This window comes from Euprymna scolopes, chromosome 29 (genome assembly GCF_053919585.1).
Source record: "Euprymna scolopes isolate OS-2025 chromosome 29, ASM5391958v1, whole genome shotgun sequence".
Classification (NCBI taxonomy): domain Eukaryota; kingdom Metazoa; phylum Mollusca; class Cephalopoda; order Sepiida; family Sepiolidae; genus Euprymna; species Euprymna scolopes.
The window spans coordinates 25479814-25623992 of record NC_136510.1 but is presented as its reverse complement, the minus strand read 5'-3'; the positions used below and the strand labels follow the sequence as shown (position 1 = coordinate 25623992).

The window sequence follows — 144179 nt, the reverse complement described above, 5'->3', positions numbered from 1 at the left end:
ATCTTGGTATGGCTAACCTACACTGACTTGTACGAAGAATGGGGCACCTTCTGCAAGTGATGTTACCTTAAGTAAACAGCACAAACCTGGGTACTCTACCAGACTAGATGTATTTTTTTCCTGGAATCTGGTAAGATTAAGAGGCCACAAGAAATGTATATTATCACATATTTAAATGGTCAATTGGGGAGAAGAAAAATTACGTTCTCAACTTCTTTACTAATTCTGTGTTTGAGAGATGGTTACAGAACTGTTGCAAAATTTTTGACTCTTAATGGGGTATGATCCATTGCAGTTCGGAGATTCTATTTATAAACGCTGCTGCTAGGAACTGGCAAATCAAATTAATTCATGATCTGCTACCAACCAATCAGAAACCAGGATTGCTCCATAAAAATTAAAACTTTTTTTTTAGCAACTTTGTATATGTTTTTTTCGTGTCAACACGGGGAAGAATCTTTTCCTCTTTGGCTACAAAATTATAAATTCAGGAACCTGTACAGAACAGCTGTTCACTGAGAACTCGTCATCTCCAGAATTTGTATAGGAGAACGAACCATCGGAAACTGTTCTAAAACTAAAGATGGCTTCCAGCTCAAGAAGAACATTCAAATATCTATGTATCTTATAGATAAATATTTTTTTTTTTTTTTTTTTTTTTTTTATTACATTTTCACCCCAAACAAGGCACGTTGCCACTTTAATGTAGGGGGCTAATATCAGGGACATAAGTTACAGGGGTACTGTGTAGGGAGTTGGGCAGCAAGATGTCTGTTCACGTTACACTTGAACTTCTGCATGTCAGTACAGTTGGAGAAGCAGGGAGCCGGAAGGGAATTCCAGATAAAAGAACAGAATCAATGGAAAGAACTTTCTCATGTAAGTCTGCAATGTTCAACTTGAATGCCTCGTAGACAATATTCGAGTGTCTCGTGTCTCGCAGGACAATCTGGCATGAATATACTTTTCCCTACAAGTAAATCCTGACCAAATATTCAAAATCAGATTTCGTATTCGCAGGCCAAATAATATCTCCTCAATATGGATAACCACACTTGTCCTATTTATTTATTGTTGACTGTTATTTCCATCTTTCAATTATTGTTTCACAACGTTTCGGCCAACTATTCCTCAGCAATTACTGCAAAAACATGGTGAGACGACACCAACTATGGAAGGCAGTAATTGCTGAGGATGCAGTTAGGAGATTCGGAGTCCCTATCCCGTCGCAGTTACCACCTGACGAAGGCCAGAGGAATAGTTGGTCGAAACGTCGTGAAACAACAATTAAAAGATGAGGATAACAGTCTGCAATAAATAATACAAATTATTCATCTCAATAATGAATTCCAATTAAAAAACTTGTCCTGTAATCCAGTAAAACCAAGAGACCAAAAGGAAAAACATACGAAATAGCTGTAAATGTCCTCGCAATTATTGAATCCTTTCTTTTTTTTTTTTTTTTTTTTTTTTTTTTTTTACAAAGGCATCACCACATTATCAAGGCCCAGAGGCCACTCAAGGATAAGGGTTAAAGAGTGTACAGTAGAAGTTGGTCAATATAGTAATCATTAGTAATGAAAATTTGGTAAATTTAATAACTTATATGGAACGGCTCATCAAGAACTTATTTACTTTAGACTTGAACAAAACCATATTGTAGTCAGCCGGAAAGCAGGAAAACGGAAGACAATTCCACAGGCGTGCAGTTCTAAGAAAGAAGCTTTGTTCATGGAATCTACGTTTAGGTTTAGGCACAGATAAAGAGTGGGGGAAATTATTGATAGTGTTTACAGCTAGACGAGTGTTTCTTGTGAAAGTTTGGCGAGGGGGGACCATAGATTGAAGCTCAGTTGAACACTTTCCATGAAAATAACGATACATCAGAGACAAACTCGCAACATCTCTTCTGTGAGATAGAGGTTGCAAGGAGGAGAAAAGGACATCTCCTACGAGGCTACGAAGTCTATTTTGAACTCTATCAAGGCAGGACAAGTTCTTTCTAGCAGCTCCTGCCCAGATGTGGCAACAGTATTCCATCCTTGGACGTACCTGGCTCTTATATAGATAGAGAATAGCATCAGCAGTGAGATATCTACTGGATCGATAGAAAGATCCCACCATTTTTCCAGCGGCCTTGGCAACAGATTTGATATACGTGTTCCATTTAAGATCAGGAGTAATGGTCAAGCCCAGAAGCTTGTCAAAACTTGAGGCCTCCTGAAGACGAGAGCCATTCATTTCAATTGATGACAAATGTGGATTAGAATGTTGATGATGTAAAGAGAGAAGCTTGGTTTTAGATGCATTAAAAGTAACCAGCCACTCCTTTCCCCATTGTACTACGTGCTCAAGATCAGAGGAGAGAGAATTGGAGAGAACTTGCTCGTTTACTGTCTTAGATGTGGTACCATAAATGGTAGTGTCGTCAGCATAAATGTCTACAAATGATGTAAGGATATGATTTGGAAGATCATTAATGTAGATCAGGAAAAGAGTTGGGCCCAGGATGGATCCCTGAGGGACACCGGCATTAATATTGTGAGCTTCTGATTTTTGCCCCTCAACTACTACTCTTATGAATCTATCAGAAAGAAATGATTTAATAATTGAGAAGACTTTTCCAGCTATACCATAGCTAGCGATCTTATGAAGTAAACCTTTATGCCATACCCTATCAAAGGCTTTAGATATGTCAAGAGCAATTGCCCTAGAAAGATTGCCACCGTCGAGAGATTTGCTAATCCTATGCGATATAACTGTAAGGACATCTGCTGTAGATCTAGCAGAACGGAAACCATATTGAGTGTCACTTAGAAGGTTATTTTTGTTGAGATGTTTGATTACTTCTGTATTTAATACAGATTCTAGCAACTTACTCATGACGCACAGGAGACTTATTGGCCTGTACTGAGAGGGGGATGAGCGATCACCTGAATTCTTAAATACAGGGCATACTGATGAGATTTTCCAGGGAGATGGGAAACTATTCTCCTTAAGACAACGTTTAAACAGTTTTGTAAGTATGGGCGCTAGTTCAGGTTGAAGTTTTTTGAGTACTATAATTGGAATACCATCAGGGCCAGTTGCTTTACTGGAATCAAGGTTTTTGATTAGCTTGGCAACATCACGTACAGATATACGTATATCACATAGCGTGTTTTCTGATACAAGAGGAAATATTGGGGGTTGGCGGTCTTGGTCGCAAAGGGTAGAATTAGCTGCAAAGTTCTTGACAAAGAGTTTGGCTTTGTCTGATGCTGACGAGATTACCTCAGATCCATTGATAATAGTTGGGATGGAGCACACGCTTCTGTTCAGGATTCTGTTTGCTATTTGCCAAAACTGGTGGGAACCAAGCCGCTGCTCAGCTACTTTGGACTTAACAGATTGAGCATACAACTCTCTTGCGTTCCTTATTACTTTCTTACAATGGTTGCTGGCAGTCCTGAAAACGGCTTTAGTTTCCATACATCTATTACGTTTGAAGCAGTGGAAAAAGTGATTTCTGTGCGCAATGGCAGCAGCACATTCTGGAGAGAACCATGGCTGGCTGTTAGGTTTTTGCTGAAATTTTTTAGAGGGTATGAAATGGTCAATACCTACAATTAACCATTCAGTTAGGTCTAATACTATAGAGGACACATCCTTTTTAAACATGGAATGCAGAGGTAGATCAGATATAAATGTACGGAAGCTATCCCAGTCAGCCTTAGTGTATCGATATACTGTACGATGAAGAGGTACGTCTGGGGACTTATTACATTTCATTTTTATCTTAATTGATACAACAGAGTGGTCGGAAGATCCAAGAGGCGACAGAACAGAAACTGAACATAGTTCAGGGCAAGTTGTGAGAAAAAGGTCTAGTAGGCTCGCATACTGGCCGTCATTATCGGGCACACGGGTAGGTTCCTGAACAATCTGAGTGAGGTCATAGGCAATGGAGAAATCATGACAGAACCTCCCCTCATCATCGGTCTTGTTTGAGTGGGTCAACCATTCGACGTTGTGAACATTGAAGTCTCCACATACGTGAATGTTAGCTGAAGGATAAGTAGAAAGGACTTGGTCAATTTTCTCAGATATGCTTTGAAAGATAGTAACTCCGCTGTTGTGGGGGCGATAGAGAGTAAATATAAATGCAGTAGTGTGAGCTAAAGCAACCCGGAAGCACATATAAGGTAAGTTAGGATCTTCCCTGGAGATGTCCCTCCCACATGGAAAGCTATCTTTAATATAGGCACATATTCCATGCCCATGGCGATCTTGGGGGTCAGATTTAGAAGTTAAGTTAGAGTATCCTGTAATTGCAAACTCATCAAGGGAAATAGCCTGTCCAATGCCAGTTTCACTTAAAAATAAAAGGTCTGGTTTAGTCTCCTGTAATTGGGTTTCAACCTCTGGAAGGTTAGAACGTAGACCCCTGATGTTGGAGAAGGAGACATGGTAGTAGGGGTCTACGTTGGAAGTTGGAGAACCGGGTTTAATCGTGTATTTTTTCTTGAAACTTGTCATGATGAAATTTTGGAATTTGTGGACTAGGTCGTCAGATTTACTTAGAGCAGGACAGAGAGGGGAAACTAAGAGAGAAAAAGAAACGAAGAATTTTTTTTTTTTTTTGTACCACATGATAAGGTAAAGCCGTAACAATTACCCACTAGTATGGCATCGAGAGGCCCCACCAGAAGCTACTGCATGGTCCAGATTCCATTCACCAAATGGCAATACAGCAGCCCCAGTACTTTGCACCTGCTGATAGGACAGCCTCCTTAGTGGTTAATCCAAGGTTCGGGTCCCTGACTATCAGGCGGATAACGTCAGCCCAGACAAAACGTTTACCTCCAGCACCCTTACTAGTGACATGGCTACAAGGATAGACATAGAAACAGAAAATTTCCACCAACTCTGCCAACTGTTCGCGCAAAAATACTGCCAACCTAGAAAACAGCTTTTTCTTCTCCCTTTGTCAGAAAAATCACTCATTTAAAAATGAGGACTGAGGGACAAATAAGAAGAAGCGAGAGTAACAGGAGCTGCCGATAACGCATCCACAATGCGTTTTCTACTCTCCATTAAAAAAATAAAAATAAAAAATAAAAAAAAAATAAAAAAAAATAAAAAAATAGCTATTAAGTATTGTACTTAATAAAAGTCCAACGGACCTGTTTAAGGGAAAGTATGGTGATAGATTCCCCTCCCACGAACTAAAAATGAGTACAATTAGGTAATCTATTTTTGCAATCAACTCGGTAGATAAATAAACATTTATGGACGAGAAAAAAAAAAAAAAAAAAAAAAAAAAAAAAATTAAAGCTAGCATTTAATACAACAGAAATACATAAATTAAATACTGAAATAAAATGTAGTTATTAATATTTGAATCTTAAAATAAAAAGTGCGAATTAATAGAGAAAATCACTTATCACAACAACGCATTCCGTCTCCAAACTAGTGAAGAATTTAACTTTTAATAGCGTTCAGAAGATTTTTTTTTTTAAATTAACCGTTAAGAGAAAGCGTGATTTTATTCTGAACTTTAACTAATCACGTTTTAAGCAACTTATGATATAAAACAAAATCGGATGGGGGGGGGGGGGTTTCTTCCGAAGGTTAGTTGGTGACGTTATAAGTAATTGCGAGATAAGATGGGAGCCAGAAATTAGGGGTGGGGGACTGAAAATGATAATATAATGGATTGATTATACAATATTTAAGATCAACTTGGTAGATAAACATTTATGGACGATAAAAAAAAAAAAAAAAAAAAATTAAAGCTAGCATTTAATACAACAGAAATACATAAATTAAATACTGAAATAAAATGTAGTTATTAATATTTGAATCTTAACATAAAAAGTGCGAATTAATAGAGAAAATCACTTATCACAACAACGCATTCCGTCTCCAAACTAGTGAAGAATTTAACTTTTAATAGCGTTCAGAAGATTTTTTTTTTTAAATTAACCGTTAAGAGAAAGCGTGATTTTATTCTGAACTTTAACTAATCACGTTTTAAGCAACTTATGATATAAAACAAAATCGGATGGGGGGGGGGGGTTTCTTCCGAAGGTTAGTTCTTTCTGATAATTCCTTTTCACTTTCAAAAGCAGTTGATTTTTTTTTTGTTTTTGTTTTTTTTTTTTGCTTAATTATCCACTTTATATTTGACTAGCAGAGTTAACCAACATTACCTGGGTCAAAAATGTAATATGTATCTATTAACACTTCTATCGCTTTCCCTCTTTCTTATTCACGCAGTCCATTCCTTTCTCTGGACACACACACACTCACATTAGACACTATCCTTGAGACTCTCTCTGTACAGCAGTTCTTCAGGACAACCTGGTATGAGGGTACTTTTCCCTACAAGTAAACCCCGACGAAATATTCAAAATAACATAGTATTCGCGGCTCAAATAAGTATGGTTTACCCACACTTGTTTTTACGAGGAATCGTGCACCTTCTCCAAGTGATGTTACCTCAAGTAAAAGCATGAAGCTGGATACTTCACCAGACTAGATGAATTCTTGTCCTGGAATCCAGTATGGAAAAACATACTATAACATTTTAAAATGGTCTGTTGAGGGAAATAATGTTTTCAACTTCTTTATTAACTCTGGTGACAAAAAACACCTGTCTATCTGAAACCACTATCAATAATTTCTCCCACTCTCTATCTGTGCCTAAATGTAAATGTGGATTCCATGAACAAAGTTTCTTTCTTAGAACTACACGCCTATGGAACTCTCTTCCATTGCCTGCTTTTCAGCTGACTACAATGTGGTAATCTTCAAGTCCAATGTAAATAAGTTCTTAATGAGCCATCCCCTTAAGTAATCCAATTTACAAAATTCCCACTACTAACGATTACTATGATATTGTCCCAATGACTACCGTGTCCCCATCCTCGAGTGGCCTCTGGGCCTTGATAAGTGGTGACTACTTTGAAAAAAAAGCAATAATTTTTTAATTTTCTTTTTTACATTTATGTACTAATAGATACACATTGGTCTTTATTATAGAGTGGAAGATGGACTCTGTTATGATGGACACTTGTTCATCAGTCGAGTTGTGTGTCTCTGTAGAAATAGCCGAGTTGGTTAACATTTTAAGAGCGAATCGAAAAATCGGCCAATATTTTCTGGAAAATTTAAGGCGTACAGTGTGATACAGAACTCTGGTGTTACATGAGTCTGATTTGATGTAAAACTCTGTGGAATGTTTATTTTAGAGCCTTTTTTTTTCTTTCTTTTTTTTTTTTAATGATGTTTAAACAATGGTTCCTTTCTCTCTATCTCTCTCACTCTCTCTTCTTTTCTATTTCTACCTGTCCATCTTCCCTTGTTCACTGTGTTTAACTATTTTCTTCCTCTCGCTCTCTCTCTTCCCTCTTCTTCTACAGTTTCTCTTTCTCCCCACACTCTCTCTTTCTTTTACGCTCTATCTATCCGTCGCCTATTATTCTCCCTGGTGTTACCAGATTAGACTGTTTGACCTAAAATGCACCAAACATTGGTGTTATTGTTTTTTTGCCTTTCCCTTTGCAAAAACTCAATCATGTTCTGCAAAGTCAAAAACAAAAACAACAGTTTTCCTTTACAAAAGAACCAAACCAAACCAAACACCATGAATAAATATTTGAAGATATAAAGAACTTGAAGCATAAAAACATTTTCATGAAATAACTGCATTAGACATTAAATAACCCCAAAAGGGTTGATATGCCATAAAACAACCAAACCAAATATCATAAATATTTGAACTTGAAGCGTGAAACTTTTTTCCAAAATGAATGGATTTAGCATTAAATAACCCAAGAAGAGTTGATATGCCATAAAACAAAATAAATAAATTCCTCTCTCTCTCCTTACATACTGATGGTTCCTCTCTCTCTCCTCGCATACTGATGGTTCCTCTCTCTCTCTCTCTCCTCGCATACTGATGGTTCCTCTCTCTCTCCTCACATACTGATGGTTCCGAAACATGGATACTTTCCAAAACATTGGAAACACATGCCTGAATGGTGCATGTACCCGCCTTCTCATGAGATCTCAAAACCTCTCATGGAAGACCCATCCGACCAAACAACAGATCTATGGTGAACTTCCATTTGCATCATCTATTATCAGAGCAAGACGTGTTCGGTTGGCAGGTTATTGATCTAGTGCAGTTATTCCTTCCTATGTATGTGGAAACCCTGCTGCCCACTCCAGAAGCAGAATGCTCGCATACCCAGATGTCATTGCAAGGAATGCCAATGTTGAGAGGTGGGGCCTGAAAGCAGTCATGTGGGACCGTGATATCTGGCATGAATATGTGAAGTGCATCATCTCGACGATCGGTCAAAAGCTCACGATAACTGTTCAACTATTCTCTCTTCATATTACTCTCTATCGTTTGCTATAATAACCACCGATTCACATGCTCTCCGTTCTTTCTTTCTCCTTTGTATAATTTCTTTTCACTGTACTATACAAGCTCATAATACCAATTCCACTGGTCTATTTTATGTTAACTCATTAAAATAATAATGATAGAATAATATTTCTAAACAAGAAAATTACTATATTATTTAATTGGAATTCATTATTGAGATGAGTATTATTTATTTATTTATTTATTGCGGACTATTATCCTCATCTTTCTTAGATGTTGTTTCACATGTTTCAGCTAACTATTCCTCTGGCCTTCGTCAGGTGGTAACCGCGACGGGATCGGAACTCCGAATCTCCTAACTGCATTCTTAACAATTACTGCCTTCCATAGTTGTTGTCGTCTCACCACGTTTTGGCCAAGTAAGCCTCTGGCCGGCTTTGGGTAGGATTGAAACCGCTATCTTCAGACAGTTCTCACCTTTGGGGCCCATGGTGTAGTGGACAGAGACGTTGAATCTCTACGGTTCCAGGTGAGAATTTTCTGAAGATAGCGGTTTCAATCCTTCCCAAAGCTGGCCAGAGGCTTACTTGGCCAAAAATACACATAATAAAATGTTTTCTTTTGGTTCAGAAGCACAAAAAAAAAAAAAAAAAAAAAAAAAAACGTAATAATTGACTTTTACCTTTAGAAATGTTCATTTCTTTATCTGCTTAAAATTGTATTAAAAATTTGAAGTTGTACAATAGTGAATCCAAGTCGGTCACAACTCCTAGGAGAACCTATCCCAAGACAGATGGAATATTGCAAAGGGATCATGATTGCTGAATCGGCACATATTGAGGAATGCAAGAGTAAAAGACACATTACCTGAAAGTACTTCATTTAAACTCCTCGGCCTAACATTCACAGGGAACATGAGTTGGAACAGATACATTGAGAGCATGGCTACTGTGAAGAAGGTGGGCTCTCTCTACCATGCTAGAAAGCTACTTATGCCTAAAATTGGAAGCAAACTAATAAGTTTCCTAACAAAGGATTTGCGATTAAAAGATTTTTTTTTTTTTATAAACTTTTAATGATTGAAAAACTCCCAAGACTATATATATATATATATATATATATATATATATATATATACACACACACACGAGGGGTGTGCAATAAGTAATGCCCCTGACCCACTTCCCATAGAGTAGAGCAACGAAACTTGGCACAGTTATTAGTCTTTCTCTACATAAGAACCACCCAGAGTTATGCATTTCTCCCATTTCCCATTGTTTGATGCAGCTCTGGAGACCATTTTTGTAGAACACCCCAGGTTGGTCCTCCAACCACGACATAACTTCAGAAATCAAGGCTGCATCATGTGGGAAACGCTTTCCTTTCAAAAATAACTTCATGGCTGGGAAGAGGTGAAAGTCAGAGGGTGCAAGGTCAGGAGAGTAGGGAGGATGGGGAAGGATTTCATAACCACACGCCCGTGCTTCTGATCTGGCGACATGCGAGTTGTCCTGCAGGAGGAGGGTACCTTTGCTGATCTTGCCCCGCCTCTTGATTTTGATAGCTTCCCTTAATTTCCTCAAAAGTGAAGCATAATAGGCTCCTGTAATTGTGGTACCCTTTGCGAGGAAATCTGTCATCACTACTCCATCCTGGTCCCAGGAGACTCTGAGCGTGACCTTGCCAGCGGAGGGCTGCACCCTTGCCTTCTTTGGAGGTGGTGAGTCCAAGTGCTTCCACTGCATTGACTGGGCTTTGGTCTCTGAATCATAGTGATGGACCCAGGTTTCATCCTGTGTAATCAGTCTTTTGAAAAACTTTGACTCATCTTCTTGGCACATCTCCAAATTCATCCTCTAGCACTCAACGCGTTCTCGCTTCTGGAATAGTGTGAGCAACGTGGGAATTCATCTGGCAGACACCTTATGCATATGCAAATGGTCATGAATGATAGTTTCCACAGACCGTGTACTAATCTTGACATCTTGGGCTATTTGGCGAATAGTAATGTGCCGATCTTCCAAAATGGCAGCTTCAACTTGACGGACAGATGCCTCATCAATGGCAGAAGGGGGGGGGGCGACCAGGTCTGGGAGCTGTTTCCACGGACTTCCGCCCATGTTTGAATTCACGATGCTAGCGTTTTACAAGGTCATATGATGGGGCATTATCACTATAAGTTTTTCATTTCATCCTACGCATGCGCCAGATGACGTCATGACCTGATTTACTTTAAATAGTTGAAAAACTGAGCAATTTCACGTACGTCGCGTTAGGTCACTTGATTAGCGCGTTGGTTCATTATCTAAAGGTTTTGGGTTCAAATCGTGGTGTGAGATATCTTCTTTTTTTTTTTTTTTTAAATTTAAATATTGAACCAGTGTTATTGAAGCCATTTTTCACGAAACGTTCGTTTTTCTTCTTTTTTTTATTTCGCTTATCCACCCCCGACCACACACCCAAAAACAACCAGGTACCCACCGATTTTTTTTTAATTTTAATATCGAAACAGGCTTATTTAAGCCATTCTTCACGTGTTCGTTTTTCTATTTTCATCATTCGTATGCCTTACGTTAGTTTTTTTGCGTTTTTTTTTCGATGTTTTGATTACACCCCCGCCTATTTTTACTTCGCTTATAACAAACAAACCTGGTCAATGACGTCGTCATTGTCGTAACGCTCGACAACTTCCGGGTACGCACCTGTCAATTTGGTTCTTACTTAAATAAATTCAAACATCTTTCACTAAACTCATTCTGGCTGGCCGATTTTATTTTCAAACTTCGCCTCAGGGCTTCGGGTTCGATCCTAAAGGGTTCTTTTTTATTTAACGCCACACACACCTACAAATACCCGGGCAACGCCGGGCACCCCTGCTAGTCCATATATAAACGCGAAAATGTGTGTTTTTGTGTGTGTGTGTATGCATTTTTTGTGTATGTCCGCAAAAGGCTTTTTTTTTTGCCGGGATTCTCGGAGGGTGGGGTACTATTTCTCATAACTTTTTATAAGCTATCGAGATCATAATATGTAACACTTATGAAACGACATCGTAAAAATCTTTTATTTCAGCGACTTTTATTTTACAAAATTCGCGCTGTGAATTCGTTTTCTCTCTACTGCTCCTCCTGCAGCTGCTTTGGCATGAGATTTGATCCAGAAAACCACCTGGGTTTATAAACACTTATTTTCAACTCCTCTAAAGTTACTGTCTTCGCGGTGTCGTGTTATGTCATCAGACTATTAACCTCAAGGCTTTGGGTTCGAGCCTACCTTCGTTCTAAAAATTCTTTTTTGTTTTTGTTCGTTTTTTGAATATTTAAACACGGTTATTACTTCACTTATTCTTTTGTTTTGATTTATCCCCCCCCCACCAACACACATCCTTAAACACCCGGGCAACGCCAGGTACCCCCGCTAGTCTATAATATAAATCTCACCTGTCTGTTTAAATGTATGTTTGTATGTCTGCCTAAAACTTTCGGCAGAGGCGACGGATTTTCACAAGATCTGTATAGTTTTTAAGCTCGCTCCTTCAGACAACAAATATCGAAAAATTGGCTAAAAACATTAGTTCCTTCACCCTCAACTGGGCACTTTTCTACAGTTTCGAGCCTGCCTGCCTATTACCACTGTTTCTTTTTTTTTTTTTTTCCCCAACACACACCTCCAAACGCCCGGGCAACGCCGGGCACGTTTACAATAAAAACAAATCTTTCCAAAAAATTTTTTTTCTTTTATATACATATAACAATTTTAAATAGCATTTTCATCAGATTGCAATGCTTATGTTTGAAATTGCATTTTCATCGGTCTGTCATGCTTATGTTTAAAATATTTTCTTTGATCCACCATTCTTAAGTTTTAAATATCGTTTTCTTTGGTCCATCATGCTTAAGTTTGAAATATTATTTTCTTTGGTCTATCATGCTTAAGTTTGAAATATCATTTTCTTTGGTCTATCATGCTTAAGTTTGAAATATCATTTTCTTTGGTCTATCATGCTTAAGTTTGAAATATCATTTTAGTCAGTCTGTTATACTTATGTTTGTAATATCATTTTTGCTGGGCTGTCACGCTTAAGTTTAAAATAGCATCTTCATTGCTTTAATACTCAGATTGAATAGACGCATCTTGCCAGCATCTGTTCTTGTTTGTTTTTTATTTAACAATATTATAATTTGCATTTTCATCCTTATCTTCATTGTCATATCGCGCTGACATATAATAATATCATTTTATCGACTCCATGTCCTTGGCTGGAGTTCAACGTTACATAAATCAAAGAATTAATAGATCAAGTAAAGATTAGATACCCCGGTAGCAGAAGACAAAGATAGGCGCACATTTCAAGTGACACCAGTTGTTCGACATTACCGTTGGTTGTTTGTAAACACATCAAATAGCAGACATGTTCATCTGTTCGCGAGCTACATTTTTTAAAATTATATTTACAAAACTTTTTACGATTTAAAAGAAAAAATATATATTTACGAAACATTTTCTTTAATATTAAATATTTACAAAACTTTTAAGGATTAAATAAAAAAAAACTTTTTTCTATTTACGCAAAACTTTTTCATGTAAGTGATAAAACGAACGTATTTAAACAAAATATATTTGAATAAATAGGTGTCTTTCTGGGTGAGTTCTTTTTATATATTCACAGAACTTTTTAGTAAAACTATTAATAATAATATAAATAAATGGTAAATTTTTACGACGTGCCCCAGCATATTATACACACTCCAACCTCCCTATGTTAAGAATAGCTTTCGGAATAACACGCCCAACCTCAAAAGCCATTCTTAACATGGGGAGGTTGGGAGGTGTTTATTCCGAAAGCCGTTCTTAACATGGGGTGGTTGGAGTATGTTTATACTACGCTGAGGCAGGGCGTAAAATAATACCAAATAAATGAATAAATAAACCGACGTTGTAACTGAGAATTTTGGATGATGTCAATTAAAAAATACATAATTTTAAAAATATTTAAATGAAATTATTATAACCAAACTTTTTAATGGCAGAAACAAATATAAAATAACTAACTTGTTCGGATTTTTGCGACCAAGATTATTTTTTATGTACAGTGTGTGTGTGTGTGTGTGTGTGTGTTTATCTTTTTTTGTGCATTTTTAATACAATTCAATATTTATTTAAAGTGTGATGTATGTAGGTGGTCAGTGAAAGGAGAAATTCTTCTAAACCGAGGCAATTTTTATGCATAATAAAATCACAAGTATAAACAATCGAGATTTTAAAAAATATATTTTATTCACATATCTTTTATAACTTTTATTTTTATAAAGATGAAGGGTAGTATCACAAGCTACAAATCTTTTTATAATTTTCATTTTTATTAAAAAAAAAAAAAAAAAAAACTTGCTATTTGCTTAATTAAGTACAAGTAAGTTTAGCATCCGAAATTTTCAGTTTCTAATGTTTTGTAATTAATATAGTTTTTTTTTTTTTTTTTATTATAATTATTATTATTATTAGTTTTATTAAAGTTCTGTAAATATATTAAAAAACGTACTCAGAAAGACACCCATTTATTTTAATATATTTTGTTAAATTTACGTTCGTTTTGTTACTTACATAAAAAGTTTTGTGTAAATAGAAAGTTTTTTTTTTTTTAATCCTTAAAAGTTTTGTAAATATGTAATATTAAAGAAAATCTTTTGTAAATATATATTTTTTCTTTTAAATCGTAAAAAGTTTTCACAAACATTTGACTATGTCTATTTGACGTGTTTACAAGCAACCAACGGCAATGTCAAGGGTGAACAACTGGTGTCATTTGAAATGTGCGCCTATCTTTGTCTTCTGCTACCGGCGTATCTAATCTTTACTTGATCCAAATTAATAAATATGTTGTCTCCTCAGATTACACGAAGATTCCATCCAGAGGAGGAAGAATAGGAGGAGCAATGCTATAAGTTTCTGCCATAACATGACAAAGCTCATGTAGACATTTTGTCTCTGACAATCATTGATGCTTCCACCGATCTCTCTGCCTCTCAACATTTGTAACGTTCTGTGAGTTGGTTTTTCTCTTAATGGAGATCTTATCAAAGTGTCCTGTCTGATCATTAATGCAGACCCATTAGTCAAACGAGTTGCATCTTTATTGAATTGATGCACGCTCGACTGATAATTTACTTAAATTACTGGAAATACATTTTTGTGCGAATCAATAATCGGCCATGCTGCCACTCCTAGATTCAGCACTCTACCCTAACCTACCCTACACATCAACCACGGCTTTAGATTCATCAGCTAAAACAATAAACTCTTTCTGAAAAGATAAAATGGTCTAAGTTTTGAAATGGAAAATGGTCTCCAAACTGTTAAAAAGGCTTGACTCCAACTTTTGAACTGTTAAAAAGGCTTGACTCCAACTTTTGAACTGTTAAAAAGGCTCGACTCCAGCTTTTGAACTGTTAAAAAGGCTTGACTCCAGCTTTTGAACTGTTAAAAAGGCTTGACTCCAGCTTTTGAACTGTTAAAAAGGCTTGACTCCAGCTTTTGAACTGTTAAAAAGGCTTGACTCCAGCTTTTGAACTGTTAAAAAGGCTTGACTCCAACTTTTGAACTGTTAAAAACGCTTGACTCCAACTTTTGAACTCTGAAAAACGTCTAGCTCCAAGAAAATGGGTGGCAGGGGATGGAAAAAGTAAGGAAAGACTAGCAATATATCTCTTGGGAAAAAGGGGCTTTAGAGAAGAGATCATCCTCACTAAATTGTGAAGTCAATTTTGTATTCTGTCACGTCAAAGTAGAGTGCACCAAGAGGCACGTATACGATTTGAACTAATACTCCCTTTTATTTTAGTTGGCAGTTAGAATCCACGACTCTCAATTGTACAGAAATATGTAGATGATCCATCGAGAAGCATATCAATCTGTTTTTTTTTGTTTTTTTTGCAGTAAATAAAAAAAAAATGTAATAAATTGTTTTTATCGTCTTTTCTTTCTTTGTTGCTTGCAGCTCGTCCATCAAGATGAAGGCTGCATTATCATGTCCATTTCTGACGAAGATTCCGATGAATTTAGTGCGTCAGTGTGCTCCGCAAGTGCTAAGTTATATTGACCGGTGTCCCGTTATGGGCCATGCTGTGCGTTACTCTTCAAGCCATCAGAGTGAAACTAAGGACACTTTAGCTGAAGGTAAGACTTTTTTATTTCCTTTAAAATCATGTATAGAAATTGTATGCCGACATTCAAGGTAAACCAAGTTTTAAAATTGGTAAGAACATTCCTCAACCTATCTTGCTGCCTCGTTAATATGAAAGAAGCTGGTATTTTATAATTCCAAAATAAATATTGTCACTGAAGCATAGGGGACTATTGTGATAGGGGACAACAACCTTGGTGAGGAATTGAGCTGCAAGATTTTTCTTCACATTACATTTAAATTTTTGCAATTTTTTTTTTTATTTATGGAAATCACTCCAGGCAAGACATGAAGCCACTTAATGTAAGAAACTAAAAAAAAAAAACTACTACTTCAAGATGAAAAACTAGGTAATGATAAGTGCTAGATGAAATAGATTCCAACCCAGAAAACTAATTCTCCCTCCTCTCTGTTACAAACATCGTTCATGGAATATGAGGACTAAAGACTAAGGAAAGTGAGAGTTACAAGGTTTCTGCTCTTAATTTTGGTATGGTCAGAGAGTAGAAAAGGAAATTCCAAGTCAAATGGTCTCAGAACAAGAAGTTATTAGACTAGGAAGCCTTCTGGTATCTACAAGCATTTACAGAGAAGGGGTGTGTTGGGAGTATATACAGGGTGTTCCAATAAAATGTATACCCCCTCTTAATTATCTCAACTTGCCACATGAATACGCTTTGCCACGTTCCCAAGAGATGTTTAGGAATACAGAATGGCACTTCCAGCAGGATGGAGCACGTCCCCACTATCATCATGACATAAGAGCATGTCTTGATAGTCACCTGCGAAACAGATAGTTAGGATGAAGAGGAAGTATCGAGTACTGTCCACACTCACCAGATTTGATGCCCTGCCCTGGATTTTCTCTTTTTTGGGGGCAGGGGCATGCACACCACAAAACGAGCTACAATGAATGAGTTGAAAGCAACCATTGAAAGAAGATGTCAACATACCAATTGAACTGATTAGGAACGTTTTCGATTTAATCAGTGAGCGTTGTTAGCTGTTCATGGACCACAATGGCCAATAATTTGAACACTTTCGATAATTAGCTGAATTTCTATATTTGTTCACAGTATTTTGATGTATGAAACTTTTCTTTCTTATAATAAATGTTTGTCTAATGGTAATTTAAAGAGTATATACATTTAATTGGGACACTCCGTGTAATAATTTTGTTCGGAGCACATTTAGTGGAAATATTATTAAGCATAGAGATGCAACAGGAGCTGGAGCTTTGAAGTCAGTGCTAAACTTATTAGGTTAGAAATTAATCTTTGCACCATGTTCGGGGGGGGGGGGGCTAGTTACTGGTGCACCAGCTCAGATTTGGCAATAAAATCCCATATGCAAGCAGAATAGTGGCTTTTTAGAGATATACGGTACTAACAAATGTTATCATTAGTCATCATATTCAGCTTACCATCTGTTTTAAATCCTGGCATGTGCTGGACAGAAATTGGCTTTCAAACTATCCTATCTCTGGCCAAGTCTTTATTTTTCCTTCTTTATCACTGTAGAGGAAGAACTTTTTAAAGTAGAATTAATCTTAATGAAATTTTATTTGATCCATAACAAAGTTTAAACTCCTGTATTACTTTTCTCTGTGTAACCTTTGACCTTTAGTTAGCACTTATATCTGCTGCGCCACACTACAAAATTCTGTATGGATTTTCAAGTTTAATGAGACGCACCTAAAGAAGTTGGGAGGCTACACGGTCTCCATCAATTCACTGTTTTGATACCTCATGGTAATACAATTATTTATTCCAGGGCTCCATGGACAAATTTATCTTTAGTTGACCTTTGACAACTAAATATTTTCATTTACTAGCCAAATAGAAAAGTTACTAGCCAAACCCACATGATTTTTAGAATATGACATCTTAGTTCTGTGATGATTATGTACATCATAAAGATTTTTCTGTGTTTTTTTAATAAGTGTAATTCTAAATATGCAACAAATTTTATGTTGATAGAAACGTTCTGATTTCTTCAGATGTTTTTTAAACAGCCTTTATTAAAAAAAAAAAAAAAGTATATTGTTCTATTAAACTTTTATTGTTTAAATAATTTAACTTTTTTTGTTTTATTTAAAAAAAAAAAAAAAGTTGAAAAGATATTTTTCACTTAGTAATGAGCTTTTAAAGATTGTCTGTGAAAGGAATACAATCGCTATGTCTTCAAGTCCAACACAAACAAATTCCTGATGAACCACACCACTAAGTAATGACACCTTACCAATTCTCCAATACTATTGCTACACTATCCCTTTGATTACTGTACACACAATAACCCTTATCCCCGAGTGGCCATTGGTGAACTCCATGTAAAAAAAAAAAATTTTTTTTTAAAAAGCGTTTCATTATTTCTAGTCGCCATTTTGAAAAATCACTTGCGACTGTTTTGCTCGCTGTGTAGAACTCTGTTCTTTTCAAGAACTGCTGGCTTTTTGTTTTTTTCTGCTAGTCGAGTATTTTGGAAGTATGTATATATATATATATGTTGTGTAAAAAGTTTATTGAAGCACATTTAGTGCAAATACTTGACAGAGTTCAAAATAGACTTCGGAGCGTAGTGAGGGATGTGCCTTTCCCTTCCCTGCAACCTCTTTCTCACAGAAGAAACGTTGCAAGCCTGTTGCTATTTTATCATTATTTTCATGGCAAGTGTTCGTCTGAGCTCCAATCTATGGTTCCCCCCTCACCAAACATTCATGAGAAACACTCGTCGAACTGAAAACACTATCAATAGTTTCTCCCACTCTTTATCTGTGCCTAGACCTAAACATGGATTCCATGAACAGAGCTTCTTTCTTAGATCTGCACACCTGTGGAACTCTCTTCCATTTGTTTTAAGCTACGGAAGGCAAGTAATTGCAGTGAATGCAGCCAAGAGATTTAGAGTTCCTATACGTCGCGGTTACCACCTGACGAAGGCCAGAGGAATAGTTGGCCAAAACGTTGTGAAAACAACTAAGAAAAAGATGAGGATAATAGTCTGCAATAAATAAAAATTAATTTTCTTCCATTTGCCTGCTTTCTACTGACTACAATATGGTCATCTTCAAGTCCAATGTAAACAAGTTCTTGATGAACTGTTCCCCTTAAGTAATCCAATTTATGAAATTTACACTTCTAACGATTACTACAATATTGTCCCATTGACCACTGTACATTCTCGAGTGACCACTGGGCCTTGATAAGTGGTGATTCCTTTGTAAAAAATAAAATAAAAAAAAACTCATTTCTTGCTGACTTATAAACTTGGTCGTTTCAAGACAAAAACTAGTAGACATTTCTTTGCGATAATCCTCTGTCATTTTTGTTAGCTCCTTACACCGTGGCTCCACGTCTTATTTGGAATAATTATCATTAAAAAAATATATAAAAAATATGATGAGAATATCACCCAAGATGAGAATAGTAAATCCAAACAATCGAGATAATCGAAATAGTGGGACCTGTGGAAATTCCACAGCAGTATCTTTCATATGTAATATAATTGCTGCTGGGCATACTGTGAACGTTCAGCGTGAATGGAGACCCCACAATATTACTGTAGCCCTTATGTTTAAACTGTAAAAGTACATATCTAAGTAATCTGGTTAATGTAGTGTCAGAATATATTTGGTTATTACGGTTTATCTCCAATATCCTTATAGGAGTCTGTGATATATTTCCATTGTGTGGACATCCAGTGTAAACGGAAACCCCATGATATCAGTATACCATATTAAAACAGAACAGATACTACCATTGGATCCTAGCCAGAAGACCAAGATGGTATATTTTAATTTGACGTATGACCCCAAATCAACATAATTTTTTTTATTTTAATTTTTTCTTTTTTTTCTTTTACATTGCGTCTTCGGTAATCGGGAGATCCTATTTATTAAAAAGGAGAATAGAAGTTAATAACATGCTACGAACATTAAATTAACGTATCTATATACTAATTTAATGTTCGTAGTATGTTATCCCCTTCTATCCTCTGTTTTAATAAACAGGTTTTCTTGATTGAATAATTTATAATCTGGAAACCGTGACACACGTCCATACATTAAAGGTACTACGGGGTTAATATATAGATGACTGAGCTTGTCTAACGACTTATAAAATAAATGATGAAATGTAAGTTATTTTTATTTTTAAGAGATTTTATACAGCTTGAAACTTTTATAAGCTAAAATTACTGTCGGTCACGTACATTTATCATATGTCACGGTTCAACGGTTTACATTAGAAAATGATTAAAATGTAAGAAGTTAGATAAAATCTAATTGAATAAATACATCTGTTCATGTGATAATGCAACAAACATAGGAGAAACCCAACCAAGAGAAACATGTCTTGTAACTTTGTCCACAGACCAACGGTAACACACTTTGTGTGCAGTTTCAGTCGCAAAGGAGACCAAGACAAAGAATAAGAAATAACTCTAACTCGCTTGTTCTTTGTAGAAACAACATTTATTTCCTCGTTAGTACAGCCGTAACATGATCTCGAACGTTCTCCATATCTCTCACGAGATCTCAAATGTTATCTCGTCTCTCACAAGATCTTTCTCTTTTCTTATTGTCCTTCCCCCCCCCCATTGTTGATGTCACTTCACATGCATTTACATCCGTGCTATTTTACAGTATAAATTAACAATTCTAGGTGTGCTTATCATTGAATGACAATAAAACAAAGACTGTTGGGCATTCATAACTGAAACATAGTGGACAAGTCAGCATAGATCAAAGTTTATTTGTACCAAAAATATTTGTATTTCATATATATATATATATGTATAGTAAGTTATAAAATATATATGGCAGTTAAGCTACACAGAATATTCTGCTTAACTGCCATATATATTTTATAACTTACTATCATGTATTGAGCACTGTTGAAGTAATTTACACATAAATTTATACTTTTGTATATCAATTTATGTGATTAAATTAAGTAATCATATATATATATATATATATATATATATATATATATATATATGAGAGAGAGATGAAAAAAGGAATAAACAAAATTATATGTTCATCAACATTTCATATTTATTTTAAAACTTCCTCAGGATGATCAATCTGAAGAAAATAAAATACCAGTACAATATTTGAAAATATACTTGTTGTTTAAAGTGTACCAATTAATCGACAGGTAATCAACCTAATTAGCCACTTTGCTGATTAATCACTTTTCTCTTCCTTATTAAATTTAAATCATTTCATCACTGCCAAGTGACTCATCAGATAGCTTTGGCACATTAAAATAGTAACTGCTAATTTAACTTAACATTTAATTGTCTGGACACTATTATGCCTTTTTGTCTTTATTAAATAAAATTACAAAATACAATTTCTAATTCTTAAATGAATATAATTAAACAATTAGATAAGAAAAAGAAATTACAAACCAACTACAAAGTACAAATTATAATTCTTTAAATGAATTAACTATAAGCTGAAGTTCTGCACCTGCTGCTGCTCTACTATTACCTCCTAATATGCAAATCACGCCACCTCTTAATTGTATATTTAGCAAGAATAATACTATATATAGGAATGAATGAAACCGTAAATTAATGGACCTTTTGTATATATTAATCAAATTGTGAACAAATAAACAGACAGGGATACGAATTTATATATATAGATTACAAAATACAATTTCTAATTCTTAAATGAATATAATTAAACAATTAGATAAGATAACGAAATTACAAACCAACTACAAAGTACAAATTGTAATTCTTTAAATGAATTAACAATAAGCTGAAGTTCTGCACCTGCTGCTGCTCTACTTCCTCTTCTATTCTAGCTGCCTGTCTCCTCTGCTCCCATAGTCTCCTCAGTATTTAAAGTTGTATACTTTTAAGTTGTAATGTAGAAACATTAGACTTTCTCTATTCTCATGATGCAGCCTGTTCCTCATAGGTTCATACACATTAGTACAGGTGTACTAAAGAGCCTCTCACCCTTCAAGATGAAGGTGGTGTGCTTAAATATTTTGAAGCCAGTTTACTCGGCAGTGGTGTCGTCTTCCACCACTGAAATGGATCATCACTTCTTGCAAGTATGTGTAAAGCTACATAATGGTCAAGTTCTTTTGTGCACTTAACCATAACTCTTTTTGAGTTTAGATTGTGATTCTTCTATTTCTGTTGTAGTCGCAGTTTCCGGGTTTAACTCAGCTTCTGCTCTAAGTTTTGATTTGTTAGTGTAGGCTTATTTGAAGCTAATTCATCAAACAGGCTTGAAAGAGATACAGTTTTACTTTCACTTTGATCTTAACTCTCAACAGAGCTTGAAGAAGTGTATTCTGCTGATTCTGCTTCGTTATCATCAGTAGAAGATGTAGAATCCAATCCCTCCCTTTTTTAAGGAACCAATAAAAACCTGGTTAGAGGTAGGGTTAGTTTGAAGTAAACTTCTAAAAGCAAATCTCGCTTCTTTTATTTTGTTCTTTAGTCCTCATATTTCAGTAGTGATGTTTTTCTGACATAGGAAGAAGAATTGCTGTTTTCTGGGTCACACTTTATCCATCTCGCTCTTATCGTTGGCTGGTTTTTAATCTTAAAGTAGTATTTTTTGCTTTTAGCTCTTTACATCAAGTGGCTTCATACCTTGTCTTCAGTGATTTCCATTAAAAATAAACATGTAAAATGGCTGTTAAATCAGATATGATGATGATGATGATGATATTAATGGAAGAAGAATATTTTTTAGGACAGAATTGGGTTAAAACTAGTAATGAGATAATTCTAATATTTTTTCCCAGAGTCCAATCCAATCCAATTACTGATTGTCTTCTAAATTCATGATCTCTATACAATTACCAATTCCGGTTCTTTTGAAATTTCTTACTGTACAGTTTTTTTTTTGGGGGGGGGGGATTATTATATAAACCCAAGTAATATGTGCATTTATTTCCAGACATACCAATACACTTGTGTGGTTGATCTATAGATTTTAGTTTTACTGGTAGTTTAAAATCAATAAATATTCCTCCATTCATCATTAAAATATGAGTTATAGAAAATTAAGTTTTAAACAAAAACAACAAAATAAAGCAATAAAAGATTTGCTTTTTGTATTGGAAAATAGGCACAAATTTTTCCGATTTCAGTACCCTAAAATAGTCTGATCTTTTTCGATTTAAGACCCAACTCTTAAGATCTAAAATTTAACAATCTGTAGGTTAGTGGTTTGATAGGTTGGGATGCTGTTTTTTTTTTTTTTTTTTTTTTTTTTATCATTGTCAATTAACATTCCCTGATAGAAAATTGCGTACTTGTGCATTTAACTAACCAGACGTAACTCAGCATTTGCTCGGCTTTGTCCGACGCATGACGTCAACAGCCAGATAAAACCGAGCGTTGCTGATAAAATAAAAACAATTGTAAAATGAAATTGTAAACTATAGAAACATCCAAAAATAAATAAAAAGCAAAAACCTACCGTTCATTTATGTTTTTTTTTATTAGTATTATTGTTTGAAATTGTTTTCTGTTTGCAAAATAAATACATATAAAACAAGTTTTTTTTTTTTTTAAATAATAGTTCTTAATGAAACAAAATTGTTTCCATTTTATGAACCTATTTTTTTTTTTTGTTTTCAACGAAAAAAAAACATTTTTTATTTGTTAAACATGTAATATAAAAAGAAAAAAGCCTAAAAAAAAAACATGGGGGGGGCAGGAACATGGATTATTTGTAGATTTGGGGGGGGGGGCAGGAACAAGGAACCCCCCCCCCCCTTTTTTTTTTTTTAAGCCAGAAACAAGGAAATTTTTTTTTTTAACCAGAATTCCTGCGAGATATATATAGATTTTTTTTTTTTTTTTTTTTTTTTCAGGAGGATATATTTTCCTCAGACTTTTGGAGGGCTTCAGACGACAAAGTAGACGGAGAAGAGGTAGCGAATATGATAGGAAGCTCCTCCTTACCAACCGGGTAGCTTTCGGCTATATGGGTCAATATGGAGTCAAAAGGCTGTCTCCACATAAACTAAATAAGATATGTGTCCAAAAGTTCCCGGTTGGTACCGCATTCTCGTTTATTTCGTTGCTTGGCTTCCTTCCACATCCGCTCCATATGATTTGTGGTTGCCTGTGTTATGGGATCAACAAAATTCAGGCTGTGGTTCACCGTCAAATGGTGATTCCCCTCTCCTCCCACTTTGTTATAAGCCCTCCAACAGTCTGATACGACCGTGGTCCCTGGCAGAATGTGTTTTTTTATTAGTGGAAGGAGGGTTTCGGCGTTCCTATTTGGTACAGTGACCAAGAAATCATCCTTTTCGGCAGGGTTGTATCCACTGAAGACCCAGACCAGTGTCATAAGTCTGCCGACATTGTGTTTCCTGCTGTTAAAAACAGACTCCTCGATTTCTACTGTTAGGCCTGGGCCTCCTATCTGCTGGGGATTCCTGAGAAAATAATCTCTGCATATATCACGCAGGAAATTTTTCCAGTCCACAATTGTGTGGCGAGAATGTAACCCACATTCGCGATGGAGATTTTTTGTCGATGCCATCTCGAATGCCCATAAATATATTATTTTTCTGATACATGCAATAGTTAGTTGCGATTTTGCGAAGAAGGTCCCAATCCTAATGGAGGTCCAACGACGACATATTACACTTCGACACCTCCAGCCGTACCCGTCGGAAAGGTTTGTTCTCTTGGCAAGTAAACGGCCACAGTGGAAACACCTTTTCGCTTCTGCCAACAATTTCCATTGCTGGCAAAAGTTTAGTACAGCCTCTGGGGTCTGGAGCTAGTTCACAAGGTTTGTAACATTCATTATTTCGTCGCTTCTTTTTACAAAAAAAATTTTTTTCACCCTCTTCAAATCAGCATTTCTTGAGTTGTAATACTCTTCCAATTGATAGCGAAATTCTCGTCTGCTGGTAGACGCGCGCTCGGTTTTATCTGGCTGTTGATGTCATGCGCCGGACAAAGCCGAGCAAATGCTGAGTGACATCTAGTTCATATTTTTTTGTTTTTTTTTTCAATTTTTTTTAAAACTCTTGAATTATAATTCTCTCTTTAGTTAATCCTTGGATATTCTTTGTTTTAAAGTCGTTCTATAATCTGATCCGAATGATCACATTTGCATTGCAAGCACACCTGGAGATGACTGCTTAATAAATGGCAAGGGTTTCAGAAATTAATTTCTCAATGAAAAGATGAATAATTTTTTTTTTCTTTTTTCTGTTTCAGATGCATCCGTGGACAGCCCGGCCAGCAACTGTCCATTCCTGGTGAAAGAAAAACCGCTGGGGGTGCATGAAGTCAGCTCCGCCATCAAACATGATGCTATTAATGTGTTCAGCCAAGGTCAGTCAAAAATTAAATGCTCTGCTTGAATCATCATTGCACATGTACATATTTATCAGTCTCCCCAGGAGGGCAGAGTTAGACATAAGGTTGATTTTTAATGTTTTTTTTTGGGGGGGGGGGCTAGCTTCCCACAAATGGATACACTGGATTGGGACAAAAAATAAAAACTGCATCAGTCAAAAGGAATTTCTCCTTCAATTGAGGAAAGCACTTTGAAAAATTTATTTATTTTAGAAAATTTTACAATAAACATGCGATAATCATAAAATAAATTGGGCACAGGGCCATTCAAAAGTGTGGGGAGGTGGCTATGGTCAATCCTTGTCACTCTACTTAAAGGTTGTCTATGTTTTTCCTAGCTAAAATCCAGTCACCATAATACCACATACATTCTAGGAGTCTTACAATCCTCATATTGATTTTTTTTACTTGCCTCTGCATGTGGCAGTTTAAACAGAAGATCAGTTTTTAATGTTGGGATAAAAATTAAAATTGCCTCAGTTTAGAAGGATTTCTCCTTTTACTGATTGAGGACAGAAAAAGTGTAGTATCAGAACAGACACTTAGCTTGTGAATTTTAAATAGAGATGCTATATTATATTTCTCTTTGTCTGTTCATTCTACTTTTTCTTGGTAACTACTGGGTCGATCTGTCTGAAATTTTGTATGGACCTTTATTATAATAAGGTGCAGCAAACAGTATTAAGGTATCCATACAATGCACAGTTAGGTATTTACTCACCACAATACCACATTTACTTTAAAATTTTTCTAAGAAACTACTAGGTCAATCTGGCTGAAATTTTGTTCGTACCTTTATGGACCTAGGTGCAGTGAACTAAGTATTATGGTATTCGTTCGATGAATAGTAATACAGATTAATATTTAATGTAAAAATGAGCACAAATTTAACCATATTCGTTGACCATCAATTTGACATAAAGCACTCATTTTAAGTCAATGGGCTATAATTTATCCATCTCATTAAAATTTATCCTCACATGGCTTTTAGCCTTTATAAGTTGTAATTGATTTCTTTTATGTTTTGCTATCTCCAGTTAGACTTTTTTTTTTTCGTTTTCCTTTGGTCAAAATTCTCAAAAATCCAGGGGTTCCTTTCCTGGGGCTAAAACTTGATCTCTGTACGAGATACATAGATATTTGAACGTTTCATTAACATTCTTTATCTCTCAAACACTGAGTTAGTAAAGAAGTTGAGAACAATTTTCCTCTCCCCAATCGACCATTTTAATGTTATAGTATATCTTTTTTATAATCTCTTGGTCGCACCAGATTCCAGGACAAGAATTCATCTAGTCTGGTAGAGCTTTGTGTTTTTACTTGAAGTAACATCAATTGCAGAAGATGCACCATTCCTCGTAACAGATAGTGTGGTTCTCCTCATGCCAGGTTTTCCAAAAGAACCCCTGTAGAACTTACAGACTTGAGGATAGTGTCTAATGTGGTTTACTTGTAGGGAAAAGTACCCTCATACCAGGTTGTCCTGAAGAACTGCTGTACAGAGAGAGTCTCAAGGATAGTGTCTAATATGAGTGTGTGTGTCCAGAGAAAGGAATGGACTGGGTGAAGAAGAAAGAGGGAAAGCGATAGAAGTGTTAATAGATATATATTACATTTTTGTTCCAGGTAATGTCGGTTAACCCTGCTGGTCAAATATAAAGTGGATAATTAAGCAAAAAAAAAAAAACAAACAAAAAAAAGTGAAAAGGAAGTATCAGAGAGAAAGGATTCAATAATTGCGAGGACATTTACAGCTATTTCGTATCGTATGTTTTTCCTTTTGGTCTCTTGGTTTTACTGGATTACAGGACAAGTTTTTAATTGGAATTCATTATTGAGATGAGTAATTTGTATTATTTATTGCAGACTATTATCCTCATCTTTTAATTGTTGTTTCACGACGTTTCGACCAACTATTCCTCTGGCCTTCGTCAGGTGGTAACCGCGACGGGATAGGGACACCGAATCTTCTAACTGCATCCTCAGCAATTACTGCCTTCCATAGTTGGTGTCGTCTCACCATGTTTTTGCAGTAATTGCTGAGGAATAGTTGTCCGAAACGTTGTGAAACAATAATTGAAAAATGAGAATAACAGTCAACAATAAATAAATAGGACAAGTGTGGTTATCCATATTGAGGAGATATTATTTGGCCTGCGAATACGAAATCTGATTTTGAATATTTGGTCAGGATTTACTTGTAGGGAAAAGTATATTCATGCCAGATTGTCCTGCGAGACACGAGACACTCGAATATTGTCTACGAGGCATTCAAGTTGAACATTGCAGACTAACATGAGAAAGTTCTTTCCATTGATTCTGTTCTTTTATTTGGAATTCCCTTCCGGCTCCCTGCTTCCTCAACTGTACTGACATGCAGAAGTTCAAGTGTAACGTGAACAGACATCTTGCTACCCAACTCCCTACACAGTACCCCTGTAACTTATGTCCCTGATATTAGCCCCCTACATTAAAGTGGCAACGTGCCTTGTTTGGGGTGAAAATGTAATTAAAAAAAAAAATATATTTATCTATAAGATACATAGATATTTGAATGTTCTTCTTGAGTTGGAAGCCATCTTTAGTTTTAGAACAGTTTCCGATGGTTTGTTGTTCTATACAAATTCTGGAGATGACGAGTTCTCAGTGAACAGCTGTTCTGTACAGGTTCCTGACTTTATAATTTTGTAGCCAAAGAGGAAAAGATTCTTCCCGTGTTGACACGAAAAAAACATATACAAAGTTGCTAAAAAAGGTTTTAATTTTTATGGAGCAATCCTGGTTTCTGATTGGTTGGTAGCAGAACATGAATTAATTTGATTTGCCAGTTCCTAGCAGCAGCGTTTATAAATAGAATCTCCGAACTGTAATGGATCATACCCCATTAAGAGTCAAAATTTTGCAACAGTTCTATTAGCATCTCTCAAACACAGAATTAGTTAAGAAAAATAAAAAAATAAAAAAAATTATGTATTTACTTTTGTTTTATTGTTGCATAATAAAGTTGATGTTAGCTTAGCTGTGACCACACATTAAGGTTATCACATCAACGTTTGCACGGTCTTCCTTGTTTTCATTTTCCTTCTATCCTCCTTTCTGGGCATATCTTAGATAATCCAGTTTCAGACATTTTGATACAACCGAGTTTTTAATATGTTGCTTTTGATTTTTCCAGGGACTACTGTTAAGCTTGTGATTTGACAAAGTTTTTTTAATTGAGATATGATCTGTGAGTCTCGTTATGATTCTGAAAATGTTTCTTTATACGGTTATTTCATGTATCTATATGGCATAATCAAGTTGACACACCGGTTCTCGTCAGATCACCAAAGTTAAGCAACATTGAGGCTGGTTAGTACCAGATGGGTGACCATTTGGGAATTCTAGGTGGTGTATGTGCACTCCGCATATCTCGGCATTTGTTTCCAGCCGTCCTGTACATACACTTCACTTGCCACTGGTATTTAACAGTGTCGACTCAAGGCACTCCTTCATCTGACAAAGATTGAAGGAGCCTTGTGTCATGTATCTCCATTTATATATAAAAGACACTTTCTCTGTATGTCTGTCTGTGTAAGTTCGTTCCCTATGAACTTCAAAACAGCTGAGCTGATATTTTTTTAATTTCACACAAATGTACTTTATATAGTTGGGAGTGTTTTTAGATAAGTTTTGTATTGGAATGCCTTTAATAAGTATTGAAAACCCATGATCGAAAAAATCTGATTGAAGAAGTTAACGGAACAAGTGTATTTGCGAAGTTTTATCCCAGTTCAAGCACAAGGGCCCATCGTATAAAATCAATAGTGGTTTTTTGTTAAAACCGGAGCACATTCGGAATGAATATTTTCAGCAGCAATAAAGCTGTCCAATTTATGCACTTCAAACGATGAAGTACAACTAGGAATATATAAATGTTATGACTTCTAGCTTTAATGTGATATGGTACTCTTGTTGAAATCGGTAATGCTTTGTTTTTCTCAAATGCCACCCATCCTGGGTTTATTTGGTGTTTAACTGCTAGTCCTTTATTAGTAGATGATACTTTGTGCCAAAAGCATATAAAATTTTCTAGTTGTTCAATGTTAAATGCTGTTAATAGTGAAAACAAGATTGCTGCGTGGATCGGTTGACATTCATTTTGTTTTTTTATCGTGTTGATATAAAGTCTCATTTCTGTTTTACTAGGCAGTCATGGAATTTTTTAAGTTGTTTCAGAGAATTGTCATTAAGAAAAGAGGTAATTTACTAATAAACTAGCAGGCCACCCGGCGTTGCCCCGTCATAAAATATGCATAAATATTATATTTTAATTAATGCAGAATTCTTATTTTTTATAAACAGAAATACCATTGGTATTCAACGTAACATTAAATTCCTTTAAAAAAAAACAATGAAATAACAAAAATACAGAAACTGAGACGCGTGCATGTGAGTATTATGTTGTATTCTAAACAGTTGATTTCTTGTAAGTAAAAAAAAAAAAACTACTTAGACTGAGATCGAAATCAAAACAGTGAGTCAAGTACAATAACCATTAGACCAGCTTGACACAACCTTTAAAAGGTGTTTTCAAACCATACTTATTCTTAACATAAGTTATCTGTAATGTGAACCATTCGTGTATGTGCATTCGTGAAATAGTTAGCAAATCGACAAAAATCCGATGACTCACACGTACCAATTTTTCATTTTTTACCCCTTAGAAGCCCTTTTTCGGATAAAAACAGATTAAAAAGTATTGTACGTGTCTGAATATTTTAGATATTAAATTTCAAGTTGATCAAAAATTTGTTGAGTATACAGGGCTCTACATTGCAAGTTATTTTTCAAAGTGGCGACTACAAATAATGAAACACTTATCTTTTGGCGATTTGTATTTCTTTCACTGACAATCTTCCAAAGCTCACTATTGAATGAAAAATATCTTTTTAGCCTTTACTTTTTAATAAAACAAAGTCAAATTATTTAAACAATAAAAAGTTTAATAGAACAATGTGCTTTTCTTCTTCTTTTTTTCTTTTCTTTTCTTTTTCTTTCTTTTTCTTTCTTTTTTTCTTTTCTTTTTCTTTCTTTTTTTCTTTTCTTTTCTTTTTTTCTTTTTTTCTTTCTTTTTTTCTTTTCTTTTCTTTTTTTCTTTTTTCTTTTTTTTTCTTTTTTCTTTTTTTTCTTTTTTCTTTTTTTTTCCTTTTTTTTTTTAAACAAAAGCTGCTTAAAAATGAACATTTAAAGAAATCCGAACGTTTATATCTTCAAGTTTCAACAGAAAATTTTGTGTATAATTAGAATTAAACTTATTTAAAAAAATACAGAAAAATCTTTATGATGTGTGTACTTGTCACAGAACTAAAATGTCATATTCTAAAAATCATGTGGGTTTGACTGGTAACTTTTCTATTTGGCTAGTAAATGTTTAGTTGCCAACTAAAGATAAAAGATAAATTTGTCCATATATAGGTTGGGAAGCCTCTTCACAAACACATCTAAATTTTTATAGATATATAGACAAGAAACAAATTAGAAATTAAAAACATGATCTTTTTGTTTTTTTTCAGTAGGTTCTCAAGTGATGGCTGAACCTGAACCAATCTTACCTACCAATGTGCCTTCAAGCGTGAATGCAGATAAGATAGCCGTTGATATAGAACTGGAGACATCTGCACCCGTCACTGCCCAGTCTGCAACTCCTGCAGCTGCTTCAACACCGCTGTCCAGTCATGCAGTGAGTGCAAATGAAATTGGTGGTTCGGTTAATGGCTGGGGATCCTCGCAAGGTAGGTTTTTTTATTTTATCTCTTGATCTTTATCGCTTAAAATGTTCACCATACAACAATCTTCTTCACTGAGGAATGCTAAGAGGACTGCTCAGGCAATTTTAAGGGGCCAGATTGCACTTGTGCACTGGCCTAGATTCCCCATTTTCCACATTGTGGTGAAAAGGAAGTAAATTATAAACTAAAAATAAGGGATGGGTGAAACAGAACCGCCTAACAATTTATGATAGCCATAAGAATTTCACTGATGTAATAATGTATTAAATCTGTGCCATGGGTGCCCAACCTATGACACATGTGCCAAAAATGGCTCATTACATAATTACAAGTGTGCCAGAAATAATAAAAGGAAAAAAATGCTTGCTCATTGTTTGGATCCTGCATATGTATTACTATGATAATTTTATAGACACTGGTATTTCATCCTTTCAGGAATCATCAGTGCCGGGTGTCATGATTACTGCCGGTTGGGAGAATCAAACCCGTCCACAAAGTCATCTCTGACTCCATTAGCAAGGAACAAACCCACACAACCAACTTTAACCACAAGAAATATCGTTGAAATTTATATATTTATTTTTAAATATTGAGATGTCCATCCATAGTGATCTAATGTTCATAACATCATGCTCTATGCATATATATATATATATATATATATATATATGCAATGTGATGAAAATATGTAAAGGATGTTATTATTTTTCTGAATAAACCATAGCCATTAAAATTCAAAATGTGTAGTGCATTTATGATATGCAAGGGGTGATTTTTTTTTTTTTTAATGACACACAAAGGTACTTGATGTGTCTGGGAGTGTTCTTACATAGGTTTTGTATTGGAATGCATTTGATAATACCAATAATCGAAAAAAATCCCACTAGAGAAAGAAATCTGATTTTGATCAAAGTTAACACTTTTATGCAACCTAACATCACAAGTGCATTTAAGTTTTATCGCACAAAATCAACTGTAGATTCTTTTATAAGGCATGAATGTTTTTTTTTGTGTATGTGTTTTTTTAGAGCACAATTGAACTATGATACTTGACTTTTGTATGTATAATTTTAATTCAAGTGATTTTGTAAAAATAAGTTCATCAAATAAACAGTTGGTTTTTTAATAAGACAGGATCGTATTTGAAATGAATGTTTTTGTTTTTTTTTTTGTTTTTTTTTTGCATTTTAAATTTTAAGTGAAGCCATTATTTACAGATAATTTTATCAAATCAACAGTAGATTCTCTACAGTGCAGTGCTTCCTCATGGTACATGGTGGGGGTGGGGAGGGTCCCTAACTAAAGCAGGCAATCGATTTGATAAAAAAAAAATGGGTAATTTCACTGATTTCGATGACAAAAATATGGGAGGGTGGAATATTTGTTGATCCTCACAATCTTGGACAACGTTGGGTGTCCTTGCTAGTGTGCATATATATATATATATATATATATATATATATATATATATATATTCATGTATTCTGAAGCATTGCGACATCACCTTCCACACATGGGGAAAGCCTGGCTGACAATCATCCTGTTTGGCAGTACGACGGGGCACATTCAATGCAAAAGCTGTGGATGAGGAATCAATTCTAGTGAAGAGAATCAGGCAGAAGCAGCGACATCAGCAGCTATTCACCTCCATCCGCACCATGTGCAGCAGGTACTGCCACTCCCAAGTTGGACTGTATAACCATTCTCAGTAGTGCAGATAGACACCAGAGCTACACCATCATCTTCCGAGACAGACGGTTGCTGACGGTATATAAAAGTGACCTTGTTTTTCTGTCTGAGGAATAGTTTCTACTAAACTCCTCTGTCGTTTTCTTTTGCTCTACAGATTTGAAACAATATATGAGGGATTTTGACCTGTGGAATAAATTCAGTTTGGTCTTTAATAGCTGCTAAAAAGTCCGAATTTAAAAATTGGAATTTGGCAAGCATAAATCGACTTATAGTGCTCTTCAATGCATACACAAATATACATTTATAGGTTAAATAATGTTATTTTTTAACTTTTATGTGTGTATTAGCATGACTCGGAGAGTAATGGATAACGCTGAGAGCTATGTTTTGGTTTCTATTTTAGCTGATGGCACCTAAGTCATATATGTATATATATATATATATATTATTTTTAAAATCACTGGGTACAATATAATAGTCAATAGGGAATTGGTTCTATAATAATAAATACAAAATCTGCATGAATTAAAATATCATATTTAAGTGGTTTTTATGACCGGGTAATACTGAGAGCGACTTGTTAGTTCTGCATGAATTTTTATTTCATTTTTTTTTTCTCTTTTTTGCAGGAAGTTCTATGTTCTTTAACTATGAGAAGTTTTTTGAACAGCAGATTGAAAAGAAGAAAGAGGACCATTCGTATCGCGTGTTCAAGAAGGTATTGCGTAAAGGCAGCAAGTTTCCTTGGGCCGAGGAGTACAGCGATTCGAAAAAGAAGGACATCACGGTTTGGTGCAGCAATGATTACGTGGGGATGAGTTGGCATCCGCTTGTCACGAATTCTGTCAAGTGAGTATATACATAGTCAACCCTTTCAAGTTATTCATGAATAAACATGGGGGGAGAGTAATCATATTCTGTAGACGAGCATAATGATTTTCTTCCTCGTTAATAACTGCTGCTGAGGATAAGGATTATATTATATCGCCTGGGTCAGTCAGCATTTTTTGTTATTTATATTATTGTTCGGGGGAGGGGGGGGGTGATGGTTGATGCACCAGCTCAGATTTCGTAACAATACTCCATGTTTTTTACATTTTCACCCCAAACAAGACACATTACCACTTTGGTGTAGGGGGCTACTATCAGGGGCAACAACTACTGGAGTACTATGTAGGGAGTTGGCAGCAAGATGTCGGTTCACGTTACACTTGAACTTCTGCACGTCAGTACAGTTGGGGAAGCAGTGACCTGGAATGGAATTCCAAAGTCTAGCGGTTCTGAGGAAGAAACAACTGGAGTAGAAAGATCTTTTACATCTAGGGATCTCTACAGTGTGGGGGTGGGATTTAGCTGCCTGTCGGGTTTGTCAAGGGTGTTTATGTCGTGGGGGCACAAGTGCTTGCAGTTCGTCAGAGCATTCACCATTAAAATACTTGTAGAACAGGCAGAGCGATGCAACATTTCATCGATGGGACAGAGGCTGAAGCTTAGATGACAGTTCAGGGCCTATCAGATTGGCGACTCTCTTTTGAACCGTGTCTAGAGAGACTCGTAGCAGATGCACCAGCCCAAATATGACAGCAATACTCCATACATGGGTGAATGGTGGCCTTATAGAGATACAGGATACTTTCAGGTATCAGTAGTTTCTAGCAAGGTAAAGAGAGCCTACCTTCTTCGCAGCACCCCTGGTAATGCTTTCAATGTAATTGTTCCAACTCATGCTTCCAGTGAACGTTAGGCCAAGTAGTTTGAAAGATGTACTCTCAGATAAAGAGTCGTTAGCCATTGTTATTGGTGGTAGAGAAGATTTCTTGTAATTATTGAAGGAAACTAGTTTAGTTTTGGCGGCATTGAACGTGATCATCCATTTTTGTCCCCATTCCACTACAGATAGGAGGTCATCCTCTAGTGTTCCTACCATTTCTTTAGATATGTGTTCATTTGTTTTCCAATCGTGCCTATTATAGAGTGTGGTGTCATCAGCATATATACCCATCTCAGAGGCAATTTTGTCGGCGAGGTCATTTATGAATATTAGAAACAATAGAGGTCATTTATGAATATTAGAAACAATAGAGGTCATTTATGAATATTAGAAACAATAGAGGTCCAAGGATAGATCCTTGGGGTACTCCTGCATTTATATCATATTGTTTAGATGTACAACCGTCGAGGACAACCTAAATTTTTCTCTTATCTAAGAAGGATTTAATTATGTTAAGTATTCTACCAGTGATACCATATGATCTAATTTTCCTGAGAAGACCCTCATGCCATACCCTGTCAAAAGCCTTAGATATATCTGCTCTGCCCCACTTATACTTATTGGTATATACATTCAGAGATTATAGTTAGGATGTCTGCTGTGGAACAGGCTTGTCTAAATCCATATTGTTGGTCAGTCAGAAGTTTAGCATCTGTAAGGTGATGGACTAGAGCATGGTTAATTAAGGTCTCAAATATTTTGGCAAAAAGTGGGAGGAGGCTAATGGGCGATAATTTAATGGGTCAGTTCTTTCACCAGAATTCTTGAATACTGGTACCACAGAGGCAGTTTTCCAACAACCCAGAAAGAAAGATTCATTAAGGTATTTGTTGTAGAGTTTGGAGAGAACTGGAGCTACTTCGGCTGAGCACTTTTTTAATAGCATAGTTGGGATGAGATCGGGTCCACATGCTTATGAAGTGTCAAGGTTTTTTATGATAGCATGCACCTGAGCAGGGGTAATTTTCAGATCGTCTAGCATGGCATCTGTCCACATAGGAAAGTCAGATAGGGGGTGGTTGAGAGGGTCCAAGTGTGGAGTTGGAGGCGAACCGACTGGCAAGCATGTTAGTCTTCTCGGTTGCTGAGCAAACAACCTCGTGATTGTTGGATAGTGGGAGAATTGTTGATTGCCCATTATTTACTACACTGTTGTAGATTTTCCAGAAGTCACGAGTTCCTAATTTTTGTGCTTCAATGCGTTTTTTCGTGTTTTCAGTAAATTCTCTCTTAGCTGTCGCTATTTCTTTCTTAATGTTACTTCTAGCTTCTATATACTTCTGTCTGTTTGAACTGGACTTATGTCAGTTTGTACCACGGCGCCTCCGCGTAGAAGTTGTTGTTGTTGTTCTTTGGTCGAGTGGTCAGCGTTGATCGTCTTTGGCGTTGACTCGTCGACAATCGTCCACTGGTCTGCCCTCGCCGTCCGCAACGCAGGTTCCAGACAGCTCGAGTTCCTCCAGTGAAGTGACCATACACTGCCCCACCCCACGTTGTGTTCTTTTAAGTGTAAGGCAGCGACGTTTCACACCTGCAAGGAAAAAGGTTAAACACACGGACGACCGGAGACGCTGGCACAAAAGTAAAATAAAACAGAACACTGTTTTATATATGTAGATAATAAAAGAAATCTTTATCCTGTGTTTTTTTTCAAAGTCAAATAACTGCACAGTCGAACGAAGGGAGTGAGTGTGTAATTGGTAATATGGCGACTCGGCTGGGTTCCGATCTCAAGGCAGCTGGTCTTTGGAAAATGATCGGCAACGATTAGGATGGTAAATTCGTTTCTCAATCTAACCGACCGGGAGGCTGGCTGACCAGTTCGAAAATGCGCGCAGATCCGTAAAACGGGGTGTTTAAATAATAAAACCTTGCTTGGCAATTCCTTTCAAATGTCATTTTCTTGCCAAATTACATTACTCAAGGCTCTTATCGTATAAATCTGCTTAGGTAACCAAAACTCTCGGTACGGAGGGGAATTCCCTCTTAATGGTTATCTGCGTCATAACTCGAGGGGCGGTCCCCTCACCTCCAACTACCGTGGAGTCGATCCTCTTACCATTCCCAGTGACGTATGCTAGGGGCTGGTCCTGATTCTCCAACCACCTCGGAATTAATCCTCTCACTATTCCCAGTGACGTCACCCGGGCGTTTCTCTACTTCTTCACCTTAGATCCTCGGATATGTGGGTGAACGGCGGGGTCTATATTAATACTAATTAATATTTCTTTATCTATTTCCGCAAGGAAATACAGTTTCTCCAAACAACATTATTCAGTGGCCGACATGTGGCCATTACCTGTCAACACGCGTCGGCTTATTGTAACTTCTGGCCGACAATCTTTTCCCAAAATATCTTTCTCAAAACAACATTGTCGCAATGGCTCTTCTCCGGGCCATTAATTATATCAACACGGGAACATATGTCCCAGGAAAACGGAAAAAGTCCCTTTTTTCAAAACAGCCATTATCTATAACTTTGCCAACTCAGCATCTGTCTCGTCAAATTCTATTTCCTCGGTCATCCATCTCAACTTCTTATCAATACGGGAACATACGTCCCAGGAAAAACGAAAGTCTTTTCAAACAGTCATTATCTATGAATTTGGCTAATTCAGCATTTGTCTCGTCAAATTCTTTTTCCTCGGCCATTCATTTCAATTTCTTATCTTATTTTATTTACCCAGGATCGGCAATGGCTACCGCCATCCAGGTCTGTTCTGTACCTAGTAACCCAGCCAAGTACTTACGGTCTGTTAACTCTTTCAGACCAGAGTCCTATCCTAATATTGTCACAAGTTAAATTTGCGGTATGCATGCTGCCTTTGAGCAATGGCAGTTGCGCAAGTAGAAGTAAACGATTGGGGATAGTGGGGCTTGCTATAAAATTTCCGCATAGGAACATGTGCTTCAATTGCAGTTTTGAACCATTCAGTGGTCTCATTTGCACACTGTTCAGCAGGAAAAGAAAAAATATTTCCCCATGGGGCATCTCTGATAAAATCAGTGATGGCTTCCCAGTCAGCCTTTTTATAATATCTTGTTTTGAGCACTGGCTTTTCAGTTTTGGCTCTAGAGTTTAGGGCGATTTCAACCATTATCACTGCATGATCAATGTTCCCAAGTGGGATGTCGGCATTCGTTATACAATCATCGGGAACTGTGGTCGAAAACAGATCTAGAAGTGATGTGCGTTGTTCTTGCTGGTCAGGGGAACAAGTTGGAAACGTAACCATTTGTGATAGGGAGTGAAATATAGAGAAGCTATGTGTTGTGCTGTACCCTGCATCTGTGTAAGTATAGAATCCAAGCCAGTTTTTGTGGTGGACATTAAAGTCACCAAATACATGTACTTGTGCGCTAGTGTCGAGGGAGAGTGCTGTGTCTATTCTGTCAGAGGCTTTGTTTATTATGGTGCAATCCTGGGTCGAGGGAGAGCGGTAGAAAAAATAAAAGTAGTTAATGTTGCGTTGTATGTTTAGTCTAAAGAACATAAAGGCTTGATCGTCTGATTCTAGGTTTATTTCTCTAGTCAAGGAGAGGGTATTACGAATGTAAACTCTAAGTCCCTGCATATGTCTGTCAGAGTCCTTACGGCAGAGTGGGAGATATCCAGGCATGTTAAAGTAGTTAGAGGGGATGGAGAAGTGTAGATTAGTCTCACTTAGTGCTAAGATATCCGGGGTATTTGTTAGGCGAAATGCTTCAACATCAGCTAAATTAGTTCTAAGCCCACGGATGTTCGTGAATGCAAGCCTCAAGGGAGGAGGCAAGTTGGATTTGTTTGACCTTAAGCCTGGTTTAAGCTTATTTTTAGATTGTACTGTCATCATATTTTTTAAGAGTTTCAGTTTAGGTAAGGGGGAACTGAACAAGAGGTTATGCAGAGTATCAGACATGAAACACAAGTAGACCATCAGCTGACCTTTCTTCAACTAGGATTGTGGCCTCCGGAAAGCCCACCGGGGATGAGTGCAGGATCCCTTTCCATGCGCGGCATGGCACTACAAACAACCTGATATTATACAACTGTTGATGGAGCAGTCACTCTAAGTGCTACCAAAGAGTTAGGACTTCTGTACTACCAGTCAGAAACAGCAGCCAGGAACTGTCAATCCGGTACACTCAACCCATCAGAAGGTCAACCCAATCTAATTGCACAGGCATATGTGGTACTCAAACACTCCCAAGTGCACAGTTTTGAGGGGTGGGATGTGTCGGGAGTGGGGAAAACTACGTTCATTGCCCTAGACAAAAAACAAGATCTACCACTGAGTGTTTCTGTTGAATCACTGTAATAGCATCTCTGCGCCTGACTAATAGGTAAAGAAAGAGTATGGAAGCCGGGCGAGAGGTAGAGCCTATCTACTCCTTAAGCAATTTAGGTTTGCAAACCGGTAATTTGTTTGAGTCACCAGCTTTAGGAAGGTTGTCATCCAAGATTGAAGAGGCCTCCCTCCCCTTTGGTTTAGTTTTAGAGTTTTCCTTCTCCTAGACGGATGATCTGGGAAGATCTACTGGGTCTGTCAGCACTGAGAGGGTTTGCTCTGATCCTGGGTCCTAATCCAGGTATTTCTGCGACCCCTGCATGGTTAGTTGATGTTACTGGATTAGTTTGTGGAGGTTATATATCTGCTGAATAGTTACACTCCTCGAAGTGATTTAGGGACATTGCTATTTCATTGTTACTGGATAAACGGGGTAAGTACGGCTCATGCAGTGGAAGCAACTATGTAAGCAATCTTGTTAGAAAGGAGTTAATGTGGTTTAAGGCTTTTCCTTTATATTTTTTTATTTTATTTTCTTTATATGTTAGCTTAGGTATACGATAACGTTACAGTATGAGTAAATATTAAGAATTGAACTAAGAATTGTGCCCAATCTCTGTATATTTTAGATGACAGGAGGATAAAGATGTAAGTGTAATACAGTACGGGTAAAACAGGAGGTAAGTTTTGAGTCATGTGTAATTAGGTAAATAAATATATGGGCAAGTTTTCAGTAGATGTGAATAAGTTGAAGTTGTAGGTATTAAGTATGTTTCTATTATTGAAGGAAGATAATTTCAACTTTCGATTAAGAGTCATGGGACATTTTGCATAACAAGGAGTATCGGTTTCGTATTAATCATTGCAAAACTATCTAGGAGGAGACATAGTTATGTAATGCAGATTGCTTTGCTTCTGATCACATACTTTGGCTGTTATATACCTAACTGAATAGGAATGAATAATGCATGTCTTGGAGATAGAAATGTATAGATGTTTAGTGATGACTATTAAGTATGTGAAGGTTAAGGGCTGGAAGTTAAAGATTCCACTACAAAGGCGTGTGCAATGTAGGAGTTTTAGTGGCAGCTTGGGGGGGATAGAGCAGATTGTTAGCTTTCAAGAGATGAGGGTTATTAACTTACCAATTACAGTAGATTTCCATTAGGATTTAGAGTTTCAAGTAAAGTTTGGTTGGGGGGGGGTAAGCATGCAAGTTAGACAAAGGCAGTCGCCTTGGTATATTGGAATTACGTAGCTAGCTGTCAGGTGTTTTTTCAGTTATAAGAGAAACAATTAGTTGATGGTGTTTCGGAATTCGTATTTATAGGCAGTCATTAAGGTCAGGCACAAAGCATTGTATCTATTTAGAAAATAGCCCTAGTAACACAGCTAAGATAACTGTATATTTCAGTTACAAATATAGTGAAAGTTAAATATAAGTATAGATATCAAGGAGGCCACTTTATTAATACAATATAATACATACGGTAATTGCAGATATTAAGTATACTACTTAAAGTTCTTCTGACTTCTACAGTAGAAAAAAAAATCCTTGCTTCTGTTAAGTTAAGAAATCTGTCTTGCCTAAGCTTTCCAATTTTTTGAGTCGAATTTTAAGAACTACACAAGAAGGCTTGCAAGGAAACACGAAGAGATAAAGACAATATATATGTGTATAATTAAAATACATTATAATTAAAAAATAAAATAAATTTAAAAGAGAAAAAGTATAAACAACAGTTGGCAAGAAAAAGTAAAAAACAAAAAAAAAAACAGTTGACATTTTGTTAGGATTAGGATGGGTTAGGTACACTTAACTTGCTTGGGACATCTTGACTTCTTGTGCAGGCGAATACTGGCTTTACAGAGATATATGATGTTTCTCTGCTTATCTCGGCATTGTTTTCAGTCGTCCTGAATTCTCCTTGCCACTGGACTTAAGCAGTGCCAATTCAGGAGAGGTGTAGTTGGGGACTATGCAACCCTTCCCACACGACTACACATGCAGTTGCCCCCTCCATCCCCCCACCACCCACAGAGGTATCCTTTGTCTTTCGAGACTGAACGAAGGCATCGATATAACGTTTCTGAATTTTTGAGATGAAAATTGGTTATTCGTATTATTTGGACTCATCGGACTATTGTTCTCATCTTGAGTGTGATTTTTACCGAAACGTTTATAGACCGAAGCTTTGTGAAAATCACACTCATGATACTAGCAAGTTTTATTATTACTGGCATGTGTTGGACAGAAATTGGCTTGCAAACTGTCCTATCTCTGTCCAAGTCTTTATTTTTCCCTCCTTTTCTCGTCCATAAAGATACATACAGCATAATCATGTTGATACACTTGTTTCCGTTAGATCACAAAAGTTAAGCAATGTTGAACCTGGCCATTACTAAAATGGGTGACCATTTGGTAATATCAGATGCTATATGGTGCTTGGAGTTTGAAGAAAGGTGGGCGCCGCCAGGCTGTTTCTTGCCCAAGACATACTGCATGAAATAATGCAGTGCCCACACAACCCAGGAGGGTTACGGGACTTGTCACATCACTCTCGTCCATGCTGAGGATGATGATTATATCATCTCGCCTTGGTCGATCAGGATCCTCTGACGGCATTTTTTTTTTTTATTAATGATAATAAGGATAGTTATTCATTCCTGCCATGTCTGTGTATAAAATAGTTGGAATTGCCTTCCGGTGTGTTTTTCACAAGCCTGAAACCCAAATTAAATATCATCATACTTCGAGTGTTGTACAAAAGATCCAAAGTGGACCTTGAACTTACTTTCAGTGACCTCATAACTCTAGCTGCCCCTATTTTATCCTTTAGGCCTCACATTCCGTGAGTGATGTTTCTGACAAAGAGGGAAAAATTGCTGTTTTCTGGGTCGGAATCTATCCACCTAATACTTGTCGTTTGATAATTTTTAACCTTGAATTATTTTACATCAAATGGCTTTATGTGTTGTCTGGAACGATTTCTATAAAAAAAAAATGTTAATGTTTCTCCACAGATTTTAAAGATGTCTACTAGTCCACTTACTTCACTCCTTGAACAGTCAGCAGCATGTTTGCCTTAAATAGTATCCACTTCCTGTATTCAAGGGGAATAACTTAACAATCTGTCTCTTGGAATTTTTCATACTGGAGATTATTTGTAATTGCAAAAAAAAAACAGATTAGAATGACCATTCTTTCTGCCATCACATCGATCGATTTTTTTCTTCAATTTGAACAGTGAACGCTTTTGGACGATTTGATGATTTTTTTTTTTTTTTTTCGAATTAAAACTGTTTACAAACAAATGCGAGAAAGGTGAAAATTTAATAGCGTTACAATAATTAATTCTCAATCCTCACTAAACTATGTACCCATTTTTTTTTTTTTTCTTCCTTTAAAGATTGTAACGCTGGGTATGGGACAGCTAAACCAGTTGCCAGCATTGCCCTGCTTTCTATTGAAACCAACCGAGAGCTCTTTTTAGTATCCTTGTTGTTCCCTTAAGTGCAATTGTCTGGATCTCTTTTGCACTTGGTTCACCAGGAATATTAGTTAGGTAGGACTTCAGGTTCTTCTCCATAAGCCCTGTATATGGTATACAGGGTGATCCAAAAAAAACAGAAGACATTCAATTGTTTTTCTGAGCATTTTCCAGTCAACGGAGAAAAAAAAGGCCAAAGATCCTAGTGTTTTGATGTGATGTTTTGAATATAATGAACTAGTTATGACCAAAGTTTCATTTCATTCGGACAAAACACTAAGAAACGGGGCCTAATTAGAGTTGGGGCCCGTTTTTTTGGCGGGGTCACCCTATAATTGATATCTTAAGATTCCAGTTTCTTTTCATATCATACATGATTATGAAATCATTGATGGTGAGTTCAAATCCTATTGGATCAATACTTGAGGCAACATCACTTGGAGAAGGTGCACCATTCCTTGTAAAAGATAGTGTCGATTAATCATACCGGGGAGGACTTCTTTGGGCCATGAATACAAAATGTGATTTTTAAATATTTAGTCAGGATTTATTTGTAGGGAAAATTATCCTCACACCAGGTTGTCCTGACAAAACCGTGTACAGGAAGACCTTAGACAGTCAAGGATAGAGTCTAGTAGGCGTTCAAAATCTCAGTCGGTTTACGTTTTAATAACTTTTTTGCCTTTTTTCATTGTTTCAAGGTCTTCATCAGTGATTTATGCTAAATTATCTGCCTGTCACAATGTGAACAGTTTTTTTGTATACGATTATTTGACTGCTAACTTTTAGTTGGTGGCAGAAATTGTGACCTCATGTCTTTTCCCGACAGTATCTAACTACTTTTTTTTTTTTTTTTTTTTTTTTTTTTACACAGTGATCACCACTTATCAAGGCCCGGAAGCCACTCAGGGATAAGGGTTATATATAAAAGGCACTTTGTTTGTGCATTTATGCGAGTTTATTCCCTATGGACTCAAAAATGACTCGGCTTAATTTTTGGAATTTTCCACAGATGTACTTTATATGCCTGGGAGTGTTCTCCTATAGGCTGTGTGTTGGAATACTTCTGAAAAGTATCGAAAATTAATATTAATAATATCCCATTAAGAAGGAACAGTTTGATTTTGACAAAAGTCCACACTTTTATACGACCTTACATCACAAGTGCATTTGAAAAGCTTTATCAACACACAAGCAGAAGGGCCCGGTACATAAAATCAACAGTAGGTTCTTTGAGTGAGGGGCACATTTTAAATGAATGGAACTATGATACTTGATTTCTGCATTTTAAACTTTAATTCAAGACATTATATAAACATAATTTCATAAAATCAACAGTAGGTTCTCTACAGTGCAATGTACACTACAATGTATTCTTGATTAAGTCACTGTGAGGAGATACATGTGCTTCCTCCCACATCCTGGTGGGTTCTCGAGTACAGCTGGCAATCAATTGATGAATGGGCAATTTCACTGATTTCGATGACAATAAAAGTATTGGAAGTGTGGAACATTTATTGATCATCATTCAATCCCAGGCAACGTCGGGTCTCCCTTGTTAGTTTGTGTATAAATGACATAAATTGATACATCAGGTCAGGCCTTCACCTTCCCCAAAATCTGTGGATGTCATACGTTAGTAGTATGTTTTTTAGTGTTATTTTCACATTTCAGTCAACCTTCTCCGGGTGTGTCTTTTCAAACTCTGGAATTTTTCTGTAAAACTCTGGAATCTGCACAAAATCTTGAACTGCTTTTTGCACAGGTATATCTTGAAATCTTAAACAGAACCCTTTATTTAATTCAGACGGGTAGCATGTTCTCATTCCATCAGCCATGAGCAGGTAGAAGTACTAAGTAATTAACAATTGTATTTTGAGTATCACTCGCATTGAGGATTGAACCTTTTACTTCAAGAAGAGTGTAATTTACAACTGAATTACAAAGTACTTTATCCATTACGCCATGGACCTTCTTTGCCTTTGACAATATGACAGATAATTTAACATAAATCAATGATTTATTGTATACTTGTCCATAGTTTCAGTAGACAAATAGTGATTTCATACATTTTCCCGAGAGTATTAGTGTGTAAATGACACAAATCAATATATTTTGAATTTGAATAATCATTAAGTTTATCCCTCACCTATCCTAAAATTTTCTGATGTCGTACTTCAGTAATTAATGACAGAGAAGAATGTAAAAAAAAAAAAGATTTTTTGTGGCTCCTAACCAATGATGGGTACTTCTACTAGTTTCTTATCATTTTTTTTTTTTTTTTAACAGGGAAGCATTAAACAAGTATGGAGCTGGAGCTGGAGGCACCCGAAATATATCAGGGAATTCACCTCTGCACGAAACTCTTGAAAAAGAGTTGGCATCCCTTCACCAGAAAGAGGCTGCGTTGTTGTTCACGTCTTGTTATGTTGCAAATGATACGACGCTTTGCACGTTAGGCAAACATCTCCCTGGTAAGTGGAAAGAGTTTGGATATTATAACATGATAAAAACCTATCCTCCTGCAGTCAAAGATATAACTTAAGGAAGACTGTAGTGTTCACCAATACATAAGTGTAGTTCTAGGTGGCTCCGATTTGAACACCCACAGAAGCCCAATAGCATGGTCTTGGTCACTTCTACGATGATAGGGCTGATGTGAGATTCCAGTAGTTCTTGTCTCAAAAGTGGTTTGCTCGTGAAGGAAAAAAAAAAATAAATGTATAAAAAACAAAAATAAATAAAAAAAAATAAAAATAAAAAGTCCAATGTATATGACTCAGTCTCTAGGGAGAATATACGCTACAGGCTGGATGGCGGACAGTAGTATGGCAATCCTTTCCTTTTGCTGGCTGTTCGCTGAAAAAGATTACTTTAATTTGGTATCATTTATCTGCAGTTAATTCACAAGTTGACAAGTGATGAATAACCGATTCTGATGCAAGTTTTAGTTTTGTTGTAAGGATTAATTATTAAAATAATTTTGATTACAAACAAAATGTTATTTATGTACAATTATCAACAGAAAAAAGATAAAATAAAAATATATACCATATTTTTATTTTTTTCATCGCAGTCTACTAATTAGTAACTCAAACAGGACCTTTGTTGTTTTTTAACATCTTCTCTCGTTACCGGTCGGTCAATGAATGGAGGGTGTTTTTGCACGGGGTGATGGTGGACTGTAATTGCAAACTCCCAACTGACAACAACAACAACTGATTGTAGCCCACTCTGCAGCTCCTTTTAAAGGAAGAGGTGGGTAAGGTTTGAGCTGGTCTGGGTTTCTCATCCAACCAATGCCTGTTCATTACGCCATACTCTGATTCGCCCTGATTGACTAATTGGCCACATCACCTATGCATATTAATTAGGTGATTTCCCCGATAGACTAAACTTTTCCATTATCTGGATTCCCACACAAGCCAAATCCTGGCCTTAACCTTTAGGGTCACTTCAAGACAAAACATGGTTAGATAACACACAACAATCCTATTCACAGAACAATATTATTAATGTTCCCAAAATTGTTTTTTTTTTTTTTTCTTGTATTTTGTACCAGCTATCAAGTCGTTTTTAACCCGCAAAGGCATCTGGTGGTATTCCAGGAGGGCAATTTCGACCATTATAGGTGGTTGGCTCACAATATTTTTCTAATTATTTATCATTGTCTTTTATTAATAAGTATGTTGCTATGAAACAGGCGGTGTCAAGAATTGTGCATGTCAACATACTTAAAGGAATAAAGGGTAAGATGGTCAACATATTTGAATTTAAAATATAGACTTTTGTCATTTATTTACTATTTTTATGTATTTGTGGAGGAAGATAACTTACAGAAGTTATATGAATGTAAAATTGTATTATATAGATATAACTTTATCATCCTTCTTCCATAGGTAGGTGTTATTCATTTTGCTTATTTGTTATTTTTCAGGTGTGCAAATCTTCTCTGATGCAGGCAACCATGCCTCTATGATCCAAGGTGTCCTTAACAGCCGTGCGCCGAAGCATATATTCAAACACAATGACCCTCTACATTTAGAGGATTTACTCAGAAAAGCCGATCCAAATATACCAAAAATCGTGGCCTTTGAAACGGTTCATTCTATGACAGGCGAGTTAGTTTAAGATGTCATGCATTTCTTTTTTTCAATGTGACCATACCATCAAAGTCTCCTGCACACTCACCAGAGTTAATCTTCTGCCTACGTTTTCTTTGGCCTTTGATTGCCAACTGACCCTGCTTCTTCAACTGTTTTATTGTTCTATTAAACAAAGAATTCTTATCCATTCTTTCATTCATTCGGTTTATCATCCATTTTAATCCTGACATGTGTTAGACGGCTTTTAGAAATCGACTTCCAAACTAACCTATCTCTGCCCAAGTTTTTATTTATCCCTCATTCTCTCAAATCCATCCTTAATACTTCCTTCCATGTTTCCTTCGACTTTCCCCTGTGAACTGACCCTTCTACGTCAGCCGTTGTTTATTCACTCATCACAGAATGCTCATCTAACCCGAATAATGTACCTCTGATATGTGCGTGGCCTTCTGAAATCACAATGATTCCCCCACCCCCCACTTCCAATATGAAATTTAATGTAAAATAATCCACCCGTTTATGGATTATTCTTGCATTTTGGGACAGGTAACCCCCCCCCCCCCAAAAAAAAAATGTTTTGTTATGAGTAATAAATTCTGTGCATTTGTTGAGGATGAGGAAGGATCAGGCTGAAAAAAGAAATGTATATGAGTTGTTACATAATTATTCTTCTTCTTTCTGAAGATGAGGTTTACCTTGAAAATTCAAAGAATATAAAACCATATTATGTTGACAAATAAATAACTTATAAATGGCAATATTGAAAGGTTTCAATAATTTTCAGTTATCCTTTTTATTTTGTCTTGTATCAGTGTTTTTCTACAAAACCACATTGTCATAGCCTTCAAGCATAACGCCTTGCAAAATAAGATTTGTAAAAATAAAATTTCTCAAAAATGGAAACAATTATAAAAAGGTATTGGTATGGCATTTTATTTTGATTTGCTAAACACTCTCTCTCTCTCCCTATATATATATATATATATATATATATATATATATATATATTCAAAATGGCGTAATATAAACATATAAGTTATTTACAACTTCTCTTCCAATTTTTGAATTTTTAATCATGTCAAAACGCGCTTTATTTCCTTTTGATTGATTGATTGTTGCTATTTCTTTTGCTAAGTTGAGGGCAAAATAGATTCACTAATTGATATAATAATTAAGTGATTGATTTTGTGCTATGAAACAGATACTGTCAGGAATTGTAAATGTCAACTGAATTAAAGGAATAAATTATAAGATGGTCAACATTATGAACTTTGGAATATAGTCTTTTCTCATTCATTCATTATATTGCTCTATAATTACATTGAGCTTCTTAAATAAGGATTAGTATATATTATAAGCAAATAAAGTATATTTCCACAGAAATATATATATATATATACTAGCATGCTGCCCTGCATTGCCCGGTTGTAAAATACACATAAATATATTTTAATTTATGCAGATTTTGTATTTATTATTATAGAGACAATTCTTTATTGATTATTGATGGACATGTGACTTGGTTTATTCTTTTTTATCTCTCTCTCTCTCTCTCTCTCTCTCTCTCTCTCTCTATCTATATATATATATATATATATATATATATATATATATATATATATATATATACTAGCATTTAAGCCCAACGTTGTCCGGGTGTTTGGAGGTGTATGCTGAGCAAAAAAACAAAAACGGTCAGTTTTTTTAAATTTGACCCCTATTATGACCCCCTTAACATTTATTGTTTTGGGTTCAAATAGAGTTATTAAGTTAGATCCATTTCCAAGGAACTTATATCTAAAATTTCAAGTGTTTAGACCCCAAATTGTTGGAGGAGTTTGGTAGAGTTCTGAAAGGTCAAATCGTTGCATTTTGACCCATTTAACAGCCAAATTTCTGGCCGAAAACTGATCACATAGATTTTCCCAAATCTCAGTACCCTGTATATCAAATTTCTGAAAATTGACAGAGTTATTGTGAAGTAAAATGTACACAGACACACAGACATGTTCATTTTTATAGATATATATAGATATGCGCACACACACACACAAGGCAGTTGGATTTTCACACACACTCATATATATATATATATATATATATAAAAGATTCCAACAAGCAAGGACGGCCAGATGGTCTACAGAGTTTTATAATTAATAATTATAAAAATATATATATGTGTGTGTGTGTGTGTGTATATATATATATATATATATATATATATTTATCTGGCTGAGATAATTTTATAAATATTAATTCTTTAATATTTATAATTTACTTTAATTTTACCATCTTGGATCATTTTGGTAAATTCAATTGTAATTTTCATTTTATTTTATATATATATATATAGGGTGTCCATAAAGTCTGGCTACAGACTTTGTGGAAGCATCCTGTAGCCAAACTTTGTGGGCACCCTATATATATATATATATATATATATATATATATATAGGATGCTTCCACAAAGTCTGGCTACATAATGTAGCCAGACTTTTTGGACACCCTGTGTGTGTGTGTATATATATATATATATATTTTGATGTTTTTCTTATCTTTAGGTGCTGTTTGTCCTTTAGAGGAACTGTGTGATGTTGCACACAAATACGGAGCACTTACCTTTGTAGATGAGGTGCATGCAGTTGGCCTTTATGGCGAAAATGGTGCTGGTATTGGTGACAGGGATAATGTTATGCACAAAATGGATATGATCACGGGAACATTAGGTAAGCAGATGCCACATTTGGATTTATTCATTATTTCGATTGTAGCTGAGTGAGGCAATGAACCATACTTGTGTACTCTCTTGAATAACATCCGGGAACTAGTGAGATGGCTTCTGATTGGTTAAATCTCAATCAAAATTATGTGTTTGCTCCAATCAAACAGATATTTTAAATACCATTAATGTTTACATATGTATTGTTTTTTCTTTCTTAGGAATAAGTATGAATTATCAACTGTTAACTATTCTGCACTTTTGCTAAAAATGCTTACAAAATTTTTTTTTTTTTTTTTACTAATTAAGTGAACAAAAATGCTGTCGAATTTCAATAAGCATTTCATTTTTCATAAATTCTAAAACTATTTTTATAAAACCTTTTTTTCTTCTCCCTCTCTTACCCTACTCTTCTCCACCTTCTCCAGGCAAGGCATTTGGTAACATGGGCGGCTACATGGCCAGTACTGCGCTGACTATAGACATGATCCGTAGTTATGCGTCTGGGTTCATCTTCACAACATCGTTGCCGCCAACCACTTTAGCTGGAGCCACAACAGCTGTCCGTATCCTGCGAAGTGACGAGGGCAGACAGTTACGCAGCAAGCACCAGTCAAACGTCAAATATCTAAGAGACCGTCTCCTTAGAGTGGGTATTCCAGCCGTTCTTTGTCCGAGTCACATCATACCAATTCATGTAAGTTATGAAGTTTCTATCAAATACATTGTTTAACCATTGTTTACTGGTGTGATATTATCAGTACCGCTCCCCCCCCCCCCCCGAGTATTTGGGAGAAAAAAAGAAAGAGGAAATATGTTTATCAAAACAAAGGTATACGAAATGAGATTGCTAGAAAAACAAAAATCTGGAAAGTTGTTCATAAAAGAACACAAAAGAAAGTTAAAATGGGATTGTTGATCAGGATGTGGATGTAACAGGGACACAGAAGGATTGGATATATGGGAGTCATTCCAAAAGTCTCCAAAATTCAAGAGCTGCGGAGACGGGAGTGGTAACCTTAAAACAAGCAACCTTTCGTGTTCTAGAATTTATTTTTCTACATAGCAACCAGCATTTTCAATTCACTTTTGCCAGGAATTCAATGACACGTCTCTGCTTCTTATGCATGTTCATAACAAGGGAGTTGCTTTCTTAGAATCTCACAGTCAATATCTGAAACAGAGAAATGAAACTTTCAGGTTATGAACACATAAGTTCAGTCATCAGAACACTGCAATTTGAAATCCTCTCTGATTCGTCCGGACAGAATAAAAAAATAGGAGGCATTACTTTTGGAATGCCCCTCGTATATTTAGAGGAGTTTTGTGATAGTTAATAACAGTTAGGAACGGTTGGGGACAGTCTTTGGTTTGTGATGGTTGATGACAAGAACACAGAGAACACAGGTTGTAGCTCGGATCAACTGACAAAGAGGCCTCAGCAGACAACTATCAAGTATTCAACAGTGCATGTGAGTTCCATTATAGAAAAGTTGATTTAATTTGAATGAAATAAATATGTGGATCATAGCATGTGAACAGGATCGATGGGATCACATACTAGAGTGTAACTGATATTTGCAGAAAGTATTGAAGTGTGTTTTTTTTTTCGTCCCAATTTTCTGCCACATGTTGCTGAACACAACAATAATATATAACTCGCTAAAATGTCCAAAAGCTTTAGGGAGTGTGGAGCCACCCTTTAATTGCCATTGCTCCCAGGTCCACTATGACACGGAGTGGTAGTACCTGTTAGGGTCCCAACTATGGGTTAAATAGAAGCCAACACAAAAAACATTAAAAAAAAAAAAAACATACTCTATTAAAAAATGATTCTTAAAAATCACTGGATTCGGCATTAAATAACCTGAAAAAGGTTGATATGCCGTAAAAAAAAAAGAAAAAAAAACGTCCACTTAGTGAATATTATAAATTGTTTGCCACCAAATTTGGTTACCATTTTTTTAATCACCGTAATAAGTAAGTTCTTCCTAAAATTAGAATTTTATATGATGTATTTATTGGAGGAGAAAAAGAAACATCGGATGTTTTTAACTGTTAAGATTTCAATTTCTATTACAGCAAAACCAAAAGAAACTTTTTTTGTTCTAATATATATATATATATATATATTTGTATTGTATTGGATTTTCTAGGTGTTAATATTTTGATTTTTATAAGCTGAAAAGCTCATTTAGTTTACATGTTATTTAAACGATCAAAAACACGTGGGACAATGTGTTCTTCCTTGCTGACCTCAATGCTGTTTCTGTGGTTGTGTTCTCTTCTGACCATGTCATCTCTCACATTTGCGGCTGTTGATAGATGCACAGTGGCTCACAAGCATGAAAAATAAAACAAAAAAAAAACCGCACGGTTGGACATGGAAAGCAACCCTCTAATCACTCGGGTCCACATCTACATTTTCTGTCAAGCTCCTCTTCATCAGTTGCCATCAGCTTAACTTGATCTGCTCAGAGCTACAAACTGCATTCAACAGTCCCAGCTCCAAAACAGTCTTAGGTTTGCGACAAATTTCCCCCACTCTTTATCTGTGCCTAAATCAAAACGTGGATTCCATGAACAAAGCTTCTTTCTTAGAACTGCACGCCTGTGGAACTCTGTTCTGTCTGCCTGCTTCCCACCTGACTACAACTTGGATGTTTTCAAGTCCAATGTTAACAAATTCCTAATGAACCGGCCCCTTAAGTAAACACTTCATCAAATCTCCACACTAACGTACTGTACTTGCAATAACCCTTATCCCTGAGTGGCTTCCAGGCCTTGATAAGTGGTGACCACCATGTAAAAAAAAAAAAAAAAAAAAAAAGCTGAAGACAGTTGTAAACTTCATTGCCACTCTTGAACCTGACCGTGAACTCTAAATGTATTTGTTAGATATTGGTAGGCAACCCTGGGAAGAAAAAAGACATTTGACGGGTTGCACACATGCAAATGGATTTAATGTGAAGAATGAGGGATTTTCCACCATTGCCTAACAGAATGCATAATTTGACCCAGAAATATGTGAGAGGATATCAGTCAAAGGATGAAAACAATAGACAGGAAATATTAAACATTCCAAATGATGTTTTTATTATAAATAAAATCGTCACAAAGAAAAAGTCAGAGAGAGGTTGCGTCACCATTTCTTCACCACCCCACAACCATCTAAACCTGCACCACCTTTCAGAAGCATCAAAACACCAGTAATACTTTATAGTCAAAAGCTGATTTGTCGGTGTGAAATAAAAGCAATATATTTATTTTATAGATCAACTGTTATACTTGTTGTTAGTGTGTATATATCATGGAATAGCAATAAAAGTAGATGTTAACAATTATATAGATTGGACAAACGCATTTTGAACAACCAGCCACAGTGAATACATAACCATATTGGCTTCTGTTGTTCGGTCCTTTGTTCCTGTTCACTACCACACCTTGATTAACAATCCTATTTCAGCTTCCTTTTGTGTACCTTGATAAACAACTTTCTATACCGTTGTTCTGCTGGTAAACTTATTTCCTCTTTTTTGTTATATAAATATATATATATTTTTTTTACTTTCTAACGCTTGGATGAGGATGGGGGTGGAATGTCGATAACAGCACACTTACTCATATAAGTGCTTAAATATTAATCTCCTCTTCTTCTTCCTTCCCAGGTTGGTAACCCAAAGTTATCCACATCTATATGTAACGATCTGATGCTTAAGCACAGCATTTACGTCCAAGCGATCAACTACCCGACTGTTCCCCGTGGAGAGGAGAAGCTGCGAGTGGCGGCAACCCCGCATCACACCAAAGAGATGATGGATCACTTTATCGACTGTGTCATGCAGGTGTGGCTCGAGCACGGACTTCCTTTGAATCCAAACACAAGTGAAATATCTGTATAACGTTCGGCTCGATTTAATAGATATTTTTTTTTTTAAGTCTACATTCGCCTACGACTGCTCATTTGTTTATCAAAGAACGAAATTATTATTGAACCACAGATCTGTCGCATATTTCCATTATTTTTTTTTGTTATGTTTGTTTGTTTTTTTTTTTCTGAATAAAAGTTAAAGACATTTGCACTGCAAAATTATAAATTTGTTTTTGTTTTGTTTTTTTCTGCCATTAAACAATGTATTCTTCTTCCTTTCACTATTCACAGAAAGGTGCTTGTTCAGAAAAGTAGTAAAAGTCGAAAAACTGAGTTTCAACTAAAATCGATGGTATCTACTTAATTGTCGAAATTAGTAACATGTCCAACAATTATGAAAAATGATAAAGTAGAAAATTATTAATGAAAATAGTTTATGAACATTTCAGATTATACATAAATAACAAACATGATAAACCAATGGTATCTACTGAATTGATGTGTGGAAATTAGTAACATATCTAAAAATTATGAAAAATGATAAAGTAGAAAATTAATTATTAACTAGCAGGCTGCCCAGTGTGGCCCGGTTGTAAGATACGCTTAAACATGGCAGTTTAATTCATGCAGATTATGTATTTATTATAAGAGAGACAATTCTCTATCAATTATTCTATTGAACCTATAATATAGCAGTGAGATCAATACTAAAATATATATATATATATATATACGAGCAAACAGTTAATAAAACATGTCAAAAAACACTTTGAAAAAGAGTTAAAAATATATTTAATCTGAAAAGGAAACACTAGATAAGTGGATAGTCCTTAATCCGCGGAGTTTCGAAGAAATACTTTCCTTCTCATCAGGTAGAAATTAGCAAAATGTGGAATCGGATTTTGCATGCAAAAGTATTTGATGAAACAACAAGTAAGTCAAAGATCTTACTTGATAAAAAAAAAAAGAAAAATTTGTGGATATATTCTTGTTGGGTAGGAATAGGGATATTTTTGGCAGACAGAGGAAATTATAAGCTCCCGTTTGGTTGAGCTTTTTATTCTCTCCAGATATGTTTGAAAAGGAACACACACTTACTTGTTGTTTCATTAAATACTTTTGCATGCAAAATCCGATCCTGCATTTTGCTAATTCCTACCCTCCGATGAGAAGGTAAGTATTTCTTCGAAACTCCGCGGATTAAGGACTATCCACTTATCTAGTGTTTCCTTTTCAGATTAAATATGTTTTTAACTCATTTCAAAGTGTTTTTTTTTAACATATCTTATTAACTGTTTGCTCGTATTATAAGCTCTATCTCCTATTTGGTTTTATCGCGCTTTTACATTTGGCTGAGATAACTTTATAAATATTAATTCTTTAATATTTATAATATATCTTAATTTTACCATCTTGGATCATTTTGGTAAATTTAATTGTAATTTTTATTTTATATATATAATATATATATATATATATATATATATATATATATATATATATATATGACTTGGGTGCCATCAGCTAGAATCAAAACCAAAATGTACAACTTTCCATGCTCATTCCTTAGCCTCAAAGCCACACACACACACACACATATATATATATATATAGAGAGAGAGAGAGTTCCACAAGTTCTTTGGAAAGAAATTACTGGAATAGGAAGCTGTATTGCAACGATGTATTAAATAGCAAATTAATGGAGATTTCTAGTCAACCGAGTTAGAACCAGGTTAGCAGGAAATAGATCAGCTAATTCTGAAGACACATGCCATGATAGCATTTGTAGAAAAGACTGAGATTAGCAATACCATGTTGCAGAGAAGAAAAAAGTATGAGGTCAATCAAATTACGGATACGTCTCTGCAATTTATCAAAGAACGTTCAAATGGGACACAGATTCACCGGCCCAAATATGACAACAATACTCCGTACATTTTTTTTTTTTTTTTTTTTTTTTTTTTTACAAAGGCGTCACCACATTATCAAGGCCCAGAGGCCACTCAAGGATAAGGGTTAAAGAGTGTACAGTAGAAATTGGTCAATATAGTAATCATTAGTAATGAAAATTTGGTAAATTTAATAACTTATATGGAACGGCTCATCAAGAACTTATTTACTTTAGACTTGAACACAACCATATTGTAGTCAGCCGGAAAGCAGGAAAACGGAAGACAATTCCACAGGCGTGCAGTTCTAAGAAAGAAGCTTTGTTCATGGAATCTACGTTTAGGTTTAGGCACAGATAAAGAGTGGGGGAAATTATTGATAGTGTTTACAGCTAGACGAGTGTTTCTTGTGAAAGTTTGGCGAGGGGGGACCATAGATTGAAGCTCAGTTGAACACTTTCCATGAAAATAACGATACATCAGAGACAAACTCGCAACATCTCTTCTGTGAGATAGAGGTTGCAAGGAGGAGAAAAGGACATCTCCTACGAGGCTACGAAGTCTATTTTGAACTCTATCAAGGCAGGACAAGTCCTTTCTAGCAGCTCCTGCCCAGATGTGGCAACAGTATTCCATCCTTGGACGTACCTGGCTCTTATATAGGTAGAGAATAGCATCAGCAGTGAGATATCTACTGGATCGATAGAAAGATCCCACCATTTTTCCAGCGGCCTTGGCAACAGATTTGATATACGTGTTCCATTTAAGATCAGGAGTAATGGTCAAGCCCAGAAGCTTGTCAAAACTTGAGGCCTCCTGAAGACGAGAGCCATTCATTTCAATTGATGACAAATGTGAATTAGAATGTTGATGATGTAAAGAGAGAAGCTTGGTTTTAGATGCATTAAAAGTAACCAGCCACTCCTTTCCCCATTGTACTACGTGCTCAAGATCAGAGGAGAGAGAATTGGAGAGAACTTGGTCATTTACTGTCTTAGATGTGCTACCATAAATGGTAGTGTCGTCAGCATAAATGTCTACAAATGATGTAAGGATATGATTTGGAAGATCATTAATGTAGATCAGGAAAAGAGTTGGGCCCAGGATGGATCCCTGAGGGACACCGGCATTAATACTGTGAGCTTCTGATTTTTGCCCCTCAACTACTACTCTTATGAACCTATCAGAAAGAAATGATTTAATAATTGAGAAGACTTTTCCAGCTATACCATAGCTAGCGATCTTATGAAGTAAACCTTTATGCCATACCCTATCAAAGGCTTTAGATATGTCAAGAGCAATTGCCCTAGAAAGATTGCCACCGTCGAGAGATTTGCTAATCCTATGCGATATAACTGTAAGGACATCTGCTGTAGATCTAGCAGAACGGAAACCATATTGAGTGTCACTAAGAAGGTTATTTTTGTTGAGATGTTTGATTACTTCTGTATTTAACACAGATTCTAGCAACTTACTCATGACGCACAGGAGACTTATTGGCCTGTACTGAGAGGGGGATGAGCGATCACCTGAATTCTTAAATACAGGGCATACTGATGAGATTTTCCACGGAGATGGGAAACTATTCTCCTTAAGACAACGTTTAAACAGTTTTGTAAGTATGGGCGCTAATTCAGGTTGAAGTTTTTTGAGTACTATAATTGGAATACCGTCAGGGCCAGTTGCTTTACTCGAATCAAGACATTTATGCTGATGACACTACCATGGTTCAAAATAGACTTTGTAGCCTCGTAGATGTCCTTTTCTCTTCCCTGCAGCCTCTATCTCACAGAAGAGATGTTGCGAGTTTGTCTCTGATGTATCGTTATTTTCATGGAAAGTGTTCAACTGAGCTTCAATCTATGGTCCCCCCTCGCAAAACTTTCACAAGAAACACTCGTCTAGCTGAAAACACTATCAATAATTCCCCCACTCTTTATCTGTGCCTAAACCTAAACGTAGATTCCATGAACAAAGCTTCTTTCTTAGAACTGCACGCCTGTGGAGTTGTGTTCCGTTTTCCTGCCGACTACAATATGTCTAATGTAAACAAGTTCTTGATGAGCCGTTCCATATAAGTTAACAAATTTACTGAATTTTCATTACTAATGATTACTATATTGTCCAATTTCTACTGTACACTCTTTAACCCGTATCCTCGAGTGGCCTCTTGGCCTTGATAATGTGGTGATGTCTGTGTAAAAAAAACAACCAAAAAAACATCATAGGATGTATGAGAAATGAATGACTAGTTATTGCAACTTACACTAACATGAGCATTCTCATGAGAGTTTTCTAAGCCTTACTACTTCCACGCTGGCTTATGACAAATTGCAAGCTGTTTTTTTTTTTTTGTTTTTTTTTTGTTACACCATCAACTAGATGAATTGCCTTCACCATAACTGAGACGTTTCGTCTACCGAGGAACTCTAGTTAGGTACAGTGGATTTCACTATAGTTGGAATATTATTTGATTTTAGATGAAGCTCCTCATTTAAATTAGTTGATAAAAAAAATTATAAACATGCAAATAGAAAATGATAAAGGTTTCAAAAGAGTAAATAAATTCACCTACCCGTACGATGCAATTCATTCCAGTGGGCAAACTATAAGACGATGCATATACACCACATGGAGTTTTCAGGCAGATTCAAAATGCAGTGATCCCATGACATGTTACTGCAGCAATATACAATCACGTCCAACCTGTACGACTGTGAAACATGGTCAACAATGAAACTTCAAAACGACACAATCCTGGCTGCTGCGCATTGATGAGTTTTCACTAGACATTTAAGAGTATATGCTATTAAATGGAGAAAATTGCAAGCCTCATTTTACAGACCTCTATGAGAAAGTATGGCATAGCAATGGCAATCAGTAATCGGAAATGTTCCACAGTGTGTCCGACGTTGACATTGCTGATTCAAAGCCATCGGTAGTAGGTCACTTAATAGTGGGAGGGGAGCAGCTAATAACAACCAGATCCAGGTGGGTGGTGCAAGCTAAATGACAGAAGTCGGAAATCATTCACGAAACATCAATCCTCAACATCAGACAAGACAACAAAAAAATGAAATTAATAATTAATATATATATATATATATATATATATGAGGTGCCTTCAATAAGATTCAAGACTTTTTTTAATATGGGCACTTTTATTGACACACACATGAAACTCTTTAAAGTAATCTCCTCCGGCTGCAATGCACTTGCACCGTTCCAACAATTTCTGGAAGACCCCCCTTAGAAGTCCTCTTGTCACAACCTCATTACTTTCCTTAACTGTCTCAATAACAACAGCCTCTAAGGTTTTCCTTGAGCTTAGGGAATATCCAAAAGTTACAGGGAGCAAGGTCTGGACTCTAGGGAGGGTGAGGAACTGTCTTGATGCCCATTTTGTTCAAATAGTCTGTGACAAGGATGGAGTTGTGGACTTGATGCATTGGGACAAACTTTGCACAAATCTTTTTCATCTTCAGTTCTTTGCAAATAATTGTGTGTACAGTTCCCACACTGACATCAAACTGTGCACTTATTGTCTCTATATATACGATGGTGTTTATCCGTGAAATTCTCTATTTAACCAATTAACTTTGGTATACTCACTCCTCCCACACCTCATCATTTTCTTGACTCCTAGCCTTTCTTGAATCTCTTTATGCCACTCAAAAACTGACGCTCGATTCATGCAAACTTGTCTGCAATAATTGTTTCACAAGAATGAAACTAAAAAATTTTCCACATTTCAGCCTCATGAGGATCCGATAGGCTAATTAGTCTGATGGATCCTCAGGAAGATCAAACGTGGAAAATTCTGTGTAGCTTAATTGCCATATATATTTTCATAACTTATTACTTAGCTCTACTCGGGTATTATATCTCCTTACAAAATTTGATGTAGATACATGAAATAATATCTATGAATCTAAAGATATTAAAAGATTTACGATGAGAATAGATAAATCATGTTTGAAAAAGCAATGAATACTATTTAAACATTATTTTATTACAACAGAAAAATGCGAGCATAGGAAGTAATATGGTTAAGCTTAAACATGGGAAAGTAAAGGACTATTTGTTAAAACAGGAAAAAAAACAAGATATTCTAGTAAAAAAATATAAAATTTATAACTTAAAATATTGCAACATTAAGAATTGATTATATGTTATCAATTAAATTTTTTTTTTAAATTCTTAATGCTGCAATATTTTAAGTTATAAATTTATTAAATTTTTTACTAGAATATCTTATCCTTTTCTTTTCCAACAACTAGTCCTTTACTTTTCCATGTTTAAGCTTAACCATATTACTTTTCATGCTCGCATTTTTCTATTGTAATCCATTATTTTTCCAGGCTTCAGTAAATTCACTTGTTGTTTAATTTCAGACTTATTTTTTTTGCCCTCATAAACATATGTAATCACAATGTACGGCACTTATCTGCTGTCAATAAAATCCCCCAATTATCTCCCTTTCATTGTTTCACTTGTTACTTCTCTTTTCGTGAGAGCGGTGAATTGGTAGCAACAGTAGTCACTGAAGCGATGTGGTTGCTGTGAAAACCAGTCATAAAAAACGTTGCTCATCTCATGTTTTTTATGATTTTGAACACTAGTAAATACATAACTTTTGTTTTACTGAACGAAAATTGAAAAAATTTTTTTTCACAATAGATTAGAGATTAACCGGGAAATTTCTATGTCCGGCGCAGTAAATACAGTGTCTAGTATTCCCAAATAGTCACTCATTTGGTATGAGCAAGGCTCATCGTTGCTTAACTTCAGCAGTGATGTAACAAGTATGCCAATATGATATATATATATATATTAGTGGCCTAGCAAGGCCTCAAGGGAGACAACAGTCTCTAGCAGAGTGTAGCAGTTCAGGGAAAATACTCGAATAGAAGGTTCTTTGGCGTCCAGGGATTTCTACAATGCAGGGGTAGGATTTTGTTGTTTAGTTATGAGCATTTATGTCGAGGGGGTACATTGGAGCACATTTCATTAAAATACTTGTAAAACAGGCACAGGGATGCAGCATTTTGGTAATGGGATAGGTGTTGGAGTTTGGTTGATAACGCAGGATCTATTAGATTGGAGACTCCTTTCTGAACTCTGTCTTAAAGCAATAAACTAGTGGCAGATGCATCAGCCCACATGTGGCAACAATACTCCAGGCATGGGCAAATGGTGGCCTTGTAGAGGTAAAGGATACTCCTAGATGCGAGTACTTTTCTAGTATGGTAGGATGCAGCAAACCTGGCCAATGTTTTCAATGTTTGTTTTTATTTGTTTATTTTATTTTTATATTTGCTTTTATTTTTATGTTGTTTTTTTTTTCCGTGATTCAAAAGGCACCAGTTTAATTGGTTTTTATGCAAGATATAAACTTTGTAAGAATTTCAATACTTAGATGTTCAATTTGATTTAAATTCTAATGAAAAATTATTTAATGAATTTTACTTGAAATATCTTAAAAAACACTTTACTAAAAATTTGCTTCCGACTAACCAATTTTTAATTGTTATTGGTGTACCATATTATTAGCAATATAATAATGTATTTTAGCAGCAATTTATTACAAAGGTTACCGAGTCTGACCCAAATAAAACATTTTTAAATGACTTAAAAGTAAAATTCAGTAAGACGGGGAGATAACTCTTACTATATTCAATTAAAAATGAATTATCTACCTTAGATTAAAATTTTTTTCTTTTTCCGTATTAATTAAAAATGTGCAAAATAAAAATTCAAAAGATTACTTGTCCAGAATTCTCCTATATTAAAAAAATAAAAATAAAACCTGTATGATGCGTATACTATGATGGAAAGAAAATATCGTATGACAAAAATCATGTAAATTTATCAAGCAGTTTTATTCTTAAAGAAAATCAAATTTTCTCGTTAAACTATAAGACAATCTTGCGACACCATCATGAAAACAGTCTGAAGGGAGATAACTCTACTAAAAGAGGAATTCTGGACAAATTAAAAACTAAAATATCCTCACTCCATCCTATGCAATGCTAGGAAGGTAAAGTTAGTTGAAAATTAAGTTAGCTTCAAAAATTCAAACACCATTCTGTGGCTTGTGTAGGTTGGTGATTTTTTTTAAACCATCACATTTCAGGTGAAAACATTACCCACTAATGTGTAATGTCGAAGTTAGTATAAATTCAAAAAATTACGAAAAATGATCTAGTAGAAGATGTGCTATGTGTATTTTTCACAAACACTTATCTAACATTATGTTCCAAGACTGTGTTTAAAAATGGTGGACTTTTAGTTTAAGTCAAAATGTTGTTGGTGCTGTTTCACAATTGTTTACTGTGCAGAGGGAGACAGCTCCCTTTTATTAAGAGATTCATCCATTTTTTTATCTCATAATTTAGGACACTCGATGCAACAATATTATATTGTATTTTAATGTAATGTAAATTTTTTTTTTTTTTTTAATCAAAACATTAAGAAAAGAAAGCTGCGACAAATTTTTTTATGTAACAAAGACGATACCATTAATAATACAAAATGTAGTCTTTATGCGACTATTAAGAGAAAACCAACGAAGCAACAATATTTTCATTAGATGAAAATATTTAAAAAAGAAACTGCGGCAACTTTTTTAAGGTTTTTAGAAAATTAGTCTTTAACCTTAAAAAATACCAAGAATGAAACTCTTTAATAAAAACGAGGATGAAACTTTTAAAGCTGCTGTTTTTTTTTTGTTTTTTTTTACTGTAACAAAGTTTATAATATTAATAAAACCAACATTTAGTTTTTAACATAAATAATAAATCGTAGTTTTGTTTAATAAAAATTATAATTCCTCTACAACTATCGAATTTGGTTTTTTTCCATCTTGTATTCAACGTTCTGAAAAGAAGAAATAATTGTTTTAAAACAAATGTAATTTAAACAATTAGAAGTGCTATTTTACAATAGTTCACTGCGCGGAGGGAGACAACTCTCTTTTAGTAAGAGATTCATTTCTTTTTTCATCTGATAATTTAGGACACTCAATGAAACGATATTTTTTATTAAATCAAAACATTAAAAAAAAAGAAAGCTGCCACAAATTTAAAAAGTAAATGTTATGGCAAGGTTTTAAAAAAATTAGTCTTTAACCTTAAAACATACAAAGAATGAAACTCTTTAATAAAACAAGGATAAAATTTTTAAAGTTGCAGCAATTTTTTTTTTTTTACTGTAATAAAGCTTATAATATTAACACGAACGCCTAGATTTTAACGTTACAAAAAACAAAAATGCGACAATAGTTGTAGAGGAATTGTAACCGCCACTTTAAAAATTTCATCCTTATTTTATTAAAGAGTTCCATTCTTGGTATTTTTTAAAACCTCACCATAACATTTACTTTTTAATTAAAAAAGTTATCGCAGCTTTTTATTTATTTTTTTTAAATGTTTTCATCTAATGAAAATATTGTTGGTTTTCTCTTAATAGTCACATACAGGCTACATTTTATATTATTGGTATCAACTTTGTTGCATTCAAAAAAAAAAAAAAATTGGTTGCAGCTTTCTTTTTTTAATGTTTTGATGTGATAAAAAATATCCACCATCCTAAATTGAGAGGAAAAAAAAATGAACGAATCTTAGTAAAAGAGAGTTGTCTCCCTCTGCACAGTGAACGATTGTAAAACAGTGCCAAGTTATCTCCCTTATTTGTCATAATAAACTTGTTACACATCTTGACCTCCCCGCCTTGAGCGGCACGAGCGATAAGATCAAAGTGTAGTATCTGTTCCGACAGATACTGCAAGCAATGACTAGCAAAGACCAGATGTTGGGGCAACCCCACATCCCTGACCTTTAACCAGCTCCCATTTCCCACCTCTCGGGAGCTGGTCCCCTTTTTCCCTTCCCCCTCCCTTCACTCCTCACATTAAAAATCGGCCTTGTGCCTAATTTGCTCGGTGGGGGAGCAAATAAATACCATCTGTTCCGACAGATACTGCAAGCAAAGACCATATGTGGAGGTAACCCCACATATCTGACCTTGGTCAATGTAGGGGCAACCCTTCATACCAACAGTTACTATCCAGCTCCCATTTCCCACCTCTCGGGAGCTGGTCCCCCTTTTCCCTCCCTTCACTCCTCACATTAAAAATTGGCCTTGTGCCTAATTTGTTTGATAGGGGAGCAAATAAATACCCACATCTTGCCACATTAAAACATACGATAACACTCAATTTGAGTTGCAACCTTGGTTGAAATGAGTGTTTCTGATGATGGAGGTCTGAGCAGAGCTAAAAGGGAGAAACAGACTAAATATCAAGGTCTCATGTATGATATGAAGAAGAACCTGAAGTCCTACTACAGGTAATATTCCTGGTGAACCAAGTGCAAAAGATATCCAGATAACTGCACTTAAGGGAACAATGGGGGCACTAAAAAGAGCTCTCAGTTGGTTTCAATAAAAAGTAGGGCAATATTGACAGCTAATTTGGCTGTCCCATAGCCAGTATTACAATCTTCAAAGGAAGAAAATAAAAAAATAAAAAAATTGTTTTTTTTTTTAAGTGTAATTATTTTTCTACTGGATCATTTTTCGTAATTTTTTAAACTAATACTAATTTCGATTACACATAAGTATGTAATAATGCTTTCACCCGAAATGCGTCGGTTTAAAACATCACCAATCTACTCTACACAAATACCCATATTTCTGATGAATGTTGATGCAAAGATCTTCTAAGGGGGAGACAATTCACTTAAAAAAAAAAAAACAAAAAAAAAACTGTTTTTTATTAGGCATTTTTAAATTAAATCACATTTCCAACATTTTTCTATTTATCTACATACATATATGAAAAAGAATATCTTAAAAAAAAAAAAAAAATGAAAGAAAAAGAATCAAAAAGACAAAAAGCATCTTTTAATATATATATATAAATATATATATATTTAAACTTTCTTCAAATTTCCCAGGTCTTTTATTAATTTTTGTTGTTTTTTATTTTTTATTTTTAATTCTTCTTTTTTTTGATAAAACATGGCGAGTTACCAATTTTGTACTGAGGGATAAAGAGAGAATAAAGAAAAAAAAATGATTGTTTTCGTGTATTTTAGCAAATGTATGTGATTTATAAACAATGTTTTGAGAGTTGTTTTTTTGTGAAGGCAAGAAAAAAAAAATTTATCTTCTTTTTAGAATGAAACCAAACAAGAAAACACATTTTCTTATATATACTGCTGTAAATGGTTTTGCAGAAACAGGCATCTTAAAAAAAAAATCAGAGGATGGGTGGGGTGACGGGTGGGTTGGGTAGATATGATGAAATCTCAGATGCCCAGCATCGAACCCTGTTGGTGCAAAACCGTTTTGTGCAAAATAAAAAATTTAAAAGAAAATAAAAAATTTTTCAAGTTAGATTTGATTTTTTTTTGTAACACCCCACCCAACCTACTTCATTAAGACTAAGAATTTTATGATAAATAGAAAAATAAAATAAATATGAATAAAATATATATATATTTTTTAATTAAAAACCAAAAGAAAAGAAAAAATATAGAAAATAAAAAAAAATTTTAAATAAAGAATTTCAATTTTGGAAAAGATAAAGAACAAAAGAAACAAAAAAGAAAAGAAAATATAGAAAGTAAAAAAGAAATAACGGAAAAAAAAAAAATAAAGAAAAAAAAATAAATAAAAATTTCAATTTTGGAAAAGGAAAAATAGGTGAAAGTGATTACCAATATTTTTCTTAAAATTCATTTTTATTTATAAGAATTAAGTTGCTTTTTTTTTTTCTTCTTCTTTTCAAATCTTTTAAAAATCCGTATTTCTTTACAGTAAATCAGAAGTGAATTTAGAGGAACAAATCTTAAAGAATTGTTTTTTTTTTTTTCTTCTCTTTGGAAGGTTGTCATCTCCTAAGGAGATGGGAAGGGAGGGGTGAAAAAAAAAAAAAAAAAAATTGTCGACTTGATATGGCAGCAAAGTTAACACCCACTACACAAATTTATTGCTAAGCTGTTATCATCATTGTCATAATTTCCATGACCTTTAAAACAGCTTTTCTAGAAATAAGGTAGAAGGTGGGGATACGGGAAGGGAAGAAGACATTGCAGTGCTTGGTGGGAAGAGTCCTTTTAATTAAATCAAAAAAAAAAAAATAAAAAAAATTTTTTTTTTTGAGATTGTTTCAGTAAATAGTATTTTTCATTTTTTTTATTTATTTATTTTTTTTAAATCAATTGATGTTAGAAAGAATGGAAATAGAACTATTTCAAGATTAACTTGATTGTTTCGATTTTGTACATCCATAACAGCACTGAAAATGGGAACAATAAAGCGTCTGCCGGGAGAGTTAGAGGTGATAACAGCACAAGAAGCCAATCAGTTCAGTCAACTTTTTATTCTAATGCAGTTTTAACCAAGGGGTCAGTGCCGCTGATTGAGGGTCCAAGTTACCCCGAAGCATTTAGCTACTACTTATATATAGAGCATTTGTACTGACCAAAGTTCTGGAGGGAGGAAGGAAGGGACACCAACAATGCTTAACTCGCCCCATTGGGGAGTACAAGGGACACAGAGGGAAGGGGGGGGTTGTTTATAAAATAATTCTATTTCCAAACAAGATTCAATTTAACCCAGCAGTTAAGTTAAATGGTGTAAGAAGATTTTTGGGGGTACTTATGTTTCTACTCCTTCAATAACCCTGATGTCGGATACATCTTGGGCGAATGTAAGTGGCACCTGGGAGAGTGAGTAAGAAAGTGTTCCGTACACATGTTTTTATGGGGGATGGGTGAGTGTTACATTTTACTAGTCAGTGGTCTGATTGCTGTAATTTCATAAATAGTAGAATTACAAGAGGAGGGATTAGCTCCGGGGTACTACTGGTGGGGGTGGGGTGTAAGCATGAAAGATTGGAAAATTTAGAAAGACCCTTGCTAGCCAAAGCCTCCCCGCCCCAAAGCAGTTGTGTGTACGGATGGGGGGGAGGGTAGACATAGAGAGAGATGAGAAATCATTGGTATGTAAGCATTATTTATATTGTATATGTAAGAGAGTGAGAGAGGCAGGGGACAAGAGTTTAAATGGAGTGAGAAAGAGAGCAAGAAGGGGAGGGAAACTAAGACCGATTTTCTATCGATAGGACAAGCAACAGTCATCGTCATGTTCCTGGATGGGTCGGACTCCAAGAACAAAAGAAAGTGGAAGAGAAGAACCCCCACCACCATCCCCCCCCCTTAAATGTGTTTTTTCTTTCTTGTTGGTTTGTTATCTGTTTTATTATTTTTTTTTTAATTTATTTTTTTTTGTCTTCCTTCTTTCTTCATTGTTGTCATATCAACATCAACGTCATCATCATGGTGGTCACACTGGCTGGAGAGAGAAAGCAGGTGTGATGTCCTTTTAGTTTTCCGCACAAAAAAGTTGCCTCAATCTTTATGGGCGTACAGTCGAGTCCATTCGCGTGCTGTATAGTTGCAGGATAAAAAGAGAAAAGAAAAAAAAATGTTGTTCAGATAAAATTTGCATAGAGTGTAGGAAAAGTTGTTTTAGACTTTGTTCACGCTATAAAACTTGTTGCATTGCTATTATTGTAAGTAGATCTGCATGCAGGACTTATTCTATTTTAATAGTTAAACCATGGGTAAATTACACAGTATTATCATTTTCTGTTTGTGTTTATATTGTCTTTTTTTCTTTTAAAAAAAAAAAAAATCAACTTATTGCTGTGGATATGGATCTATTTTACATATTAAAGAAAATCATTTTTTTTCTTTCCCCCGTAGTTTATCTTTAGTATATTGTAATGCAAGGTTTGAAAAAAAAAAAAAAAAAAAAAAAATTTAACATTAACTCCTAAGATATTAGGTGTAAAAAAAAAAAAAATTTTTTTTCTCTTATCTAAAAAATTTCCATTGTTATATATTTAGCATATGTTGTAATGCCGTATTTAAAAAATAACAAAAACAAAAATTTTAATATAAATATTAGCTCAAGACATTAAGTATGAAAATAATATGACCAAAACAATAAATCCTCAGTGAAGTTTGACACAAAGTCAAGACTGTAGAGGCATCAAACACAAAATTATAACAAATTTTTTTATCTGGACCAGTTCATGATTCCAGTTCATTGAATAATATGTAATAATGATCGCACTGCAATGCCTCCGTTCAATCTCGAGAGACAATGGACACTCCTGTAAGGGTAGCTACACATGTAATTGTGAGGCAAGGGTAACGATTGCACTAACTTAAGAATAAATCTATTATTTATTATAACAAGGGTAACGATCGCACTAACTTAAGAATAAATCTATTATTTATTATCAAGGTTTAAACAGAATTACTACACAGAGTTTTAGATCTATTTTCAGTGGTTTTTTTTCAATTATTTGTTTCTGAAGCTTGCAAAAACTTGTCAATCGATATATTAACCATCATATTATTTTTAAGTATTTTTACAGAAAAAAAAAAAAAAAAAAAAAAAACATAGGAAGGTGTGTGCATTCATTCTTTTTCTGAACTGCTATCCTCCTTTTCATAGTTGCCCGTAGTGCAGTGAATAGAGGTGTTGAGTGTCTACGGTTCCAGGTGAGCATTGTCTGAAGATAGTTTTAATCCTACACAGGCCAGAGGATTACTTGACCACAACGTGGTGAGAGAACAACAACTATGGAAGGCAGTGATTATTGGGGATAAGTTACAAGACTCAGCATTCTTATCCCTTTAGCGGTTAATCACCTGTAGAAGGCCAGAGGTTGAGTTGACCGAAATATGGTGAAAGCAACAATGAAGATGAGGATAACAGTCCGCAAAAAAATGAAGACACAAATTATGAAACCTCATCTGAAAGGATTAACAAAAAAAAAAAAATAAATTAAAAAAAAAAAAATAGGAAGGTTTGTGTTGACAAAAAGAAAATAGTTTAACAGTAAAAAGAAATTTTAGTAAAAAAAAAGTTTACAACAACAATAATTTAATGTTAAAATTAAAAAAAGAAATTGCATTAATTTAACTAGCATAAAATACCTGCCTTCTTTGTAACAATTAATGAAGTTTTAGTCTTATTTACAGAAAAACTAATAATTTTCATGACATTTTGATAATTTGGAGAAAAACAACAAAAAGATGATTGTTGTTATTTGATAGAATCTAATAAAGATTAAAAAATAAATAAATAATATCCCCCTCCCACGTTTTAAGTAATTTAGAAAGGGGAAAGAGCATTTTTTTTTCCTAAGGCAAATGTTATCACTATTACTACATTATGTTATATCATTATATATATCAGCTTTGTTTAAAATGTAGTTTAGATAAATAGTAAAGACTTTTGCATTTATTCGTTTATTTTCTGAGTTATGTATTGGCTAACTATTGTAACATTCCTAAGTTTTATGTATTCCCTAATTAGCTTAGTAGCCTGTCAATTGCTAATAGTTTCATGACCATGGTTTTAAAAAAATTACATTAAAAAGATTTTTAATGAATAGAAGCAATAAAAAAAATTTTTTAATTGAAAAAAAAAAAAAAAAAAAAAAAAAGTACTTAACCTCATGCCTGAACATTAAAAAATACTTTTCTATGATATTAAAACTGAAAAATAACTCCAATGTGAGAAAATTAAATAAATAATTATAACCAAAATAAATGAATTTCTTTGAAAGTTTTTAAATAAATTTTTATATTTAATCTGATACACAGTCATCAAAATTATATACCATTTATTTTTAAAGTAGTTTGTACTTGATCCATATTCCGTAATATATTATTTGTCATTTGTTTGGTCATATTTTCTTATATATTTATATATGCAATTGGTTTGTCGATAGTAAAATGTGTGATGTTGTTATGATGCAGAAAACAGATACTACACTTTGATTGTAGCTAAAAGACCAAGAAAGTATAAAAATGTTTTTAATTGGAAAAAAAAAGAAAAAAAAAGATTAATGTTATTAAGTATATGCTTTTTAATGTGAAATTTTTTTTAATGGGTAAGTGAAGAATCAAAATTTAATGGGTAAGTGAAGAATCAAGTTTTAAGACAGTCTTCCTAAAAATCACTTTCCTCTTTTTTAAAGGATGAGGGTAATCTTCCCAGGTATTACACCCACTTTGGTAGTATGTCAGGGATTATCTGGGGGAAAGGAGAGGGGGGGGGCAGTGTAATATCTTTTTATTTCCATACACCTGCATGCATTATCTCCTTTATTTTGGAAGGAGTATTGTATGTTTTGTTGTCAATGTACTATTTTACCAAGCATTACCTCCTCCTTTCGAGGATAATGCAGTAGGCATTATCTCCTCGTTAAGGTAGTAGAACATATGTTTGTTTCTCATGATACCATTCTCTAAGTTTACCTTCTCCTTTTGGTAGCAGGAGGATAGTGTACAGTTGACATGATATTTTCCCAGGCATTAACTTCTTTTTAGGGTGGGGGTTTCATTTGTCATTAATTACAATATCATACGCTCCGTCATTGCCTCGTCCATTCTTTAGCATTATATATTATCCTCGCAGTTTCACAAAAATATGTGATCGGAGTGAGCATTACAGAACTCAGAACTATTCCGATATTTCAAGGATATTACAAAACACTATTGTATTAATAAATAAGGTATTATGAATCCCCAGGATATATTAAATACTCTGGTTATAGTCAGCTAACGTACTTCCTAACTTCCGGCATGGCTGCTACCGGACGCAGTGACAAGGCAAATCAGTTGCTTCACTTTTATTGTTCTTCGATATTTCTATTGTGAATATTGAAATGAAATAGGAAAGGACATTATTGAAAAGTTTACAATAAAAATTATACGGATAAAAATAACACTATTAGTCTTTTTAATTAGTCAAGAATTCCTATGGCGGTGGAGAATCGAAGCCATTTGGGAATATTATGTACTGGATACGTTTTTTTATAATGTTTGGAATTTTGTTATTTTGATTTCAATGTTTTTATACTTTCATAAACATATTTATCATATAAATTCAAATAAAAAGAATATTTTAAAAATGAAAAAAAAAAAAAAACTAATTTCATAAACATATTTATCATATAAATTCAAATAAAAATATATTAAAAATGAAAAAAAAAAAAAAACTAATTTTATAAACATATTTATTATAAAAATTCAAATAAAAATATTTTAAAAATGAAAAAAAAAAAAACTAATTTCATAAACGTATTTATTATATAATTTCAAATGAAAAGAATATTTTAAAAATGGAAAAAAAAAAAAAAACTAATTTGATAAACATATTTATAATAAAAATTCAAATAAAAAGAATATTTTAAAAATGAAAAAAAAAAAAAAAAAACTAATTTCATAAACATATTTATTATAAAATTTCAAATAGAATAAAAACTTTTTTACATTTTGTTATTAAAAGTCCAAATAATGACTAATTTTATTATTTGTATAAATTTGTGAATGTTTATTGCATGCTTTTCAATAATGTCCTTTTCTTACATTTTATTTACATATTCACAGTATAAATACTGAAGAACAATAAAAGTGAGGGAACTAATTTGCCTTGTTACCGCTCCTGGTAGAAGACATGTCGAAAGTTAGAAAGTACGTTAGCTGACCATAACCAATACTGCAGATGAAATTAACTTTTTGGTTGTTCCGTTATGCAGTATATCAACCCCCCTTTTTTTTTTCCAGATTATTTAATGTGAAATACAGTGGTTTTGATTTTGTGCTTCTACAAAATTTGGGAGCAACAACAAAAAACAATGTTTGGTGAATTTTAGGTCAGGAAACCAGTATCTTCAGACAGCCTGATCCGATAGTATGACAGCAGATGAAATTAAGAATTAAGCTCAATTGTTATTACATCAGGTCAAATTAAGTTCCAAACTGGTTGGACTTTGTTTATTCCACTTTCTCTCAATTTAACCCACATCATTTCCTCCCATGTTTTCATTGGCCTACCCCTGCCAACTGACCCTATTATCTTTACTGTTCTATTAACCCAAGAACTCTTATGTCCATTCTTTCAATGTGACCAAAAAAAGCCTCCTGTTCTGCACACATCTCCCTATACTGTCAAGATTTAATGTTCCTCTGAGGTCATCAGATTTAACATTCTCATATCATTTCTCCTTATGCAACGCATATCCTCAAACTCCATTGGCCAAGTTTTACTTTCATATATCAATACTGTGCACACATGCCTTGGGAACATGTTTACCAGAAAAAACAGTTGGAAATAAGTCATGCATCACCCACTATGACTATGCAATTCCTACATCTGCATACCTTGAAGTTATTAAACCTGACATAGTTATATCGGACAAGAGGGAGCAAGAAGCAACCTTAGAAGTTAGAGTCCCCGGTGATGCTGGGTTAAACAGTGCTGAGAGGGAAAAGATGAGGAAATACCAAGGTCTTATGTATAACATGAAAAAAAACTGGAATCTTACGGAGATATCAATCATTTCAGTGATTACAGGAGAAACCAGACTCCTGAAAACTGATTTTAAAAACTACCTGGAAAATTGTGAACCAAGTGCAAGAGAGATTCAAACAATTGCGCTTAAAGGGACGGTCAGACTCTTAAAAGGATCTCTTGGTTGGAATATATATGATAGCAGGTGAATTTCTGGCATCCAGTAGGCTGCCCTATCCTTAGCTTGAACAAACTGACAAAAAGGGGTGGGGGTGGGGCTGATAGGTTCTTCCTTTGGATAGTAATAATTAAATCATTTGGCTAATAGTGTCTTGTGTGTCACATAACTATTCAATATTTTACAAAGTGCAAACGAAACAAACGTCATTTTTATTCTAAGCTTTGTAGACACGGAAATCAGAATGCAATATCGAGATAAACAAGCATACAAAGAAGAATGGCAACTAAAAAAAAAAAAAAAAAAAAAAAAAAAAAGTAAAAGATTAGTTTTACAGAGAGAAATTTAACTACCATTTTATCAACAAGAAAAGTGTAGTATCTGTTATGGTTCTTCACTTCATCTCTTTCTGTTCTCAGTTTGTCAAAGAAAAATTCTCCCCAAGTGGGGGAACTTTTATTCTTGTTTCAAGTCAGAGTACCCCATTTTTGGGAAACTGAATTTTCTCCACATTAAAACCTGCCCTCATGGGAGAGGCAAGTAAAGAAGTATTTTACAAGAAAGCAGGAGGAGGGGTAACTGAATTGAAACAACTTAAACAAAAACTTAATAGCATTTCTTATTATGGTGGACATTTCTTAAATATATATAAACAATGCTACTATTATTGTCAAAAACTAAATCCATTAACCAATCGAGTTGTTTTGCTAATTAAGTAATATCATTTTTTAGCAAGTTGTCCGATTAGACCAAGAACAGGTCAACAACAGTAAAATTAAGGAAAATTTGAGAGAACTGGCAAGTATTTTAACTAGTTAATAAATACCCACAAAAATAGATTACCCCCCTCCTCAATTTAAGCATCTTACAAATGATTGATCATCTATTTTTATTTTCTCTAACACATCGTTTTTTGGGGGAGGGGGGTGTACCTAATAACCTTACAAGAGACAGGTACCTTAGCTAGTTATTAAATACCACAAAAAAAAAAAAATCCTCGCCCCTATCCCCACTGCAAAAAAGTTACAAATAACAGATCATCTACAATCAAAGCTCTCTTGGTTTGTAATCATGTTTTATTTTCTTTCTACCGAATTTTTTTTTTTTGGGGGGGGGGGAGAAAGGGGGGGGTACCTAATAACTTTATAAGATTACCTTTCTGGATAGCTTCTGCCTCATTTATTTTCCATTGTTCTGCTACATCATTTGCAAGTGGATCATCAGGGTTGGGGGCACTGAGCAAGGCTTGGATTGACAGTAGAACTGTACGAATTTGCAAGGCGGGACTCCATTTATCTAAAATAAAAATTTTTAAAAATTATGTCAAGGGAACAATAACCAATAAACGAAACTGGTATTGTCTATTAAATAATTGTTGTTTTTTGTTTTATCATGCAAATGGTTGTCTTCAAGTCTAACGTAAATAAGTTCTTGATGAGCCGTTCCATATAAGTTATCAAATTTAACAAATTTTCATTACTAATGATTATTATATTTTTCAATTTCTACTGTACACTCTTTAACCCTTATCCTTGAGTGGCCTCTTGGCCTTGATAATGTGGTGATACCTATGAAAAAAAAAAAAAAAAAAAAAAAAAAAAAAAGTCCAATGTGAACAAGTTCTAATTGAATCGTCCCCCTAAGTAATCCAAGTTACAAAATTCCCACTGTTTACTATGCTAAAATCACAATGACTAATGTATACCTATTAACCCTTACCCTTGAGTGGCCTCTGGGCCTTGATAAGTGGTGACACCCATGTAAAAAAAAAAAAAAAAAAAAATGCCGGAAAGATTTTCTTTTGTATTTTTAATTAAATACAAAACATTTGATTGCATTAATGGCAGTTATCTCCCTTGTAAGAATGGATGATTTTAGAAATCATAAGAAATAGAAAGATAGAGGGGAAGTTATAATAAAAAAATAAAAATAGGAATGACAATATTAATAAGTTAAATAAATTAACAAAAAACTCCAAAAACATAATAAACAAATAATACTAAATTGGACATTACCCTCAACAAAACATCTGAGAGAAACGTGCTTGGTATTACTTCCAACAACATGGTACGTAAAAAAAAAAAAAAAAAAAAAAATCAACTTATATTCCTTGATGAAGATTTTGTTACGGATTGAAATATCGAATTTGATTTTAATAAAATGTTTTGTTAAGTGTTGAGACATTATGTTGAACAAAGATGGCGACAGTAAATCAAATCGGCGAAGAATCAATGCAGTTCCGATCTTGAGTGTTAAGTAATTCCTAGTAACAAAGATGGCAGTTCCAGTATTGAGTGGTTTGGAGACAGAGGCCAATGGTGAACTGAGCTAAATCCAAAATTTGACATTTTTTATAGTAACATTTAAGCTTCTGATTGGTTGGTTATTATAACTTGTGGTTATAAAAGCGATTGTTGAAATCATTAGTGTCCATACCCTCATTATGGTAAAAAACATTTTAACATGTTTGTTTATTTAAAAAAAAAAAAAAAAAAAAAAAAAAAAAAAATTCTGCACTTTTTTGGTCTTTAAACCGTTAAAAAATAAAAATAAATAAATTATAACAAATTCACCCCCTCCCCCTCTCTCTTATTAGTCTGCATGACAGTTATCTTGGATTTGTATTCTTTGTTCTGTTTTTATGACATACGTTTGATTGGTTTCTTTTTGAAAAGAGAGGCCTCTCTTGGAATTATCAAAGACATTATACCATTCCGGTTATATTCAACATGAAAGATTTTTGAAAAATAGATATACGAATACTTATAATTTAAATTCAACCTGTATGTACCTTGTGGGAAGGTTGGGTGTGGGGCCAACACCTTCACCATGAATAAAGAATTCCTTGCTACAACAGCATCTACAAAGTTGTAGATGGCCTATGCCCTCCAGGAGCTCATGGTTATGGATGGATGGATTAAAGCCCTCCCCCACTCCCCATCCTAGGAAAAATATTAGTGTTGGGACGATTAATCAGAATCGGAGAAAAATCAGAACTTTTTGTGGTATTGAGAAAAATTTGTCTATTATACGATACTAAAAACGATTCCTTTATCTTTTTTTATTTGATTTTGTTTAAAACGAAATCTTCCACTGCTCGTAGTAATAATAAAATAAATATTCATTGATTTAAACCAGTAAAACTAAAACCCTATAAATACCCCCCCTCCTTCCCTCCGCTCCACAAGTGTTTTTATGCTCGAGAAAATGTATTCACATTTAACATGCGTTTTTATGGTAATTGGAAAAAAAATAATTCCATAGTTAAATATTTAGAGATTTATAAAGAATTGGAATCGGTAATTGTATCGGAATCAGTAAAAATATTGCAATTGTCCCATCACTAAAAAAAATATTGCAATTGTCCCATCACTAAAAAAAATATTGCAATTGTCCCATCACTAAAAAAAATATTGCAATTGTCCCATCACTAAAAAAAAATATTGCAATTGTCCCATCACTAAAAAAAAATATTGCAATTGTCCCATCACTAAAAAAAATATTGCAATTGTCCCATCACTAAAAAAAATATTGCAATTGTCCCATCACTAAAAAAAATATTGCAATTGTCCCATCACTAAAAAAAATATTGCAATTGTCCCATCACTAAAAAAAATATTGCAATTGTCCCATCACTAAAAAAATATTGCAATTGTCCCATCACTAAAAAAATATTGCAATTGTCCCATCACTAAAAAAATATACTCTGTACCATCGGGTTGCTTTCCATCAACGTATTCAAATACAAAAAAAAAACAGAAATGTTGCTCCTTTTTCTTTACTCTATCATTAGTTACATCGAAGATGCTTGACATAGCTGCAACTTTTGGTTCCTCCCTGTAAAATATTCACAGCAAGAACTCAGCTATCTACCACCAATGCAAAGGCAAAAAAAAAAAAAAAAAAAAAAAAAAACTTTCCTTTATTCCTCTGTATACCCAAAAACAAAACAGAATTTCTATGAACAGTTTCTTTTGCAGACTTCAACACAGCATTTAATTCAAGTGTAAAGAAACAAAAACAAAAAAAGTAGCAAGAACTTACCTTTAAGAATATCCAGACATATCCTGCCCAATTTATCAATGTTTGGATGATATATCTTTGTCATAAATCGCACTTTCGGTGCTGACATTGGATATTCTTCAGGAAGAAAGAGTTCTAAGTTAAACACACCCCCTTCATATGGAGACTGAAAAAAAAAAAAAAAATGTTAAAAAGGATAAAATAATCGTATACAAACTTATGATACAAATTAATCCAATGATGAGTTTGTTGTTGTGTGGCTGAGGTTTGGTTCGATTATGGAGATCCGTCCTCCCGGGGTTTATCTTATTTCTTTAAAAGGGATTGGTTTATTGCTGATTGATGGAGGTATCCCAACCAGGGAATGCAAAGAAGGCTGCTCAGGCATTTTTTGTAGGTCAGAATGTGATTACCCTAGTGCATCGGCTTCTCAAAAACCACACGACCTTGTGTCTAACCTTCTTAAAATCACAAGTTGCTATGACAGACATGCATCAAATTTATCTACATCAGAAATATTTTCAGTATCTAAAATTAAATTCTTTTCAAAACTATCTTTCTGAATTGTTGAGATGAGGATTGATAATTTATACTATTAACTATTGGTTTCATCTTGAGCATTATTTGTACAAGCTCCTTCAGCTGTATCTTACTGAATTCTGGAATCGGCACAGAATTTTGAAGGAAACTCTTTATTTAATTCAGTGGGGTAGGGGGTAGGATTCTCTAGTTCCGCCAGCCATGATGGGATAGAAGTCATTTGCAATTGTATTCTTAGTATCATTTGTACTGAGAATTGAACCTTCAACATCCAGAAGAAGGTCACTTAGTACCTTATCTGTTATGTCATGAGTCTGCAAGGGTCTAAGCGTCATTCTTTTGGGAGGTGAGGTTGAAGGTTCACTCCTCAGTGCAAGCAATACTAAGAATATAATTACACATTACTTAACAATTCTAACCAGTCATACCACCCCAAGAGATTAAATAAGGGATTGCATTTAAAATTACGTAAAGATTCCAGAGTTTGACAAGATACACTTGAAGGTTAGAGGGTTACATCGGCTGAAATGTTGTAAGAAATAAGATTCAAGATGAGAACAGTAAAAAAAAAAAAAAAATAAATAAAAAAAAATAAATAAAAAAAAAATCCAAATTTACAAAATTACTTTTTCATATTTTTATTGATATTTCTTTTTTCTTTGAAAAAAAAAAAAAAATTTAGTGGTAAAAATATTTTAAATGTTATAAAGTACAAAAATACCAAGAGTGAAACAATATGCAAACATTCATCTTTGCATGTTACCAGCGAGATAAAAGTTAGGGTCTGATCAAATTTGACTGGGCCACCTGGAGGGGGGAGTATGATGTTGAAAGACCCAAAACATCAAATGATTCCAAGGAAAACATGGGAGGAAGTGATAAGGGGAATTGAGATAAAGAGGGACTGGGCAGAGACAGTTTAGTTCGAAAGTCAGTTTCTAAAAGTTGCTCAACACATGCCAGCATGTAAAACTGCTGTTAAACTGAATATGATAATTATAAGGTGGAACGATAACAGTGTCGCCTTAAACATGTAACGATAATTATAAGGTGGAATGATAACAGTGTTGCCTTAAACATGTAACGAAAATTATAAGGTGGAACAATAACAGTGTTGCATTAAACGTGTAACGATAAGTGTCGCCTTAAAAGTGCAACAATAAAAGTGTCGTCTTAAAAGTGTAACGATAATTATAAGGTGGAACAATAACAATGTCGCCTTAAACGTGTAATGATAATTAGAAGGTGGAACGATAAGTGTCGCCTTAAACGTGTAACGATAATTAGAAGGTGGAACGATAAGTGTTGCCTTAAACATGTAACAATAATTATAAGGTGCAACGATAACAGTGTCGCCTTAAACGTGTAACGATAATTATAAGGTGGAACGATAACAGTGTTGCCTTAAACGTGTAACGATAATTATAAGGTGGAATGATAAACTTGTCTTTATTTTAAAACTTTTATTGAAAAAAATCAATTCAGGTAACTTGATTATGTAGTAGAGCTGACATCTATTCAATGTAGCCGCCTTCAGCCTCAATACAGGTCTGGAACTGGGAGCATGCTTTTTCCACAATCACTGGCATTAGAAATAATAAAACGCTTATCTTTTGGTGATTGTCTTTGGAAAAAAAAAAAAAAATTAATATTGTGGGCCTCTGATTGCTGCCCATCAACCACTACTCTTATGAACCTATCAGAAAGAAATGATTTAATTATTGAGAAAACATTTCCAGTTATACCGTAGCTGGAAATCTTGTGAAATAGGCCCTTATGCCAAACCTTATTGATGGCCTTTGATATGTTAAGAGTAATTGCCCTAGAAAGAAAGCCTTTGTCGAGAGATTCACTAATCCTATGGGATATAACTTATCACATCAGCTGTAGATCTAGCAGAACGGAAACCATATTGCATGTCACTAAGGAGGTTATTTCTGCTGAGGTGGTTGACTACTTCTTTATTTAATATGGATTCCAGTAACTTACTCATGACACACAAGAGACTTATTGGTCTGTACTGAGAGGGAGATGACTTATCACCTGAATTCTTAAATACAGGGCATACTGATGAGGTTTTCCAGGGTGTTGGAAAGCACTTCTCCTTAAGGCAATGCTTAAACAGTTTTGTAAGTATGGGGGCAAGTTCTGGTCGAAGCCTTTTCAACACTATAATTGGAATGCCGTCTGGGCCAGTTGCTTTACTGGAATCAAGGTTCTTGATTAGTTTGGCGACCTCGTGCACAGATATTTGTATGTTGGATAGCGTGTTGTCTGTTGTAGGAGGAAATACGGAGAGTTGATGACCTTCATCGCAGAGGGTAGAGTTAGCTACAAAGTTCTTGGCAAATAGTTTGGTCTTGTCTGATGCTGATGAAATGACCTCAGGTCCATTGATGATGGTTGGGATAGAACAGATGCATCTGTTCAGGATTCTGTTTGCTATTTGCCAAGCCGCTGCTCAGCTACTTTGGATTTGATGGACTGAGCATATAGCTCTCTTGCATTTTTTATTACTCTTTTACAGTGGTTGCTGGCAGTTCTGAAAGCAGCTTTAGTCTCAGTACATCTATTACGTTGGTAGCTATGGAAAAAGTGATTTCTGTGCGCAATGGCAGCAGCATATTCTAGAGAGAACCATGGCTGGCTGTTAGGTTTTTGTTGGAATTTTTTGGATGGTATGAATTGGTCTATGCCTACAATTAACCATTCGGTCAGGTCTGATACTATAGAGGATACATCCTTTTTAAACATGGAATGCAGAGGTAAATCAGATATGATGTACGGAATCTATCCCAGTCAGCCATAGAGTATCGATATACAGCACGGTGGAGAGGTACATCTGAAGACTTATTGTGTTTAATTTTTATCTTAACAGATACAATTGTGTGATCGGAGGATCCCAGGGGAGATAGAATGAACATAGCTCAGGGGAAGTTGTGAGAAAAAGGTCTAGAAGGCTTGCATACTGACCAGTAGTATCGGACACACGGGTGGGTTCCTGAACAATCTGAGTGAGGTCATAGGCAATGGCAAAATCATGACAGAACCTCCCCTCATCATCTGTCTTGTTTGAGTGGGTCAGCCATTCCACATTATGGACATTGAAGTCAACGCAAATGTGAATGGTAGCCCGAAGGATAAGCAAACAGGATGTGGTCAATTTTCTCAGATATATTCTTAAGGACAGTAACCTCGCTGTTGTGGGGGCGATAGAGGGCAAATATGAATGCAGTGGTGTAAGCAAGTGCAATCCAGAAGCACATATAAGGTAAATTAGGGTCTTCCCTGGAGATATCTCTACCACACGGGAAGCCATCTTTAATGTAGGCACATATTCCATGTCCATGGAGATCTTGAGGGTCAGATTTAGATGTTAAGTTAGAGTATCCTTTTATTATGAACTCATCTATGCCGGTTTCGCTTACAGTGTGGCAGAAATACCTCCCACATTTTAAACATTCAACTATATATATTGCTAATGAACTTATGCAAGTGCCAATGACATTTTCATTTAGCTAATAACTTGCCATATTTTTTTCAGGCACCCTCATCAAGCAATATAATTTGAACTGGTTTACATTGTGCTTTTACTGTAGAAATGTTTTTGAAGAATGGTGGAATTTGTAATTGCAACATAGAGAGCTTTCCTAGTTCATTACAAATTAGGACAGCATGATGTTGTTCGAGATAGAAAAATCAATACAGCTATGGGTTGCAAATTTCAGAACTACAGGTTCGGCACTTAAAAGAAAGGTCTTAGGAGACCTCAAAGTGCTTGAACGCCAGACAGTATTCAAGCTGTGAGACTTTCTGTTACTAAGTTTCCTAAAGAAAAGAAAAAAAACAAAAAAAACTATGCTATAATCACATTAACTAATGTATACCCATTAACCCTTATCCTCGAATGGCCTCCGGGCCTTAATAAGTGGCAATTCCTATGTAAAAAAAAAAAAAAAAAAAAAAAAAACGTTCAGCTCGCTTTGGTCTTATGATTGTCTAATCGAACAGTCAGAAGAATTTTACACACTGATATGCAATTCCATTCATACAAATTAATGATTGCTCAGAAACTGCACGAGCGCAACTGGAAGATCACACATGAAAATGAGAGATATTTCTGCCGCTGCCTGTATAAACAGAAGTTGCGTGTGCCCAACTGAAAGTCAGAAACTACACAAGAGACACCCACAAAGCTAATATATTCGTTTGAAGCATTGCCTCAGACATAACATTGATGCATTTTTTTTTTTCTTTTGCAATATTCATTGTTTTGGAGATCAACAAACTATTAATAAATCAGTCAGAGGGTTAAATATTTAGAGACCCCAACCCCTCCCACCCCCCATTGATCTTTGGTGTGAAATCATACTTACGATAGTTGAGATGAGAGAGAGAAAATCTCTGGGGGATCATTTAATGTTAAGAAAAGATTTGCTTTGTTTTTCTTATTTTGTTTTACAAATAATTTGTTTTCAACAATTTGTTAATAATTGAACTATTTAATAAATATTTTAACCAAAAATTTTACTTATAGTAGGCAGTTTGATTTTAGTTAAGAATTAAAACAAATTGTCATATACATATATATATTATACACACCCACACACATATAGGGTGAAATGATAAAACTTTCACCTTAAAAAAAGAACAGGATTCCATTTCCATTTAATGAAAACCGTTTTTTTTTTGTTTTTTTTTTATAGATCATCTACTAGTTGGGCAGTTGTGTACAAGTCCCAAGAGCGATAGGAGCCTTTTATCGTGTCTGAAAGTGACACAATGTTTAACGAATGAGATTGAAGATGCGCTCTACCGATTCAAGTTATGACAACAGGACCATTGCCAGCATCCTCAAAATGCATCACTAGATTGTCACGAATAACAGGGACGTGCCCAGGGTGATGAAAACAAAGTTTCCGGCCACAGTTATGATCTTTGGTATGGTTTCAAGTGAGGGCCACATCATACCACCTCACATCTTTGAAGTCAACTTGAAAGTCAACACCAAAGTGTAGCTGGATGTGCTGAAGAGTGTGGTGATCCCTTGGTGCAATCAGGTGGCCGTTGGCAGACCCTTGGTGTGGCAGCAAAACTTGGCGCTGGTCCACAAGTCCAAAGAGACCAAAGCTTGGCTTCAGAAGAAGTGCTACAACTTTGTACTCTTTTCTCACTGCCCCCCCCCTTGTCCCCCTCCAACCTGAACCTGCTGGACTACTTCGCCTAGTCATACGTCAAAAACAAACATGACCTATCAGAATCATGATGATGTTGCGCACATAACGCTCGTATAGTTACTTACTTCTGATGGTCCTGCAACAACCACGTGGAAATATCGAGCATTACTTTCATCAGGTGTAGCACTTATTCCAGGTACAGGCTCTGCAATAAGCCGCTGAGTCTCCTAAAAAAAAGCAAGAAGAAAAAATTATTAAGAAAGGGAAATATAAAACATTCAACAGTTGAAAAGAAATAATTTTTATTATCAGCTTTGTATATCCAGCCTTAGTCCCTACCGTTTGAGCTATCATCAGATGAATAAAAAAATAGCTAAAAAGAACCGTCAATATATAAATGTTGATATATTTGTACATGCATACATGCAAACTTCAAGCCGGCTTACGCCTGTCATGTTCCATTTCAATTTTTACTTCTTAGCAGCTATTTTTACCAGCTAAACATCCATAAAAAAACGGGCAAAAAACAAATGCAATCATTTGACCCGTCTCGTGCCGCTGTGACCGTGCGTTTCGGAGAAGATGCAGTTAGATAAAAATAGAGACAGACAAACTGAGTTTTATGAGATCAATCATCCAGTTTTCGGCAGAAAAGACAAAACTGTGTAGAGCTAGAGGGTTAACCAATCGAAACTAACTTTACTGATCATTGCTTGACAGTTTCTGAAATCTACATAATAGATTCTTTTTTGTTTGAAAGTCAAAGATTTTATTGTTTTTTAAAGTTTATTCTACATATTAATTCTTAATAGAATTATTCGGTTAATCAAATAGATATTCACACCTGCCTTGTTTTGTCACATGACTATTCAATATCCTACACAGTTTAATCAAATGTTGTCAACCATATTTATTCTAGGTGTCCAGACATGGAAATTGCATTGTAACATTGCGTTCTCTTCGGTCAACTCGCTCACGGCTGACGAAACATAGGCATCCCATAGACTGCATCATGCTCACCCTCAAACGCTGCAATATCCCCTTTAATCTTTTGGAAACATTGGCAGCAGACAGAGACACTTGGCATTTCACATGTGATAGCGAGATGACCTTCTTCAACAATGAAGATGAGTGAGCAGCTACAGAGCGTCGCACACGGAGATAATGACGATGAGCAGCGGCCACTCACCATCAAAACCCAAATCCTGTCTTCCTGTGCTCTATCTGTGCAAAGCAGTGTAGATCATACATCGAGCTTCACAGTCATCAACAGAGTCAATTAAAAAAAAAAAGAAAGAAATGATGACGTCATCATCCACACGGATGGACTACCAGTTGAGATCAAAACACATGCAAAGAAGAGTGACACAGCTAGAAAGAGTGAAAGACTACAGTTAAAAATGCTGCAACTGGCCTTCGTGCTGAGATCAAGATGCAGCATCTGTTTTGTCCTCATTTAATTTCTGTCATCTGGATTGCCCCCTTTTTTCAGGAGCTGAATATCGTCCATGTAAAAAACAATCTTGAATCTATGTCCTCATGGGAGTGTTTATCTATAAATCATTTAATGCTGAATAAATTTGTCAAATGGAATCCTAGAGATAGGATTAACTGGTTTCTTCTGTGGAAAAGCAACCATTTATTAAGTCATCTGACGACGACTTCTGGCTTTAACCGACCATTTGTCTGAACATTAGCATGTTCAATGTTGCAACTATGAAAATTTTTATTAAAAAAATACCTTGCTCTTCTTTTATTGATCACTCTTTATAACCTTGTTAAGTTCATTTTTTTTTAAATTATTTTTTTTAATTTAAATTTTTTTTTTTTTTTTTTTAACAAAGGAGTTACCACTTATCAAGAAGAAAAATAAACAAAGAGAGGAAAATAGATGGAGAGGGGAAAATGACAGAGGGGGGAAAATGACAGAGGGGGGAAAATAGACGGAGAGGGGAAAATAGACGGAGAGGGGAAAATAGACGGAGAGGGGAAAATGACGGAGAGGGGAAAATGACGGAGAGGGGAAAATGACGGAGAGGGGAAAATGACGGGGAGGGGAAAATGACGGAGAGGGGAAAATGACGGAGAGGGGAAAATGACGGAGAGAGGAAAATGACGGAGAGAGGAAAATGATGGAGAGAGGAAAATGATGGAGAGAGGAAAATGATGGAGAGAGGAAACAAATGAAGAAAGAACCCCCCCCCCGGAAGAACACTTTTGAATACCTTTAACATGGTGTGTGTGTGTGTGTGCATATAATAGTGGGCATGTCTGTGTGAGAAACGGTTTCTACTAAACTCCTATCAATTTTTGGTTTACAGACTTGAAATTTGATATATAGAAGATCTGGACCTGTAGAACAAATTTGATTTAGTTTTTAGTCAACAACATTAGCTGCTAAGGGGTAAAATTTTTTTTTTAATTGGAACTTGGCAGGTCTAAGTCAACTAAATGTGTTATTTCTACGCATGTGCAAAAATACATTTATATTTTTAACGAGTTTTTTTTTTTTTTTCAGTTTTTGTATGTGTATGGATCTTGGTCAGACAGTAAAGAATAATGCTGGAGAGACATGTTTTGGTTTAAGTTCTAGCTGATGGCACCCAAGTCATTTTTTTATTTTTTTAACTTTTGAAATTACTACTATATGTTGGGTACAATATAATAATCAATAGAGAATTTGCCATAATAATAATGAATACGAAATCTGCATAAATTAAAATATATTTAAACATATTTTAGGGTCCGGCAACGCTAGGCAGTCTTCTAGTTATTTTACATTTCTCAGTTTTGTTTTATACAAGAGTTTAACAGTTGCATAATTTTGTGTAAAAAAAAAAAAATTTCAGGGGGTGGGAATTTCTTAAAAAAATGGTTATGAGGAAAAAGATTTTTAAGTAAAAAAAAAAAAAAAGAAAAAAAAAAGAAAAAAAAAGCGTTTACGGAGGAGGGGTTCATAATAAAAAATATGGTTGGGGGGGGGGGAGATTTTTAAGTAAAAAAAAAGGGGGGGGGGGCCTTAAGAAAAAAAATGTTTATGGGAAAACATTTGTCAAACAAGTGAATTTGAAGTATCCCCATCACAGCCAATTAAACAATATATCTCCTTTTCGTTATTTCTCTGAACCTAACACTGAATCTTCTTTCTTATTCTATTTTCTTCAACGTTTTTTCTGTATTAAAAAAAAACTCATTCTTTTTTCTATAAAAGCTCTTCTGACCCAGATTACGGTCAGTTACACAGCCGAATTATCAGTTAATTTGTTCGTTTTCATACTCATTCACCAACTTCATATAATAACCAGTTTATCTGATATTATCGTATAATAATAACCAGTTTATCTGAAATTTCTTTTCATGTTTTAAACTTCCTCAAAGCTAATGTATGTTTATGTTTGCATATTGACTGCCAAGAGTGCTCAATTCTTTTTATAGAGCTATACATAGTTCAACTCATGAGCGAGAAAGAAATATACTCACACATTTGTAAATGTTGAGTAGAATTTTTTTTTTTTGAGCTGCTTATTTTTTCTATTTTTTTTTTTTTTGTTTTTAGTAGAACTCACTCCAAACAAGGCATGAAGACATTCATGTAAGGAACTTAAAAATAAAAATTAACTATTTCAAAATCAAAAATTAGCAAACGATGCATTAATTCAGACCCAGAAAATAGTAATTCCTTCCCATCCACCCGATCAAAAGTATCACTCATGGAATGCGAGGACTAAAGGACAAAATAAGTGAAGTAAAACTGCTTTAAGTCCACTTTCTACTTTTTACAAATATAGATAAACAAGTGTGTGCATGTGTGTCTTATTCGCCTGGCAAGGCCACAGGGGAGACAACCAAGCAAAATTCATCCCAAAGCAGCAAAACTAAAGCTGGCTTGCCAGGACACTATATAAACAAATGTAGGCAAATTTAGACATATTTTATCGGTTTGAAAATATAGGTTCTTTTTTACCAATTGTCATTAAATTCTAACCATAGAATAGTATTATAAACTTCAAAAAGTCTGCAAATTTTCATGTAGTTTCGAACCATAAAATCAAAGATACAAGCATTTCAATATTCAATTTGGCTACGAGTATATATGTATATAAGTTCCAAATCTCAACGACTATTGATCAAAATTTAACAAATGAAGGCTCGTTGGAAAGGTAATGACTTGAATTGTGTAGTGGGCTATGTGACATTTGATTTACATTGGTAGAGTTACCAAATATGGCGGGATAATCCACCATGCAGTGGGGGGGAGGTTTTGAGGGGTTTTGGGTCTGAGCAACAGGGTGAAGGTTCCAGAGATGTCACCCTATGCACACTCACACCGTTTGATGTAGAGCTACCGAACTTGCCATGATAACATCAGGGGAATGAGGGAGGTTTTTACAGGTTACATTGCTCACTCACACCAACAGAGGTAGGGGCCCCAAGGAGGGGGTCACTTATAATGGGGAACTCTAATTAGTGTTCATACGTTTATGTCAAAGATTCCCACTACTGCCCACTCATATTCGTTTGAGGGGGTTGCTTTGTTTTTGATAATCCAAAAGTTTGAAGCTATCTCTTTACATCCACACCTTTTCATAACCTTCCATAAATCGGAGTCCATTTTTTGAAGACGTTTCTTTAACCCAGTAAACAACAGGTACTTCTAATATATATATATATATATAGGATTGTTGTTTTTCTTATACACATATTGTGAATGTGTATATTGAATTATCTTCCTACATTCTATCGATATCTGTTCAGGTTTTGGGTGTTACTCTTTTTTTTTTTTAAACCCTGATATTGGCGACAATTAATTTTATTTTTTTTCTTGTCTAATTTTCCATTTCCCCACGTTAGAGAGGAGAAAAAGAAAAAAAAAAACACTACTTATTTTTTAAACGGTATTCACCTTTTTTTTTTTTTTAATGTTTGTAATGTTTTCTCTTGATAATGTATCGGTTGAAAGACGTATCAAGGTTTATTTTAGTTTTTCTTTTTTTTTTTTTCTCGTTATAATCGCTAATTTGTAAATATATAAATTTACTCTTAAATCGTTTTTATTAACGAATTGTCACTTTACCCTAAAAGAATTATTTGTTTCCTAACTCCGAATATCTTCTTCAAAGCTATTATTAATTTTTATACCACAATATATATATATATATATATATATATATATATATATATATATATATATATATATATATATAGGAGTTATAAGTATATAAGATTTCTTTGAATAGAGATTTTCGATGTGATAAAAAACTTGACATCAGGTGAAACTTAGATACTAGAGGAAAATATATTGATAATAGAAAAATATATGATGGTGTATATAGATTTATTGATCAATTTGAAACAAGGAAATACAATACATTGTGTAAGGGTTATGAAAGCTCTTTATGCCAGGCATTTTGAAGCCCAATGCTTCTCATCAGAAGAGGAGGAGGGTACTAAGTAACATGATTATATATATATAATATATATATATATATATATATAATGTATATGGCATAATCACATTGACACACCGGTTCTCATCAGATCACTGAAGTTGAGCAACGTTGAGTCTGGCTAGTAACAGATGGGTGACCATTTGGAAATTCTAAACGCTGTATGTGCTCTTTGCTTATCTGGACTTTGTTTCCAGATGTCCTGACCCTTCACTTGCCACTGGTATTTAACAACGCCAACTAAGGAGAGGTTGTTTAGAGATTGCACAACTCTTGCTACAAAAATTCCACATGCAAGTACCCTTACAGTCGGTATCCATAGTCTGTCAAGACTGAAGGAGTGTCCGGTGACGAATAGGCTCCTATATGGTTGACTATTTTAAAAAAACTGATTACATATGATAGAAGATGTATCGAGACACAGGAATGGGTATGTTTGATCTGGCAGAACGGTGGTTCATTAAAATTGTGGGGGTCTGCGTTCGCGCCTAGTCCACAAAGTATGGAAATAAAAAATTTTAAAATATAAAAAAAAAAACGTTTACAAGTGTTTTTGATATAGATGTACATAAGAATACCTTGATAAGTATGTTTTAAGTTAAATAGGGATGGTATAATAAAATTGTGGGGTCTGCATTCGCGCCTGGCCTCCATAGAATGAAAATAGGCACAAACCTATCATACTTTCATAAATCAGAGTCCATTTTCTGTAGGCTGTTTTTGAACCCAGACAACGACGGGTACTTTTGCTAGTATATATGTATATACTTGTTTGTTTTCACTAAAATTTGGAATAAGTTTGCATAACAAAAATTAGAATAGTTTAAGTTTTAGTGAAAACTAACAAGTGATTTTTTTTTTTTCATTATATACAGCGTCTGCCCTAAGCAACTAAATAATTTTATTTCATCATTAATTTAAGGACAGCTAAAATGCTTTTAGTCTTGGTTGGCAATCACCCAGAGAGGATATATCGACAAAAATCACTGGTTTCCATTAGAAAGGGCATCTGGCCTATAAAAAAAAGAAAGAAGAAATGTGTTGCATTTCAGGTTATGTAGTTCAATTAATGACCTGTCCAGAGATAATTTAGAAGTCCATTTCTAAAAGCCTATAAACACATGCCAGCACGTAAAACGACATTAAATCGATTATGATCGATTTAAGGACTGTTTAAGGTGAGGAAACCAAGTCTTTTAAAACTAAGTAATAGAATAAGTACTTCAAACTGATTTACTGATAACACGTTCATATAAACATGTGAACATTGCATTTTCAAGGGACGATTAGAATCCTATATAAGATTTCTTTGAATAGAGATTTTCAATATGATAAAAAGCTTGACATCAGGTGAAACTTAGATACTAGAGGAAAATATATTGATAATAGAAAAATATATGATGGTGTATATAGATTTATTGATCAATTTGAAACAAGGAAATACAATACATTGTGTAAGGGTTATGAAAGCTCTTTATGCCAGGCATTTTGAAGCCCAATGCTTCTCATCAGAAGAGGAGGGGGGTACTAGGTAACATGATATATATATATATATGGCATAATCACATTGACACACCGGTTCTCATCAGATCACTGAAGTTGAGCAACGTTGAGTTGTGCTAGTAACAGATGGGTGACCATTTGGAAATTGTAGACGCTGTATGTGCTCTTTGCTTATCTGGACTTTGTTTCTAGGTGTCCTGACCCTTCACTTGCCACTGGTATTTAACAACGCCAACTAAGGAGAGGTTGTTTAGAGATTGCACAACTCTTGCTACAAAAATTCCACATGCAAGTACCCTTACAGTCGGTATCCATAGTCTGTCAAGACTGAAGGAAGCTAACATATATATAAATATCTATAATATAAAGCTCTGTGTGTGTGTGTGTGTGTGTGTGTGTCTGGTCACGAATAGGCTCCTATATGGTTGACTATTTTAAAAAACTGAATACATATAATGATAGAAGATTTATCGAGACACAGGAATGGGTATGTTTGATCTGGCAGAACGGTGGTTCATTAAAATTGTGGGGGTCTGTGTTTGCACCTGGTCCACAAAGTATGGAAATAAAAGATTTAAAAATTAAAAAAAAAAAAAACGTTTACAAGTGTTTTTGATATAGATGTACATAATACTTTGATAAGTAGGTTTTAACTTAAATAGGGATGGTATAATAAAATTGTGGGGTCTGCGTTCGCGCCTGGCCTCCATAGAATGGAAATAGGCACAAACCTATCATACTTTCATAAATCAGAGTCCATTTTCTGTAGGCTGTTTTTGAACCCAGTCAACGACGGGTACTTTTGCTAGTATATATGTATATACTTGTTTGTTTTCACTAAAATTTGGAATAAGTTTGCATAACAAAAATTAGAATAGTTTAAGTTTTAGTGAAAACTAACAAGTGATTATTTTTTTTCATTATATACAGCGTCTGCCCTAAGTAACTAAATAATTTTATTTCATCATTAATTTAAGGACAGCTAAAATGCTTTTAGTCTTGGTTGGAAATCACCCAGAGAGGATATATCGACAAAAATCACTGGTTTCCATTAGAAAGGGCATCTGGCCTATATATAAAAAAAAAAAAGAAATCTTGCCTTAAATTAAAAAAAGAAAATGTGTTGCATTTCAGGTTATGTAGTTCAATTAATGACCTGTCCAGAGATAATTTAGAAGTCCATTTCTAAAAGCCGATAAACATATGCCAGCAAGCACGTAAAACGACATTAAATCGATTATGATCGATTTATGGACTGTTTAAGCAGAGGAAACCAAGTCTTTTAAAACTAAGTAATAGAATAAGAAGTACTTCAAACTGATTTACTGATAACATGTTCATATAAATATGTGAACATTGCATTTTCAAGGGACGATTAGAATCTTAAAATGATCTCTCGGTTTGACTTTTTGAAATGGTGAGTGAATGCATGACATCCAGTAGGATGCCCCATATACAACAACAACAAAAAAAAAAAAAGGCTTGAGAATTGTTAATTTGATGTGAATTGGATAAGATCCAATTCAATGTTTGCTTGGAAACAAGTCAAATTTTAACAGACAAACTCAATGAGAAAGTGGTTCATGCCAAACTTTACTAGAATGACAAACTTATCAAGTGAAATTTCGTTTTAAAGTAACCAAACCCCCTCCCCACACATTTGGATTGTCATAGTCGTCGGCAGAACTCGGATACAAGTATAATATTTTGCTCATTGGGATTGAACCAACCTCAGCTATAAAGTGTTTTAGGTGAACTACAAGGTGCAACTTCATGTTGCATACACCTCACATGTCATCATTCGCTGCGGCAACCATGTGCTTGACATGCAGGGTCAGGAAAGCATCTTGCAGCAGGTTGCCAATACACTATTACGTGGAGTACCGTCTTGTCGCATACCAACCGGGCATGTTTATTCAGGGGTGCATCTTCCCCAGTGAATTAAACGTGTCCCCAGAAATCGACCTGGAAATTTCTACAATTCGGCACGGTACATACAGTGCTTAGCCTTTCCAAATAGTCATCCATCTGGTACTGACCAGGATCATTGTTGCTTAACTTTGGTGCTCTGGCGGATTGTAAGAGCTTAGAAATAAGCAAAATTAAAAAAAAAAAAAGAGAAAAAAAAAAAAGAGAAAAAAAAAAAAAGAGAAAAAAAAAAAAAGAGAAAAAAAAAAAAAGAGAAAAAAAAAGAAAATTACTAATTTTTTGTTAAATTTTCATTAAAATTCAATTAAATCTCTAATATATAAAGTAAAGTCACTTTCCATGATATCCATTCGGTCAACAAAACCAGAGCCCGTGGAATCCAAGGTCATAGCCAGGAAGGACTGGGGTGGAGGTATCCAAATTTTCGTAGCAAAAATTTTACAGAATGTTTTGTTTGTTTTCATTATAATTAGGGCAAAAATTGCAATTAATGTTTATTGAATGTTCTTATAACATGAAACTTAAATACTTTGATTTATGAAATTTTTTATTGTGATTACTTTGTCAAATTACTCAACCTGATTAATAAATGCAATTTTTGAGTTGCCCTAATTATAACTTATATTATAATTTTTTCAGTCTTCCAGCCCCCCCCCTTTTTTTTACATGTTGGTCACCACTTATCAAGCCCCGAAAGCCACACAGGGATAAGGGTTATTTCGTGTACAGTAATAAATGGGATAGTATCGTAGTAATCGTTAGTATTGGATATTTGATAAAGTGTCTTACTTAAGGGGGCGGTTCATCAGGAATTTGTTTATGTTGGACTTGAAGACGTCCAAGTTGTAGTCAGGTGGGAAACAGGCAAACGGAACAGAGTTCCACAGGCGTGCACTGCTAAGAAAGAAGCTTTGTTCATGGAATTTACGTTTTGATTTAGGCACAGATAAAGAGTGGGAAAAATTATTGACAGTGGTTTCAGATAGACAGGTGTTTATCGTGAAAGATTGGCGAAGGGGGACCATAGATTGGAGCTCAGACGAGCACTTGCCATGTTAATTTAGTTCCAAGGTTTGTGATTCTGGGTTTCCTACTAAATTTTCCTGGGGACAAGATTCTTTAGTAGACTGCCTGGCTTGACCAGTTGTAAAATATGTTGAAATATTTTAACTTATGAAGATTTCATATTTATTATTAATATTCTAGAGTGAATTCTCTATTGATTATTAGATTGGATCCAATACAGAGTAGTGCCCCCCCACCCAGCATGGCCTGGTCATAGAATATGCTTAAATATTTTAATTTATGCATGTTTCATATTTATTATAAAATCAAAACATAGCTCTCCACCCTTATCCACTACCATCTGTATTATATCCCGACGTACAGAAAAAATTTTTTTCATAACTTTGTAAAGAGTAGAAATGTATATTTGCTTTATATATGTACTTTAAGCAGTCTTACAACTGCCAAGTGTTAAATTTTGCAATTTGGACCCCTTAGAAGCTATTTTATTATTATAATGATAGATGTATAGAGACACAGGAATGGGTATGTTTGATCTGGCATAATGATGATTCATTAAAATTGTGGGGTCTGCGTACGCGCCTGGTCCACAAAGTATGGAAATAAAAAATTAAAAAAAAAAAAAAAAAAAAAACGTTTACAAGTGTTTTTGATGTAGATGTACATAATACTTTGATAAGTATGTTTTAACTTAAATAGGGATGGTATAATAAAATTGTGGGGTCTGCATTCGCGCTTGGTCTCCATAGAATGGATATAGGCACAAACTTTAATAAAGACTTTTCATATCTATCTGCATAAGTATACTTTGATAATTATGTTTCAGTTTGAAGAAATATGGTATAATAAAATTATGGGGTGTTCGTTCGTGCCTGATCTCCATAGAATGGAAATATGTCACAAAGTTTAACAAGGTTTTTTAATATAGATCCACAGAATATTGTGATAAGTGTCTCAGTGTGAACAGGTATGGTATAATAAATTATGGGGTTTATCTATTTTATTTTTACTTTCATCATATTTTGCTTTGGTTTTGATACCCTCAAATTCGAAGCTATCTCTTTATAACCCTTTTCATAACCTATCATACTTTCATAAATCAGAGTCCATTGTAGGCTGTTTTTGAACCCAGTCAACGACGGGTACTTTTGCAAGTATATATATATGTAAAATGAACTCATTTTTTCCCCTCCGAGTTTGACCATAATAGGATTAAAAATCAAGACATTTCATGCAAATGTAGTATGCACAAACTGCAGCACAATATCTGAGGTGTGTTATAGGCATATTAACTCTCCACCACTTCGCTGATCGTAGATTTCTATATTTTATCTGGTGAGAGTTCACTGACAAAATCGGTTAGGATCAATGGAAGTAGTAAACTCTTCTCTAGCTAATAAATTCCTCCTTCCACCGCCACCCATTTACACGTTCGTGATCGTTCACAAGGGACAGTTATGAACAAACACCAGCTTAGGTTTTTAAAAAAAACTGGATTGGAATTTGGGTGAAACACACCACGCTTACTTTTTCGTTGCTTAATTACCATTTATTTTCCAACATTTATACACTGAAAAAAAAAAAAAAAAGGATTTCTTTCAATTTTTTTTTCTAAATAAACATAATACATAATTTGTTTCATTTCACTTTGTCCGATGTTTTTTTTTTTCCACTGTCTTCGTTTTTCCGATTTCCTTTGAAAGTTTAACATCGTTTCTTTTTTGTTTTTATTGAAACACTGTTATTATTCACTTATTCTTTACTTTACCCCCCCCCCCCCCCCCTTTACACACACAAACCTACAAAAACCCGGCAAATGCCGAGTAAATAAAATAAAAAATATTTTTCGTAAATGCGGAACTAAGAATCCATTTTTTTTTGCAGTTATCTTTTTTTCTTTTTTGAAGGTCCATCTCATGTTTTTATATAACAAAATATTTTTTTTTTTTAGATTTTGCTGTGCTAAAAACGAATCTGCAAACTGTTTCCGTCGCAAAAAAATACTTTGCCTGACATGAAGAAATTACTTTTTCGAACAGTGGGTGATCACTTTTCCATGTTAATTTAGCTTAACATTAGCAACCACTTTCTGGCCACTTGAGAGAGTGTGCATTTTTTTTTGCGTGTTTATCTGGTTAAAAAGGGTTTTTGACAAGGCAGTTTGGTACGCGACTGCATATTTCCCAGCCTTCGTTTGTGCTCGCGCATAGCGTAAATGAAGGCTAGGACTGTGAAATGGAAAATAGTCCCAGAGTTCTGGAGTTATCTATAAATATAAAAGCGAAAATGTGTGTATGCATGCATGTATGTTCGCTTTTTGTGTATGTCTGTAAAAGACTTTTTCTGATAAGCAGTCTGTCGGCTCACAACTTACAAACTTTTTATATCACATAGAAATCATAATATCTACGAGTTAACAACGGAGATCGCCTGTCTATTTAATTTGCTCGACTTCAAAAAAGATAAATATTCAACATTTTTCACTCGCCGCATGTGGGTTAGGCTTTTTCGTATAATAAAAGCGACACTAATTCTGGCGGTATTTTTCTGGTCGCGATCGCCGGAAATGTCCGAAAGCAATCAGATTTGATCAATGTGTTTTCCTTATATCAGACAATTGCTATTCAATTTGGATAATCCCCTTTTTATGGGGAGCTGGTCCCTCCCCCCAACATCTTGGGAAAATAAAAATAAAAAAAGCGTTCCCGCAGTAAATGAAATACTACCCCACAGTCAAAGTTGACCTCATTAAAATGCGCACCTGCCAATTCTAATAGTTAAATAAATTCAAACGCGTTTCCGTTAATATTTCGTGGTGGCTCAATGGTTAACGTCGCACGTTTTTTTTCACACTTTAATTTCCAAATTTGCCGCAAGGGTTCGGGTTCGATCCTCATACTCACCTACCAAAACTTTTTTATTTTAACCCCTCACCCCAGAGTTTTTATTTACCCCTAACCCTAACACCTCAAAACACCCGGGAAACGCCGGGTACCCCCCCGCTAGTCAGCAAATAAAAACACAAAAAATGCAAAATGCCGCTCTCTCAAGTTACCACAAAGTGGGTGCTCATTCTAAGTTGAATTTACATCGAAAATTGATCACCCACTTTCTTTTTGCGACTGGAAAAAAAAAAACAAAAAAAAAAACAAACTTTGTTATATACGAACGTGAGATGGGCCTTAAAGTAAAATAATACCAAATTATTTTGGGCAGATTTGCCGTTTAGTTGTACATATATCCTCGAACAAGGTAATCACTAAAAGGGACTCTTAAAAGTCGTCACCTGTATCAAGCTAAAGTTTGTTTACAGGTTTTACGAGCTTTAAACAGGTAAAATATAATTACATACTTATTGAAAACGTGATCACGTGATTAACAAATTAAAAAAATAAACTGAAAGATGAAGTTTTGAAATGATTACATGTATCTTATTTTATTTAGCATGAAAAACATTGACCAATAAAAATGAAATTTTCAGTACTTATGTAGTTTTGGTGTAGGTTATTATTTGGAAAACCATTCTTAATAAGGAGATGAGTGTGTTTTCTAACTACGAAGGGTGACATTTTTAACATAGGGAATACCTAGCTCCTCTACTCTGGATTTGGAAAAATAAATTAAAACTGCTTCAGTCGAGGAGAACTTCTTCTCTGACCGGAAGACAGAATAGATACTGTACTTGATCCTCGCCTGAAGACAAGTCCTTCTTTTGTGTTTTGGACATTTATCACTTTCTTTTTTTTAATTGGTGTCTGCTAATTTCAAAATTCCATAATCCTGAACTTTCTTTGGTTACAGCTTTTATATTTATAAGAAAGGACTAGCGGGACCTGCAGAAATTCCACAGAGAACTCATTCATATGTAATATATTGATGCTGGCATCCTGTACATGTTCGGCATAAATGGAGATGCTCTGATATTGTAGCTCTTTTGTTAAAATTGCAAAAGTATTTATCTAAGCTAGAAGAGGCGCCCGGCATAGCCTGGTCGTAAAGTACGCTTAAATATGATATTTTGATTCTTGCAGATTTTGTATATATTATTATACAGTTAATGTTCTATCGATTTTTATATATTATAAAGTTATGATTTAAAAAAAAAAAAAAAAAAAAAAAAAAAAAAGAAAAAATATTCACATGACTTGGGTGCATCAGCTTGAACCAAAACCAAAACTTATGAAAAATATATAAATAACTTGAGTTCCTTCAGCTATAATCCAAACCAAAACTTAAGAATTCTTGGTAAAATTATTTATTACAAGAAATGGAAGTCCGTAACGATTAAACGACAGTCACTTGGATGTAAGCGTGACACACACAAAATAAATAACACGCTATCATATTAATATATAGATAATATTTAGGTTAATAATACATTCCAAAAATACAAATGATGTCACGTTAAAGCTTATCATTAATAAATCACACTTTCAACACAATTGCCATTTGAGCTTTTAATGTCTGTTGTTAGCAATACTTTTTCAGACTGTTTCTGTAAAACTTTAACAATAGAAATCAAGAGGTTGGTCAAAAGCTGGTCCCATACCTTAGAGAATATTCATCAACTGTGAAATTAAAATGCTGAACTAGTTTATGCATAAACAAATGTATTTTAACAAAAGATTGTAATGTCAAAGTTGATAAAACTATAAAGAGTTCTAAATCCACCTGAGGTGCCAAATACTTGGATAAGCTCTACCCTTCCCCAGCCGTAGATGCCAAATACTTGAAGGTGCCTGAGGTACCAAATATTTAAGGGAACTCTAGCTGAAGGTGCCACATACTTGCAGAGCGCTGACTGGAGATATCAAAATAGCAACCAAGCTAAAGGTTACAAAAAATAGTGGGAGCATGAGCTAAAGGTGCCAAAATTATAACCAAGCTAGAGGTTGCAAAAAAATAGAGGAGTCAGAGCTGAAGGCAAAGGTTTTGCGTTCTGACTCCACAAGTTCATTTTATCCAACAATTTGAAGCAAATTTGTGTCAAAATGGGAGACTATGAATAGTAAGGTTTTTTTTGCTTTGTTTTTTTAAATAATGTTGCATGTCAGATATTTTTCAGGAGTCAAATTAAATCTTTTCCGCCGACTCCCAACCTAAAATATATTAATGTTCCTTAAAAACATTCCTATCAGTTAAACGTAATCCAGACAAGACTATTCCATGATTAATAAAGAAAAAAGGTAAAGAAATCAAAATGCGAATAGATTTTAGAAAGCATATAAAATGCAACTTGGAAGAATGACAGTAAAATGGCAGCCAAGTTGAGCTGGCAATGGATCATCTCTCGTGGTAAAAGAGGTGGAAGGAAGGGATGAGGAATGGTGTCATTATTAAGCAAAAGCTGCAAGGTATAATTAGAGTCGGTGGCAGGTAGACACTACTTGACAGGCTTGAAATAGAAAGGAAAAAATAAATAAAAATTAATTAAGAGCCTGACTCAGCTATATTTTTTAAACAAACTTTCTTATCTCTGAGGTAGAGAGTCAGCAATTTTTGCAAGAGTTAAAAAATTAAAAAATAAAAGGAAAACTCGAATTTTGAAATTGAAACATTTAATGTTTTAGTGGTAAATTATTACATGAAACCATCCTAAACATTAACTCACTAAAAAAAAAAAAAAAAAATTTAAATGGAGTATGTATAAGATTCATTTCTAAAGCTGTAGTAAATAATGGGCAATCACCAATTCCCCCACTATCCAACAATCAAGAGGTTGTTTGCACAGCAACCGAAAAGGCTAATATGCTTGCCAGTCGGTTTACCTCCAACTCCACATTGGACCTAGCAAATCACTCCTTTCTTGACTTTCCTTTGCAGACAGACACCACACTAGATTTGAAAATTGTCCTTCTCAGATGCGTGATATCATAAAAAACCTAGACACCTCAAAAGCATGTGGAACCGATCTCATTCCGGCTGTGCTGTTAAAAAAATGCTCCGCTGAGGTTGCTCTAGTCTGCTCCAAGCTTTATAACAAATGCCTTAATGAATCTGCTGAAAAAATGCTTCTGTGGTACCAGTTTACAAGAATACTGTTTTTTTTTTGGTTTTATTTTTGTTTAACGGCACATCATGTTTTATATTCAAATTGTCCTCATTCTTAAGGAAGGTTTCTTGGAGACAAATAACCAAAGGATTAAATTTGGTTTGCAACAATAAAATTTCATTGTAATTTGCTTTCAATCCACGGCAATTCCATTGGATTTTCTTGTAATTCATGAGGATTTTTTTTTGGTTTGAGGAGTAACCTCAGTTTCCATGTCTTCTAATTCCGTAAATCTATTTGTAGTAGTAGTGGTGGTGACTTCTGTTGGTGGTAATTTCTTTATATTATTTTGTTTTTTGGTAGATGTATTTTTGTTTGTTTTTGAAGTGTGTTTTTTTCATTATGAGGAAGACATATTGGTGACCTGTGTGGTCTTTCTTTTAACTGATTTTGTTTTTCCTTAGTTTCGTCTTTTTCATCATCTGCATGACGTACTGGTGATTTTTGTGGTCTTTGTTTTGATCGACTGTTTTCTTGGATGTTTTGATTTTGGTTGAGAATTTGTTTTATTGGTAACATTAGTTGATTTAATTTTTGGAATGATTAATTTTTAATGATATGTTTGGTTTGATTTCATTTATAAATTTGGGCCAGTCGTTTGGTTCCAATTGTAACAATTTGTTTATTAGTATTTTGTATTTAGAGTCTTGGTTAGTGATGTTGGATGATATACAACTTGAGGTGACTTGAGAGTACGTCTTTTTCTTCATGTATCCATCTATTTTCCTGGCTTCGAGGAAGGAGATGTTTTTGGTATGTTTTATTGAAACTACTTCCTTTTCTTTCTTCCAGATTCTGCATGCTCTAGCATAAGCAGGATGGTTTTCTCCACAATTTGTACATTTGCAATCAAGATTGCAGTCATTGACAGTGTGGTCTGGATCACTCTGGCCACATCTGCCGCACACTGCTCGTCCTCTACATGCATCCTCATGGTGCTCAAACTTCTGGCATTTAAAGCACCGAAGTGGGTTTGGTATAAAGGGTTCAACTTTTTCAATGTTGAACCCAATTTTGATTTCTTTTGGGATAGTGGGTCTATCGAACAGCATAATGTAAGTGTTCGTATGTATAGTCTGATTTTCTTTTTTTATTGTAATTCTTTTAATGTTTATTACTTCTTGGTTTTTAAGTTCTTTTGTTATCTCTTCAGTAGTGCACATTGAGAGGTCTTTCGATTTTATTACACCTTTGGAGGTATTCAGATTCTTGTGTGGATAACTTTTGATATTTATGTTGTGGAAAGTTTTCATTCCTAGGAGAAAAGTGGCATGTTTTTCTCTTTCTACATCCACCAGTAGGGTTTTATTTTTTTAAAGTTTTGACATTTTTTGGGGTAATATATGCCGATATAATTTTATGTATAATAAACGGTGATAAGTCAGTTATTTTGGATTCTTCGGTAGATTCCAATACAATAAATTTTGAGGATGTTTGATGTAGTTCATTATCTGAACTATCCGAGTCGACGTGTTGGCGCTTGGAGTTTTTATAATTTGCCATACATATATATATTTTAAATTCATTGTTTATGCTCCCCACCCACCTCGGAGTTCAATATTAGGGTATGTTAAGGGGAAAACCCATTCGTTTTGTCATGCCAGGGCTACATAAACAGTATACATGTTCTAAATGGGAGCCACGAGCACCCATAATCCTTTAGTTACACAACCCAAGTCATTTGTGGTAACTTCCGGCACTATACAGCCACCGCCTTCTAACACATGGAAAAGAGGGGAAAATATGTATATAGTTTATAGTGGTATAGGGTAGAACTGTATTTGTTACGGTTTAGAGGAAATTAATAGAAAAGTAGAGGATGTGTTAGGGCTTGACGTAACTAGCCAATTGATTGGATCGGGGCCCCTCCGACCGCCCATCTAGCCTTGTACGAGTGGAGTGTTACACCTGATATCTTTAATTTCCCTAGATATCATTTGCTCAGCCACCAGGATCCTTTTCCGAGTAATTACGGGTTGCCACCCACGGCCAACAGGTGGCCCCTTTGAGAGGCTTTTACTCTCTGCAGGGGGACAGTCGGTGTATTCTAATGCCCCACCGACGGGGATGGGAAGTAGGGAAGGAAAAAAAAAAAAAGAAAAAAAAAAGGAGGGGGAAAGGGTGTGGTTTTGTTTTTGCAGAAGTTTTACAAAAGAGAATAGAAAACAAAAGCAGAAGTTTAATGTAGGTGCATTTCGTCTCAGGAAGCCAAAAGACAAGAATTCTGGTGAAATTGAATTATCACCCTAACCCGCCTCCTCCTACTTTTCGCCAAAATATTTGAGTCCATAATTAGCCAAGCTCTAGTTAATCACCTTACAGCCGTTAAATATCCCAACTAATCTTTGAACATATATACCATACACATGACAAAACAGGAGAGAGTAGAGGTTTTTGAGAGGGTATAGTATGATGGCCTTCTCAGGAAAATCAGATCATATGGTATCACTGGATGACTACTTAACATAAATCCTTCTCAAGAGAAGAATCCAGGTTGTCCTCAATGGTCGTACATCCAAACAATATGATATAAATGCGGATGTACCTCAGGAGTCTATCCTTGGACTTTTATTATTGCTAATATTTATAAATTACCTCCCTGATAAAATTGCTCTATGACAAGCACGAAGTGAAAACGAATGAACACATATCTAAGGAAATGGCAGAAATACTAGAGGAAAATCTCCAATCTGTAGTGGAATGGGGACAAAAATGAATGGTCACATACAAGACTAAGCTTGTTTCCTTCAATAATTACAAGAAACCTTCTCAACCACCAATAGCTATGGCTTAAGATACATTACCTGAAAGTATTTCTTTCAAATTCTTTAACTTAACATTCACAGAGAACATGAGTTGGAACAGATACATTGAGAGCATTGCTAGAGCCACTACAAGGAAAGTGGGCTCTCTCTACCGTGCTAGAAAGTTACACCAAAAGTATCCTGTACTTCTACAAGGACACCATTTGCCCATGTATGGAGTATTGTTGTCACATTTGGACTGGTACATCTGCTACTAGTCTCTCACTCCTGGACAGGGTTCAAAAGAGTTGCCGACCTGATAGGTCGTGAACTGTCATCTCTGTTTAAACCTCTGTCCCATCGATGAAATGTTGCATCCCTCTGCCTGTTTTACAAGTATTTTAATGGTGGATGCTGTGACAAACTACAAGCCCTTGTACCTCCTCGACATAAATACACCCAACAAACTCGACAAGCAGCAAAATTCCACCCCTACACAGTAGAGATCGCTAGATGTAAGAAAGCCTTCTATTCTAACAGTTTCTTCCCCAGAACTGCTGACTTTGGAACTCCTTTCCGGGTTCCTGCTTTGTCAACTGTACTGACATGCAGAAGTTCAAGTGTAATGTGAACAGACATCTTGCTGCTCACCTCCCTACACAGTATCTCTGCAACATGTCTCCGATAGTAGCCCCCTACATCAAAGTGGTATTGAATCTTTATAACATGATATATATCACAGACTAAGTTAAAGAGACCACATAAAGAAAAAATTTTAAAGATCAGATTCAGAAACAATTTTATTTCACTAGTTTTCAATTTGGATTGCTTTTATGAGATAACTTTAAAAAAAAGTAAAATAAACTATCCACTATATTGACAAGTGAGCATTTTTCTTTAAGAGACTGTTGTCTGTCTGAAGAATGGTCTCTACCAAACTCCTCCAATTTTTGGTTTACATACTTGAAACTTGATATATAGGGAATTTGAACCTGTGGAACAAGTTCAATTTGATCTTTAGCCAGTAAAAATAATTGGTAAAAGAATAAAATTGAAAAACAATTGGAACATGGCAGGCATAAATCGACTTACATTGCTCTTCTACACATGCGCAAATATACAACAGCACACAGTAACCCAGCTATACATTTTTTTGTTAAAGTCGTTTACATTTTAACAGTTTCTTATCCATTTGACGATAGCTCAAATAATAACTACGACTGAATAGGTATAGGTTTTGAAACTGTGGAACTGTCTTCCGTTTGCCTGCTTTCTAGCTCACTACAATATGGCTGTCTTCAAGTCCAATGTAAACAAGTTCTTGATGAGCCGTTCCACTTAATTTAACAAATTTACCGAATTTCCATTACTAACGATTACTATATTGTCCAATGGACTACTGTACACTCCTTAACCCTTATCCTCGAGTGCCTCTTGGCCTTGATAAGTGGTGATGCCTATGTAAGAAATTTTTTTTTTTTTTTGCAAAAACTGGCACTTAAAAACATCAGATATTTTTCATTTACTATTCTATGCTCCATCTTTGGGTGATCTCATTTTTTTTTTTTTTAATGGGTGTAGAAGGTGATAATTTATTGTATATGTGAATTCTGCATTGAACTTCCATAACTATTGTTGCGGCCACCGTTGTCCATCACTGCCTTCCGCATTCAGAGAATGAATCCACCCAGGCTTCCTAAATGGCGAGCTTATCAACAGGTCTAGATCATGAGAAGCCCCGAAAATGTGCTACAAGACAAGCTGTAGTGCACCCTGGCTTTAAGTAATATAGACGCATCATCATGAAAACAAACTGCCAGGGATAGGAGCACAACACATAAAGGCATTGCGGACTCCTATGTTGTCCCAATAGGTACAGCAGGACCAAAACAACAACGAACATGTTGAGAGGTATGCCAGATCTGTTGTCGACTAGGAAATAGAAAAGACAGTGTGCTAAGCTTGATGAAATAAAATATCAAATATTCCAGCTGTTCATATGCAAGGTTTTCGTCATTGAAGTGTCGAATGAGAATGGTCTACTAGAGCGAATTAAAAAGGTTTTGTTTGAAATTCTCAGGATACTGATTACAGAAACCAAAACCTTGTGTATATAAATAATTGAAATGATGAAGACAACAGTAAAAAAAAGTAAGTAAATAATCTAACAGAAGAAAGTATAGAAATTTTTTTTTTTTTTAAATTCAATTATTCTCGGGAGAAACATCTTTTCTTTAACTTGCTTAACTATGAAGGTAAAGTTTGACACAAGATTGTTTTCAATAAAGAAAATCCAGCTTCCCAAAAAAGGGCATTCGGAAGCGAGAATAAAAATAATCCTTATAGTCATATTGACACCTCCACCCGTCATAAACGAAGATTCCTTAGGCAACAAACAGTAAAGAAAGTTGTAATGCTCAAAGAGCAAAGAGATGCAGTATGCTGGAAAACTTTGGATCCACCTGACCTGTGGAAGAGATCGAGAGAGGGAGGGGTTGGAAAGCGCGCAAATGTCTGTGGGAATGAGGGTTGCAACAAACTCCTAGAATTATAAAATATCAAACTCATTTTAAAGTCTACCAACATTCAGACTAATTATTTATTCTATGACGATGAAAAAATTTGAATTCGAATTTTCAGACTGACTCTTTAAAACCGACTTCATAATTCTAATAGAAAATGAGAAATTGAGATTCGTGCAACGTAATCGGCAACCTTGTGAGAGTTTTGTTTTTTTTAGCTAGATCCTGTGGAAAGTAGATGAGAGAAGACATTTCATATCATACAGCATAAATGACTCTGCTCTGTGTCTCTTCTCTACTATGCTGCGGCATATGGCATGCGTACCGATTTTAAGATAATCTAAGAATTTTTCTATGAATGGCAAGCAGTGTTTCATCCGGCAAAAAATAAATTTATTACATTTCTGGACAGGTTCCAGATAAAGTAAACATCATTATCATCATTTAAACAACAATACTGATACTACACACTGATCTTAGCCAAAAAGCTGGGATAAATATAAGTATGGAAGGTCAGGTGGAACTATATTATAAAACAAACCTGTTTTTCTGTCACACGGTTTGCTTTGTGAGTGCTGAAGTGTCCAATGTATAAACTGCACTCATCAATTAGACACATCCACAACACAATTGGAATGGACATGGGATAGGCATAAAGTAATCCATTTTTCTTCCATTCTGCCTTATAACTCACAGGGGAGGGGGGGGACAATCTAAAGCAACATTCTTCAATTCTCTTTGAAGTACAGCAAATGGATTGGCATTGATTATTCAAGTACAATATGAGAAAACAATACATAAAAATAACTTAGATTTACACTTCGCCATCTTTTTTCCATGGAGTTATGTACAAGTTTTACTTGTTTGCAGAAATAGTTTTTCCTTTAGAAAAATCTATATTTTAAATGTTGTCTTTGTCCTTCAGAGACTATTGTGCCTTGTCCTACACAAAAAAAGGAAAGCAAAAGGAAAAAAGAAAAGAATAAAAAGGAAAGGGAAAAGGGGAGAGACGAAAAGGTGAAAAGAAAAAGGGAAAAGAAAAAGGGAAAAGAAAAGGGAAAAAGGGGAAAAGAAAAAGGGGAAAAGAAAAAGGGAAAAGGGGAAAAAAGGGGAAAGAAAAAGGGGAAAGAAAAAGGGGAAAGAAAAAGGGGAAAGAAAAAGAGGAAAAGAAAAAGAGGAAAAGAAAAAGAGGAAAAGAAAAAGGGGAAAGAAAAAGAGGAAAAGAAAAAGGGGAACGAAAAAGAGGAAAAGAAAAAGGGGAACGAAAAAGAGGAAAAGAAAAAGGGGAAAGAAAAAGAGGAAAAGAAAAAAGGGAAAGAAAAAGAGGAAAAGAAAAAGGGGAAAGAAAAAGAGGAAAAGAAAAGGGGAAAGAAAAAGAGGAAAAGAAAAAGGGGAAAGAAAAAGAGGAAAAGAAAAAGGGAAAAGAAAAAGAGGAAAAGAAAAAGGGAAAAGAAAAAGGGGAAAGAAAAAGAGGAAAAAGGGGAAAGAAAAAGAGGAAAAAGGGGAAAGAAAAAGAGGAAAAAGGGGAAAGAAAAAGAGGAAAAAGAGGAAAAGAAAAAGGGGAAAAGAAAAAGGGGAAAAGAAAAAGGGGAAAAGTAAAAGGGGAAAAGAAAAAGGGGAAAAGAAAAAGGGGAAAAGAAAAAGGGGAAAAGGGTAAAAGGGAAAAGGGTAAAAGGGAAAAGGGTAAAAGGGAAAAGGGTAAAAGGGAAAAGGGTAAAAGGGAAAAGGGTAAAAGGGAAAAGGGTAAAAGGGAAAAGGGTAAAAGGGAAAAGGGTAAAAGGGAAAAGGGTAAAAGGGGAAAAGGGAAAAAGGGGAAAAGGGAAAAAGGGAAAAAGGGGAAAAGGGAAAAGGAAAGGGGAAAAGGGGAAAGGAAAGGGGAAAAGAAACTAATGACCTGAATTGTGTAGTGGGCTAAAGGGGATCATCCAAAGCCTATTTCTTGGCACTTTTTACAGCCATAAAATGTTTCAATCATAGTCGTTTGTTTTCCTATTTTTTCATATGAATTATAAAATATCTGATATTTCACCAAAATCTCTGGTCTTGATGAAGGGGAGACTAAAACTTGCAACAATGATTTTAAATAATCTGAAACAACAGCAAGGGGAGACTTGATTCCAAATATTTCTTATGTTATATCTCCTCTCTTTGGTTTTCATGCATAATGTAAATTTCACAATGTATGAGGATTATTTGATATTGGAGATATCCATAATCGTACCCTATTTCCAAAAGTGGGGAGATATAACATGAGAAATATTTGGAATCAAGTTTCGCCTTGCTGTTATTTCAGATCATTTGAAACCATAGCAAGTTTTAGTCTCCCCTCCATCAAAACCGGAGGTTTGGGGGAAATGTATATTTAAATGCATACTGCAAATCCAATAGAGATGCAAGTTTTCTGCTAACAGCCAAAAGTACCTTTGATATTTTTTATAGGAAATTTCCACAGGTGAAGTGATCCCCAGAGGTTTTATATTTTTTTTTATTTTTCTACCCTCGCCCACATAGTTTATTAAGCTAACAGACAACCTGACCAATCTAACGGTTTCTTTATAACCTAACAATTTAATGATGAAATACACTCGAAAACTATCTTAACAAAAACAGAGAGAATGGGTACAAGGTCAGTTACGAATATAATTTCACGCAGGACGAAGGTGGAGGAGGGCAGGCGGCAGGACATTTTCTGTGGACTCATTAAAATAAATTAAGCTATCATCATCAATGCAAACCTAATATGTTCAGATTCAGTATGGCCCAGAACTGATCATGAAAAATAAAAATTGGTAGGAATCCCCAGGTACAACGCATGGTGCAGGTCCTAAAAATAACACTGAAACTAGGTCAATCAGCTAATGAGGACCATCATTTTCAATCAGTTATCAAAATTTGTGCAGAAGAGATAGATTTTCTATGCTTGTGTGTGTTTTTTCACCAGTTCCACTTTTTTTTTTTTTTTTTAAAGAAATCACTGGACTTATCTGGCTGAAATTTTGTATGGATAGACCTTTGTGATAAGGTATAGCTCACTAAGTATTATGGTATCTGTTTGATGTACAGTTAGGGATTAGTATTAAATACAAAAATGAGCACGAATTCAACCATCAATTTGGCTTATAAAGTACTCATTCTGGTGTGTTAAAAAGTCTAGTTTTTTATAATTTTGTTCTTCTTTGTCAAAATCCTAGGAAACACTGAGTAGCCTTGCTCGCTAAAAATATAAGTAAAAAAAAAAAAAAAAAAAAAAAAAAAAATCTAATCTACCAAAATTTTTCATACCACTCATTTTGATACGAAAATGTAGTTTTTATTTGAATTCTAGGCATTTTTCAATTCCCTTAAGGAGGAAGTTTTCTACATAAAAGAAATTGGTAAAACTAATAAAACTGTATTTTCTTGGAGTGTTAGGTCACCTATTGGTCCCCCATCGCAACTTACTAATAGCTACTTCAAGTTTAATATCATGTTTGCGGTATTCACCCTGGGTCAGTTGGGCAGGCTCTTTCCAACAAATTCATCATGTCCTAAACCCTAACCCTGACCAGGCACAGCGATCTAAGACTACTTCTGTTAGGAGCACAAGCCATTTGCGGTTCCATCGATGGACCCAGAAAAAGGTGAGGGCTCAGAATCAGTTCAACATCCTGTTTCACCGTCCTGAGCCAAGTTTTGAGCTGGCCATCACAGTATTTCTTCCAGCCTGGTCATGGTGCTGGGTTGATGACTTTACAGATGAAGTCATCTAGGTGTCGTTGAAAAGCATAGCTGAACCAATGAAGGCATCTGGCAAGAAGAGATTTTAGGAAGGAGTGGATCTTACAGCGAGTGCGAAATTGTACTCTTGGGGATAAACTGTTGCCAGTTGGCACAAAAGATGCAGTGTAGGTAGTGATGGTCAAATACATCCAGTTTGCGTAGGTCGCTTGCCTACACACACGTCTTGCAGCCATAAAGAAGAATTGTGCGGACAAGGGCTTTGGTGTTTAGCCTTATTTTCTTCAAGACCAGTCACAATCGAAGTTGACAGAAGGCAGTGAGAGCATCACTGATGCAGTTTAGGATGTCTTCCTCCCGTTTTCCATATTGGGAGAAGGCCTGCCATCAGTATCTTTGTCTTATTGGTGTTTATCTTCATGCCAATATTTGAAGCAAGTTTAATGTCAGGTCCGTTTCAACAAATTGTCATTAAATTTTGTAGCATATATCGGTAGATATTTTATGTCTTTAGTGACCAAAAATACTTGAATTGCTTTTGTTTTTCTCTCTCACGCTTTGTATCCGTGATAGCAAAAATTACCTTTAACACAACGCATTTTAGAAGGGTTCTATGGCAAAGATGAGCACCAAAGCATTTTGCCAGTGTAAAATCAACCCTAGGATAACGTACACACAAGTATCTACGCATAGTTTCAATTGTGTACATGCCGAGTTTTTTTTTGCTAATACACAATAAAAAATCTAAATAAAATAATCTAATAAGTATTGCGAAACAATGGACATCCCATGCGTCATTATGAGCTTATAATAAAGGAAATATTACACAATTTCATTAACACATGCCCAGAACTTGTATTGTTTGAGCCCAGTGGCAAAAAGAAATGTTAAACTGAAAGCAATGCTGGAATAAGCAGAGAAAGCTGATATTATTTTAGTTTTCCTTCTCTCTAACTAGGTTTGAAAGTCTAGTCTACCATACTATTCCCCCTACCTAGTGGGAGATGGGTGCTCTACATTTCTCAAAAGTGTTTTTTTTTTTTTACAAGTGGGTCACCACTGATCAAGGTCAGAAGGTTAATGAATATACGGTGATCACCGGGACAGTAAAGTAGTAGTCGTCGATAGTGAAGATTGGATATCATTTGATTATTTAAGAGAACAGCTCAAAAAGAACTTGTTTACGTTGAACTTAAAGATGACCATGTTGCAGTTAGCTGGAAAGTAGGCCTGTGGAACAGAGTTACACAGGCGAGCAGTTTTAGGAAAGAAGCTTTGTTCATAGAACCATGTTTAGATTTAGATACAGATAGAGAGCGAGGGAAATTGTTGATAGTCATTGTAGCTAGATGAGTGTTTTTGTGAAAGGGGGGGTACCATAGATTGGAGCTCAGACGAGAACTTGCCATGAGAATAATGATAGAGTGGAGGCAGGCTTGCAATGTTTCCTCTGAGGGGGAAAATGTTGCAGGGAAGAGAAAAGAGAATCACTTGCTAGATTTTGAACTCTGTCAAGGCAGGATAGGGTGCTCCCCGCAGATCCTGCCCAGATGTGGCAACAGTACTCTATCTTTGAATATACTTGGCACTTATACAGATAGAGGATTGCATCGGTAGCAAGATATCTACTAGAGCGGTAGAATGATCCAACCATTTTTCTGGCGATCTTGGCAACAGATTTGATGTACAGGTTTCATTACAGTAGCATTACAAGTTGATTTTTTCTTAATAATAAATAAACGTGGATTTATAAGATCAAAGAATCCAACCTTGATCGCCCTTCGGGGCCCGTGGCGCAGTTGATAGAGACGTTGAATCTCTACGGTTCCAGATGAACATTGTCTGAAGATAGCGGTTTCAATCCCACCCAAAGCCTGCCAGAGGTTAATTGGTCAAAAATGTGGCGAGACGACAACAACTACGGATGGCAGTGATGGCTGAGAATGCAGTTAGGAGATTCGAAGTTCCTATCCGTTGCGGTTACCACCTGACGAAGGCCAGAGGAAGTTGGCCGAAACGTTGTGAACCAATAAAAAAGATCCAAAAACAACAACTAATAAAGATGAGACTAATAGTCCGAAATAAAAATAAAAATTAACATATAATGCTCATCTCAAAAAATGAATTCCAATTAAGGAATAATATATATATATTGATTTTTTCTTTTTAGATAATTGTTATTTTATCAACTTGCATGAAAAGAGCTAATCATAAAAAAAAAATCATTAGATTAAACCAGACCTTGGATAAAATCTCGTTACTAAAAAAAAATTACATTGAAGCTCAATTTTGACTGTTCATATAAGATTCATTTCAACAGCTAACAAACTGAATGTTTTTATGATTAATAGAACATTAGAAATCAAGGTAAATTTTTCTTTTGACAGTAAATCAATTTAAAAACATATACAAAAAAGATTTGGACCATGTAAAAGCAAAGTTTGATAAGAGGGCAAACATTTCTTCAAGTTTCCATCTTGGATTTTGTTTTTTTGTGTGTAAAAGACACCGTAAATATATTAAGCCTACTATATTGATAAGTGGCCCTTCTTTAAGATGGGACTTTATATGCACAATATTGTGAAAACTAAATTGAAAAAACACCAATATTAAAATATAAATCAACAGTCACTAAAATTAATAACTTGAAGAAACCTGGAAAGTAGGAAATTTCATCTTTTATGAACAATATTTACAAATTTGCATTTAATTTCAGAACATAAATACTTAACATAATCAAATCTTTTTCAGATAAGAGAAAAATCCAGATTGTTCTTGGTGGTCAAACATCAAAACATGATATAAATGCAGATATGCTGCAGGGGTCAATCCTTGGATCTTTATTATTCTTAGTATTTATAAATGACCTCCTTGATAAAATTGTCTCATCCCTGAGAGTATCCTGTACCTCTACAAAGCATGGAGTATTGTTGCCACATCTAGGTTAGTGCACCCCCCGCCCCTGCATAGTGTACTGGGAGGAAGCTTCACGTGCCTCCTCACAGTGACTTAGTTCACAATACATTGTAATCTACATTGCACTGTAAAGAATCTATTGTTGATTTTATAAAATTATCTGTAAATAATGACCAGTCCCTTAACCTTCCAGGGTCATGGTGGCACTGCATTATTTTTATACAGTGTGTCTTGGGCAAGAATAGCCTGGTGGTGCCCATCTCTCTCTAGGCTCTGAGCATATACAGCACCTGGTATTACCAAATAGCCCCCCATTTTAGTATTAGCCAGGCTAAACGTTGCTTAACTTTGGTGGTCTAATGGGAACCGGTGTGTCAATGTGATTATGCCGTATATACCTGTAAATAATGGCTTCACTTAAAAATGCAAAAGTCAAGCATCATGGTTCAATTGTGCTCTAAAAAGAAACATTCATTTCAAACCCGCCCCGGTCTGTAAAAGCATCTAAAATGGAATTTATAGGCTGCGTTATTCAGCTGGTGCGGTGATAAACGTTCTCAAATGTACTTGTGATGTTAGGCTGTATAAAAGTATTAATTTGGTACCAAATTCGTATTTTTTTGATTATTGATTTCTGGTACTTATCGGAGGCATTCATATACAAAACCTACATAAAAATACTCCCAGACACGTCAAGTACCTTCGTGTGAAATTAAAAAAACAAAAAACAAAAAAATGGTTCAGCTGTTTCTGAGTCCATAGGGAACGAACTCACACACAGACAAAATTCCTTTTATATAATAGTAGAAATAACAAAGCAACGAAATTCAAATCAGTTGAATTAAATAAATTTTCTTGATCGTTTATTTAAATCTAAGTGGGTATCATGTTTGAACATTTGTCGAAAGCAGACATAATTTCATCTGACAAACATAGAACTTTTCTTGCATAAAATAACGACTGAAAAAAAAAAAAAAAAAAAAAAAAAAAAGAAAAAAAGAAAAAATAAAGATGATTAAATCTGATTGATGAGCGAATCACTTTAAACATTCAAATCATTACATGCTTCATTAACTCTATCCAGTAGTTGGAACAGCTTTCTTTTTTTCTCCTCTAAACTACTTAAATAGACATGTGAGAGAAGCAGTTTCATCCATTCAAGAAACTTCTGGATAATTATATTTCTACTACAGTGGCGTCATGATTACTGATACAAACTGCACATTTGTCATGCCACGGGTGAGTTCTCTTCATCAGTTTCACCAATATCCTTAAGAAATCTACAAACCCATCCAACCCCAAAATAACAATTTTGAATGGGGAAACACACTCACGTGACCTCGTACTATTTGACTTGAAATAACATTCATCCAGAGTGGATTAAGCCGGCTCCATGCATTTTTGCCACTGCGTCCCTCACAAAGGCCGACCAAGTCTGACTTTCTGAAGTCAACAATTGGGTGATCTCTAGCCATTTACTGTTCCAAGGGTGAACTGAAGATTCAGAGGTGGATGGGGGTAGTAATGGTGGTGGCGGTGGTCCGGGTAAGCTTCAACAGTCATCAACCAGGATTTTCTTTGCCCACCATATTAATTTTTCCAATCCTGTAAGTTAGCTGGGCAATTCCTTCATAGATGAACTCTGGTTGGCAGCAACAAGAATAACCCAGCCAGCATTAACTTGGCAGAGGGAATTTTGCAGCAGAAACGCAGTGTGTTAAGTGGAAGTCACACAGGCAATGATGATCGAATGTTGCCCATTGCCTAATGTCTTCCACTCTGATTGGCCAGGACTTACTGCCATAAAGGAAGATTGTTCAAACTAATCCTTACTTTAGTGTTGCGCCTTATTTCAGATTTTCACTAAAGTCTGGAACTGAGTCAGCAGAAGATAACGTGTAAGATCAATTCATGCTTTTATGCTCGACTTTGACCCATAGCTGTGATGATGGAGTCAACCTCCTGGATGAACCACAGTTAAGTTGAAGAGAACTGAAGTTCCCATAACCTGACCCAACCCCCAATCCATACACACATCTTGGCACCAACTTTCGCTGGTACCATATGACATCGCCATGAAAGATTAAAGAGAATGGAAAAACTAAAAGGGGGGAATAGAATTTGATCATTTAAAATGACTGCTCAAGAAGAACGTTAATATTAGATGTGAAAAGGATCATGTTGTAATCAGTTAGAAAGCAGCCCCATAGTATTATGTTCTACAGGCAGGGAGTTCTTGGAAATAAACTTTGCCTATTGAAATTTAACTTTAGATCTAGGTACACACAGAAAAAAAGGGAAATTAGTGGTTGTAGCTAGATGAGGTTTTGTTGTGAGTTTTTTTTAGTTTTACAGTGTTGCACTCTAGATTGGAGCTCAGTCAAGCACTTAACATAAAAATATGTTAGACTCTTTTTCTTTGGTTAAAAAAAAAAAAAAAAAAAAAAAACTAGCAACCTGTCAACTCATTCCAAGGACTCAGCAGCGTCACAAATAACTTTAAAGGTGGGTAGAGACTTTTCTATAAAATATTCTTCCACCCAACTCCTTCAATTATCCATGCAACAAAATACATGTGCTTAAAATTTAAAATAAAAAAGAATTAAATGTTCAGCAACGCAGAAAGAAAATATGTCTTTAAATAGAGGTGAAATAGTAAGATAGACTATAGTTTTTGACGTGCAACCTACAACATAATCATCAAGTTTAATGTCAACAAATATTTGTATAGCTGTATTTTGAAATAATTAAATTCTGCCTTTTCCACCTATTATATCAGTTTTAATGTTTTTTTCACATACGTTCTGGATGGTTTTTAGAACTTGACTCCAAAAGTATCCAATCTCTGGACAGGTCTCTATTTGTCCATCTTTCTCAAGTCTATACTAGTCTTCCCCTGCAATCTGAACCTGCAATCTCAACTTTTTTACATCTACTAATACAAGAAACTTAATATCTATTCTTTTAATGTAGCCATACAATTGAAGTATCCTATTCTGCACACATCTCTCTACTTTGTTCAGATTTAATCTTTCTCTGGCAACATCAGATATAAGCTGTCTTCAAAATTCACATTACATATTCTATCATTCTTCCCATGCAACCCATGTCTTCAACCATTCTTGACCAAGTTTCACTTCCACATATTACCACACTGTGTACACATACTAGATAGACTCTTTTTCTTTGACTGACAGTGGAAATGCTCTACTGCTTAGTAATGCCAAGTTCCAATCTTTTTATAGTGCTGTTTATAATCTAACTAAGATCTTATTAACCCTTATCCTCTAATGGCTTAAAGGCATTGGTAAGTGGTGACAGATCGATTATATAAAGGCCAAATGTCTGTGGGCATGTGTTTGTATCTCCTGCTAAAACTTGAAAAATACAAACAAAACACTCACAAAGCTTATATTTTCTTGATTGACATGTCCCAAGATAGATAATATCTAAAATTTAGAAATGGGAGGAGGGGGGGGGCATGTTTACTTGTTCTTTTTTTGTTTTTTTGTCTTCATACAAATGTAATTATTGTTAATGCATGTGCAGTTAGATTTCACATTACAATTCAAACCACCAAAACTTTCCTAACAGTTTCCTTTTCGGCTTCAATAATCTTAAATTCATCCACGAAAATTTACATAAATCATGCTGAAACTAAAACACTCGTTTAGCCAAAACCACTATTCAATAATTTCTAACACTCTTTATCTGTGCCTAAACCTAAACGCAGATTCCATGAACAAAGTTTCTTTTTTAGAACTGCACGCCTGTTGAACTGTCCTCCATTCGCCTGCTTTCCAGCTGACTACAATTTGTCTTCAAGTCCAACGTAAACAAGTTCTTAGTGAACCGTCCCTCTAAGTAATCCAATTTACAAAATTCCCACTACTTATGTCTACTACAATCCCATCGACTTATGTATACGCATCAACCCTTATCCTCCAGGCCTTGATAAGTGGTGACTCCTTTGTAAAAAAATCTCTTTTAGTCTTTCCCAGACTGATAGATAAATAAAACAATCTATATTTGTTTTTACAACTTTACTAAAAAAAAAAAACAAAAAAAAAAAAAAACAAAAAAAAAAAACTTTAAAAACTGTAATAAACAAATATATTTTTGTTAATATTTTCTTAAAGATAAAACCTTCATCGTATCCTTTTCTGAAATGTTCATGTCTTAATAGTCATCTTCAAATTGAATATAGAAATTACTTGTTTGATGAGTGTATTAGCGAGTCAAGGGTTGCTTAACGTTAACACATCTAAATATGTTGAAACGGGGGGGGGGGCGAAAAAAAAATTAGAAATCGATCAGGAATGTTTATTCTACTTGGCATTGTCCAGGATCAAAAATTGTAAAATTACAGCATTTCATTTTGTAAGTGATATATAGTAAATCTCTTTCAACGGTTGACTTCATTAACAAAAATATCTTCTTAATATGCTGCAATAGTGTGGAGGCAGAAATCATGAACAGACTCAAACCATTTGTTCTACTCCACACGCTCCATGATCAAAAATTGTAAGATTACAATATTATTTTTGTAAGTAAATCACTTTGGACTATGGACTTCATATTATTGTTAAATCAAGGTCGAGGACAAGAAATTAGGAATTGATCAGTATCATTTGTTCTACTTGGTGCTGTCTGGGATCAATAATCTATATATTGATATAATTTCTCTTCATACTTTGATTTCATTTATTCTTTTGGCAGTGCTGTGGAGGCCACCAACTAATATGATAGCATTTATTTGGTAGTGGGGGTATAACAAACTATTTTGTGGGGGTATAACAGAAACTATTTTGCCTTCTCCGAGAACAATTTGCTGAGTGAGAGGAATAAAATCTTTTATTCTACTTGGAGTTGTCTGGGAGCAATGAATGTAAATTATAACACTACATTTAAATTTTCGGACTATTTTCATTATTAACATCATTCCTCTTCATTATGAAAGCGGGTGGGGGGAACAGAATTAATCAGCATCAAGAATGTTATTGTGTTTTGTTCTGCTCAGTATATAAGTGTTGAGCCAATTAATCGGAATCATAAAAAAAAAAAGAAAGACAAATTTGGGAATATCGGAATCGAAAAAATTGATGCCTATTTTCTCATGCCAAAACGATTCTTTTGTCTTTTTTATTTGATTTTGTTTAAATCAAAATCTCCCATTGCTGGTGATAATGATAAAATAATAAATATTTATTGATTTTTAAATACCAGTAAAGCTATAATATATAGATCATACTCCACAAGTATAATTTGACATTTATTAAAATATCTGCAGATTTAACATGTTTTTTACAGAAATCGGAGGGGGGAAAAAAAAACCCAACTGTATAGTAAAATATTTATAGGTTTATAAAAAATCGGAATCGGGAATTGTATCAGAATCAGGTAAAATATTGGAATCGTCCAATCACTAATATTTCTATATATGTATATTGTAAGATTACAGTATTATTTTTGTAAGTAAATCACTTTGGACTTCAAATTATTGTTAAATGAAGGGCGAAGACAAGAAACTAGGGATTGATCATTCCTAAAGAGAACATATATATATATATATATATATATATATATATATATATATATATAGAGAGAGAGAGAGAGAGATAAAACTAGTCTAGACGAAAAACTTCCACATAACTTTTATAGGTTAAAGTAAATATTTGATCATTGTTTCAGCATTTTTTGTAAATTTTTGGCTATTGTTATGTTAACGTAATGATTATTATCATTAAAACATTTTTTTTAATGTTGCTATGAAACAAATGAATAATTTTGTAAAAATTCATGAAAGTTATTTAAAAAAAAAAAAAATGTGACATTAATTCTGTCTTTTTGAGATGACGATTGACAATTCAGACTACTGCTTTCATCTTGGATGTTATTTTCATGTTTCAGCCGACATACGAGAACCTCTGACCATCTTTAGATGCCTCTTAAACTTGGATATTTTTTAATGGAACCCGTTCTTTTTAATACACAGGGATTAGACAAGTTGAAAACATCTTTTTGTATTATACCTACAAATATGCATAGTGTGTCATTGTTTTCGTTCTCTTTGTCATAACCAGATAAAAATCCCCATTTTTAATATTACTAGTATCGACCACACTAAACCTTTGAAAGACTGCCACTAACCGATTATTACATAGCACTTAATCGTTTTATATATATGTGTACTAGCCTGAGTGCCCGGCGTTGCCTGGGCGTTTGGAGGTGTATGTTAAAAAAAAAAAAGAAATGGTAGTAGGCAGGCAGGCTCGAACCCGTATCGCGAAGGAGGAAAAGAACATGAAAAAAAGAATGTGATGTGTTTGCTGTTATGTCTATCACCAAACCAGAAGTGGCAAAGGTTTAAAAAGGTTAGACAATTAAAAAGAAAGGATGACTTTCGAAAATATCAGCGAAAAAAGTAACCCCCTCCCTGTAGAAAGGTGCCCAGTTGAGGGTGAAGGAATTAATGCTTTTGGCCAATTTTTCGATATTTGTCAGCCGAAGGGTCGAACTTCAAAACGATACCAATCTCGTGAAAATTCGTCGCCTCTGTTGAACGTTTTAGGCAGAGACATTCAAACATACATTTAAACAGACAGGTGAGATTTATATTATAGACTAGGGGGGGGGGACCGGCGTTGCCCGGGTGTTTGGAGGTGTAAAAGAAGAAAAAAAAGTTTTAGTAGGAAGGTAGGATTGAACCCCGAAGCCTTGACGCGAAGGTGGAAACGAAAAGGAAAAAAGCCAGACACCTAACCACGTCAGCCACGAGGGAAGAGAAATTGATAAGCGTGTTAAAATAAGGTTTATATAGTAAAATATACAGGTGTGAGGAAGTGGTGTGATGTTTGACCTAGTTTTGCGCTGCAAGCCAGTTACTGTTTTCCCACGCCCCAATCATTCGCTTTTCGAAGACGCGGCGAGCTGGTAAAAGTCGAGCAATTAAATAGACAGGCAACCCCCGTTGTTATATTATCATATGATATAAATAGTTTTAAGAATGAGCGATGGCCTCAACAACCCGCCGGAAAAAAGCCTTTTGCAGACATACACAAAAAGCGAACATACATACATACACACATTTTGCCTTTTATATATATGTATGTATGTATGTATGCCAGCGGAAGTTGGGTCGAACCATCTCCATCAGAATAGGAAGTGTCAAGAGAATATTAAATTCATAAGGTCTGCAGTCGCATGTATATCCCGGTCAGGAGAAATGACGATGTTAGGTTTTTGCAAGGAGGCGTCAACGGCTTCCTACATACAGCACCTGGTACTACTAAATGGTCACCCATCTGGCAATGACCAGGCTTAATTTTGCTTGCCTTCAGTGATCTAATGAGAATCGGTATGTCAGTGATTATATATATATATATATATATATATATATATATATATATACAAAGGAGTCACCACTTACCAAGTCTCAGAGGCCATTCGAGGATAAAGGTTAATGAGTGTACATTGGTCAAGGGGAACATGTCAGTCATAGTAGTGGAAATTTGGTAAATTGGATTACTTAAGGGGATGGCTCATCAAGAACTTGTTCACATTGGACTTTAAGATGATCATACTGTAGTCAGTTGGAAAGCAGGAAAACAGAACAGAGTTCCACAGACGTGCACTTCTAAGAAAAAAACTTTGTTCATGGAATATACATTTAGGTTTAGGCACAGATAAAGAGTGAGGGAAATTATTGATATTTTTAGCTAGATGAGTGTTTTTCCTGAATGTCAGGCCACGGGGGACCATAGATTAGAGCTCAGACGAGCACTTGTCATGTAAATAACGATAAAGCAAAGACAGCCTCGCAACGTCTCTTCCGTGGGAAAGAGGCTGCAGGGAAGAGAAAAGGGCATCCCCCACTAGGCTACGAAGTCTATTTTGAACTCTGTCAAGGCAGGATAAGCTGCTTCTAGCAACTCCTGCCCAGATATGGCAACAGTACTCCATCCTTGGACGCACTTGACTCTTATACATGTAGAGAATTGCATCAGCAGTGAGATATCTACTGGAACGGTAGAACAATCCCACTGTTTTCCCAGCCGCTCTTGCAATGGATTTGATGTAAGTGTTCCACCTCAGATTAGGAGTAAAGGTCAAGCCCAGAAGTTTGTCAAAACATGGAGCCGCCTTAAGATGAGAGCCATTCATTTCAATTGATATAAAAAAATATATAGCTACGTGTGTGCGTTTTGATATTTTTGGAGAGGAGTATTGATAATTTGTTTATTTGGATTGAACTACTGTTTTCATCTTTGATGTTATTCCCACAACATTTCGGCCAATGTAACCTCAGACCTTCTTCAGAACGAGAGCAAATGGATTAAATAAAGAGTTTTGTTCAAAATTGCATTGATTCCAGAGTTAGACAAAATGCACCTGAAGAAGGTCGGAGGTTACATCGGCAGAAACATTGTTAGAACATTATTCAAGATGAAAACAGTAGTCCAAATAATTCAATATATAAGTAATAACACTACCATATTTAAAGGGGGGGGGGGGTACGGCTCCTAAAATTCATACTAGAAAATATCTACATGGACCTGTGGCATAACAATCTTTCAATAACAAACTAGTTTTTCTATGATTTAGAAACAGTAATATCTGACATTTGCCTTTAAACCAAAAATTACTTTCTATTCGAGAGATTAAAGGTTTAAAAGTTGCTAATTTAGAAAGGTTACAATCTAAACAAAAAGGTCAACCATTGTTTATATCTTTTCAACAATAAAAACAGCTGACTTGTTTATATGTAGTAAAACCTTGAAGTTCGAAAGTAATTTTGAAGCCTTTTAAACTGACAAAATTTTCTGGTTCTCAAATTACAGTTAAAAGGCAAAAGGCAAATATTATTTTTAAATAATTTAAAATTAAGAAAATCAAAATTAATGATTTTTAGCGATTTTACTACTAAGCTGCATTGAATATAAGGCTGATTTTCCACCTCAACATTTCGATTTGAGTTATCTGCCTTTTTTTAATTTTTTTTTTTATTTCATCCAATTTAACCATGGCAGACAAAAACACTACAACTCGCTTAGTCGTAAAATTTGATATTTTTGAATAGAAAAAAAAAACATACTCGATCAAATTATGAGATTTTTTTTTAATATCTTTGTTCTGTGACTGGTACATCGGTGCTTGTAATGGTCAATAAATTGATTTTGAATATATCGTTTTAAGCGAAAACAATATTACGTACTTAATTGTTGTGTCGAAAATAGTAATATATCCAAAAATTATGAAAATTCATCAAGTAGGACAACTGTTATTGTGTTTTGTAATAAAAAAAAAAATTTTAAAAAAAAAGTCTATCGCTACAACAAAAATTGCAGCCATGACACAAGTAATCTAAAATAAGAGTTATGTCCCCTATCGTCTACTTAATAAGTAGAAAGAAAATTGCGATTTTACTCAATTTTCAGTAAAATTTACTTTGGATTAGAAATAAAGGTAAATTTTTACAACATGCCCCAGCGTATTATAAACACTCCAACCTTCCCATGTTAAGACAGACTTTCGGAATAACCCCCCCCCCCAATCTCGAAAGCCGTTCTTAACATGGGGAGGTTTATTCCGAAAGCCGTTCTTAACATGGGGTGGTTGGGGGTGTTTATACTATGCTGGGGCAGATTATAAAAAAAATACCGAAATAAATTTCTATTCAATGAATTTTCATAATTTTTGGATATATTACTATTTTTGGCATGAAAATTAAGTACTAATATTGTTTTTGCTTAAGACAATATATTTTTTTAAAAAATCGATATGTCGACTATATCTTAAAAAGCACCCATACATCATACAGTTTTTTTTGTATTTTCTTTACTTTTAATTGCCACCATAAGTTCATTTATGCTGATTAAATTAAAAAAAAAAAAAAGAAAAAAGAAAAGTTATTCGGAATCTTAAGTTGTTGTTCTAAGGGAGGTAACTATTTTACAAAGAATTGCAAGAAAAGAAAGATTTTTTTTTTTTTAACTACTTCATTTAATGTACCTATTTACTATGCCTCCCCACGGGACAGAGTTAGACACCAGGGTCGTTTTTTAAACGTGGAGAAAAGGTACAAAAATAAAAATTGTCTCAGTCGTGAAGGATTTCTCCTCCACTGAAAGAGAACAAGAAATAGAAGTGCAGCATCTGAAGAACAGATACTACACTTTGATCTTGCCCAAAAGGCCAAGTAGGTAAACAAATAAAAATATGCAAAATGCAACGATATAGTAATTTGTTTTTTTAAACATTCGACTAATTCTAAGAAAAAATATTTTAGCAACTACTTTAGTAAAATAGAGTTACTTCCCTTAGAACAATAGGTTAAAATTCCGAATGACCAAAAAAATATATTCTATCATGTACAAATGCATCAATGAACCATTTAATTCATAATGCAAAGTTAATTTTCTTGCAAATGAATCTGTAATTGCTTCCGTCAGCACTTCCTCATTGAGAGAGACGTCAACAAGGTCAGCAATCTTGTATGACTGCCGAAAAGGTATTATGTATGATACAAATACCAATATTGTGTCACATTTTGTTTTAATTGCATCATAGACGATAATAGTAGTAATAATAAATACCATGAATGTTTTGCTTTTTAAATAAAACCAAACATATTGAAGGAATTTAGGGTAAAAGTTCAATATTACGATACATGCTATTTTTTTTTTATTGTGCAGTTTAAGGACTTAAATAATGTCATTATTTAGAACGTCATTCTTAACACGAGGAAGGGGGACTTTTTAATTATTTTGTACTTTCACCTAATAATTAAACAAAAGAAAAATTGAATTTAACTTGAAACCCCTATCTAAAAAAAAAAAAAAAAAAAAAAAAAAATGAAATAAAAAAAAAGCACGGTTGATAAACTGCACAAGCACCAGTACTTTTTTTTTTTTTTTTTTTTACAATGGACAAAAATAAAGTCTGACGTTATTTTTTAAAACAATTACAAAAACGATTTGAATTTATTTAAAAAGTAATTGTTACAACTAAAAAAATTAGAGAGAAAAAGAAAAATGAACTTGAATAAAATACGTTGATATGACAATAGTTGAAAACATTTGTCGGGTGGAAGGCTTAAAGCAAAAAAGTTCAAGATAGTCATGCTCACTATATTATTGGAATCTTTTGAGATGAGTAATTTGTATATTTTTTTATTTGGGGATTGTAACTATAAAGATGGGAATAGCAGTCCGCAAATAAAGTCATGTTTACATTTTCCCTTTTCATTTCGTTTTAATTTTTCCTTTTTTTTTAAATTTCGATTAATAGTAAAAAAGAAAAAAAAAAAAGAATTAATTCAATGCGTATTTATCAAAGTTACGAATAAGCGAGAATCACACACGAGATTATCTGTCTACTAACTGTAATACCGAGATGAAGAACAATTTATTGTAATCCACGTTCAACAATACAAAAAAAAAAAAAAAAAAAAAAAAAACAATAAAACCACTGTCAGTAATTTCCCCCACTCTTTATCTGTGCCTAAATCAAAACGTAGATTCCATGAACATGGCTTTTTTTTCTGAGAAGTGACGCCTGTGGAATTCTCTTCCGTTTGTCGGTTTCCCACCTGACTACAACTTGGCCGTCTTCAAGTCCAATATAAACAAATTCCTGATTAATCGCCCCCCCCCCCTTAAGTAAAACGCTTTATCAAATCTCCAATACCAACTATTACTACGATATTATCCCATTGATTATTGTACACAAAATAACCCTTATCCCCGAGTGGCTTACGGGCCTTGATAAGTGGTCCCCATGTAAAAAAAAAAAAAAAAAAAAAAAAAAAACGAATAAGGAGCATGCATCAAATTTTATATTATAAGCTAGTCATTATGTTTATATTTTGGGGTATTTTTTTTTTTTTAAATAACCAACGAAAAAGTGAATATATATACACACATACACAACAAATAAATGTTACCAAAGGCAAGATACGTTCGTTGCTCTTCTAGTTCTACCAACTTGGATAAGTTTTTATGTTTTAACTTATTTTAAAGCGTTTATTTATTTTGAAACAAAAGTGGTGTCAAGTTTCTTCAGTTAAAACGGAAAAAAGGCAGCTTCATTTTACAGTCATTTAGACCCTCGATAATCGCTCAAAAATCGAAAATTAAAATATTGGTACAACATTATTATTATTATCATTATATTATAAATAGGATTGTTATTAATTCGTTTTAGTTTTCCCTTTTTTTATTTCGATAAATCATATTTAATAATAAAATGTGTATTTATCACATTTACGTATAGGCGAGAAACACAGACATACGAACTGATAATTTTATTTAAAAAAATATTACGTAATCTTGTTTTAAACTACTTAAATGACAATAAGATTAATTGTATCTTGTCCAATAATTATGATGAAATGTTTCTTTCTCTAATTTATTTTTGTATACGACACTAAATATTTGAAGAAAAAAAAATGTACATTCAAAACAAAAATAAGACTATTGTTATTAAGTTATTAATACAAAATAGGGTATTTAATACGGATCGTGCTGAAATAACGTCATTTAGAAACCTTAACACGAGGAAGAGGTAGGCTTTTTTTGTTTATGTTTTTTTTTTTTTAATTTAACTATTCTGTACTTTCACCTAACAAAAAGTACTGGATTCAGAAATCGTCACAATTTTAATCAACACTAATTCTTTTTTTCTTTCAAATTTCAAATAACTCCATCTCCAACAATAACTTTCATTGTTGACTTGATGAAGTATGGTCGTATACCAGGTCGCATTGTCGTTGTCAAGGTGGTCAACAATTTGGGGTTTGGTTTATATAGATAAACCTATTGTAAAGTGTTCCCCCATTTTTGGACATCCCATGGCCGAGTGTTGAATGTCCGCCCTTAAATAATAAACCTAAAGACCATTTGCTTTTTCTTTTGACGAAGAATTTAAAAAGTAAATTCTGATCGACTTATTCTTTAAATAAAATTATTTAATAAACAAACACGTGTTGTGTTTTCATAATTAAACATTGTTTTTAATATTTACACAAAGCACGTTTTTTAAAAGAACTTATTTTTATGGAATGCCTTTTTTGTTACACGTAAAAAGGAACGAATATGTATTTTTTGGTCAATTTTCACGACGTGCCCCAGGCGTATTATAAACACCCTATGTTAAGAATGGCTTTCGAGGTTGGGGGGTATTCCGAAAGCCGTTCTTAACGTGGGGAGGTTGGGGTGCTTTTAATACACTGGGGAAGTGGGGCAGTGGGGCACGTCGTAAAAATTGACATTTTTTAAATAATAAAAAATAAAGTCAATTAACTAATTATCAACACAGTCATCTTATTTTTGACAGATGGATCTTACAAGCCTTGCAGCCGAAATCTTAATTATAAAACTCTCCTTCGGGCCAAGATCAAAATGTAGTATCTGTTCTTCAGATGCTGCAGCTGCACTTCAATTTCTTGTTCTCTCTCAATGGAGAAGAAATTCTTCACGACTGAGACAATTTTCATTTTTGTTCCTTTTCTCCACATCAAAAAACGACCCCGGTGCCTACTGCCTAACTGTCCCGTGGGGAGGCATTGTAAATAGGAACTCTGCGGACCGTGTGGGCATCCTTGTTTGCTTGAATCTTGTATTATACTAAAACTGAATTTATCACCGTCTCAAATTTTAACGTAATTTCTAGCAAACTTTGCAAACTTAACGACTAAGGCTGGAAAGCTTTACGTTTTGGTTTCGAATCTAGATGATGGCACCCAAGTCATTAAAAAAAAAAAAAAAAAAAAACTTTTGAAATCACATATATTGGGTACAATATAATAATCAATAATAGCTGTATAATAATAAATACGAAATCTGTATCCATGCATTGAGACGTTTTTGACGACCTGGTCACGCCGGGGGGGGGGGCTATTACATATTGAATATATCAATAGAGAACTGGCTCTATAATAATAAATACGAAATCTGCATAATTTAAAACATCATACCACGGGCGTTTTTCTAGTCTCTTATAAAATTGGGCACTTTTTTAAACAATAGCCAACAGAACATAAAAAAGGGGGGGGGCTGAAAAAAAAATACACAACAAATAAATGTTACCAAAGGCAAGCTAAAGTACTCTTCTACATACCTGGATAAATTTGCGTTTTAACTAATTTAAAAGCGTTTAACTTGGAAACAAAACGTAGTGCTAAGTCTTAAGTTAGAATAAGAAAAAATGGCTTACATTAGATGGCCATTCTAGGAGTCTCGATAATCGCTCAAAAATCGAAAATTAAAGAAAATACTGGTAGAAACTCAGCCACTAACTGTTCATGCAAAAACGAAATGTTCTACGTCAGTTTTTAATGTTGGGAATATTCGGTTCCTTAAAAAGTGGTCGTATTGATTGAGAGAGAAGAGTTCTACTTTTCAAATCTTTCTCATATACTCAGTTTCTGGTCATGTATTGGTGGGGAGACGTTTGAATCTTACAATCTCGGGAGTTCATCAAGTTTCTATTTTGAAAGAAGGGAATCTAGTTCCCCAAAAAGGGACACCTTGATTGGAAACAAACATAACGATTGGTACTCATGCCATGCAGTGAGCGATCCGTGTTGAAATAATAAGGTTATTATTTAAAAAGCCATTCTTAACATGGGGAGAGGAGGGTGTTTTGTACCTATTCTGTACTTTAAGTTAACCATACAATTGAATAAAAAAATTTAAAAAAAAAAAAACATATCATAAAACTTTAATTAAACATGGAAATACGATTTTTAAAAAAAATAGCGCGGATCACTCTCTGCATTAGCACCCAGTTTTCCGTTTTGTTTCACGATGAATGCCCTGAAAAAGTCCCTTCTGATTAGTGTTTACCAGTTTTAAAACAAGCAACCGAACTTGGTTGTTTTTTTTTTTTGGGGGGGGGGGTCAGAATAACAATATTTTAAAACTAGTAAACAATTAGAAGGGACTTTTTCAAGGTATTCATTGTGAAGATGGACAGTCAGCAGAAAATGGAAATAAACAAAACACGCAGAACTTAAACACAGTACAATACGGTGCTAATTCAAATTGGCACTTATGGCGGCAATGAAAAAGTAAAGAAAATACAGAAAAGCCTGTATAATGTAGTAATGTACGTACTCGTTACAGAACAAAGATGTCATATTCCAAAAATCACGAAAATCGATCAAGTAGTTTTATTTAAAATTAAGAAAATAAAAATTTACGAGTTTTAGCGATTTTTCGACTAAACTGCATTGAACGTAAGGCTGATTTTTCAAATTTAGAAAGTTACTTTTCAGGGGGATCAAACGCACATAAAAAAAAAAAAAAAAAAAAAAAAAAAAAACTTTGTCTTTGTGGATCTTCAAATTTTGTCACCCGGTGTTTACAAAGGTTTTGGGTGGAACTGTCATTTGAAAATGAGTATTTTTTTTTTTTTTTTTTTTCAAATCATATTTTTCTAAAACAAACGAACAAAAAAAAATTGATAACTCAATTGTGGGTATGTTTGACAATACACGGCGATTCTAAAAATTGATGAAAAAAAAAAATCAACCAAATATATAACAAACAAAAGTTACCAAACGCAAGATAGGTTACTCTTCTACCTAACTGGATAAGTTTTTAGCGTTTTTACTCAATGTAAAATCTTTATTCGGCTAAAAAAACAAGTAATTTTGCCGGTATGCGAGCACAAGAATAAAAATGCAGCCATTTTACATTAAGTAAAAACACTAAAAACTTATCCAGTTAGGTAGAAGAGTAACTTATCTTGCTTTTGGTAACATTTGTTATATATTTCTTTTTTGACCACTTTTTCGAATCGCTGTGGATTGTAAAACATACTCTCATTTTTTTGTTTGTTTCCTTATTTAAAAAAAAAAAAAAAAAAAAATCTCGTTTCAGTTTCCAGATGACAGTTTGCCGCAAAACCTTTGTAAACACCAGGTGACGAAACTGGAAGATAACCAACTTTGCCCATGTGGGGAGGCAATTAGTTTTTTTTTTTTTTTTTTTACGAAGATCAAAGTGTAGTAATTGTTTCGAAGGAGAATTCGTGTCGCCTAGGGCGTATCAACGGGATTATACAGGTATTTTTTTTTTCAATTTATTACCAACTCACATTGCTCCTTTGTTAGGGGAGCTGGACTCCCCACAATCAAAAACAAACCACATGGCACATGCCTAACTTTACCCTCGTAGGAAAAGGAAGAGGGCGAGCTAATTTTTTTTTTTTTACAAAATAAAAATTCCTGGAGTACAATTGTCACATGACAACTAGTTTTTTTGTTTTATGTTTTCTGATCCAAATTTTTTAACTGACATTTTCAAATTTTTGATCATTAAAATACGTTTGCTTTTTTTCGATAACCTTTAGAAGTTAATGTTATCAAAGTTTGAAAAGAAAAAAAAAAAGATAAATAGGCAAAATATGGGATAAAGTAAACAAACAATTCCGGTATTTTTTCCCCCTTTTTTGTTTTTTTACTCCAGCTCATATTGCAGTTTTTATTTTGTCAGAATTTTAAATTAATTAATGAAATTAATTAAAAACGATTTAAAAAAATGAAATTAAATCCATTTTAAGAAGCTTGAATAATCATTTTCATTTTTTTTTTTTATTTATTTTCAAATATTCAATAAAAGTATATTTCTTTTTAATTAAAATATTTGATTAAATTTAAACCAACATATTAAACTTTTTAAGTACTTGAACGTGCTGGAAAAACGTTATTTAGAAAACCATTCTTAACATGAGGAGGGCGTTTTGGAACTATTCTGTACTTTTACGAAACAATTTAATAAATAAAAGATAACTGAATTTAACTTGAAAAAAATCCTATCTAAAATATATATATATATATATATATATATTCTGTATAAAAACCACTTTTTGAGGTTTTATATATTGACCCCCCCCCCCGTTCTGGATCAATGAAGACACGATTGAAAAAAAAAAAAAAGAAAGAAACTTAAATAAAAAAGGGGGGGGCAGGATAATTTTTAATAACTGTTAATTTAATAGCAAAATTATTAAAATATATTACATTTCAAATAAAATTAATTATTTGTTCACTTGTAAACTTACTTCGGTTGGGACACCGGTATCACAAATCGTAAATGAACCGACTTGGAGAGTTTAAAATCGGGGATCAGTTTATTATGTTTCAGAGATCCACCGTATAATTCAGCCTAAAATTTAACGCATGGATAAACTGCAATTATAATTAATCCATAATCGCCATTTAAACACTGGATTATGGTGACCCTTTCGCCATCTGTTAACATCTAAATCCAAAGGATTTTAATCTCGAACAACAATAAACTGAACCCTGACTTAATGGTCACTCTTGTCACAATAGACTCATCGAACGAAAGAAAAAAGTAATATATAAAAAAAATGTTGAGTGTTTAAGCATCGACAGCGATAAAATACGGAGCGTATGCACTTTTGACCGGCATCTTACCTTAATAATTCTTCTCGGTAGACACGCCATTGGTCAAGAATATAATAATACGGAAAAGAGTGGCCTCTTTTTCTTATCTGTCTTGTCAGCTCCAAGGAAGTTCCAAGATGGCGGCTAGATAACGCGTAGAGCTAGGACTTGCTGGTTTTAGCCGCTTAGTTTCGTATCGCGTTATCATTTCGAGCAAGTAAAACATCAACTTCCGGTTTGGGACTTTTACCCGGTTACGTACACGGTTTCGACTAGAAACCGATTTTTTTTATTAGTCAAAAACAAAAAAATAAAATCTAATTCGTGATTTTTTTCTTTGTTATTTTTAGTTAGTTTTTTTTTCATGCATATGTTTTGACTCTGTCATGCGAACTTTGTTTTTATCTTCATAGAATACGATTTAGGAATTTTTTTTTTTAATTGTAGTTATGGAAGTTCGTACTAACAGTGAAACCACATGTCATAAGTTCTTCAAAATCTCCCACCGTCAGAACACGTGGTTCTGGAAATTGGGTTTTGCATTATCAAGTGTACTTTTATTGTTCGTTTACACTTATGATTATTATTTTTATTTAACGCAAGGTTGCTCTGCTCCCACGCTGTCATCAGAAAAAGAAAAAAAATGAGACCCCCCCCCATGCAAGTAAACGCCAACACCTTGAAATATTTGATAAATAAATTATTAAAAATTATTTCAGACTTTAGAGTTGGAGTTTAAAAAAAAAAAAACTCCTGTTTACCTCAAACAAGGAATATTACCACTAGAATGTAATAGAGAGTAGATTTATAGTGGGCTCAATCTGAGTGGGGAGTTATGCAGCAAGATGTTTGCGCACATTACATTTAAATTTCTGCATGTTGGTATGGTTGGGGGAAACATGGAGCAGGGGGGGGAGATTCCGAAGGCCAGCTGTTTGAGGAAAGATGCTATTAGAGTAAAAACAAACGTTCCAGAATCTAGGGACCTCAACAGTGAAGGGGTGAGATTTTGCTGCTAGTCAAGATGAGTCAAGGGTATTTATGTTGAGGCAAAAACAAACAATTTTTTGCACTCTATTCAAGATGTTGAAGTGACCAGCTCAATCAAGTCGCTCGTCACGTAATCAGAAGAATCTATTTGGCTGGCATTCATTAATTTCAGGAACAGTTTGAATTTTTCCCCGGTTGCCCACACAGTTTGGTCAGTGTGTAGAGATACAGGTGTAATGCGTCCCTTCTACACACAAATCCATGAGGTTATATTTTTATCTATTTGTGTATGTAGGCAGTGAATGGTTGGAACATTCGAGAAAGTCAATATAAAGAGGGTCAGCGTAACAAAAATAAAACCAGTCTAGACAGTGTTTCCACATGTTACCATCGTCGCCGCCCATAATTGTTGCAAGCGTCAGACTCCATCTAAGGACGTTAAAACTGCACCAACTTTCAGCAATGATTCTGTGAGTTCCAGACCACTTTTCGCATGTGAGACTCCCTCACACGACGTAAAAATCTGCACGAGTAAAAGTGTCATGTTCAAACTGTAAACAGACAAATTACTCAATCCCTGTACTAATAAAGCTCCTACAAACGGCAATGGATGGATATTTTTTGCTCACAAAACTTTTACCCTTCTGGTATTTTTCATCCGCATGGTTTTCTTCATTAAATATGCTGACATTAATAATTTCCTCAGTCGCGGAGGATTTATTTAGTCACTAAAGACTTCCAGCAATACCTTTACAATCACGCAAATATTCTTGTGTAGCAGTCGAAATTTGCTACAATCATAGGCAGGAGCTAATTCTTGCGGCTCGAGATTTGAAATCCATTTTCTCCCTGGCTTGTCCAATCACAACCCAGCTCTCAATCATGTGACCGAGTACATAAAAGGCGAAATCGCAAACCCTTTTTCTCTTTCTCCCTAGTTTCAGCTGGCAGCAGACATTCAACTGGGCTTTGGGCCCCAGGCCTAACGCCTGACCTATATCTAACTGTCAGATATCTAACCTACACCCCCACATCAGAAACTTTTTTCACAACTACTTTAAATACAAACGTGCACGAACACTGAACTTTTCTACTGACCCGTTTCTCTCTTGTACATGCTACTAACAAAGATAACAAATAAAGCTGCTTTTGAATATAGAATGAAACTCCATTTCGTTGTCTCTTATTCTATACTTTTTCCACTTGAATGATGTTCCTGAACTTTCGTCTTATTAAAATAGACATCGCTCTGCATTATTAATTGACCTCAATCTTTTTAATTTCATGCTCATGGTTATCAAACATTCAAGAAGGGCCGCAACTTGCACACATATCACACACGCAAAAATAGGCCCTTTCTGGTTAAATAAAAATTATAGTTTTAAATGTTTGTATTCGTTTCCAAGTCGTTGCTATTTACTAATGCTTTTCTTTTTCTTTTTTTTTTTTTTAGGAAAAACTGTCTCGACCTATACTCCAAGTCACCATCATGAATTCAGAGACCGGTCGATACCCCTTCTCCCTATAATGTAGTAAAAGAAAAAAAACAAAAAACGATCACTGTGCATGAACAAATGATGTTTTTATAGAAATATTGGATACTCACAGGTGTGAGAAGTTTTCTAGTCTGTGAGAGGGAGCCTGCCATCTTTGCAGCAGACCTGGCATGTGCTAAAGAATTTCTATATATTCTAATGAAACGATTATATATAATGAGTCTGATAAACGAGAAGGTATGGTTTCAGAGACCCCAAATTCTTGATGCCTTCACTACGTTACATTTTCCACTCAAATGTTTATAACTCTCACTTCCCCTATTTTGTTCTTTAGTCCTTATATTCCGTGAGCAAAGAGGGAAGAATTGCTGTTTTCTGCATTTTAATATTTTTTTTAGCTATTTACATTAACTGGCTTCATACCTTGTCTGGAGCGATTTCTGTTTTAAAAAACTTATTCTAATATAAAGTTATCCAAGCCGCAATCTCTCTCAGAGTTCGAACTCAGATAATTACAAAGTTCTTGGCAACTCCCATGAATTGCTAAGCCTAATAGATTCAAAGTTCAAAACTCAGGTAATTCTGAGTGAAATCTTGTCAGCATCTAGTGTCACACAGTGTGCCTCTACTGTACAAAAGAGTGGATTAATCTTCACTTGGTTCGATGGCACATCTCTGCTGTATATAAAAAAAGTTGATGGATGTTCGCATTCTCTCACAGTGTCTCTGCAGTACAAAAAAGTGTTTAAGAGTTGGTCAATTCAAGCCTGTCACTGTGGAATAAACTTTCCTTTCAAACGTTCAAAAAAAAAAAAAAATCGCATGACATTAATGTATGCAAAGTAAATGTATTTTTGAGACTTTGAAGAAATTTACATAATTTTCCAAAAAAAAATAAAAATTGGGTATGATAATCAAAGTCATGCACAAGAATATGTATATTATTTGTCTCTTTCTTTTTTTGGGAGGGGGTATATCAGCGTGCTAACAGTCTTTTTCTCATAGCAGTTGCCCCTGTCGCTATTAGGAAGGATAGGGAGAAAAAGGTTTGAGGAAAACTCTAATATTCGCGTCCTTTACATCTAAGTTGCAGGTTGGGCTGTCACTATCACTTCTGTAAGCTCTTTCTTTTAAAAAATATATCTTAGTAAAAGAAACTTTCTCTCTGGCATACAAAGTGCGATTCGGTTTCGATGAAGATTAGTTACTTGGCCGGACTATTCTGACATACTAGGTATCTCTCGGAGTAGGGGTCCCAATGAGACACTTTGAGCCTCTGGCTCGTTCTCTCGTTCTTCTTGTTCTCATTCTCTTCTGTTGATTTTTGGCTAAGTCGCACCTTTTATAGTAAGGTAAGTAGGGTGGTTTGGGGAAATCCCTTTTATCAAGAACCAATCTGATAATTTCACCTTATCTCCAGCCCTCAAACATCAATCCCAATTGAACAAGTGCATTCACCTTCTCTGTGAGATTCCCTGAGTCTCATGGAAGCAGAACATGGTTCAGTTTGAGGTCATTCTTGACACAATCCCTTAACATCAACCTGTCATTACGACTGGTTTTAATAATAATAATTCCATTAGCACCTGGAATTAGGATATGGTGAAGCCAAAAACAATTGGTATGTGAGAACCTCAAGTAACCAGCACTGTATATAAAAAAGTAAATAAAAATGGCTCAAAGTTATACCCCGTTGGATTTAGAATAGTCCCCTAGGTTCAATCTCCGACCAATTGGGGTTGATTTACTGTTGATTTTCATTTCAGCTCATGAATTTTTGGTCTATTTTGCTTTAGCAAGGCCATTATGTCACACTAACAAATAGAAAAAAAGTTCTTGTTTTAACATTTAAAAACAACTTTATTGGTTATTGTATGTTCATATCATGCACGAGTCATCAAAATGTTGACTAGAAAGACAGATTCTCATTCTAACAACTTTATTGGTTATCTTTGTTAGTAAGAATGCAGAATAGTAAAAGAGAGTCGTAGTATGAGACGATGTGTAACAGAGCCGCTAGCGCTGGGTCAGCAGCAGCAGCAGCAGCAGCAGCCGTATGACAGCTAGCATATGCAAATGACCAAGCCTGCTGCATGAAGTGACAGCTGAAGAAGAGAGAGAGAAAAAAAAAGCCGAGACAATAAAAGACATACAAGTAAAAGAGTTTTTTTTTTACATAGGCGGCACCACTTATCAAGGCCTGGAGGCCACTCGAAGATAAGGTTTAATGAATGTATAGTAGTCAATGGGACAATATTCTAGTAATCGTTAGTAGTGGAAATTTAGTAAATTGGATTACTTAAGGGGGCAGCTCATCAAGAACTTGTTTACATTGGACTTGAAGACGACCAAATTGTAGTCAGCTGGAAAGCAGGCAAACAGAAGAATTGAAAGCCATGTTTAATTTCAGAAAAGTTTCCGATGGATAGCTAATCTTGGAGATGAAGAATTTTCAGTGGGTAACCGTTCTGTATAGGACCTGGATTTTATAATTTTGCAGGCAAAGAGCAAAAAATCCTTCTCGTGTTGAGATGAAAAAATTATGTGCTAGAATGCTCAAAGTTCCAATATTTTTATGGAACAATTCTGGTTCCTGATTAGTTTCTTTGGGGTTTATTTTTTGGCAGCCACGCTTTCCTTATTTTATTTATTAGTCCTCACATTCCATGAGCGATATTTCATTTCTGACAAAGAGGGAAGAATTGCTGTTTTCTGGGTCAGAATCTATTGCATCTAACACTTATCATTAGCAAGTTTTTTTTTTTACCTTGAAGTAGCATTTCTTTTAGTTCTTTACATCAAATGGTTTCATGCCTTGTCTGGAGCGATTTCCATAAAAAAAAAAAAGAAGTGAAGCCCTTATGAGAACATAAACTAAGTTAGTGGGACTCGGAGTTAGACATGCCTTTTGCTTTCACTCTGTATTATTATTCCTCTCCTGGTCAGGTGGAGGTTTTGAAAAGCCAGCACACTGAGTGAAGTGCACTTTGTCCGACAAAAAATCTTTTAGCAATCTTGTCGGCATTCCCTAGAAAGGTTGCCTCATGTGATTAGCAATAAGCTAACATCTTTTCAGAGGGAAGGTAAAGTCTGGGAGGATGGACTTTATACGACCGAGCAGAATCCTCTCCTAGCCCCACAGACAGCAAAAAAGCCACTATCAGACTGATTGTCCAGGACGTATCTCTGACTAGTACAAAACAACACCTAAGTGCATTCCTTGCTTTCACTTTGTTCTTGTTGAATAAAATTCATGCATCGTCGTCATCATTGTCATCAGTTTAACATCTGCCTTACATGCGTACATATTTTACGCCGTTTAGAAATGGACTTCTTAACTAACCTGTCTCTAGTCAGGTATTTATTTATTTATCCTACTTTCTTTCAAATCCATCCTTATCATTTCTTCCTATGTTTTTTTTTTTTTTTTTGCTGGAGAGGGGAATTTCCTGCTAATTAATCTTGCTATCTCAACTGATCTACATCTACTTACCCAAGAACTCTCATCCATTCTTTCAACATGGCCATACTATCAAAGTTTCCTGTTCTTCACACATCTCCCTATTACTGTCCAGATTTAATCTTCCTTTGAGATCATCAGAATCACGTATTACACATCCACCATATCATTCTCATATCAGTTCCCTCCATGCAACGCATGTCTTCAATCCTCACTGGTCAGGTTTAATTTTTATTCATCATCACACTACCCATATGCATACAGCTTTATAGACTCTTCCCTTGGTCAACAGTGGTAACGCTTTGCTGGTTAATAATTGCAGAAATTCCCTGAACTTGCAATCATGCTAGCACCTGCTCCATCCTGTGCTCCAATTGTATCACCAAGGTAGCAAAACTTCTTGACAGCCTCAGTAGCTTTAACATCCAGATATACTTTCTCCACATCTCATTATTCTCCATTGTCTTACACGTCTTCTGCACAAACTGGTTATCTTCTCTCAAGCTACTAGTACTCCCACTGCCCATCTTGTATACTCAATGCTTACAAGTACTACAAAATTGAGTTTCATCCGGCTCCCTTTCTACAAAGTGAACAGAAAAACTTTTCCTATTCTGAGAGCTTTCCAACACTACAACCTTTGATCATCACTTGGGTTTGGTAACATTTGAATTGAAAGCCATATTTGACTTTAGAAGCATTTCTACCAATGGGTAGCTAATCCGTACAAGGCATGGAGACGATAAAGAGGTTTCAGTAGGTAGCTAATCTGTACAAGTCATGGAGACGAAAAAGAGTTTTTTGTGGGAAATCCTAAAGATGAAAAAAGAGTTTCCGGTGGGTAGCTAATCTGTACAAGAACTGAAAATGAAAACGAGCTTTCAGTATAAGCCTTGGAGACAAAAAAGAGTTTTCAGTAGGTAGCTAATTTGTACAAGTCCTGAAGATGAAAAAGAGTTTTTGGTGGGTAGCTAATCTGTATAAGTCCTGGAGATGAAAAAGAGTTTTCGATGGATAGCTAATCTGTACAATTGCTGGAGATGAAAAAGAGTTTTAGGTGGGTAGCTAATCTGTATAAGTCCTGGAGATGAAAAAGAGTCTTCGGTTGGTAGCTTATCAGCAGAAGTCCTGAAAATGAAAAAGAGCCTTCTGCTGGGTAGCTAATCTGTACAAATCCTGGAAATGAAAAAAAAGTTTTCGATGGGTAACTAATCCGTATAAGTCCTGGAGATGAAAAAGAGTTTTTGGTAGATAGCTAATCTGTACAAGAACTGAAAATGAAAACGAGCTTTCAGTATAAGTCTTGGAGACAAAAAAGAGTTTTCGGTAGGTAGCTAATTTGTACAAGTCCTGAAGATGAAAAAGAGTTTTAGGTGGGTAGCTAATCCGTATAAGTCCTGGAGATGAAAAAGAGTTTTTGGTAGATAGCTAATCTGTACAAATCTTAAGCATTAAAAGTTTGTTAACATGAAAGCTTATATCCGGGAATTCTAACAGATCCAGTATTTTTATGGAGTGATTCCGGTTTCTGATTGGTTGCTAGTAGAACGTGGCTCCATTTGATTGGTTACTTCCTATTGCCAGTGTCTATAAACAGAATCTTCCAATTTTCTTTTATCATACTTTTATATTACATCAAAAATATTGCAACAGTAACATTCACTCTTAAACCTTTATTTTCTGTAGGATTCCTTCAAGTCTGTTACATATTTTAACTTTTAAACTCCTCGGCCTAACGTTTACAGGGAATATGAACTGGAATAGATACATTGAGAGCATTGCCAAGGCTGCTGCAAGGAAGGTTGGCTCCTTCTACCATGCTAGAAAACTACTTACACCTGACAGTATCCTATACCTCTATAAGGCAACCATTCGCCCATGTATGGAGTACTGTTGTCACATCTGGGCTGGTGCATCTGCTGCTTGTCTCTCGCTCCTGGACAGGGTTCAAGAGAGAGTCGCCAACCTGATAGGTCCTGAACTGTCATCTAGGCTTCAGCCTCTGTCCCATCGACAAGATGTTGCATCCCTCTGCCTGTTCTACAAATACTTTAATGGTGAATGCTCTGACGAACTGCAAACACTTGTACCTCCCCGACGTAACTACCCCCGACAAACCCGACAAGCTACTAAGTCTCATCCCTTTACAGTAGAGACCCCTAGGTGCAAGAAAGCCTTTTACTCCAATAGTTTCTTCCCGAGAACTGCGGGTCTTTGGAACTCCCTTCCAGGATTCTGCTTTCCCAACTGCAATGATATGCAGAAGTTCAAGTGTAATGTTAACAAACATCTTTCTACTCATCTCCCTTCATAATGACCCCGCTAATTAAGTCCCTGATAGTAGCCCCCTGCTTCAAAGTGGCACTGTGCCTTGTTTGGGGTGAAAATTGAATAAAAAAGAAATTAAAAAATATTAGGAACCTAAGGGTTCCTAATATTTTTTAATTTTTTTTTTGTCAGTGATGATTAAGTTAGCAAATGATTTTTTTTTGTCAGTGATGATTAAGTTAGCTAATGTGAATTTTGACAAGGTTCACACCGAGTGCATAATAACCCTGATCTGTAAAACTGAATCATTCACAGAGTTGAATGAAAGATGGTTGTCGTAAAGTTGAGGCAGGGTGTAACAGGTAAATGGTAGATAAAGCAGCAGCTGAACGATGACGAATGACATTATGTTTTTCAAGCTGAAATCTCTGTGGAAGCCGCTTGAATGAGACACCATTAATAATGTACAAAACTTGTAACTTAAGGCGAATGTTACTTCGATGTATCTGTCCATAATCATCACTCATTTCAGTAACTTAAAATGTTAAGTTAAATAATTATTAAGATAACATTCATCTCTCTCCCTCTAAGGTTGATTCCTTTCAAATAAAACCTTGAAGAAAACTTAGCAAACGTCTCTATGCGCATTAACTTTCTGCATAAAAAGAGAAGCTTATTGCATAGCATCCATGAGATGAAACAGCGACAATGAAAATCAATCTCTCGAGGAAAGTCACGCAAATGAGTTAATAATATAGGAAACTTGAATCTAAGGCGAATGTTACTTTGATATCTGTCCATGTGCGTCACTCATTTTGTTAAGTTAGAATGTTAAGTATAAGAAGTAAATTAAGATAGCATTAGTCTCTCTCTCTCTTTTTCCTAATGTTGTGTAATGGTGAACCATATCACCATACAGTGGTATGTAGTTTTGACGAAGGGTTCATTGGAATGTGTGTATGTGTCACTAAATGTTACTAAATGTCTATGGTGGTTCTTCACTATCTGAACCCTAAGTTATGTTGTTGCAGTCTATTTATGTTCCAGTGCTATGATCGTCTAAATGTTCATATGTGTGTGTGTTTGTGTGCGTGTGTGTGTGTGTGTGTGCGTGTGTGTGCGTGCGTGTGCGTGTGTGCGTGTATGTGTGTGTGTGCGTGTGTGTGCGTGTGTGTGTGTGTGTGCGTGTGTGTGTGTGCGTGTGTGTGTGTGCGCGCGTGTGTATGTGCGTGTGTGCGTGTGTGTGTGTGTGTGTGATACATGTATTTTCGACATACCTTATTTTCATGTGTCGTTGATCTTGGTCCATCTGGAATTTATCTTGTTCTTGGAGGGGAGGCTGGAACCTTTTTGGACGAATATTCATTCACCTCCAAGAACGATGCTTGCTTTTATATAGTTTTTATTCACTTTCCAGGTGTCGATCGCAGAAGAATGGAAAGGGAATATCTTTGCTTGAGTGGTTAATTCTAGGTTTCCATTCTTAGACATGTTAGCTTCCTCTCTGGTGAAGTGGGGGATGACCTGTTAAATCGTCCACCCTGCTCAACGTCCAAATTCCAACTCCAATTATTCTTCTCAACTAACACTCACGTGGTAACATATATGTAGTTCCGTCAGCTGATCAGATGCTTCCAGTAAACTTGTCTATGATATGGTTTTATTATATTTTGACATTTTTTATCAACATTCTTCATATTCATCTCTTGTTTATCTCTCCAATTAGATAGATAGATAGACAGATCGAGATGGATAGATACAGAAATAGATAGATAACTAAATATATATATATATATATATATATATATGTATATATATATATATATATATATATATATATATATATATATATATATATATATATATATATAGTCGTCCCCATACAGTCCTGTTTCACTGTTTCACAACTCATCAGTGAGGCTAGACCAGCAACTACCTCGTGTATATACAAATGCCCTTTGTGTATGCAGAACGGTCTCTACCAAATTACTCTGTCAATTTTTGGTCTACAGACTTGAAAATTGATATCTAGGGGATTTGGACCTGTGGAACAAATTCAGTTTGTGTTTTAGCCAGTAAAAGTAGTTGCTAAGGGGTCAACATTGAAAAATTGGAATTTGGCAGAAATAAATCCACTAAATGTGTATTTTCTATGCATGTACAAACGTACATTTATGTGTTCAACTATCTTAACTCTTAAAGTTTTGATACACATATGGACTTAGCTCAGATGGTAACGAATAAGGCTGGAGACCAATATGTTTTGGTTTTGATTTAATTTGATGGAATCCAAGTCGTATATTTTTAACTTTTGAAATTATTACTGTGTATTCGGTACACTATAATAATTAATAGAGAATTGGCTCTATAATAATAAATACAAAATCTGCATGAATTAAGCAAGATATCATATCTAATCATATTTTATGGTTGGACAACAGCAGGCGGTATGCTAGTAATGCTAGTCTCCATAATTTCAAACTCTATCTCTTCAGAAACTTAAAGTCACAGAGTGGCGCTAGGGGCATCAAATGATTGGATTTTTTATGGACCGTTCATTTATGAATCTTTAGTCAGTTAAAATAGTTCTAAGGGATCAAAAATGGGTCAAAATTTAAAAAATCGTTATACATTTTGTACATTCATCTTAGTTTATTTTTAACTAGCATTTCAGCCCGACATTGCCCAGGTATTTGGAGGTGTATGTTGAGCAAAAAAAAAAAAAAAAAAAGCTGTCAATCTTTTTTTAAATTTGACTCCTATTATGACCCCTTAACATTTATTGTTTTGGGCTCAGATAAAGTTATTAAGTTAGATCCATGTCCAAGGAATCTATATCTAAAATTTCAAGTGTTTAGACCGAAAATCATCAGAGGAGTTTGGTAGAGTTCTCAAAGGTCAAATCGTTGAACTTTGACCTCTTTACAGCCAAATTTCTGGCCGAAAACCGATCACAAAGATTTTCTCAAATCTCAGTATCCTGTATATCAAATTTTAAGTCTGTAGACTGAAAATTGACAGAGTTATTGTGTTGGAAAATGTACACATACAGACACACACACAGACACGTTCACTTTTATATATATACGAGCATGGGTGCCCGGCGTTTCCCGGGTGTTTGGAGGTGTATGTTGAGGAAAAAGAGAGAATTTCAAGTGTTTAGACCCAAAAATGTAGGAGGAGTTTGGTAGAGTTCTCAAAGGTCAAATCGTTGAACTTTGACCCCTTAACAGCCAAATTTCTGGCCGAAAACGGATTACAAAGCTTTTCCTAAAGCTCACTCCTCTGTATCGCAAATTTTGAGTCTGTAGACTGAAAATTGACAGAGTTCTTGTGTAGGGAAATATACACAGACACACACACAGATGCACAGAAACACACACACAGACACGTCCACTTTTATAGATATACTAGCATTTCAGCCCGGCGTTGCTCGGGTGTTTGGAGGTGCATGTTGAGCAAAAAGGAAAAAAAAGTAGTCAATTTTTTTAACTTTGACCCCTATTATGACCCCTTAACATTTATTGTTTTGGGCTCAAATCAAGTTATTAAGTTAGATCCATGTCCAAGGAACCTATATCTAAAATTTCAATTGTTTAGACCCAATATTGTGGGAGGAGTTTGGCAGAGTTTTCAAAAGTCAAATTGTTGAACTTTGACCCCTTAACAGTCAAATTTCTGTCTGAAACCCTATCACATCGATTTTCCCAAATCTCAGTATCCTGTATATCAAATTTCGAGTCTGTAGACTGAAAATTGACAGAGTTATTGCGTTGGAAAATGTACACACACACACAGACACACACACAGACACGTTCACTTTTATAGATAGATAGATAGACTAGCGAGGGAGGGGGCGCCCAGCTTTGCCCAGGTGTAAAATACGCTTAAATATATTTTAATTTGTCCAGATTTCATATATATTATTATAGAGTTGTGATTTCAAAAGTAAAAGAAAAGTATTGTACCCCCCCTTCCTATGAGGTCCAGCAAGTGATGCAACCCGGCTTATCTGCTCTGGTCACAAGTGGTTGCTGGAACTATGCTGTCTCTTTGGCAAGGGTCCTGGCTGATAAGACGATTCAGTTGCATAAGTTGCCACTCTCCCGACTTTGCTTTTGATAGAGTGTGCAATCTGTTCAGCTCTGGTTGCCAAAGTCAGCGTCACTGGAAAGTAGAGATCATTTCAAAACAAAGGAAGAGAAGAAAGACAACTCAAAAACTCGGCTTGTTGTATAACAAAAACAAGATAATTATTCAGGGGTAGTTACAAATTTTGACCATTTCTGACTCCAAATACAAATACTCGGGGACTGGTGGCTTTTGTTAATAAAGTCGGAGCAACTAACACTAAGCCTGAGGGGCCTGTCTTTTCACAGTGTGGACTCAGTGGTTTGGAGCAGAGAGAGACCCAAGCAAAATGTGTTTTCTCTCAGAGGCCTGGGTCTCCCGGTGGTTGGGCAGATGTGTCCTCGATGCTATTGTATTCAGAACCAAGTAGCTTAGCTTCACCTCTCTGATCAACAGAACTTTATTTCATGGACCAAAAGGATTATTTCTCAAGTTTTTGAGGGACATTTTCCCTTTCCACTCCCCCTCCATCTGCACTTCTTATCATCATTAAAGTGTGAGAGTTCCAGTGCCTTAACACCCCTCTCCCTCCACTCCTGCTGTCTTTACTTTTTCTTCTTTTACCATCAGTCGTGGAATGCTCTTCCTATATAAGGCACCATAACAAAATCAGTTATCTAGCTGACTGCTTTTCCAAAAGGGCCTCATGGCCAACTACAAATGAACTGACCACTTGATAGCTACCTACTTGACTTGATTTTCTGGTGGTCCCTCAAATAAAACTTAAGTGCCAATTTTCACAGCCTGGAAAATATTCTTATGATTCCCATTTAAATCCTTCAACTATCCAGCTTATGGGGGTCATTTTGATTATCTGTTAAGAACACAGATTTCTTTTTTTCCATTATCATCATCACCATCATCAACATCATCATCATCATCATTGTTACATCCAACAACGTGAAATCTCCTAAGCTCATCTCAAAAGGACCACCCAGAAAATAGACCGCTTCTCGACCCAACAGCAAGACTATTTGGCTTTGCCCGGTGCACCATTTGGTTACATATTTGGGTGCCATCAACTAGAATCAAAACTGAAAACAAAACAGTAGTATTTAAAGCTGGTGACGTTACCACTGTACCAACGTCGCACGCATATGAACTGATTAAAAATTAAAAATAAACTAAGATGAATGTACAAAATGTATAACGACTTTTAGTTTCGGAAGAGACAGAGTTTGAAAATATGGAGACAGATAGACAGACATATAGACTTTTATATATTAAGTTTTTAATTTATCAGTTCATATGCATGTCACATAGGTACAGTGGTAACGTCACCAGCTTTTAATGCTACAGTTTTGGTTTCGGTTTCGATTCTAGCTGATGGCACCCAAATATTTTTTGTTTTGCATTTGAAATCACGATTCTATAATAATATATACGAAATCTCGACAAATTAATATATCATATTAAGTTTATTTTATGACCCTGCTCATATATATATATATATATATATATTAGCAGGGTGACCTGGTGTTGCTTGGGATTGAATGATGATCTATGAATGTTTCACACTCTCATCTTTTTTTATCGTCAAAATCGATGAAATAGCTCATTTTTCAATCAAATCAGTTGATTGCCAGGTCTAATAGTAGACCCATCGCGATGCACCTGGAAGAGCTTCACATGCCTCTCGCAGTGGTTAAGTTCATAATATATTGTAGTCTACATTGCACTGTAGAGAACCTACTGTAGATTTTATAAAATTATTTTTATATATAATGACTTGTGTTAAAGGTTAAAATGCAAAAGTCAAGTATCATGCTTCAATTGTGCTCCAAACAGAAATATTCATTTTGAACGTGCCTTTGTCATATCAAAGAACCTACTGTTGATTTTGTATGGCTGGCATTACTGGTTGTATTATGATAATGGTTTGAATTTAAGTTTAAAATGAAGAAGTCAAGTATAATTGTGAAATTCTGCTGAAACAGAAGCATTCATTTCGAACGCGCCCCTGTCATATCAAAGAACCTACTGTTGATTTTATATGTCAGGCCTTTCGGCTTGTGTGGTAATAAAACTTCTCAAATGCATTTGTGATTTTAGACTGTTTAAAGTGTGAACTTTGGTCCAAATCGCCTGTTCCTTCTTTCATTGGATTATTTTGATTATCGATTATCAATACTTATTGAAGACATTCCAAAACCTATCTAAAAACTCTGCCAGGCACATAAAGTACCTTATTAAAAATCGACCCGGCCGTTTTCGCGTCCATAGGGAATGAACTCACAGACACACTGACACACCAAGTTCCTTTTATATAATAGTAGAGATTTATTGAGGATATTTTAAGTAGGACGCTCCCCCCCCCCCCGTGTAAATGTGGTATTGTGGTGACTGAGATGATTCTAGTTAAGAGGAGGATAGATAGGTGTGTCAGAATTTTGGGGGAATTTTTGACACCCTAAACACAAAACTGCGAATAAAATATAAAAACTTGTAATTTCTCTTTTTAAAGTGGGTTGTTTAATTTCTATATGGAATATACTTCCAAAATAAACTACTAAAGTTTTTTAAAAAATAATAGAAATATAATTTTTTATTTAAAAAAAAAAAAGAAGTATTTACAAAGTGCATGCGTGCACTCACGCAACCATTTTTTCTACGTAATAAAATGAATTGAATTTTACGAGTTAAATTTTTTCAATTTAAAAATTTATCAAAATTTTTCTATTGGTTCAATTTTTACGATATCTTCAGGTTTAATGTAAAATTTTATGCTTTCCAATAAACTGAATATAATATTCTAGACAAGTGTTTTTTTTTTAACCCCCCCCATTTTGAAATGTCTATTAAAATGAAAATAATTAATTTTCTCACCTTAGGTTTATATATCACAAATTGAAGATAAAAGATCAATAAATAAAATAATCTAATTTAATACAAAAGAAAATAATAGTTTTGTGCAAATTTACCTGTAAAGTCAAAAGTTTAAAACCTTTTAAAAAAAAAACACGTTGATTTTTTTTTTTTAAGTGGAACCTCATAATTTGAAAATACTGTCCAGTAAATATTGGACACTTACAATAATTTTTTCTATTTCATTCAATTTTTTTTTTTTTAGACATTTAAAAAAAAAATCATTGCACGAAGAAGAAATAACATATTTTAAATAAAAACCTCATGTATTTCTTTAAGAGAATAAAAAAAATGGAAAATTTGTCGAGGGGTTTGTTTAGAAAAGTAAACTTACTGATGAGTGAAATGTGATCGTTTTTCAAGTACGGTGACCCATATGTCTAACTTTGTTGTTGACAGCAAATATGTCAGAAATACAAAGGGGAAATAAGCCACATGCCAGAAATAATTAATTAGGCCTCCGTATTTGTCAACTGGAAAAAAGGAAAACAAATCTGCTCTGTGAACATCTGAGATTAGAATTTAAAATCACAGTCTTTTCGGACGCTTGCTTAAAGAATTCTTTTATTCAAAAAGTACATGGAATATAAAATATAAATATGGACAAATTCTTATAAATGAAGAATGAAAGTACACATTGATTAGTATTTTTTATAGGTAAGTGATTTTTTGGAATTTATATATATTTATTATATTTGGAGTAAATTAAAACTCGTTGAATTTCTTGAAATCTTTTTTAAAGAGAACCGATTTTTAAAAAAACTATTGCATATTTTTCTATTATGACTTTTATCATTTTAAAATTTGGTTTTTGCTCCTTTTATTGAAAAAAAATTAGGGTTTAAATTACATTTTTCAAGTAGTTATAAGCTTCGAAAGATAGTGAGTCTAATTATTCAGATGTTTATCACTCATTTTTAATGGCGACATCTGACACTGCTAGAGGATAGAGATTATTATTATCTTTTTTGGATCAAGAATGACAATGAACCCCATTTTCCCCACAATTTTGATAGCCTTGTGTCTAATTTGCTACAGTGTAAAATTTTTACCATGTATCAAATAAATAATTTAAAGTGTAGTATCTGTTCTAGACATTAAAAAAAAACATGTGTCTCAGTTCAGAATGCCCCTTTTTGTAGAATGGATTTTCTCCATATTAAAAGCTGACCTTGTGTCTGGCTCATGGGGAGAGGGGAGGTAAATAAGTAGAGACACAAGATTGTTATTACAGGGGAGAGATAATCTCAAATTGCTGATGACATGTTGGACCACACGGAGTTTTGTTCGAATAACTTCATAACCATGTGATTAAATTATTTAAGAACCCTTCATTTCCTCCCGGCAACTATGGATTACCTTTTAATAGAAAGAGAAGGACAATAGCAGCAGCAGCAGCAGCAGCAGCAGCAGCAGCAGCATCTGCTTGGGAAAAGTAGTAGGAGGAAAAAAGAAAGAGAAAGAGGAAGGAGAATGAGAAGGAGGAGTTATGAGATCTGAGTGATTGGTAATAATCCGTTAATATACTTGGTTTCATCAGTTCATATCAAAAGCAATATACTTCATTATGATGAGCAAGCAGAGATCCCAGAAACCAGTACTTGGACGGTAAGACTTAAAAAAACTTTGTAATTTCTCTCTCTCTCTCTCTCTCTCTCTCATATATATATATATATATATATATATATATATATATATATATATATATATATATATATATATATATATATATATATATAAGTTATAATAAGTTTACCAAGGTAATCAAAATGGTAAACTTAAAATATATTATAAATATTAAAGAGTTAATATTTACGAGTAAAGTAATCTCAACCAGATGTAAAAGCTCAATAAAACCGAAAAGGAAATAGAGCTTATAATATGAACAAATGATTAATAAAACATGTTAAAAAACGCCTTGAAAAAGAGTTAAAAACATATTTAATTTTAAAAAGGAAACACAAGATAAGTGGATAGTCCTTAATCCATTCATGTGAAATCTTTTTATCATTTTTTCTTTTACCTCCTATTCCCCTTATCTCACCCTTTTTTTAACCAAGTAAGATCTGTGATTTACTTGTGGTTTCATTAAATACTTTTACATGCAAAATCCGATCTCGCATTTTGCTAATTCCTGCCCTCTGATGAGAAGGAGAGTATTTCTTTGAAACTCCGCGGATTAAGGACTATCCACTTATCTTGTGCTTCCTTTTTAAAATTAAATGTTTTTAACTCTTTTTCAACATGTTTTTTTAACATGTTTTATTAATCATTTGTTCATATATATATATATATATATATATATATATAAAGATAAAAATTACAATTAAATTTACCAAAATGATCCAAGATGGTAAAACTAAAGTATATTATAAATATTAAAGAATTAATATTTATAAAGTAATCTCAACCAGATGTAAAAGCTCGATAAAACTAAATAGGAGATAGAGCTTCTCTTCTTCTTCACTGATTTTTCTTAATTACACTTTGTCTCGGCAGCCGTGATAAAAGCATATCTTATTTTTCTTTTATTAATATTATTGGAATTTTTTCCCCTTTTCCTTGTACATATTTGTGAATTATTCCACGAATTTCAGCCTTTTGGATTATTCCAATTACGCGATTTCCTTGGATTTTACTTGTGCGAATGGAAAATTAAATTAACTTTCTTGGATTTACATTTTTGGATTTTACTGTCATTGGATACTTTACCTTTCACCAGACTATCCATTCACGTGAAATCACCTTTTTCTTCACCCTATTCCCTCTGCTTCACTTTGTGTTATCAAGTAAGATCTTTGACTTACTTGCAGTTTCATCAAATGCTTTTGTATGCAAAATCCGATCTTGCATTTTGCTAATTCCTACCCTCTGATGAGAAGGAAAGTA

The 144179-nt window shown here is 34.8% G+C and overlaps 2 protein-coding genes across 14 annotated transcripts in view; one reads left to right on the top strand and one right to left on the bottom strand.

Annotated features, from left to right (window-relative positions):
• Nucleotides 1-52841, top strand: part of LOC145252556 (5-aminolevulinate synthase, erythroid-specific, mitochondrial-like) — a 232690-nt gene extending 179849 nt beyond the window's left edge. For 7 of the 13 annotated variants that reach the window (XM_080112112.1, XM_080112111.1, XM_080112110.1 and 4 more), the window contains 9 exons: nucleotides 15375-15553; nucleotides 24786-24902; nucleotides 30482-30700; nucleotides 33019-33238; nucleotides 44209-44393; nucleotides 45857-46036; nucleotides 48587-48751; nucleotides 49173-49441; nucleotides 52413-52841. In XM_080112112.1, coding sequence (XP_079968238.1) covers nucleotides 15388-15553; nucleotides 24786-24902; nucleotides 30482-30700; nucleotides 33019-33238; nucleotides 44209-44393; nucleotides 45857-46036; nucleotides 48587-48751; nucleotides 49173-49441; nucleotides 52413-52646 — 1755 coding nt within the window. In that variant the 5' untranslated portion in view covers nucleotides 15375-15387 and the 3' untranslated portion in view covers nucleotides 52647-52841. The remainder of the gene's footprint in view (nucleotides 1-15374; nucleotides 15554-24785; nucleotides 24903-30481; nucleotides 30701-33018; nucleotides 33239-44208; nucleotides 44394-45856; nucleotides 46037-48586; nucleotides 48752-49172; nucleotides 49442-52412) is intronic. The other 6 variants (XM_080112119.1, XM_080112118.1, XM_080112120.1 and 3 more) reach the window with 1 other exon arrangement.
• Nucleotides 52842-65729: 12888 nt separating this feature from the next.
• LOC145252553 (ubiquitin-conjugating enzyme E2 N) lies at nucleotides 65730-126286 on the bottom strand. The gene is made up of 5 exons (XM_080112106.1): nucleotides 126111-126286; nucleotides 80934-81035; nucleotides 75113-75257; nucleotides 72224-72364; nucleotides 65730-65959 (listed from the first exon to the last, which is right to left on the bottom strand). The coding sequence occupies exons 1-5, from the start codon at nucleotides 126138-126140 to the stop codon at nucleotides 65922-65924; spliced, it is 456 nt and encodes a 151-aa protein (XP_079968232.1). The 5' UTR covers nucleotides 126141-126286; the 3' UTR covers nucleotides 65730-65921.
• Nucleotides 126287-144179: the final 17893 nt, after the last annotated feature.

Excerpts from the sequence above, each read along its gene's own strand:
- LOC145252553 (XM_080112106.1), bottom strand. The coding sequence starts at position 126,140 with ATGGCGTGTCTACCGAGAAGAATTATTAAG. Across the intron at positions 75,258-80,933 it reads TTGTTGCAGGACCATCAGAA|TCTCCATATGAAGGGGGTGT; the intron begins GTAAGTAACTAT and ends TTTTTTTTTCAG. Across the intron at positions 72,365-75,112 it reads ATGTCTGGATATTCTTAAAG|ATAAATGGAGTCCCGCCTTG; the intron begins GTAAGTTCTTGC and ends TTTTTATTTTAG.